Here is a 118455-nt window from a genome sequence, read left to right as displayed (position 1 = left end):
AGAACTCTAGGGCCCTTCCTCCCTTTCCTCCTGGACTGCTGGGCCAGCTTCACAGCTCAAGAACTTACCGATGGAAATTCTTGAGGAAACAGGAATTTTATGCCTGATGACCATTTACTGCCTTGTATTCTCATAAATAACACAGTAGAAACTTCAATATGATAAACTGCCTTCTAAGACAGATGAACACTACAGAGACCTTTTCAATTCATGTCATTGGAATGCTGAAAGGCAGTCTGTTACAAAATCAATACAAAAGCTCTGACAAAGAGGGAGGAAACATTTTGTCTACCCTACCCTGGCTGTATAGGACAATACGTTGACAAGCTGGGCAATGTCAACAAAACACTGGAACAGCTTCACAGAGGTGCAGAGCCTTTGTCACTTTGAGACCGGGTTATTCAGGATGGATGCTGGTAAAGCACCCCATGCCTTTTTGAAGGAGACTGCTTAGGATAACTTCTCAAAGTCTCTTAAGGCCTACAACTCGCAAGACACACCAGGATCTGGTCAGATTCAGAGCCCCATGAGCAAGCATAAGCAAGCCAGGACAGAAAGGATCACAAATGCATTCCTGTGAGATCCACAGCCTGTGCTGCCCTTATTTCTGCATTCCCTAACATCTCCTGGAGACAGCAGGAGTACAAACGTGTGGGAAAAACAGGACTGCTCCTTGCTATTCAAACAGTGGGAAGCCCCCTAGGATTTAGATGGAAAAAAAATAAAAAGCCCTCAGCCTTATGCAAAAGCATTGCAAAACTCCTTATTTGAGTTACTTGATGCAAAATATCTCTCTACTCATTGATGCTGCATCTGCTAAATTAAATGCATTACTTTCTATAAATCCTTCTCATTGTCAGCGGGTTGCCTCTTACTTATGGCCATTGTCCCTTCTGTTTATACGGAGGAAGGAAACATAGCAGAGAGCTTTTGTTTAATGAGCCATCACATTTAAACATCATTTGTCTCAGCTGTTTTCCCTTTCTCATCTACCTTTGCTCGTTACACTCCACCCTGCTTGGCTGTTAAGAGCATAATCATGGGGAGTAAAAGCATCATGAGATTCCTTGTACCAGTGTGATGCTGTTACCTGCTGCTTTCTCCATATTCACCATCTCTGATGGGACTGAGTTTTCCTAGCATCAGAGCCAGAGTAGCAGCAGTTTCAGAGATGGCTTTCCCTGAAGGACAAACAGCTGACAGCACACTTTCCCCATATGGAACAGGGTTTTGGCTGGATTTTCTTGGTGCTGCCTGTGACGTTCACCTTGTCCTTTTGCACGTCTGTCGCAGCCGGTTGCCAGCCCCTTGCCTCTGCAGAGGGTGTGGGGTGAGGGAAAGAGCCAGCAGTCTGTTCTGTACAGATGGCACATCAGCTGTGATAACGCTCAATAGGGACAGGGAAGAAAAACAGAAGCAGCAAGGTGGAGGCCTGGTATTTGCAACTCTACGAAGAGGTGCTTCAGGAGATACCCCCACCTTGAGAGTCCTCCTGTGCTTCCTTCCTCAGCCAGGAAGTACATCAAATTTAAGCCAACTGGGGAAGCAACATTTTCAAGAACAGGACAAACTTTGGCGTAAGAAAGACAGTTTGGGGAAGGAAAGCTAATCCTATCAACTATTACATTGGTTCAGTTTTAGCATGAAGAACTACAATTCAGTGTCTGGTATTTATCTCCATGGCTTAGACTGTTCGTATTTTCTCAGCTGTCCACCTTGTAGACGTTCAGATGCTTGGCAGCACTTTCCAACTGTCAAGATTGTGCCAGGACCAGAAAGGTGCAGCTGTATGCAGTGGAACCTGTGGCCTGCATTGTTGTCTGCATGAAGAAACATGTCTGATGAGTTTGGTTTGTAGTTCATAGCAGCTGGGTAAGTCAGGGTCCCAGTGGTGGGAGATGACAGCTGTAGAGCTGACATTCAGCTGGCTGGTGTGCAAACAGCTGAGTCTGGAGTTGATCAGTGAGTCTATAGAGCTTACAGGACAGCTTATTAGACTTGCTAGAAAGGCAGGTCCTCAAAGGAAGTGGTCATATCGTCTCACGTGCTCCATTAGCTGATTTCATGCTTCTGGGCTATATGAGGTTTTGCATGGTACTTCATCCCAGGACAAGATGAAGACCGTCAGTACAGCAAAAAATGGGGAAAACATTTCTGAAAACATGTAACAAAATCCCTATGGAGATGGTCAAATTTCAGTCTTCTTCCCAGACCACTAGGAATACTCAGCAGAGACTCTAACCTCTCACCAGTGGGGTGGTTAACATCAATCTCAAATGAAACTGTTTCTCATTCAGTCTTTCTATAAGCTGAAGGCAGCCAGGTCAAAACATATGTACTTTGGATGATCCCACTTTCTGCCAACACAACATGTGGCAACTGTACTTTGGTCACGAGGCTCACAGTTGTAAGTATTCATCTGGCAGAGTGAACAACCAAGAAGTCCCACTTTTCTAATGGTTGGCAAATGCGTTTCTTTGTCACCACCCAAACCCCCAGCACACATGGGTATCACACAGAGTGCTGAGCCCATCTTTCCCAAGGCATATCTGGAGAAATCCAATATTGGGCTAGACGGGGCTCTGAACAACTTGATCTAGATGCAGGTGTCCTTATTCACTGCAGGGAGTTGGACCAGATGGCCTTTAAGGGTCCTTTCCAACTCAAATCATTCTATGAAGGCAGTATACTGAGAGTACCTGTGAGCTCACCAGTTTATCTGGAGGTGAAATGCCTGCTTCTCCGAGGTTTAACCTAGCAAGCTCTATGAAAAGGACTGGACTTCTTCCATAATGCAATCCTATTCCAGTCTCAAAGGAGCAGAAGAGATGCATCTCCCCAACACTCACTTGATATTCTTCATTTCCCTCTCCTCTTTTCTCTTCCCATCCGGACTGTAAAATATTCTTTCAACCTTGCTATTTATTCTATGTACCCTACCTTCAGAGGGAGAGCAGGGACTTTCAGAACATCAAGTCCTACGATGGCACAACAGAGCTGATTCCTTTTTTATGTAGAGCTTGATCCACAGCCAGGGAAGTCTCTCTTGCCCCAGTTTGGTTCTCACAGTCAAAATCCAACTTATTCTTTTTAAGCTGCATCTTTTTTATGCAGCAAAACTCTGCTTTTGTCTATGCGGCAAAATTTTACCCTTGTATGCTAGGCTGTAAGAGTGAAAGCTATGTAGTTTTACTATTGAATGTATGGATAAAAATTCCTTTCCTCTTTTGTTTTACTGATGTTTTGGAAGAGGCTTAAGTTAAACCAAAAAGTCATTTGTTCTAAAAGAATGCCTGCAGGGGACATAAACCAATAGCGCCTTAATTATGCTTGTATGCTCATTTTGATTGCTTTAATGTCTCTAATTACAGTCGTAACACTTCTCCAGTTTGACAAGCTGGGAAGACTATTTGGCTCAACCAAGGATGCTGGATTATGTGTTATGGGACCACCTTCCAAAATAGCTTGCTTCTGCCAGCTTGGAATGAAAGGATGCTCTCACTGGCATCCTGTTATTTCAGCCTGTTCCTCCTTCGGAGCACTGATGATGAGGTAGCATTTTCAGTGACAGTGCAGCAGCAATGAAAAAGCTGCTATTGTCACTTTTGGCAAGAAAACTTTGTGGGCATATGCAGAATTATGGAAAATAAAGCTGTAAGAAACCTCAAAGAACAATCTATGCTCTCCTTCCAGGAGAAGACAACATCATTTTGACATGTTCATCCAAAATCCTCTAGAGGCAGAAGGCCTCAAGCCATTTAGTCCTATGTAGTATTACTGTACCATTAGTAAAGGCTTCTCGATGTCTAACTGAATCTTTCTGCTGTTTAAGCCAATTATTCTCATATCTCACAAGAGACATGGCAAAAATGATTACTTTGAAGCATATTAAGTTCAACACAAATTAAACAGTAAAGACCGGACTGTGAGTGGAGTATCTGACAACTGATACTTAAATACATCTGTATGGAAGCCATAGCCTCTGCAATTTTTAAGGGCTCTCCATAGACTCTATAAAGTGCTAAAAAACTTCACTGCAGACAATTTTAATCCAATTTACTTAGATGGAAGAGAAGGACAGGAGCTTTTTCCTAATGCCTGCAAAGATGTGTTTGACATATATCCAGAAATATGTTAATTCAGATCCCTTAATAATATAGTCTGAAATATAATTTAATTGGTAAGCAATAGATGACATTCCTATCTTAGGAAATTTAACACTTAGTATCTGACTCCTTTTGAATGCTAGTAAGCTTTGAGGTTAGTGCTACCTACCATTCTCTAGAGGTACACCTAATATCAGAATGACCTCTACTGGTATTCCTTTTCCAGTAGATCCTATGAAATGGTACCTCCATCCTCCAAGGCACTGGTCACTGGGAAGACATCACCCCCAGAGCTAACAGCATACCAAACTAAAACCTGAGCCTAATTCAAGGGCTAGGCTGGAGCTAACAAACTATTATTCCATGCTATTAATGGAGGAAGGCAATAAGATCTTCCAAAAAGTGACCTGCCTTTGAATAAACAGCCTATGAAAAGCCAGTATTTCTTCCCGCTGTCAGCACTACTTCTCCTTCTGTTCTCTTTGCCATCAATACTGTTCCTTTGTATTAAAATTTGTGTATTTCACATTTTCTTGCATGTATTCATTCCCATTACTTTAACTCTACACGAAGAACTGTTTTGTTTGTCTTAAATTGTTATTATCATCTTTCTGGAATGCATCTTTTGTGAAGTGTGGAACATTGCTGTACTTCACTCCTGTGCCCTCCAAGCTACCAGCAATTTATGAGGAGCAGTTTCAATCAGAGCTAGCATTTTCATATTTAAAGACCTCAGTGGATCATCTTCCAGGAAACACGTACAGAAAGTTTTTAGTCTCTCAGCTTCAAGAAAGCAGTATATAAGGTCACCAAATAATGCAGAACATATTCATATTTTTCTTTGAATAACATTTCTCTCTTACCAATCCAGAATCTTAAAGGCTTAAGAAATCCCTCAGCACGTTACGAAGGGCTTGACCACCAGCAGAAAGTTCTGTTTCACCCTTCCTGCCTTCGGTCCTTAATCCTTGGAGCAGCTGAGGATGTACAATGTGGCCAGCAGTTGCCAGTTTATTATTCCTGATCAGGTCAGTGAGACACAGCACAAACATACATATACATATCTGAGTGCTGGTTTGAGATGACAGTGCAGAACTTTGCTCTTTTACTCCTTGGGCAGGTTTGTGGGGACCTCTCTCCAAACTCCAGTGCTAAGGATAGGCAGTGTTAGGTTACCAACACAGTGTATAGTCTACTTTTATAGCTCAGAGATCCTGCTGTCCAACCAATGATAACCAGGGAATTTGTCATACTTCCATCTCTATTGTATTTATATAGATGCAGTCAAAGGAGAATGGAGCACTGCTCATCTCAGTTGGCACCTCTTACATCAACTAGTTACATCAACCTACTTACCAGCCTAACCAAAAACAAAATTGTGTTAATGCACATCATTAACAGATGAGATAGGTCAACATTAGCAGTCCTTCACATAAAACAAGTCAAGATTTGGGCACATTCTCATGACCCACAAGGGTTTTGTTACCATTAGTCGCTGCTGGGTCAAGATAGCCCAGCAACAGGAGATGGGAAAAGGAAACAAAACAGAAACCAGGAAACTAACACTTGCAACACGTGTCAGCAGTTCAGCACTATTTTCAGACTTCGCCCTGAATCATACACATGCTCTGTCCTATACAGCCACTGCCTTAGATCAGCTCTATCTAGCCACCAGCTCCCCCAGTTACAATAAAGCACATTAGGTCTCATTTCTGTAGGCACCAAAGCACTCCTGTTTCTGCAGAGAACAGGAGCTTTTCAGAGTCAGGAGGAGCATACACTTGTCCAAGCCTTGCATTCATGAAAGTTAAGGTATATTAACCAAAGATGTTTCATGAATGCGTATGAATTAAAGCACATTAAGTCCTGTGTGGACACTGGGGGATAAAGTGACCTTGCTTTACTTTGTTTAATTGTCACCACAGTGAATTGAAGCTGTTTTCTTTCTGTATTAGAGCACTCACACAGGGGTTTAATGCACTTCGACTTCAGTACATTAACTCACACCTCACACTAATTTGTCTTAACTCTCCATGTAAACAAGCCCTCGGAGGACAGGTTTTTTTTCTCTCTTGTGTGACAGTTCACTTTATCACAAAGTGAAAAGTGTTGAAGAAAACTACTTGCAGTGATTTTTCCCTCAGTTGTTCTACAGTTACATCTTTATTGTGAATTACTGCAGAACTTCTCCCTCTGATTAAGTTTGCCTGCTTTTTTTCTGCTTTACAACAGCTATAACTGAATGGCTCAAAATTAGTAAAGCATGATCCCTCTCTAGGGTTGATAGAGGATGGTTGGTCTGGACTACAGGTCAGGTATGGAGATACATGGAGGTTAACTGCTGAGCTCCGGGCCACACAGGATTATCTGCAGCTGAGCTCAGAAATTGCCCCTAGAAACATCTTTTCTCCTTCCTCAATGGATTTTTTTCTCATTAGAAATAGTCAACGGGCTTCTTCAAACCTCACTATCATGCCAGTTGTGTGGGAAAGAAAATGAGAAAAATTACTGCCATCTCCATGACTCCTGTGAGGAGAGACAAATCCTTCCCCCTTCCTCTCCCCCTTCTCCTCCATCCCCTGTTTTTACTTAAGAGCTGTAGGAGAACCTCACATTACGATACTGAAGCCATCACAGTTGGAACAGACAAAGTCGGAGTGAGGAGGGAGGTGATGGAGGCTGAGACAATGTATTTTTAGTCATTTCGATGAATTATGGAGACGTGAAGTTGATAATTTATTGAAGAAGGGAAACGGGGGACTCTATGTAAATGTTTTCAGATGAATAATTAATGTGGCTTTCTAGCATCAGGGGGTCTTTAATTAAAGCCTCTGTTAAACAAGGCAAGGCAGACGGGCCCATCTCCTTGCAGCAGCTAATTGCACCTTTCCCATGTATAGCTATGATTCAGAAATGAAGCATCATTTGCATCCATAAAGAAGGACAGATCCCACCTGGGGTGAGTGGTGGAAGGCAGTGGAGACCAGCTCAGTGGCCCCGGGGCTGAGTTGGTTTGTCTCACATTTTAAATTAGTTTCACAGACAGGCCGAATGAGAGGGGGTAGGGGAGCAGGCTGAGCAGAGGAAGGAGGGGACACTGAACACAAGGCACTGAGGGGCTCAGAAAGCTACTCACAGACTTTTCAAGACAGCATTATCCAGGGCCTTGCTGTCACTGCGTGATACATTTGCCTTCCAAAAGCCTGTTCATGGTGGCTCTCTGTCCCAAGGCAAAAGATGGAGTCACAGCACAGGAATATGGTAGCATTTGCAGGCAAATCTATGCCTTCCCTTTATCTTACTGCTATCCCTATCCTCAAAGCCCTCCACAGGCACCACTCCCTCAGGTGAACATGAAGCCTGGATTCTTCCTTCCTGCAGGGATTTCACAGCTGATGTGAAGAGGGCGGGATAAGGGCTCACTGTAGACACAAATCAGAATAAAGCATCCATTCCCTCTGGTGCCAGGCAAGGGCAAGGAAAATTTAAAGCCTTCTCCCTTACAAGTGCCTGGCATCCAAGAAAGTCCAGGATCATTCTCCATGGGAAACTATAAAACTGTGATAGTTCTACGCTTCAGAAGTTGGAAACAGGGCAATCGGTGGATGACAGAATCTGCTCCACTTAATATCACGGATGAACTTCCGCTACAATCTTCAAATCACCTACTTTAAACTCCTTAAAGAACAGGAGATGAGTTTCCAAACAGGGGGACAAAGTCTGTGTTTTTTTTCTAGAGAATGTTCTCTAAATTAGACACAGATTAATTAGTTTTGACACCTTGGCAAAGAAGCAGCTTCTCACATTTTTCATCCATTTTTGCTGCCAATAACATTTATGATAACTTTATAAAGTGAGGAGGGAACAAGAGGGAGACAGCTGAAACTTCATTTTTAATGGAAAAGGATAGAGTATACTAAACAGGTTTCCAAAAAAATATTTCAAAACACTGAACCTACAAGCACATTTCTTTCCTGTGCTGCCAAAGATGGGTTTGAAGGAGACCTCAAGGGGTACCTGTCTACGCCACTGTGAAAGAGGCCCACTTAACCTCCCACGAGTGTCTATTTTCTGAAGCCATACTTGAGGTATCCTCTTCTGGTTCTGGATACAAATATAACCTGGAGAGGATCCTCTCAAGAAAGGCTCCTCTACTCTCTGTGAAAACCCAGATTTTCATGGAAGCACCAAATTTATGGGATTGCTAGCACATGTTTTCTGTTTGTTCACACCGATGCTCTTGATAGCTCTGACATGCCTGCAAGCTCAATGAAGATTGCCTGTTGTGTTTCGAGGAAGCAAGCAGTACAAGAAGTCTTGGAGGATGCTCTCGGAGTCCTTCTCAAGCATCTGCAAGGCTCTGCTGCTCTCTGCTGGGAAATGCAGGCAGAGCCCCAGATAGAGGATTTGCAGAGCGCTCTGCCTTGGTTGCTGCACATACACCATCAGGTCCTCTGTACGAAAAATGGACACTTGTGCGTTCTCCCTCAAAGCATCACTGTAGAAACTGGTCTCCATCAAGGGCTGCTGGTCTAAGTCAGCAGCCCCTGCTTGCCCCTCTTCCTTTTACAGCCCAGCCCGTTCCACCTCATCTGGGAAATTGGCTCTCTCCATATGGCTCTGTGGCACTTAAAACCACTCTCCCCACAGTTTGTAATGAACTTGATTTTTCAACACTGTGGGCTGCGTCATTAGTGATGCGTGGGATAAGACCAGAATGCACCCACAGTCACAGATCAGTGTGTGGATGGGTAGAGACCCCAGCCACCACCTCGTCCCTTCCTGCAGCCTGCTTTCCTTGGTCGCTTCTCTGTGCCACAATGCCGCCCTTCACTCTGCAGACCTCAGGAAAGCTTTAACTATATCTGGCTGTAATGCTGCAAAACCACAAGTCAGAAAGCCCCGGAGCCACAGGATATGGGAAACCACGAGGCCACGGCCTCTATCAGAAAACTATTCTTGCACCCCAGAGAGGACAGATCCCACAGCCTGGCACTGAGCGGGGCCCTCTGTGCCTAAGGAAAGACACGTCATTTTCTGATGTGCTTCGTCTTGCGCATCCCATTATGATTTTCAAGTAGCAGGTAAAGCGACAGGAGTTTAGGATGGACACTTTCAGGGTTTGGCTCATATACACATATTTACAGCTCAATAAAATAAGTAGAAATATTAAAAGTGAAGAGACTGTGGAAAGTGATTTGTTCCAACTCTTCACTGCAGACCTCCAGGAAACGAATCAAAGACTCTCAGGAGTAGTTAGACTGTAATTTATTAACCCAAAAGGGACCGCATTGTTAACCAACATTATTTATAGTGAACAGCTCAACCATCTCTACTGAACAACTCTGTGATACTGCAGGGACAAATGCAATGAGTTACTACAGAGATAGGACAAAACCAGCAGCAGATCTTTGTTACAGCTGTTAGAAAAAGTGTCCCCAGGAGACAGACACTGAATCTCTAATGGCTATCTTATTTCTGTGACAATTTATTTAAGTTTTAACTTAACAGCAGGAATGATAGCCACAGTTACACAGTGACTCCCAATAAAGGAGCGTATTGCTGATCTGCAGCTGGTGTTTTCTTATTTATTTGAAAGTCTTTAAGTTCCAGACTTAGCATATGGTGCAATATAAATAATGATATAATAATACGGCTTTGCTTTCCATGTGCCTGGGTAGAAAAAAAAGTCCTGTGATTTATGTTACATGAGCATTATATTTAAGGCTTTGTTTTGCTCAGAATTTTTCATGTCTTTAAAATGCATCTTCTGGTTTTTCTGTTGTTTGGGGTTGTTTTTGTTTTTGTTTTTGTTTTTTTCTTTTTGTAATCTCTTCATTTGAAAGAATAAACAAAGCAGCAATGTTTATTTAATGGAGTCATTCATCTTACTTCCTTGTACAAAATCCAAGCTTTCCAGCCTTAGCAGACAGATTCCTGCAGCAGATAGTGGGGCTGGAAATGGAGAGTTCTGCTGTTTTACCAAAGAGACACGGATGAAAGGAAAACATGGGGCTCGAGATTTGCCCACAGCAGGACTCCATCTAAAGCCAGTAGCATGCTGAAAACTGCTCAGTCCTGTCCAGTAAAGGATGGAGAGGAGAAACCCATGGGAGAAGTTCTGCAGGGAATCATGCTGAGGAGAAAACAGCACTGGGATGCTCAGCACACAGCTGAAAGCAGATGCCTACTTCAGCTAAACCCGCAACTGCAGTTACTGCGGCAAACACTGCCCTCTTTAAGTATGACACAGATACAACAGCTTACAGCTCTCCTTTCAGACCCTGGATACAGCAGCTCTGTGAACACTACAGTCACGCACAAATACCTAGCTGTAGGGAAGAGCTAACTTTTGTTTCTGGACTTCGTTTTCTTGGACTGACCAGCAGCAAAATTCCATTGAGCAAAACCTCTTTACAACTACTAGGGTTACAAATGTGAGTTTAAACATGTACAGATTGCTGCAGAACAGCAACAACAACAGTATTCCTAAGGTGCATACAAGACAAACCAGTGTCCCTAAGCACTTGAGCCATTGGTCCTCATCTCCTGGAGGAAACCTGTCAGGGTCCACAAATCAAAACTGACATACCCTAACACCAGGCAGTAAATGGTACTCTCTCTCCCCATGTGACAATCAGTGGAGGCTGAAGGAGTCAGATCCTGAAATCTCACTGACAGCCCATGCAAATAACTTCCTAAGACTCCTCCACAATTTCATCCAGCATCTTTCAAGATCTTTCCAAATGAATACACACACAGAAGAATTCACACCCAAAAACAGCAATCACATGATGTCTGGGACTATACCAGTCGCAAGGGTAAGCAAAAGAGGCAAGAGAAGCTCATAGGAGCTGAGTAATGTCTTAACAGCAGCACTTCAGTACAGGAGGATCCTAGTGGTCAGCATACTGGACAGTGTTATGAACCTAGTATGGAAGCAGTGGGGAAGCTACTTCTTATGAAAGGGCAAGAGCTTAAACTGAAAAACACACTCAAAGTGAATATAAGTGGCATCTGTTAGTTTAGAACAGGTTTTGAAGTCCTGTATCTCTGTCTCACTCTCCCCCAATCAAGACCCACGGCACTTTCAACCACTCATGCTTCAAATCCAACTCTTGTCACACTGGAGCAGAGTATTTCAGAAGCTAGTTACTGTGGTAACCCAGTTCTGCTTTAATCTTTTTTCCCTTTCATCTCCTCTTTGGGGGAAACTGGCAATCTGTTTATTTGCTTTTTCTGAGTTCATCACACAGTATATTGCCAAGATTATAAAATCAACAAGAAAAATTATCTCTTACTTGAGTGCACGTTAACCTTTCTCTCAGTGTTCCACTACCCTCTCGCTTCCCTGCTCTCCTTACAAGCTATCCACCATATCCTCTGGCAGGTCTTAGTCTCTGCTATGGACTGCCTTTCTCCTCCAAGCCTCTTCACTACTGGGATACTTACTAGTTGGGCTAACAAGACAAATTAGATGTCACGTATTTTGTCGCTTTCTTTAATAGAGCTTAGTAAACCACAAAGGCGTAAAGTCAGGGCCTGTTTCATCAAAAGGAGAAAGCTAATGGCACTGAACTTGCAGTGATGTCACAAAGCTCCCTGTAAAACAAAATGGTTGCTTGGTCTGCAGCAGGCTACAGCTACATACAATTCCCACCATGTCTCCACTCTCAGGTTAGAGATGCCTGATTTCACAGGCTGGCAGCCTTAGGTGGCAAGACATCTGAGGACTCATACCAGCAGTGGCCATGTGGGCCCTGTGAGCACCTGAAGTCTACAATCCCTGGCTGCATTTAAGTCAACACTGAGACTAGGACCAGTACCACCACTGAGATCAGCACCAAGATTCTATTCACAAGAACCACTAAGCCTGGAAAAGATCTCTAAGATCATCTAGTTCAGTCTTTAAACCATCCCCATTATGTCCACGAAGCCACATCCCTCAGTGCCACATCTACACATTTCCTGAACGCCTCCAAGGATGGTGACTCCACCACCTTCCTGGGCAGCAGCGCCACTGCCTCACCACTCCTTCTGAGAGGACATTTTTCCTAATATCCAACCTGAAATTTGAGGCCATTCCCTCTCGCCTTACCACTGTTAGAAGAGGCCAATCCCCTCCTCACCACAGCCTCCTTTAAGGTGGTTGAAAGAGAGTGATAAGGCCTCCCCTGAGCCTCCTCTTCTCCAGACTGAACAATCATAGCTCTCTCAGCCGTTTCCCACATGACATGAGCTCCAGACCATTCACCAGCTTTGTTGCCCTTCTCCGGATATGCTCTGTGTCCTCAATGTCTTTCTTGTAGTGAGGGGCCCAAAGTTAAACACAGTATTTGAGGTGCGGCATCTCCAGTGCTGAGTACAGGAAGGCCATCACCTCCTTGCTCCAGCTGGCTACACTATTTCTGATAGAAGCCAAGAAGCCTTTGGCTTTCTTGTCCACCTGGGCATACTGCTGGCTCGTGTTCAGCCAGCTGGCAACTAACACCCCAGATCCTCTTCCGCCGCACAGCTTTCCAGCCGCTTTGCCCCAAGTCCATAGCATTGCTTGGGGTTGTTGTGGCTAAGTGCAGGACTTGGTCTTGTAGACCAACCCACTGGCTTCAGCCCAGCAACCCAGTCTCTCCTGATCCCTGTAACACCTTCCTACCCTCAGGCAGACCGGCACAGGACCAAGACAAGGACTAGAACCACACCTACAATTACCCCCCTCTCAGCTCACCCCTTCCCAGCACTCCCGCCCCAACCTGAGATGGCCGCGCGGCACCACCTACCGAGAGAAAGAGGCGAGGCGTGACGGCAGCGGTTTCCTCGGCAACCTCTCGGCGTCTTCCATCTCTCCCGCCTACGGTGAGCAGTGCAAGAAGCCACGGAGAACCGAGGGATGGTGAGCGCGGGCGTCGGCGGGGAAGTCCCCGGGGCCAGAGACCTCGATCCCCGGCACAGACCGGGACGCGGAAACCGTCCCTCCCGCCTCTCCGGAGGCACAGCGCCGCGCCGCACTCGCTGGGGCCGTGGAATCCCATGACCCCTTTCGTCCTCCCGGCCCCAGTCTGCCCCTGTCGTAGGTGTCGGTGTGATTTCATGCCGCCTGAGCTCAGTCACAGACCGTGAGTGGGGATGTGGGGCACGGACAGGGAGCATTACCTGGCCAGCTGCTGGATGAACCCCCAGGAGAACCAGTCAGTATGCATGCACCGGGCACAGGCAGTCATACAACATGGTGAAGGCTTGGGGCTGAGTTTAAATGGCTTTTCTGGGCTCGTGGGCAGAAAGCGTGACCAGTCACAGAAATTAAAGCCTTTTGGTGCTCCCAGAGTCCTAACACTTGCTCTAACAGGGGCATATTTCCAGAAAGGTGCAGTGATTTGATGTAACTGGTCTGCAAGGCCTCAGTGTAGCCCTGCAGTGCGTCCAAAGAAGAGCATCAAAGCTGTGAGGGGTGGGAACTGGGATTGTTCAGCCTGGAAAAGAGAAGGCTCAGGGGAGACATCATCCCTCTCTCCAACTTTCTGAAAGGAGATTGTGGTGAGGTGGGGGTCAGCCTCTTCTAACAGTGATAAGATGAGCGGGAATGGCCTCCAGCTGAACCAGGGAAGGTTCAGGCTGGATATTAAGAAAAATAAGAGCGGTGAGGCAGTGTTGGCACAGGCTGCTCAGGGAAGTGGTGGAGTCACTGTCCCTGGAGACATTCCAGAAACATGAAGATGTGGCACTGAGGTGTAGAACAGTCTCAGACATGGGTTGACAGTTGGACTAGATGATCTTGGTGCTCTTTTCCAATCTTGATGATTCTATGATTCTGTGGTTCTACATTTAAAACATTCTGTCTTTTGTTGTTAAATATTCTAACAAGATCTCAGTGACCGTTCAGAAACTGAAGTGAAGAAATCTAGCATATTTCCAGCTGCTATACCACCACCTATCACTGAATCTCCACTATCACTGAAGGACTTATCTGTGAGGGAAAGACCAGCATCTGTAGACCAGCCATCTGTCATGGAACTGCCAAAGCCTGCAGACCATCTGGTTGTTGAGAACTCGCGAGGTTCTGAGGACCAATTTCCCATACCTAGCGGAAACTCACCTGAGATTAGATCACCTGTGGGTGAACAGCTTGGTTTCAAAGTCAAAATATCCAAGTCTGAATCCTCACAGTCTTGCAGTAAAATGTCTCTGAATGAATCAGCAGCAGCTGTAGTTAACCCAACAAAGAAAGCATGTGAAATATCAGAGCAGCCAGTGGTGTATGAAGACCCTTTTGAAGCCTCCGTTAACTACGTGGAGAAACATAATATTCTGCAGATATTTCAGGTGAAATTTCTCTTTCTCTTTTCCTGCAAAGATTTGCTTGAGAAACTGTGCTTAAAGCTAGATTGTACCAAAGAGTCCCTTCCTCTGGATCCTTCTTTATCCCAAGCTTTCTTCAATCTGAACTTAGGAAAAGCAGTGGAAAGGGACACTTGGTCATCTCCAGGGACTGAAAGGGATAATTGATTTTTGAAATTCAGCTAGTATCGAAAGTATAGAAAGTGCAGCCTCTCATCATCTTAAGGATCAATATTTCTTTCCTTCTGTCTGTCTCTGTTTCAGGAGATCACAGCAAAACTGTTGTATGAGAAACCTGATGACCCTTTGCAGTTCATGTTGTTGCAGGTATGGTGTTTTTGTGTTGCTCAGCAGGGTCTGCCTGTAACAGGCACAGCAGAAAGCCAGCTTTGCTGACCGTTCTGGAAACATGGGGAATTCATGACCCTTTCTCTCACTGTGTGCCTGCTCAACTGGGAGGAAGAGAAGGACAGGGCAAGAACAGAATGCCCAAGGTTGAGAACTCACTACGTTCTGAAGACAGATTTCCCATACCTAGCAGAAACTTGTGCCCTGAAGGGAGAGTGTTGAAATGTGCAAGAGGATGGGTGTGTGGAAGAGCATGGTGTTGAGGGGAAAATGGGGTGATGAGCCCTGAAAGATCATTATCTGAGATGTGAAGGAAACCTGAGGACAGAGGTAGGGCTCATCTCTGTCTGTTGTGAACCTTCTCTGACTTCCTCTGTCCCATACAGGGAGGAAACACTTTACCTGCAAAGTATCCCAATTCAGGAGAGTGATCTCTGCTGATCCTGGAGGAGTTTAAAACAGGAAATTCAGTCTGTCAAGAGAGTGATAGTTTGGGAGTGAATTCGAAGTTAGAGTTACAAGTGTGGGGAGCTCCTTGTGGAAAGAAGGAGATTAGAAAAAAGAGAGCAGATAGAAAGAGGGTTGTTTCCTTCACTGCCATCTTGTCAGTAAGGAGAAGCATCATTTTTTTTATTTGCTGCTGGGTTCATCCTTTACAGAATGTAGGCAGAACCTGCAGAGGAGTGGAAAGGTTGGTTCTTGGAAATGGTGGCAGAGAAGTATGTCCCCAAATGACTCTCTTCCTTTTCTTCTTTTCTTTTTCCCCAGGTGCAGTCCATGATAAATGCCAGGCAGGCAGAAATGGAAGGAGTATCGGACGATCACAGAGATACAGAGGAATTTCTGGGAGAAGACCTGGGCACCCCTTCGGGCTTCTACTGACCTTGCTGTTGTGGTATTTCACAGGGCCTTTTTCCAGCATTGTGTTTTTACAACCAGTGGAAGTACCTTTGAAAAAGTCTGCTGGTATCTCTGTTTCCTGATTTCTCTGTTCTGTATGCTTGCATTTCCTCTTTTATTTTAAGTCCTGCAACCAAGTATCAATTTGGATGAGCAAACTTAAACCCGAAAGAATGCATGGACCTACATGCACATGTGGCGCATCCTGAAAAAGCTGGGCTGCTGAACTCTTGTCTGGTCTATACATACAAATGCACAGATTCCACATTTAGGCCACTTCTAGTCTCTACTTTTCTGTGCAGAGGAAGTAAAATTAAAAAGTAATCCTGGACAGCCTTTCTTTTTCATGAAGCAGTGGTGGCGTACTGTCTCAAACTATACAGTAACACTAATGTCCATCTAACAGATTGAAGTCCGAGAGGCTGGGTCTGTGGTTTTTCTGCTGCCCCCAAAGCTCCTCTGTTACATGGATATAACTAATTTTTCCACACAAGAGGCAGCAGCTGTTTCACCCTTAACCATTCTTGTTGGTTTCAGATCACTCTGCTTTTTGATGTTGTCTTGCTTGTATCATTGCAAGTATAGAATGTATTTTGATAAACATAACTGCAAAGCAGTAGTTGCATACGTGGCTCTGTGGCTTCAAAAGGTATTGCCAATAAGGAAAGTGAAAGGTGAATGAAACTAAACCAACCAAAACGGAGCACTGGTAGCGCAGCAAAATCAGAGTTAAGAATGACACTGTGCAAATACATCACTTGAACTGCTTTTAATTCTCAAAACACTTGCAATGCTCATTTTCATATTTTCCAAGTGATGGTTTTCACCCTCTAAGGGACATTTGTCTTTCTTGACTCTTGTCTGCAGATCATTGAAAATATGCAATAGTGCATACAATTATTTTGTCATCATTTCATGTGTATGTGCAATAGGTTCCAGAAATAGGTTTCTTTTTGTCACTACATACTTCTCTTTTTTAGGGTTCTGATTCCATGATGGATGGTAGCATGTTCCCAAAAATCTGTCTTTGGCTATGGAAGGAGCACCACAGAAACTTATCTTCCATCTATTTCTTTGTAGCTAAAAGTCTGATGATCAGATTGTGCAACAGGCCACAGCAGAGCTTGGGCCCAAGACATTGGGAAATAACTGAAACAAAGTATTCAGCATGCAGATGCTGTGTTTGAGCCTTTCAATCAAAGGCTCTCAAAAAAGATGAGGTAACTTTTTTTCCAGGTTAAAAAATCTTAAAACAGATGTGTTAACTCCTGTGTTCCAAGTTAAAGGCAGGTAAGCACCTCTGTCATTTACAAAGCAGGCAGGTTTTTCAAGCCTAAAGGTAGCTAAAGATCCAGATAGATCTTCATTGGTTTTATTAGAGATGTGATGTAGAGTTAGGTGTCTAGGCCCCACTGAAGAACTGAAATGCTCTTGAAAGCCCTACTTATCATCAGCAACCAGAAGAATAGGACCCTTAATGAAGCAGAGTTAATGTTTTTCAGCCTCATATATTTCTGTTCAAGGGTTTATAAGTGGTCCCCTACATTCACTCACTGTGAATGTAGGAGAAGTGCTAACAATGTATCTCCATGAAACAGGAAATGAGCTGAAGATAGCCAACTTTACATGAACATACCGGCTGAGGTCTTTTGATCTCTGTCATCACTTATCAGCACATTTTCCAAGAGATGAAGGTGTTGCCATGTCTTTGAATTTTGCTGTAAAACAGGATTGAGATACTTCTGGGGACACTTGGATGTGAAATTCCTACATTTCTGCCATTTTCATATTGTATTTTCTTGTTCTGTTTTACATATGGAAACCTTGTGAACTGTGATATATTATCTTACAATAGGTGTATGCCTTCAGCTTCACATCAGTTTTAAGTGAGTATTGAAAGGAAAGATCCTTAATTTCTCCTTCAGATAAATTGAGAGCTGGAGAGTAGTTTTCCTAAAGATAATGGAAGTTTTGCAAGAAACGCCCTACACAGTGTTCCTCAGCAATCTCAGGGCCTAAATTTTCCTTATCTTGTGCAAAGTCACTACGTGGTAGCAAGAAGTTCTCTCCAGTGCTAATAAGCATCTGTCTCTCCATTCTAAGGATTAAGCTCCCTCTCCTTTGAGAAGCAGCAGTTGTGTAGCAGTGTATGTGGCTGCACTCAGGGCGGCTGTGTGGGCCTGCAACTGTCTTGCATGGATGGCAAGAGAAAGCAGTAGGCTTGGGGGCAATACCCATACCAATCCCAGTAGGGTCTTTAATAGAAAATCCTGGGAAACTTCATAAGACATATGAGCGGACATGTTGCTTCCTTCTCCTCAAGCTTTGTAGATAACTGGATTGTATTTTGAACTGTATATGCATATATATGTACTTTTTTTTTTTTTTTTTTTTTTTTTGAGAAATTCAGGCTAGGAACTTCAGTTTTGAAAATAAAAGTATTCTTCAGAAGATGTGCAGATTATTGTGTTTAGGCTGATACAACACCACAGTCCTTTTTGATTTGCTTCAAAGCTTTACTGAAAAACAGACCTTAGCACTAAGAAAATTCTACCTCACATTAAGGCACTAATGCACCACTGATGTTTGTGTGTGTGAATGCTTTTCTGCCGTGAAGAAAAGGAGAAAAGCTAGATTTAAAATGGAAACATTTTTTGTGGTCTTAATTCCAGAGTGACTGTCTTTTTTCCAAGATTTCTTTCCCAAGCCATTGGATCCATGTGTCTTCTTCATAAGTGGACATTTATCAACATGACATAAAGCCCTCATTTAATTGCTCGCTTTGGGTGCTCTGAAGGAATCAACAGTTCACTGTGTGTAACTGAAACTATTCCATATAAGTCCCTGTACCACGCTAGTCACTGTAGATTTGAATGCCCTCCAATAGCGCGTTAAGCAACATGACTAACATTTGCTGTTTGTTTCTCCCCCTCCATAAGGGAGATGTGTGTGCACTGACGTGCATTCTTTCTAAAAGAGTGTTTTGAATTTTTTTCATCCACACCTGTGCATTGCTTTGTTTTGTTAATGGATAGGGACACGCTATGAACTGGGAGGTGGAGAGGCTGGAAATAGTTTGTTGTTCCCAGGGGTGTCGTTTCTGCAGTTTGATCTGGGCACCTAGGAAGTGTGGTATTTTCACAGATGAGATTTGTTGTTTATCCATGAGCTGACGCAGAAGCACGATGTCCATTTCAGATGACAAATAGCACTGTTTTGTCATGCTCAGACCATTTCTGGTGTGAATCTTATAGAAAGAAATTGTACACGCCTTGAAATATGTGTCACAGATCAAAATGCCAGACTCATTTTTTGCCTTCTCTGTACAGAACTAATCAACTGATGTACACAAGCAGTAGTATGTTGCCAGTATACTGTCTCTTGCCAAGTAAAAAAAAAAGAAGATATTAAAAATCTTGTAACTGCTGATTAAAAATCCTTTGAAATGTTCACACAGTCTCTATTCTGCTTCTTAGCTGAAGTGCACAGGAAGGGTAGCTCTTCAATGGTCTGCCACTTACAGATAGCTGAGACATTCCATTGTGACTCACTGGATATGAATCACATCTACGTAACACCAATTTTAAGTTAGTTTAATGCCACTGATTTTGAAGTTTCACAATCATGTGAAACTTAAAATACTCAGCAGCAACTATTCCGAGCCTGCATGTCTAAAATGGAAGAAATTAACCTCTGCATGAAGTCTAATAAAGAGCTTGGATTAGGGGAGAACTCAAGATGAAGACGAGGGAATTTGTAAGAGCTTAGAATGGGGATACACCACGGAACTGACCTAACCCTGTCTGAAATGCCTTCAGGTTGTATTCAAGGGAAAGTTTCTCCTGACTGTTCTTACAGCCAGAAGAAATGCAGAAGAAAAAGAAGAAACGTTCTGTTAAAGTCAGACTTTAGTATTTATGACTGCACTGATTTTTTGGAACTATCTTCATTGGCAGCATTAATGTAGCAACTTCATCAGAAGTTTTGGACTATATTTCAACAAATGAAAAGGGAGAATTTGACTTGTTGAGGTGACGTGGGTTGGAGGAAGAGACACTTATCATTCTCTCTTGGGGAAAAGTGGTGAGCTGGAATGTCACTCCAGAACAGTAAAAGGCAAAACAACCCCAGGAGGTTTCTATACACATAATTCAAGATCAGAGAACACAGACACTGCAGTATTTAGTCTGTTCTAGAAATGCCAGGTGCAAACGAACAGAGAGGCTCTTCCTTCTTTCCTTGAGGCCATCACCCCAATTCCCCATGCAACTCCTTTCTTGGGTGGGAAGATGTCAGCCTTCTTTACCACAGAACTAGATGCCTAGAGACATTAAGAAGGGCATTTCCATGGCATATGAAGTCTAGAGTGAGTTTTCCTATATTTCCTGCCTAGGGCACAGGGTTTGGAACTAGATTATCTTTGAGGTCCCTTCCAATCCATTCCATTCAATGATTCCCAGTGCAGAAGATGGGAGAAAATGCTGGTATAACTTCATTAACTGCAGTGGTGTAATACCATGGAAGGAACAAACACTATAAGAGGGGCTCACTTCCTTTTTTTCGTGTGTGTTGTTACCTACTCTGAGACCAAAATTAAACTCTTCTTCATTGCCAGTGATTAGAGTGGTGAGAGATGGAGAAACACAGTTCTGCATAGAGCCAGTCTTTCAATGGTGGACAGGTACTAGTACAGTTTGCAGGAGTGAAAATGTAGATAATGTAGCTAAGGGAGTGCAACGACCAGCTTACACTTGCTTGTGAAAACTTCATTATAAACTGACAAGCCTTTATTGGAAATGTCTTATTTGGAATCACCTGGTTCAATACCTAGAATATCTTCTGAAGAGTTAAGAGCTGAGATCCAGTTGAGGGCTAGATAGTTTGTAAGAACAAGAGGTGAACTCTGTCCTTCCTGCTTCCCTTCTCTCAGCTTCCCTTCAACTATAAAACAGGAAGTAGAGATGAATAAAGATGCATATGGGATAGCACAATTGTTTGTTAATGGGGAAAACACACCAGCCACTGAAGAAAAATTGTTCCCACCTTGAGGAGGCATTGGTGTTTGAGCAGGTGAGTAGACATTAGGGAGAAGGCTATATTGAAGTGCAGGTGAGTGAGTGATCAGAGAGTCACTGGTTTTTAAAACAGACTCAAAGTTATATAAACAATATGTGTACCTATATACACAGACCATAAACAACAGGAGTCCCTGTGAAGAGCAAAAAGATACCTACTCTATCCAGCTATTGTTCAAGTATCCCCTTGGGTCTAGCATAATATCCTGCCTCTTTGCAAGGAGATCCAAGGAAAGGAAGTGTCAACAGTTTGCTGAAACTCCCTAGTATTGAAAGCAATGAGAACTCTGTCCATCAGGGAAGCCAGCTTTTGGCCCTGTGTCAACATGTAGCAACTCTGCCTATGGTTTGAATCTGTAGTAGCACAACTGAGCCCTCCTGAGACACTCCTTGACCATGCCATGATGCCATGATGCCAATAGATGTTTGACAGGACGGATGAAAGTGTAAATGGGAGAAGTTCCAGCTGTTCTCTAGAGCAACAGCTCCCTTTTTTTTCCCTATTAGATATCTGAATGTTTCCAAATGAAAAGCAGAGCTTCTTAGAAAGGTAAGAGCTGGGAGGAGTCCAACACAACTGTAAATAGAATTAGTTTTCATAGTTACATTTCACGACCCTCTTAGAAGTTGTTCACAAACCTTTCAGGCTTTGAAGAAATCATGAGTGACAAATGGTGCTAAAACCGGATGAAATTTAACCTTTCCTAAGTATGCCCATAAGAGGGCAGCACAGACCGGCTGAGCCTTCGCTAGAGCCCTTCCGAGACTAATTCAAGGTACGGCCGGCAGGAGCTACAAGAAAGGCAGAAAAAGTCCACGCAAAAGAGCTTGATGGCCCAAAGTATACCTCCATCTATCTCCAACCTGAAACTAAAACCCAAGTTGTGGTTAGCTAGGTAATGGGTTGATTGGGTCAAATTCCATGTGCGTGTGGCTGTCGATGGCTACAAGGTGTTCAGAAGGGACAGGCAAGGAACAAGGGGCGGGTGCATTGCCATCTGTATCAGGAAAGGAATAGAATGTGAAGAGCTGTCCCTGAAGAGTAGTAATGAACAAGTCGAAAGCCTATGGCTGCCTGGGTTGTAGCAATCATGCTATGGTGGAGTTCACGCTCCTGAGGTATATAAGACAGTCAAAGTGTAAAATTAGGGTGCTAAATTTTAGGAAAGATAATTTCCAACTCTTCACGGAGTGAGTCAACCAAACCCCATGGGAAACTGTCCTCATGGACAGAAGTGCAGAGCAGAGCTGGCATATATATTTCAGGAAGCTTTCCTCAGAGCATGAGAGCTCTCCATCCCTAGGTGTAGCAAGTCAGGAAAAGAAGACAAGAGACCAACATGGCTGAAGCAGGACCTGCCAATCAAACCAGCGAGTAAGAAGAAAATTCACAGACAGTGGAAGCAGGGAAAGATACCATGGCAAGAGTATAAGGAAGCTGCTAGGCCGTGTAGGGATGGAGTCAGGAAAGCCACAGCTCAGTTTGAAATAAACTTGGCCAGGGGTGCCAAGAACAAGAAAGGTTTCTACAGGTACCTCAACTAGAAAAGAAACATTCAAGAGGGAATACCCCCACTAGTGAGTAACACAGGCAAGCTGGTAACAACAGACAAGGAGAAGGCTAAGCACTTAATTTTTTTGCCTCAGTCTTCTCTGATAACTACTCATCACACAGCCCTCGAACAATTTATTTGGAAAGAAGAGATTGAGAAAGCAACGCCCCCCCTGCTGTGAGAGAAGATCAGGTTTGTGACCACCTGAGGAACCTCAACATCCCCAAGTCTGTGAGTCCTGACGGGATGTATCCCAGAGTCCTGAGGAAATTGGTTGACGTAGTTGCTAGAACACTCTAGATGATATGTAGAGAGTCGTGGCAGTCAGGTGAAATCCCTGGTGATTGGTAAAAAGACGACATCATGTCCATTTTTCAAAAGGGTAAAAAGGATGACCCAGGAAACTACCAGTCAGTCTCACCTCTGTGCCAGGAAAGATCATGTAACACATCCTCCTAGAAGCTATGCTAAGATACGTGGAAGACAGGGAGGTGGTACAGGAGAAAAAACATGGCTTCACCAAGAGCAAGTCCTGCTTGACCAACCTACTGGCCTTCTATGATGGTGTCACTGCATCAGTGGACAAAGGAGGAGACACTGATGTCATCTATCTGAACTGCAGTAAGGCCTTCGACACGGTACCCCACAGCATCCTTCTCTCCAAATTGGAAAGATATGAATTTGATGGGTGGATTGTTTGATGGATGAAAAACTGGCTGCAGAATCAAGTACAGAGAGTGGTGGTCAATGGCTCAGTGGCTGAATGGAGATCTGTGATGAGTGATGTTTCCCAGGTGTTGGTGCTAGAACTGATTATTTTTAATATCTTCATCACTGACATTTACAGTGGGTTTGAGTGTACCCTTAGCAACTTTGCAGATGACACCAACCTATGTGGCATACTGGACATGCCTGAGGGACAGGATGCCATTCAGAGAGACCTAGACAGGCTTGAGCAGTGGGCCCAGAAGAACCTCATGAGGTTCAACAAAGTCAAGTGCAACGTCTCACATCCGGGTTGAGGAAACTCTCACTACCAACACAAGCTAGGAGATGAAAGGATTGAGCATAGCCCTGCCAAAAAGGACTTGGAAGTACTGTGGATGGGGAGCTAGACACGAGCCAGTAATGTGCCCTTTTAGCCCAGAAGGCCAACCATATCCTGGGCTGCATCAAAAGAAGCGTGGCCAGCAGTTTGAGGGAGGTGATCCTGTCCCTCTACTCTGTGCTGGTGAGACCTCACCTGAAATACTGCGTCCAGATGTGGAGTCCTCAGGACAGGAGAGACATGGACTTGTTGGAGTGCATCCAGAGGAGGGCCACAAAACTGATCCAAGGGATGGAACATCTATCCTACAAGGACAAGCTGAAAGAACTGGGGCTGTTCAGACAGAAGAGAAGGCTCCGAGGGGATATGGTAGCAGCCTTTCAAGTAACTAAAGGGGAGCTATGAGAAAGTCTTTAGCAGGGTCTGTGGTGACAGGACAAGAGGAAATGGTTTCAAACTAAAAGAGGGTACATTCAGGTTGGATATAAGGAAAAAGTCTTTTTCATTGAGGTTAATGGGGCACTGGAACAGGTTGCCCAGAGAGATGGTGGATGCCCCATCTCTGGAGACGTTCAAGGTCAAGGTGGACTGGGCTCTGAGCAGCGTGATTTAGCCACGGATGTTCCTGTTTCTATCAGGGGAGTTGGACTAGATGAGCTTTAATGGTCCCTTCCAACTCTAAGGATTCTATGATTCTGTGATTCTGTGGCAGGATCTGAGTCTTGCAGTCTTCTCAGGAAAGTTTCCAGCTACTTACTGAAACCTTAAAATAGTTTCACAGGAAGTGTTTAGGATAGTACCTACAGTTCTGTCAAAGCAATCGGATGCCAACCACACCCTTGTCCAGGCAAGTGCTTTGGAGCACTATAAACTCATCCGAGTCACATGTACTATTTATTTCCAGCCCAGAGCTCCCAAGCACTGCACCACCCAACACCCCTCTGCTAATCTCCTGTGTCCCTACAGTTGCACTGCAATGCAAATTGACTTGACAGTCTTCCCTCTTCCTCTTGGGTGCTCCAGCCCTACAGCAAGGTGGATGGTAGAGATGCTGAGAAAAATCAGATAGACAGAGGCTTACAGCACGTGGCTTACAGCAAGTATATTGGGAACAGGACAGTGACAGACAACCATATGTAGATGGCAGTGCTCCACTGCCAGCCATTAGGGCCAAATCTGAAGCAGCCAATGCTGAGGAGGCAAAGAGGATGGATTTGGGAGAAATGAAGTATCCCACACACTTTTCAGTAATGAACTGGAACAGTTAATGTGAAGAAATTTCATTGGCCCCATGCAAACAAGCAGTAAAGATCTCCAAATAAGAGTTCTTCTTTCTACTGCTGACAGACAAGGTATTTTGAAGGATATATTTTTAATCATCAGCAACAGCAGTGAAGTCATCAGGTCCAGACAGAACAGCTTGTTCCCAGTCTGTTAGATGAAATACAACTGAAACATTAGAATCAAAAGTTCATCACACTGCCAAGGTCATTCAGGATCTAGGACCACATGTTAGTACATATATCAACACTAGATTCACCTACAAATTCACAACCAAGAGCAAGATAGAAGCACTTTCTAGCTAATTTTCCCTGGACATTGCCAGCCTTTTAATGGAGCTATCTAAAGCATAATCAGGAAACTTCTGTCTTCTCAAAAGTCTTTTCTCCCACTCTACATTCTGCAAGATCCCAGGTAATCTTCTGTCCAAGTTTGCTGAGATTTCTGTCCTTCTGTGACCCTTCCCTTGCCAGGCTCCTCAAACAGTAGTAGGCTAGCCTGCCCTAGATTTTCTCCTCTCTTGGCCATTTTAGTCTGTGAGCATATTCTAACCATGGGGAAAACTACCCATTAAAACACCCTTAAACTCTTCCTGAGACTCAGATAGGACAGCGCTTGAGGACAGGAGTAATAGCTTTATCAGATCAACTAGCAAAGTTACAAAAAGCAACTAAGTGCACACAAATCATTCTCCAGGTCTGCAGCAAAAACAGCAATCTTCAAAGTGAAGTGAAATAAAAAACATTTGCTTGAATTTCATGTCCATCAACTCAGCCACCTGAGAGGAAAGGTAAATGGTATCTGGGGAAGGGAGAGAGTATTAATGCTGAAGGAAATGGTAAATCAATGGTCCCGTACAAGAAAGAGGTAGACTTTATCTGTGGGAATGCAAGGACATCAGCAAGGAAAAGGGAGATTGCACTTTATAAAAATCTACTCCCTATAGAGTGCTTTCACTCTAGCAGACTGAAGAGAGCTGGCTCCCTTGCAAATTTTGTGCTGCTCTTCAGCATATGAGCTGAGAGGTTAGAAATGGTGTGGCTGTAGGATGAGAAGTACTTCCTGCCACTGTTTGTGAGCCCCCAGATAGCAGTAGTGTGCTGTATACTTTCCAAGGCTTTCCCAGATCTACAGTACTCATTTTTTTCCTCTTTTATAATTTTTAAAGCCATCAGCAGGGTCCAGAACTTCCTCTGATGATTTATTTATGCTTCACAGCCACCACGCTTCCAAGGACCATAGCCCACCTAGGTCATCCCTCATGCCAGGAGGAGAGCAGAGCCATATCCACTGCTTTTGGATTTGCTGTTTTCTTGCTGCTTGGATAAATGCTCAGATAGGCAAACCCTCCACAGGAGGCTAAAGATGAGATTCTGGAGATTCATGTCCCATTTACTTGCCCTTTTACACCATCAAGGGTGTTGGCTGGAGAACATTGCTCTGTCAGGGCTTGGTCTCCTGCCACAACAGCAGAAACTGGCTGGTGGGACAGGCCCAGGGCAGGGCTTGATCCCAGAGCTTCCCCAGTCTCCTCCATGCTTGTTTTATCTCAGCATGTACCAAAAAAGGACCTCTAAGTGCTTGAAAGACCCAGGTGACAGGAGCAGATCTAAGATGTAGATATTTCTGTCTGGGTTTTCCTTTGCAGAAATTAGCCTCAAGCCTGTGATAAGGCTCGCCTATCAGTCTCCTTCATAGTGAACAGAGTAAAAGAGACTTCCTTAGAACAGATTCAGAGCCCAAATCTCTAGCAATGTGTGCAGGAAGGCACCCTCAGGACTTTCTTTTCCAATAGTAGCAGCAATCAGCAGAGATCAGCCTTTAGAAATACCCACCATTTCTCTAAGTATTTGAGCCAAGACCACTGAGGAGCTGAAATCAGCTGTGATCCAAAATTCCCTGGGGGGGCAGCTCCTAGCTTGAACCCAGTTCTTTCCCAGACTGAGCAGCCTCGTCCAACCTGTTTGGCCTTTCTGCTTGCTCACTTGTCAGAAGAAGAAGAGATCTTTTGAAAAGCTGAAAATACAGATTTTCATGCAATCATCACATGATTCCAGTAGCTTGGAGTCCATGCAACCAACAAAAATTGCAAGTCCACACGACACGGAAATAAACCATGTATCATAAGTATGTGTATGAAATGAACCATGTACCATGAATAAAACTCTACCATATAAAATTAGAAAAATAAGGTGTAACTCCCACCTTCACAAAAATATTAAGAAACCCCAGACATGAAGAGCATTCTTCTTAGGAATGAGGAGTGCAATGCCATATTCATGGGTGGATTATGCACTGCCAAATGCAAAACACCAGGATTACACGCATCACAAAAGTGTCAGTATCTGGCTTTTCTGTAGCACTCTTAACTAAGGTATCTGAGGTTTTAGAAAGAAATTACTTGCTGCATTCCACATTACACTAAATATATACATACAGTTCTGCTTTTCACTCTACGTTTTCAGGCTTGGATGGAGCGGCCAGCCCAGAAGCCCGGTGGTTTATCCTGTCCCACTATAATTAGCCCTGGGTTGTTGCTGGTGGTATGCCATTTGTCTCCCCACACTCAGCACTGTTTGGTAAACATTTTCTGGGATAGAGTTGTTCTCTCCTGATCTCCGTAGGTGGTGCTCACTTATTTATCCCCAGCACCCCTGAATTATCCCTCTCTCTTGAGGCTGAAAGGTAAAAGAAGTGTCAGAAAAAGAGCAAAACCTTGCAGAAAGGGGGAAACAGCTGCAGCAAGAGCCACAGCCCAACAGGGATGCAGAGGCAGGAGGCCAACTGCAGACCCGAGGAGCTAGAGGACATCTGTCCCCTGCAGAGTCACCCCCCACACAGAGGCAGCGGGAGGAATTCCCTGCTCCTCCAGGGAGAACCTGGCACACAGCCACAACATAGGAAGGATTTGAGTGGCCACAGCAAGCCTCAGCTCCCAGTCTGGTGGAGGAAAGAAGGTTGGAGTGCAGAATGGTAAGCAGCTGTTCACAGACCTCCTGGGAATGTGATTGCAAAGCCGGGTGACACACAGCAAGGATAGGGCCGCTGATGGAGGCACGCTGGGTGGGAGGTCACTGCAGCAAGGACATGTGGCTCTGAGGGGAAAGGCAGCAGCTCGCAGCCCACGGGCATCACCTCTGCAATGCATCAGTGCACAAAGTGCTTTCTTCATGATGATGGCATGAGGCGGGCACAGGAGTGACTCCTGGTTTGGTTTGGCCACCACTTCCTTGTTCTTAAAGTCCCTCCCTTCTCACACTCTCTTAGTCCCAAATCATTATTTGTATGTTATGAAGAGAAGACATTTAAAAGGTACAGGAAGATGAGATGGTATTAGGAGTTAGGAGCAAGGTCAGCCCATTGGAATGGCCCACAGCATCTCATCAGCATTTATCATAAGCTTTGTTCTTTCTTCAGACATTCTCCAGCATCCCTCCCATGCCAAATTTGAAAAACTGAGGCACACTTGGTGACAGGCACATTCTCACATTGCCCTGTCTCAATAAGCACATGGTCATAGTGATAATTCTCCCAAGGAATGTCATTTTCCACCTCCAGTTGTCTTGGCAAGTGAAACCCCAAATTGCAGTGTCTTCACACTCAGCCCAGTACTCTGCTTCTAATCTACAGGCAGCAGAGGTGTGCATATATGTGGATCTCTGTGTAGATTTGTGTGTGGAAACTACATGCACTTGTGGTTTTCTACATGCTGATGCTTTGTGTGGGGAGGAACATTTCTGAGCCTCTAGAGTTTGCAAATACAACAATTTTCACAAATGTATGGATCTAGCTATACGAATGTGTCGGCACACTCTCATCTAAAGTTACCAGCACAGATGTACATCTACAGGGGAGGCTGAAGCAGTTGCAGGCACCCCACAGAGTACTCTGGGTTCCCACTGCACGGTTTGTCAGCCCCAACACACATCTTTCTCAGGCCATGTCTCACTCTGACCCTCTGCTGTGCACACATATGCATGCAATTTCGTAGCTTGCCTCTGACAAAACACAGTTAAAGAAAAAAACCTACTACAAAAACCCACAAACAGAAACCCACTGTTAGTGTGAAATGTACAGTCCCCCCAAGAGTGCCAAACCAAGCTGGACTTTCATGCATGTTGCTGGAAGCACAAATAACGAGCAGCTGGCTCTGAGTTATTCAGGTCTAGGCAAATATACATCCCTATTCTTAATTATCCAAACCAGCACATTTCTTGTCCCCATCTACCAGACCAGACTGGCTGCAACAGCTGGATCTTCTTTTGCCAACCATTGGGATGCCTTACTTGTGCAGGAAAGGCCAAAAACATGGCCTGTTCCTCAGGGTGAAATCTCACGGGATGTATCCATCCTGGATCTCTCTTTGGCAGGATCTCTTTGGCTGTTCCTCGGTACTGTGGGGACCTGTAAGACATTGGAGCTACTGCAGTTATCACTAATTTCCCAGAAGACATCTCCAAGAATGGCTACAAAGTGTATATGTCTTTTGCTGTTTGTTTTTGATTCATGATGGACTCTAAGAACGTGATGTTTCCATCACCCATCCCAAGCTCACTACACAGTTGGGTTTTGCATCACAAATGAAGAACAACAACCACAAGTAGCTGTAGCTCAAGGCTCCAGTAATGGGAATGCTTATTTTTTGCACACTTGGACTGGAATGTGTGAGAAAATTGAGAGAAGTGCCTTTTCTGCTGTTTCTCAGCCTCAGTCCTGGTTCATCACAGGCAGATAAGTACATATGTATGTCCTTGATTTTGCTCAATCTTCATGATCATAGAATCGTAGAATCACCCCGGTTGGAAAAGACTTTAAAGACCATCGAGTCCAACCACACCCTAACCAAACTACCCTAACTCTAACAACCCTCCACTAAATCATGTCCCTGAGCACCACATCCAAACGGTTTTTAAACACATGCAGGGATGGTGACTCAACCACCTCCCTGGGGAGCCTATTCCAGTGCTTAACATAAGATTGAATGAGTTAAAAAACCATTGGACTCAAGGCAATGCAACAGTTGTTCCACTTTTCTAGCTATCCACTCTGTCTTACACAGCAGCCAATACCTACACATCGTTTCTGAAAAATTCCCAAGATAAAGAACACCACAGTGGTTCCAACCCAAACTACTGTATTTTTCGAGTTTTTCCCATGCAACGCAATCAAATGAACACTAATATTAATTTCTCTCGTTTCTCATCCATGCATTCTTTCTACACTCTGTTCGAACAGCAGTTCAGCAATGCTAATATTTAGATTTACACCCTTCAAATTTGCCTATCCTCTTTAAAGCTCAAGTATCTCATAGCGGTGAGTCACTTGTCCACCTTCTTTGAGAGTACAATGAGTGAAATTCTTTAAGCTTTCTGTTTTTGGCACAACAGCATTCCGATACAATCTAAGAATCACAGAGACACCCTCTGGTCCCACAAGAACCGGGGAACAGGTTTGTCTAGAAAAAAAAAAACTGTTCCTCATGTGATGGGCACCCTACCAATCACACAGCACTCTCCTCCAGCAACCCAGGCTCCTTAAAGACCAGCCGAGGAGGGGGAAAGGGGCTTCTTGGGGAATTCACCAGCCAGACAGGTGGGTCCGGTTTTCTGCATCTCCAGCAGAGAAGGGTGAGTACCTGGCTTCGGTCACTGTCTTCCTCTGCAGACAAAGAAGCAAAAAGCATCAGTTACAAGAAAAAGAGGTTTTTATGTTAAATGGTTTCCATTTGAGCCTCTGGGCTGTGTTTAGTATGAGGGAGGCTGCTACCTGGATGAGGTTAACTGCCTAAGATTGTTAAGAGTTGCTTTTTTTCTTCTACTGCAAACTCTGCTTTCTGTACGGCTGTTTTAATTTGTTTCTTTTTTTTTTTTTTCTCCTAAAGACTTGGGAGGAGGGAATGGGAAAATTAGATCTGTTGCCAACATATTTGAGTATCATAAAAAGTCACTGTTGAGAAAGACAAATCCCCCTCACTTATGAAAATAGGAAAGGCAAGAAAAAATATCTCTTGTTTTGGTTCTGCTGAACTAATGAGGGAGAGAGGAAAAAACTGCCTCCCAGCTCTATATCTGAGGTAATTATGCCTGATGATTTACCAGCCGCCTCTCTGTACGCAGAGGCTTTGTTTCATAGCAATCTCTCTCCAAAGGAAACTTAATTAGTCTCTGACCCCTGCTTGATGCTGAGCTATGTTTTTGCTTTACATTTCTCCCCCGGTAGTGTAAAATGACCGGCTGGCTCTTCCCTTTCTCAACATGGTTGGAGCCTGGTGACCACACTGCTCTTTGCCTGGGCTGACTGTGTGCTGCTGGCAGGTGGGCGATGACAGAGGAGAGTATGTGTGCTGGAGGTGTTTGCCTCAGGATAAATAGATGGCCAACCGACACCCTCAACCATCTGCCTCTATGCAGCAGGGTCCAAGAATTCATTGATAAGTTATTTAATTGCATTAACGACAATAACAATGAATTTTGTTTACTCAAGTCCTGCTGCATGGAAGCTCATTGTGGTGTGGAGTTGTGAAAGGGGTCTGTGTTTGGGGTCTGTGCTTGGGGTTTGTGACTTGACCGGGGGAGTCTTGTCCCATGGCACCAGTACAGCCAGCAGCTTCACCTTGCCAAATTCCCTCCCCGGGCATCCTGTCACTTATCGTGCTTGTAGGGACAGACTGTTCCTTGGGCCCAGGCAAGCCCGAGGGATAGGAGGAGAGGTGGCTGGATGGGGTGAAGGGCAGGGCAGGGCCCATGGGCAAGGCTGAGGCTTCAGTTGCTGAAAGGCCGTGTTTGTTTGGTTGGGCTTACATGGCTCTGAGCCTTTCCACTGAGGCATCTGAAGGCTGCAGAGCCCATGGGGAATTGCACAAATGGGCCCCTTGTCTGCGCTTCCTTACACCAGAGGAGAAGAATGCCACGCTATGCACAGGCATGCTGAAACGTGGGGTGGGAGCAGGGGGTGAGGCACAGCTCAGCTGAGCCCAGCCATCTCTCCTCGTGCTGCTCTCCAGATGTACCAATCTGTCCCAGCCCCTGTAGCGCCATGCTTGTGATGGTGGGCAACAGCTCGAGTACCCCAACTGCGGCCTGTGGTGGGAGTAAGATGTCCTCCCTCTGGCCTCCCACTGATAGCAAAGCAGTGGTGGTGAAGGCCTCCCTAGATCTTAGGGAGAGGGATATGTAGTGCAGAGTTGATCACAGCATGGTTGAGACTGGAAGAGATCTCTGAAAGTCTCCTCCACCCAAACTAGGCTGTACAGGACCATGTCCAGATAGGTTTTGGGTATCTTCAAGGAGGGAGACTGTATACGTCTGGTGGAAGGGAGGGCAGTACCTCGTGCTTCACAAATGCTGGGGTGAGTGCTGTCACTTTGGAGAAACCCATGATGCTTACAGGTGTGTTTCTGGACGTCCGTTGGCTGGACTTTTGTGATTCCACCACAGCTGGCACAAAACACAAGGCAAACAGAACACAGCCTGCTTCTGCACGAGGCAGTGCCAAGTGCCAAGCCAATTTCTATTCATAGGCGTTTTTGGCTATAAATGGAGTGAGAGCAAACGAAAGCAAGGGACGTTCATCTGTAAGGCTATTGAAATCCTGTTTCAACCTGTAAAAGTAGGATGCAGAGGCTTCAAAAGTTCAATTAGGCCAATGGGCGTTAAGGATACACCAAAGACTGAATCACCCCTGAATCAAGGCACTGGTGCCATTAGTGACCCTGTATAGTGTTGGTCATCTTTAACTCAGGGGCAGGAGCCAGCCTTTGCAGAAAGGAGCTTGCTTTTTGGCCCCCACAACCTGCTGCAAGCCACTGTGAGTGGAAGAAGGGAGGAGAAATCGAGAAAGCTCTCAGGCTATGGAAGTAACATCTGCCTGCAGCCCCAGGAAACTGTTTGGGCTGTAAACTAACCTTAACCAGCCCACACAGAAGGCTTCCCTACTTCCAAAATTATTTCTGTCCTCAGGCACAAGCTGCTGGTGCCTGGGGAGGGACTGCCTCCCTGTGTCACTCTGGGTGGGTGGCTGTGAGTCACGCTTCTGTGTGAGGCAAACCCAGAGGTTGGTTTTGTGCCTCAGTATTCGTGCACCTGCCCTAAGTGCTTTGGCTTAATGCGGCTTACCTCTGAGGCGTAAGGGGGTGGGAAGGCCTATATCTCCTGCAGCTTCTTTTCTGGGGTGTGTTGGAGGGTTGGCTCTCAGCTGTCATCAGATCCAGCTGTTGTGATGACCTTGGAGCCCCTCCCCAGCCCTGCATCCCGATTATACGGGTCCATCTGAAGGGAGTGGAAGAGGGATTTCCATTGCACTGCTCGTTTTTAGGTCCATGATAAAGGCTCTTCTGCCCTTTTTCCATTTCCTGTTCTCTGTGCATTGTTTTATGTAACCAGCCCCACTGAGGCTTTCAGATCAAGCCCTCTTTCTCAGACTGTTTTGCCTACAGTAATACCTGCTCAAGGAGAGGCAAGAGCAAGTCAAGTCCTGGTTACAAGAAAGGGAAATTCTGGGAAGCATGTGGGTTGGGTGGGGAGTCCATGTGCAAGAGTCTTCATATTAATTATAAAAAAAAAGGCTGAGTTGTGCCAAGAGCAAAGCCAAGAGCAAGCCAGATCTGGCATCCTTTTGGTCTCAGTGCTGTTGTTACAATGCAGGGGTTCCCGTAAGAGAGAAAGGTAGGAGAAAGAAATTTCTGTAATGCTAAGGAAAGGATTGTGGCTTTGTTAATCACAGGTGGAATGATGCAACATGACACAGAATCCAGCTCTCTGCATGGCAGCTGGAGCAGACCCAGTTTTTCATGTGATAGAATTTGTGCACCTGTGTTCAGATCAGGGAGATATCATTGCTTTTTGGGCTGCCCCCTGACTTGTGATGACCCTTAGTCAGTAATAACTAAAGGCTTCTCTAAAATCTCTGGACTGTGAGCAAGGATTTAGGCTGTAGCCTCTACAGCTTTCAGATATGTAGAGGCCAAGTGCTCGTCACAGGTTTGTCAGGATCTGGAGAACACGTGGCCAAGCATTGCCCAGCCCAGATCTGAGTATTGGTGATGCAGTGGCACAGGCTGCCCAGGGAGATGGTGGTTGCTGCCCCTGGAGGTGTTCAAAAATCACGTAGATGCGGCCCTGAGAGACATGGTTAGTGTGCACGATGCTGATGGGTTGATAATTGGACATGATGATCTTAGTGGTCCTTCCAAACTTGATGATTCTATGATTCTGACCAGCAAGGCATTGTGTGTGACTCCTGGACATATTGGCTAGTAATAAATAGGGCAAGTTTGGCAGCCTGCCATCCACATTCAAATACAGCATCATGCAGCTTTAGATGTACTGGGCCAGCCTCCAACCACCTGGCTGGGAGTAAAAATGGCTTCTTATCTGGGAAATAATTGTCACTTGTGCTATCCTGGAAAAATACCTATGTACTCTGCTGCTGCTTGTGTAGTGGTAAAAGCATTGGAAGTCTCTCCATGCCAAAACCTCAAACTGCTGCAGAAATGGTGATAGGAAATTCTGACTTTTTTCAACTTCTCATGGTTCATTAGCAGCTGCTAATGTCTGCTCTAATTTTTCAAAAGTTTATTTGAAGCATCTCAGAGCTGGTAGCCCCAGGAAGAGGGGTCCCAAGTGCAGGTACTCCAGCGGGAAAGTCAAGCTTTGCCTTTTGCCTGCTCAAGCTGGGCCCGCTTCAGCCTTTCTTTCATTGCCTGTATTTTCTTAACGACACAACACATGCAGCTATCTCAGGGTTGGAGTTCTTCTTCCTTGCCATGCACACACACGCTCTGTCCCTTTGAAAGAAGGGCTTCATCGGCTCTGGAATTTGGGCTCATTTCTCCAAGAGGTCTCACACCTCAGAATAATCCTTTATGCCGCTCTCCCTGGAGGGAGCTGATGTTAAGGTGGAGAGCCTGGGCCCAGCCTGCAGGATATAATGTTCTCAGGAATTTGATGGGAATGCTACTTGGCCCATCTCCCACAAGCCAGCTGCAGCCTAAGCAGCTCGGTCCCTCATACCTGATTGGGAAGGAATGGGAGCCCCAGCTTCAGTTCTCGGCAGGGGGGGGAAGAGGGAAATATCCTTAGTAAGTGATGGCAAGCCCTGAGCCATAAGTATGTGTGTGGGATACAGCTCTATCTCTATGGTTATATTTGGTTCCATGCTAGTGCTGGCCAAAAGGGAATGGCCAATAAGATCTGTGATGTGCCCTGGAATAAATCTGGCTTCTTTGAAGGAGAAGTGAGGTGAGGAAATTGAACTCATTTGGTGTTCATCCCAGTAGCCGTTGATTCCAGCCAGACGGAAATGTGTCACCATGAGCTGTGCTTGTGCTAGGGGTCTGCATGGGTACTGGTGTGTCACCAAAAAAACAAGCCAAAAGTGAGTTGAAGCAACTGTCTGTGCACAGTCATCCCACTCTTGCGTAGCTCAACTATCAGAGAGCATTTCAGTTATTAGCTTCATGCCTCAGGAGGTTTTTCCTTTAAAACTACCATGAAGCAAGGAGTGGGAGGAGTACAGACAGATGGATTCCGTCTATCTTCTCTTCATGGGTAATTTCTGTTTCTAAATGAAGCCTATTGTACTGGTCTAACTGACGACTGTCTTTGATTTTTCTCAGGTTGCATGAAGATCTAAAGATGGCAAAAACTGACAATGGCATACGCATCTGTCAGGGTCTATTAATCCTGGGGAATGTGGTCATTGGGGTAAGTGAAGTGGGACGTGGATGGGTGGCAGCTTCCTTACAGTGTGACACTTCTTAACGCTTCCTAGCCAAGAAATCCCTTTTCACATGTGAAGACCACCAGTAAAAAGAGCAATGTAGCATTAGGCAAGGGATAAAGGAGAGCTGTTCTGGCAGGTCAGTTGGGAAGGAATGGCAGGGGTTGATCCACCAGACCAGCTTGTCTCTAGAGGAACAGCCCTTGCTGCTGACCAACATCTTTCCAGCCAACTCCTTCCATATAGTGACAGGAAAGTTTGTGTTAATTTTATTCTTAACATTCTCAAGTTCCAGGCCTGACTTCTGAGGTCCAGGCTGGGTGAGTTTTGCTTGCACTTCTTGTGTTAAGGATAATAAAAGGGGTTGCAGAGTTGGGCATAAGAGGAGTTGAGGAGCTCCTGCTGGCAGGAGGCTGAATAGAATGAATGCAATCTTCACGACTCTGTTCTTTCCCTCAGTTTAACAGTTTTCCCTAATTTGTGCTCCTCAGATGTGCGGTATTGCCCTGACAGCAGAATGCATCTTCTTTGTGTCAGATCCCCATGGCCTCTACCCTCTGCTGGAAGCCACAGAAAATGATGACATCTATGCTGCGGCCTGGATTGGTATCTTTGTTGGCTTTGCACTCCTCGCTCTGTCTATCCTCGGCATCATTGGAGTCATAAAGTCCAACAGGACTTTGCTACTGGTGGTAAGTGTAGCAATGTTTGCCCGTTCATTCCTGCCAAACTTAAAAAATATTGGCTTATTTGCCCTGTCTGTCTTGGTATTTACCGATCGAATAAAGACAGCTTTTATTGGTGAAGAGAAGCCAAAGGTTCTTCTTGTCTCTGGCTGTGTTCTCCCACAAGGTGATATCTGTGAGGACACATGCGTGAGAAGCTCTGAAACTAGGGTGGGGGAATTAATAGCAATAACCACAATGACAGTAACCACAGTGAAGGTTTAAACCGTGTGTCCTGACCCTGGCTCTGAAGCCCTGCAGAAGCACTTGTGCAATCAGATGCACCTGGGATGTGGTTTAGATTCTAGTTTCTTCACACTGCCTTTCAGCTGTCATGTACCATTTAGTTTAGGAGCTGATAAGTAATGACTTCTTTACAAGGCATTAGTATGTGTTAGTGTACCAAAAATGGGTGCAGCTGACATTATGCATCAGCAAGCAAACAGAAATTACAGGGATGAGGATAGATAGCTTTGAATACACCAAAAACAATGTTAAGGTGCAAACAAACCTCTACAATTTCTTACTCAGTCCTCAACTTAGGTTGACAGTAGTTAAAATTAATTGGTGTGCACATTAAGGGAGGGTAGAGTTAAAAACTCTGCAGTCAGCTCTATCTTGGCTTAATGTAGGGTGGCAGGGTGTCTGTTTTAAAGAGGAGACAGAGATCTGAGCTCTCGTGCCAGAAAATTCACCAGTAACAAGTGATGGAAGAGAATTCCCTTAACTCTAAATGTTGATGTCTTGACTGAAACCCAAGGCTGTAGTACAGGGCAGAAGCTAGTGAAAGAAGAAAACAAATGCCTTGAATCTGGGAAAAACATTTTGAAGTGTAAGAGGAAAAATGGAGGCATGAGAATTGCGCAGGGAATACAGAAAAGACTGAAAGGGATTGCGTTGAGAAGAGAAGAGAAGCAGTGAAACAAACTGTGAATGGTGCTCTTGAGAATCAGTTTTCATGAAGGTCCTTTCCTTACAAAGCATGAGTCAGGAGGATCTGAACAACACATTAAATTGCACCTTCTCTTTCCCTGAAGTACAGTCTCTCCCGCTAGGATTGACTAGCTTCTTGCTGAGAAGCTTCCAGCTTGCAAACAGAGTAATAACTTGCCAATAAGATGCAGCAAAGAAAATGGCTGATGTTCATCTTGGGCATATTGAGCAAAGTATCATCCCTGAAGATAGAATAGGATTAATGCCATTCAACAAGTTTCTGATGATATTATGTCTGTGAGATGGATTACAATTCTGGTCGTACACCTTCAGAAATAAGATTGCCAACTGAAATGAGCACAGATAAGGACTACATGAATGTTCAGAGGAACAGAGAAGACTGGGGACACTGATGCAGCTCAGTTTCTTTTGGCTTGAACAGAGTGTGGGGCTTAAACTTGAAAAATACAGAATGGGAATAAACTGCTTAATTTTTTCTCCCATAGCTGACTCTACTCTCTCTTCCCAACAGTATATTATTCTGATGCTGATCACTTATGCATTTGAAATGGCTTCTTGCATCACGGCAGCAACTCACCGAGACTTTGTGAGTATTGCCTTTCTCATGTCTTCATGCAACTGCATTGGAATATGTTGCAGTTTTACGGCATGCTGTTTCCTGTTTAGTGGAGTAAATGGCCTGTGTGGTGGGTGGTACGATGTAAGTTCAAAGGACTGCTGCTGAGTTAGAGCAAGACCCCACAAGGAAAGCATCCAACATTCATTCTAATGAAGGAATTATCTTTGTTGTTCTGAAGAGAGTTTTGCTATTTTTGATGCTCCCAAATGCTTATAACCTTGCAGCTAAGGAAATAAAAGTGCGGGTTTGCTGAATCATCAATGCAGCGTTTAGTCTTTCAGCTAGAGGCTGATTAATCTCTCATACAAACCTTCAGCATCACAACAGGCAGTGTTCCTAGTGAGGAAAAGATGACATGGGTTATTGCAGATATCTGTGGGGAAAATGACCTGGAGGCTCTTCAGCTCCAAGCAACATCAAATGTAACCCATGGCTTCTGCATTCTCCTTTGATCCGACATCTGGAAGGACAAGCTTAAGAGTCGTTCTCTGTGTCTTTCTTGCTCCTGCCCCTTATATCTTGCTCTTTAGCCTCCTCTGTGTAAAACTGGGAGTGATGGGGGGAACAGCATTCCAGTTCTCTAGCTGGATACTGAAGCAGGCAAATTCATCCACATATTTGCTTTGCATGGCCACTTATTTACGTAGTTCCTTCATTCTTTTCTGATGGTTTTTTTTGTTGCTGTTGTTTGTTTATTTGTTTTCTCCTGCAGCTTACTCCAAACCTCTTCCTGAAGCAAATGCTGGAGAGGTATCTGAAATCAGATGCAGACAATAACAATGACAAACGGATGACCGACGGGGTCACACAGACATGGGATAATCTCATGCTTCAGGTAATAATAACACTGAATACTATCACTAATTACTAAATGCTCTGCAGCTCTGGAATTTCAAATCCTCCTCAGACCCACTCAGTAATAAAAAGGATAGCATCTGCCTTGAACCTTAGACAAACTCCTGACACACTCCCCATTTTGCTTGTTTATCAGATGGCAGGCTGGCAAAGGCAAGCACTTCAAAAATCTCTCCCATAAATCTGTGGTTAATGCCTAACCATACGCAGGGGCCAGCCTTGTGCAGGGCTGTGACCTTGGCCCATGAAGTTTCCTTCTCTCACCCCACAGAACCAGTGCTGCGGGGTGAATGGGCCCTCGGACTGGCAGGCCTACACATCTGCTTTTCGCGTGACACACAACGACGCCGACTATCCTTGGCCACACAACTGCTGCGTCATGGACAACCGAGGTGAACCCATCAATCTTGATGGCTGCAAGCTTGGGGTCCCCGGCTTCTATAACAGCAACGTAAGATTTTCTCTGTTTTTGCCAGTTAATGTGTTAGTCTGAAGTGCCTTGCTGGATGGAAAGGAAATAGGGAATAGCCTTCCTGCTTTACTGTAAGCTACAGGTGTCCAAAAGTTTTCTGAAGAAGCAGCAGTGCTTGTAGGTTCCTGACTATGTAGAATACAGCGCAGATTGTGGTAAAGGCTTTTCTGACTGTTAGGAATAGTCACATAATCAAATGGAAAAGACCTCTAAAATTATCAAGTCCAACTGCCAATCTATCTCCACCATGCCCACTAAGCCATGTCCCTCAGTGCCACATCTACATAGTCCTTCAACACCTCCAGGGACAGTGACTCCACCACTTCCCAGGGCTAGCCTGTGCCAATGCCTCACCACTCTTCCTGAGAAGAAATGTTTCCTAATATTCAACCTGAATCTCCCCAGGTTCAACTTGCAACCATTCTCTCTTGTCCTATCACTGTTACCCAGGAGAAGGGGCCAATCCAAACCTCACCACCACCTCCTATCAGGGAATTGTTGAGAATGATGAGGTCTCCTCCGAGCCTCCTCTTCTCCAGACTGAACAATCCCAGTTCCCTCAGCCACTCCCCATAACGCTTGTGCTCCAGGCCCCCCACAGCTCTGTTGACGTACTCTGGACACATTTCAGTGCCTTAATGCCTTTCTCAAGGTGAGGAGACCACACTTAACAATGTGTGAATTGGAAGAAAACTATTCCACTGCTACCGATATGAAGCAGTACCTCATACACGCAGGTGGTCACCAGCTAAATCAACCACTGCCCAAAGATGAGTGCATACATGAGTGAGCAAGACAGCAGTTCTCCTCCTCTAGGCAGCTGTCAAAACTAATGGAGAACAGATGGCAAGAGAAGAAGAAGGGTTATCCTCTGGCATTGTGCCCCAGGAAATGAATAGTAGGGCATCTCAGAGAAGTGCTTCCTACAGTGAGATCCATTTACTGAGCACATCACTTGCTGAACTTTACAGTTAACCAGCTTTTCCTGTTCAGACTGATTGCTGGGTCATGAGCATGAAGTTCTCCACTAACAAGCACTTCCAGAAGATGTTCAGGTTTCCAAACTTGCCTGTACCTTTTGGATTCAGGAGTCCAGCTCTATGTTGACTGTCTTTGTGTTCAGCAAGTGGAAAATTGTCCTTGAAGTATTTAAGATGGGTCTGCTTTGTATCTGGAGTTAGAAACATGCAGGTTATCTGCAAGTTGTCAATAATCAGTGTAGTTCTGGCCTGTCTTTTTGAATTACTCAAATAACAATAGGAGAGGATCATGCCACTTTACTCTCTCTTGGAGATGGATGAGCTTGTAACTGAGGAACAGAAGCTCAAAGCTTGTGTTGATTCATGCATGGTTGCCTTACAGGGTTGTTATGATGCTATTTCTGGGCCACTGAACAGGCAAGCCTGGGGTGTTGCCTGGTTTGGTTTTGCCATCCTCTGCTGGACTGTGAGTACTTTTTGTTTTTATTTCCTCTTCTCTTTCCTTACGATTCCACACCCACCTGGGTGGAGGAGGATGACAGGGCTGAAAAATATCTAAAGATGACATTTATTTCTCACCAACATGCTTGTAGCCTGCTCCACTAGCAGGATTACATGCTAATGTTTCCCGTCATCCCTGGCTACCACGCTGAAGGAGCTAGATGGCCTTCAGGCCTGCAGTGTCCTGCTGCAATCTTAGTAACACAGCATAACAAACAGCTTGCAGGTTCTTGTTTTCAGAGGGTATTGGAACATCTAAACTGTGATCGTGAGAGATAATTCCATTTCTAGTTTGAAGACTTTGCAGAAGTGTTTCAAATACTTAGGGTTCAGCAGTTTCGTGACAGATAATCCCCAGTGAGCTGAGTGATCCGGTCAAATAGTTATGTCTGCACACATCTTTCTGCACTGTGAAGTTTCTGTGCAGATAAAAAAGCTTTAGGCTCCCTGTTCCTGAATGAACTTTGCTTATCAAGTATTTCTGTTGTTCTCTCCTATCAGTAGGATTACATGGGACTAGGGGGAGAGGTGTGGGGAAGGAATGAGGACAAGAGAAACTCAGTAGTCTTGTCTTTTCAGTTCTGCGTCCTCCTCGGAACCATGTTCTACTGGAGCAGAATTGCATACTGAAGGCTCAACATCCTCAGCCCTACCATGAAGCATTCTTTGAAACTGCATTCACTCATCTCCTGCTCCATTCACCTTGTGCCACTGGGGACCTGAAGCTTTCCCTCTATCTCTCCCATATTGCTTTAGCCCCTCAGAAAACATGACACACTAATGTCACACACTTCTTGTCCCTTCTTCTGCTGTCTAAATGTCTCCTGGCTGAGGTGAAACCTTGATTTTGCTGTGTGAGAAATCCTTGGAGCTAAGATAAGACACAGTCTGATTTGTTCTGTGATAGAATCACAGAGGAAAATGTCCATCTATAGTTGCTCCAGAAAAGTCCCTCTCTAAAACTAGGCTGAAAGTAAATCACAATGCTATAGGTTCTGGCAAGAACTGCCTGAATAAAGCTGTAACCTCCTGTGACCAATAAAGGCGGGTGCAGCAAGGGAGAAGACTGCAGAACTCTCTAATATATTTTATCTTTCAACTTCTGTTCCTGGTATCCATCACTCCTTGCCTTAAAGTAAGGAAGATTTTCTAAGAGTTTAAATGTGTCAGCAGCAAAGACGTATCACAGATGAAAAGTCTGCTGCTAGCCAAGCTCAATGAAAGACTAGCTCACTCCTCTGCAATGTGCTGCCCGTGTTCAAACCTACCTCCCTGTGAAAATACTGCTTCTTCTCTACCTTCAGAAGTGCCAGACCATGAAAAATTCCACGAGCAACTCCATCAAAATCTGCACGTGCTTCACACAGGATTTCACTAGAATATGTGCAGAATACAAGGGGTCCTGTGCTCCAGCTGCCTTTGTGGCAGGGGCTGTCCCACACCCCTCAATCTCCCTGCTGTCTACACGGATGTGCTCATGTCCTCCTTGCACTTCCAACCCCACATCCCCAGATCAGGCAGGCCAGGCAGCAAAAAAAAAAGGCAAAAGTCTTGTGACAAATGCCAACAGGGTGCTCTCCAAACCAAATCCAGTCAGTTCAACTGCAGTTCACTTCGGCACAGGCTGATCTGGTGTCTTTCCGAGTGAATGCTTCAGTTACACGTTCGTGCAAACATCCTCTGGGGTAGAGCATTTTAAGGTGTGCTGTCTCAGATTGTGACAGTTTGCCAGCTACTTTCATTCCTTGTTTTTGTATATTTGCCAAAAATGACAATTAAAAACAAGTGGAAGTAAAAAAAAATTTTACTCTCGCTCGTGATTCTGTGTTTGGGAAGGGGAAATGAAGGTTTCTATCTGGGACCCCCGGGACTGTGAGGAAGGTCTGAGTGCTCAGAGCCCTGATGCAAAGAAGGTGTGCAGGTCAGTGCTCCCTCACTGGAGTACTGGGGGAGACAGAGAGGGCGAAAGGCTTGAAGGAGAATCAGGCGCCTGAAGCACAGAGGGCTTTCCTTAATGTCTGTGTGTTCAAAAAGAATAATCCCCATGGATCAGCCCTTTCAGAAGGGAAGACCATGTGGAAAGGTCACTGTTTCAGCTAGGAGGTGACTGTCCTTGAGGGTCTGGACTCTCAGCCATTTCCTTAAGCCTTCTGTCTTCAGCCCTTTTTGTGAGACTTGAGGACGTGGATAGACCACAGGCACCATATGTGTCAGTGATCTGGTTTGTTTTATGCATGTCTTTCCTGTTTGTTTGTTTGTGTGTATGTAACAAATAGCTAAATAAATCCAAAGATTTAGTTAGGCAGCAACTGCAAAGACTTGCCTGAATGCTCCTTCTTGAGAACTGCAAATCCCTACCTACTGCAACAGCAGAGAAAAGAGGAATGGGGGAGGAGGGACAGCACACTGCCTCTATCTTCGCTTGGGCAAATCCCTCCAAAACCTTCTCAGCCATAGCAGCTTTGCAGAGAGCTGCTCACCTGCCTACAGATCTCCTGCTTGGGTTATTTCTGCAGGCCAGGTAGCTCTGGAAATAAGCCACATGTCCAGGTATGGAACACGCTAGAGACTTCTGCATATGGATGTGGTTGGAGATACAGACTGCAGTAAACTTTAAGATCATGGTAGCATGTAAATTTAAATATTATTTCCTCTTCTGGTCTGCTGCTTCAGACCCAGAAGTCTCTTTCTTCTTGCAACATCTAAATATGCGGAGATTATAGCACAGCTCTCAAAATAGAGAAAATACAGCAGGATTTTATAGGAGAAGAGAAACTGAGACTGTCTTGAATAGATCACTGCAATATTCACTGCTCCTACCAGTTGAAAATGATATTACTGACCTATGACACAAATGGCAGTTTAAGCCAGCTAGATTCGTAGAATCATAGTATGGTCTGGGTTAAAAAGGACCACGATGATCACTGAGTTTCAACCCCCCTGCTGTGTGCAGGGTCGCCAACCAGCAGCCCAGGCTGCCCAGAGCCACATCCAGCCTGGCCTTGAATGCCTCCAGGGATGGGGCATCCACAGCCTCCTTGGGCAACCTGTTCAGTGCGTCACCACCCTGTGTGAAAAACTTCCTCCTAATATCTAACCTAAACCTCCCCTGCCTCTGTTTAAAACCATTCCCCCTGTCCTATCACTATCCACCCCTGTAAACCCTTGTTTGTATCCACCCTTGTAAACGGCTGTTTATAAGCTCCCTTCAAGTACTGGAAGGCCACAATGAGGTCTCCCCAGCGCCTTCTCTTCTCCAAGCTAAGCAATCCCGGTTCCCTCAACCTTTCCTCACAGGAGAGGTGCTCCAGCCCCCTGATCATCTTAGTGGCCCTCCTCTGGAACCACTCCAAGAGCTCCACATCCTTGTACTGGGGGCCCCAGGCCTGGACGCAGTGCTCCAGTTAAGGTTAGTCAAGTTTACCTTTTGCTTTTTGGGCCTTTAGCTCACATGGCACATTATGATTTAGAGTTTACAGAGAAAAAAATAAAACTTGTGATGAACCAGCAGTCTCTGAAATGGTGGATCTATGCAGAAGTGCCAAGCACACCACACTTCAACCAGAAAAAGCCAGCTTTAACTGCCTGAACTAAGGTGGGAAAAGAAAGAAAGATGCTTTTCTGTTTTTTCAGCTTTTGAGGCTGATCCCAATCTCTACGAGTTCCCTACCTGAGATGCCAGGGGAGGGTGAGGAAGGGATGGAGCCCATGACAGGAATGATGGTGAACAGGTTTGTGTGTTGGCTGGGGCTTGTAAATAAATCCTATTCATTCTCAGCTGTTTGGATTACTGCTGGAAGTTGTGGACAAACCTGGTCATCGAAGCAGGCAATGTGCAGAGATACACAAAAAACTTCTGGACTAAAGCAAGATGAAGAAAAAAATCCACCAGGTGGAAGTTGCATGGTTTGTTGCATATTTGCTCTGCGTATTTTTTCTCTGTAGGTGTGAATATTCACAGTTCTCTCCTGGCAAAAATCCATGTTTAAATTCTCCCACAGTTCCCAACTGTATTTTTAGATTATTAATTTACTGCAATATTCCAATTCTGAAAAAGGAATCTCACTCAGAAATATCCTTTATTCACACTTGACTGAGCAGCTTGAGATCTCTAAGATCCCAAGTGTCTCAAATCCTGGCCACAGCCCTTCAATACACGAGCACCAAAAAACCCAACACTCCCTCAAATTACTGAATGTTTGTAGCCAGCATTGCTGCAGGTCTTCATTCCTTCAGGCCACGGAGCTCCACAGGCCTGCTTTTGTCCTCATTTCTCCAGCAGGCTCTCCTACTCCTCTCCTCCTTTCCTCTCACTTGTCCTTCACTTGCATGAACCACCTTTGCAGGCCCTTTCTCAAGCCCCATCTCTCTTCACTTCACTGGTTCACTCACAGCACACAGTGCCTTGTGTGCTTGCATCCAGCTGCCAGCTCAGTGCATAAACCTGCACCAGGCTGTTGGTGGCGTTCAGTATCCTCTGACTCAGATGATTTATTTCCCATCCTGCTCACTGTCCTGCCATCTTCATTTTGTGCATTCCTTACAAGAGGGACTTGTGCCAAAAAATGCTTATTGGGACCAAGCGTGACCTAAAACAAACTCATAAACGAAGCCTCCTTCTTGTACCCCGTGGCAGCCCTGCTCTCTCTAGCAACTGGGGAAAACCTGAGCAACGTGTGGTATGCTGGGAACCTCCTGCAGGAATTCTCCCTAAGATCTGTGTCATCCATCTTTAGGAGAGGTCGCTGCCTGGCGAGCTTAGGATGACTGCTGAGGGTTTTATCCACAGCAGAAAAAAAGGTGAGGGTGTTTCTGACTATGTGAGCTTGCACGCGAGGTGAAATTCCAGCACAGGCAAGGTCAATAGCAGTTCCTGCATGTGCACTGGTGGAGATAAACTCTTGAGAGAACCAAGTGATGGGCAGCGAGCTGCTCTGTCTGCTTGGGGCTCATATTGAATGTGAGTGCAGGATGAAACCTTCCATCTCTCTCTACTTTTCAGGCAATGCACACCACTGACTGTACTCCTTTTTCAGGTGGCACCGAGCTGGGAGAAGGTAAACAACTACAGTTTGTGAGCACTTGTTTCTTCTAATCTAAACTGATTCTTACAAAGGAGGAGGGAAACAAGTCACCTAGAATAGTAGAATCATAAACTCATTATGGTTGGAAAAGACCTCTAAGATGACCAAGGGCAACCGTCAGCCCATCCCCACCATGCCCATTAACACAAATCCCTCTGTGCCTGTGAAAGACCAAGAACGAACACTTTCTGACATTTTCCAGATTGATTCAACTCTTATGGCTTATGGGGTGTTTTTTTTTCTTCCTTTTCAGGTTTTACTTTTCTGCAAACTTTCCTTCTTTAATAATTATCATGTGTGTTACTCTCCTTTCTCCTGCTCTGGTTGTTCTCATGTTCCTGTTCCTCGTGGTTTATTTTTTAGCAGATACTGAGCTTTCTTTGAAGTCATTTCCTCTCACTGAATTAAAATATTTCCTGGTCTTTTCAGATAAGGGATTTGAATGCTAGAGAGATATGTGCTCCCTGCAGCAGATGTGAGAAAACAGGTCCGGTTTTAAGAAGTATCTGGACCCAAAGTACAGGACATAATTCCTGTGAATTTACTAGGTATGCAAAATATGACTTATCTCACTCTGCAGTTTGCAAATACTACATGTGAAAGCAGCCACCCTTTTTCCTTCCGGAAAGACCCAAATGCTCTTGTTTTAACACTCATGTTCTACCTAACCTCTGGGGGAATCAGGACCCAGCCAGGTGCAAGCTTCACAGCTCCTGTTCATTTCTAAAGCCTAAACACGTAAGATGAGTTTTTGGAAGAACTGATCCTGCTCAGAAAGAAAATGTACTCCAAGATCTCACTGCCTTTCTCCATCCTGGGCATTACCATCGTGTTCTTGTTGCTGCCTTGTGCCAGATCAACTTAAGTTTCCCCCACTGGGATAAATTTCCTTCCCTCACTGCTTGCCTTACTTTTGCTGCCAGCTGACCTCAGATTCCAACCAGTGGGATACTGGAGAGGCATGTCCAGCTTTCCACAGTGCAGTGCATGAGACACAAGCACATGGCTCTCTCTGGTGCTGGGTTATCTTGTCTCCTGGTTAACAATCAGTATGGGAACTAGCTTCATCTTGGTTTTGACTTCTCTGAAATTATCTAAGATGTTCCAACTGGTGTTTCTAACGCAGCCAATGCAGATGCTTGTCCTGACTCAGACTTTCAGACACATAATGATGGGAAAGCAGGCAAAAGGAATTGGCTGAAACTGTGTTCAAGCACTTCCATGTGGTCAGGCACACTCACGTGGGGCACAGCGCTGACTCGGGCACAACCAGTTCTACAGTGCCTCTTTTGCTTCATTTTGACAATAGCAGTGCTGGGGGCAGTTTGAGATTCTCCTCCTTATTGCCAAGTCACTGCTAGGCTCTGTGGCACAATGAATACACAAACACTGTTTCTCATACAGCACTAATAATTGGCTGGAGCCAACAACAGTTGTGGAGTTCAGAGGTTTTCTGTTCCATTTTGTGTGCTAGTTGCCATGGAAAGCAGGAAGCACAACCCAGGCACTTTTCCTAAAGGGAAACTGAAGTCATGAAGTTGGTAGGAAAGGGAATCAAGTCCTGAGTTCAGCTGCTGATAGGAAAAAAAATGCATTTCATTAAACCTAACGATTCTTCTGTTGTTTTGGGGGGAACACAGAGCAGGATAAACTGCAGATATGCTCACTGACACTACAGCCACTGGAACTCCTGTCTTTTTTGTTGCTGCCTTATTTTTCCCCTAGCGTCGAATTATGAACACACGCTAATAATATTCACCTCCACACTGAGACTGAATCAATGAGGAAGCTGCAAGAATCCAGAGAATCAGGAAACTTAATAATTTTGTGAAGATCTTGCTTATCCTTTACAAATTGACAGAAATGCATACGTGATGCATCAAAAGCTTCATGGTAACTTTTCTTGTTCATCTTCCCTTGTCGACTCTGTAAGTTTTGGCTCCCAGAGTATTTTTGTCCCCTATTCTCTGTGGCTCTTTGTTACTGCAGACAGCAGACAGGAGGGCATGCGTGATTACGCATCACTGAAACATCAGCCTGAAACACTAAATAAAAACATGAATTATACTCTTGGAAATTTTAAAGCTTTTCAGGTAATGGCAAATCTGCAGAAGTCTCCAAGACCTCACTTCATTTTCAGATCTACAGAACAGCTGCAGCTCTCAGAACCCCTGATCAGAAAAAGGCATCATCAGGGTCTTAACATTCACCCCCCAGTCAAACCAAGGAAAACACAGCTCAGTGCCCTGGCCACTCGTACAACAAGAGAAAGGTTCAAATCCTGTCTCAGAGGAAAGCATACACATTGGCACTGCATTCATAAACCAAACCCAGGAGATACAAAATATTTTGAAACATCACTAGGGCACAGCTCTGTTTTTATAAAAACTCCAGTTTAATCTCATGGCTGAGACCTGGCAAAACATCTTTTTTTGTGGATGTTTCCTTTTTTCTCTTTTTTTTTTTAAGCAATACACAAAGGCAGACAAGTCCACACAGAGAACAAAGCTTAACAAAATTACAACCCAACAGGGCTAGCAGGAGAAATAATCAAAAACCAGAGCCAGCGGGATGGGGACAGTCTTTTTCACAGTGTCTGATTTTCAATTCTTCCCTTGACCTGGAAGCAAATAGTGTTTCAAAGGAGACCAGTGCCTGCAAGAGCAATATCCAAGGTCTGGGCTACTGCATGGAGCCCATAGGAAGCCTTTGCTTCCTACCGTTTGCTTTCCTTCCAAGCATGTGGAAGTCCCACTCCATCTCCAGTTGAACTTGGTGACAAGCTTTCCATTCCTTTCTTGGAGCACAACTGGTTACCATCAAGTCTTTAGGAGCAAGTATAAGCTAAACAGAATTGGGATCAGCTGCAGCTTCTCCCCCACCCCTGGAGATTTTATTTGATTTTTTAGGGATGGAGAGAAGCAAAAAGTACAACTGCAAAACCTGGGCGTGCCCAAAAGGGAATATGTGCTCTGGTAGATTGGGTGTGTTGCCAAGGACTGGGGAGAAGCTTGTCATTGAAAGCTGAGGCAGTCTTTGCACTCTCGTCTCCCATGATTTCAACCCTCCTCTCCCAGGATATGATCCCACTGAGGAAGGCAGATTCAGACCTTCTACCCACCACAGACTAGACAGAATTAATTAGCTTCTCTAAGGGCAGAAAGCCAGTTGGTCTCACGCTTTCAGTGCTAGAAAAGTTGCAAAACAAAATAGTTTCATGCATCAGCCCAAGTTTCACAGATGTGTAGGATTCTTTTTAGACAATTCCTTCATTTTAATTACATTTCCTTTTTAATATATTTATATATAATATTCTTATATATATATAAATTTAACACAATATTCACCATTACAGGCATTTCAGAATTCATAAAGAAAAAAGACTTTGATTGCACCTTTTGGACTCTGGGTGAGGGAAAATGTTGCAGGGCTTTATAAATGCCCTCTACTGCAGATCTAAGTTCCTCTGAAGCTCTAAGGGTGAAAAAAGAAGTGCCTCGGTCTTTCAGAAGTGATAGCATAGGATGGGCAGCCCCAGAGCAATATGGTTTATAAGATAAACCTCATTTCTGTTTACCCTCGCCTGAATAAGGCAGCTCCCACATGGACTAACACCATCCATGACCCTCTTTTCCATTAGGCAATTCCAAGCTTTGCTCACCCAACCATTTCACGCCTGAACTTAACAGAAGCTGCGCAAAACACGGGAAGAATAAGGGAAATTTAGCCACTTCTCATCTCCCACTGGTAGAAGTCCACAAAAGCTTGTGATATCACACCATGATTCAAATCAGTCCATCTGCAGACTTAGCGAGTCTTCAAACTCTTCACAGGAAATTCAATGTTCCTGGGCCTCTGAAATAATCCTTGCAAACCTGCAGATGATGTGACCATCTTCCTAGGAAGGTTGTTTCCACAGTGCCAAGAACAATCAACTGAGCTCTCACACAAAACTTCAACTATGGGGCGAGGCCCGTATCCCATTACACAGCTCTATCACTCTCAATGCTTCACAGAAAATCAAGCAAACAAAACCAAGGATCGATTAAAAACTAATAATAAAATCTTTCCTTAAAACCTTGTATTTAAAGAGTCGTGATGGAGGACAGGAATTTGGTACCCGCAATGTACAACTGCAAAACCCTGAACTTCAGAAGAGCTTCCAGTCTCAGGTTCAATCTGATACTGCAGGGTTGCAGAGGACAACCTAGTGGCCCTGATGTGAAGATGACATCAGGTCTGACCCTGGGGATGATCTCAGGAGTGGCTCACTAAAGCGGGCTCTTGTGAAGATCCAACCGCAGTCAGTATTACTCATTGGTCGATAGCTTCAGGTTTTTGGCTCTGTCCAACTACCAAGCCCTGGTTCTTGAAGCTGACTTCAGGTGTGGTGTCAATAGAGATCCACTTCCAAGTGTTGGAAAATCTGCAGAAGTTGAGTCTACAGCTGTGGATGGTGACACCTGTGCAACAAAACAAGTGCTCCCAATTCCATAGGGTCTGCAAGGGCTTTATTTCAGCCCTTGATACAAGCCTACTTGTGGCCATAAAGCTATCGTGATGTGCCTGCATTACACCCCCGCTTGGCTAGGATCTTGAAAGTCTGATATATCAGCTGAAGGCTGGAGTTGAAGTTGTTAACAGAGTAAACTGTACGTAGCTACATAATGAAAATCTCTTACAGAATCCATGCTTAATGAAAACCCAGGACCTGAATCTGAGCTCAAATTCTGAAACACCTTTTAAAAGTACAGTCTGGATACAGATCTCATTTGCGGCTGATCTTTAATATTACATATAATTTTCCAGTAATTTTCTCTTGCAGAAACTTCCCCAGTTATGCCAAAAATACTATTACTTACTGGAATGCTGTTAAGAGCGTACTATATACAAATTGCCAGACCTCACTTCTTGTTCATAGATCAGCTTATATGAGATCAAGAAGGAAAAGAAAGAATGGTTTTAAGGTGCCAAGGTTTCATCACATTTTCTTTTTCTTTTGACACATTATTTTATGAGTTTGGCTGGCTCCATTCCAGATGCCTTGGCAGTCAAAACTTCTAGGAACTGAGAGAATATAAATCCCTGCCTAAAGTAAACTATTTTGTTGACGCCAAAAAATCTGGGCACCATTTCCGTTACTTTTACTTTCTGGAAAACCTTACCACAATACATCGTATCACACCTTCCCAAGTCATTCACATTTAACATTCACGTGGTGCTTAAAAGTTTTCCCATAAGGCAACAAGAAAGGCACTTGGGTGCATGTAAATGCAGCACAGAGCAGTACTATGAGCAACACGGAGGATTGGCAGTCCCTGGTTTTAATGGCAGGCAGCACAGGCATTTTATGGCCTGGGAGGAAGATAATATGATCATTATGAAGCTGCATGTGCTGGATCTGCCATCCACAGCTTGCCCAGGTAAAGCATAGGCTGGCATCTGTGAGACAACATGGACCCAAAGAACTCTAGGTTCTTTTCTGAATTAATATTCTTCCTCAATAAAACTGACAGCACAGGCTTAGCTCTCTCCTCTGTTTCTTTTCGTATTGCATTACACATAAGTGAGGAGTGCAATGGGGAGGATCAAATACAGCAACTTGTGACAGGGAAAAGCCCTCTTGTTTTTTCACTCTCCCTCTGTATCTGGCAAGATAAAATCCTGCTGAAGATGTATTCCCTGCATCTGTATGCCAAAGCTTCTCAAAAGCACCCTGGCATCTCTCTCCTTTAGCAATCAAAGTGTGCAGACAAAGCACGATACAGACTTTGGGCCCTTTAGCCACAATGACGCTAATTAAGTGACACATTCAGGACAGACCAAGATCTCATGGGCTGAGTTTGCTAACAATTTTTAAATGCCAGTATTTTAGGGAAAAAGCCCTAAATATACATCCACTGGGAAATTCTGACTGAAACTCATTGTGGCGGCTAATAGTATTTCCTACCAGCTGCTCAGATACCTTTCAGACAATAGCCCATAATACACAATGGAGGATGTACAAACTCAGATACCTCCATGAATGATGGTCCCTGTAAGTACCATTACAAGGACAATCTCAGTGCTGGCAGCAATACCTGTGTTCCCATCTCCTCCATAGCCACCAGTGGCATTTAAATTGCAGAGACAGTACAGACTGTACCCAGCTTTGCAATTGCCCATTATCACGTACCAGGCAACAGATGAGCCTTCAGTAAACTTAGAGTTAGAGGCTTTATAAAGGAAGCTTTAATTCTATTCCCATGGCAGCTATTGCTTATATGAACATGTATTTGCCTGTAATGATAACGGGCCTTTAGGAGAGAGCTTAATTCACTTCAAATGCATCCCTCAGAATATTGCTCGTGATCTGTTCTGCAGCCCCACAAATCATCCTCTTTATCATACCCTCAATCAATTTGAAAGCACTGAGGAGCAGGGAGGTGAAAACCAGCCTTGCTCTCATAGAAACAGTGTAAAATGGTAAGGACAAGGAGTCTGAATGAGGAAGAAGCACCTGGGGACATGCCACACAGTGGCAATGAAAGACCAAGGGTCAAGGATTATGTCAGTCAGGACACAAGAGGGCAATAGCCCAAGGACACGCAGTTCAGAAGATCCTCTTGCTTTCCTCTGCTGTGTGGAGCATAGCTGGATATATTTGCCGAGCAGTCATCTGGCTCTAAGCAATGACAAAAATAATTGATACTGGCCTACATTATGACCATATTTTCACTTCCATTGATACCAGTCTGAGAAGTCTCATTCGCTGGACACTCACTCCTCAGCCTATCAAAGGAAGGTGTGGGTGAGTACAACAAATCTCACAACCATGACTTGGAAAATTCAAAGAACAACTAGGCGTTTCCTGTTCAGCTTTCATTTCACACCTTGCACGTGCAAGAAAGAGCACATTTTTAATGCAACAGAAGCATTGGAGGCAGCACCTTTGGGTTGCATGTTTGCTACTGGAACATCCCTGGGTGTCTTACACCTTTTGTGTCTTGCTGATGCCAGCTTCCCCTTCTGCTTCAGCTATTCTGCTTCCTACAGTATTGACTTACACTGTCCAAAGAATACAGCAGAGATAGATAGATAGACATGGCCATTCACTGGCTGTGAGGAAAAGACAGAAGGAGGTTCCAAACATTTGAACTTACCTCCTCACCTTATCTACATCCAGAGATGCAATGCTTTAGAACAGTGTCCCTCCCTAGCCCCATGCTGTAGTTATTCCAAGATTTATTTTTCCTTTGTTTTCTGTAGAGAGGATAAGGCTTCCACAGGGCTTGTTAGACAACAAGAATATATCTTCGGAATTGCTTACAAAAAAAAGTTAGACGGTGAGGGACCAGAAAGGGACAAGTAAGGGAAGGAAAAGCAAGACAAAAAGACTGACCCTCCATAACAAGATACTTTGCAGGAAATGGTAAAGATTGGGTTCTTTTTGCACAACACAGTAATAACAACAGCAAAAAGGAAACAGAGTTGGTCTTGGTGTGGACACTCCCATCCCATCCACCATGGAAAAGGAGCTAGGGAAGCAGTTACTATTCAATCTGCCTCCCACTTCGTCCATCCAGAATCACAGAGCGCCTCTGTGGCTGGTAAAAGCAGCTGGTAGAAGTCTCCAGTCTCTGGCCATTCTTGGGGATGGTCATTTTGTTCCTCAGCATCACTCCCTCAGGTGTGGTCCGCGAAGTTTCAGACAGATCACCACAAATGGAACTCGAAGAGGAGGTCTGAGTAGGGCTTCTTATGGGTGATAACAACACCCTGGAGTCTGCTGAAGAGGAGGGGTGGTCCATAATGGGGAAAGGGGGACTGAAGAGAATCAAACTCTGGGGCCTCCCAGGCCTAGATCTATAGGAAGGCTTGGAGAACCCTGATGGCCTCTCCATCTTTGAAGACTGGGGGTTATCTCCACCTGTCTCCCCCTCAGAAGTACGCTTTCGGCGCAGAACAGGGGCATCCAGGCTAGGGTTATGGCTGGGCTGAGACGACTCCAATGAAGAGCCAAGGCTGCTGTGCCAAGGGCACACTGAGTCTTTTTGAGCTGGGTCACTGTTTTCTTTTTCTGCTTTGGCTTTCTTCTCTGTCAGTGGGCTCTTGGGGGGCTCCAGATGGCCCCATGCCACTCGTTGAGTCTGCCTGCCAGCCTGCTTGGCTTCTGTTTCTTTCTTTTCCACTTGTGGAGCAGAATTTTGAGCCTGCAAGGGCTGGGGGATCTGGGTGTACTGAATCTTGGGTGGTATCACAGGCACAGCTCTTGCCTGGCACATCTTAATCATGAAGGAGGTCCTGACTGCTGACACACTGACGGGGGCAGAGTTACGACGGCCAGTGGTGGCGTGGGCCACTGCCAGGTAATCTAAATCTAGATCTACATGGGCACTGAACGGGGAGCGCCAGGAAATGCCTTTACTGCCAGCAGGGCAGGTGGTTGACAGAGATGGGACTGAATCACTGCTTTTCACTTCCTTCTGCCCATACAGGAAGCTCCCAGTGGCAGAAGGCATGGCCAGGCTCTCAAATGTTAAGAAGTCTGGAGCTGGAACGAGTGAATCCAAGTTGAGGGATGACGGCCTAGTTTTCACTTTACGAGGTGTTTCTTCATCTTTATTACTCTGAAGTGACTCAGTGGCAGAGCACACTTTGGTAACACTGTCTTCTGCCAGGGCAATGTCCCGAGACATGGATGACTCCTCCTTTGTGATCTTTGCCTGTAAAGAACTGTCGGGGGCATTTTGGTATGGTAAAGACGGCTCAAACTTTGACCTCCAAGGGTTTTCCTTGCTTACATCCATTTTTTTTCTCTCTGGCTCTGGAAGAGGGAGTCTGGAGGGTTCTTCTTGCTTAGCTGGTGTTTCCTCCCTGCTGATGGGATACCTCAGTTCATCAGTTTTCAGAGGTTCTTCTGGAAAACACATACTACTCTCATCTTGCTTAGCTTTGCCCATGCTAGTTGGAGAGCTGGACTTTTTGGGCAGTTCGTGAGCCAGTGGCAAAATGTCACTGCAAGGTTGCTGCTGTTCAGGGGCATCTATGAAAGAGAATGGGATAGTCCACAAACTCATCACTGTATCTTTACTATCCAGAGAGAGGCTGCGACTGAACCGTGGTCTAAGAGAAAGGCCTGCCTCTGATCTCTGATCTTGTGGCTGAAACTCTGGTATTGTCTTCTGAATGTCCTTAAAGGTTGGAGAATGGAGTGGGCTTGTGACCCATTGGTGATCCTCCCACGGCTCCACGAGCTCTAAGCTCTGCACATTATCTGCCCAGTTATCCTCGTCCTCCTGGTCACCAGCATCATGAGTTCTGCTGACAGCATTGCCCTCCTTCAGCTCCTGGATTCCAGCTCCATTCAGTGCCTTGGAGGAAAATGTGTCCCTTCCATCAGCAGTCACTATCTCAGGCATCTCACTCTGAGTCTGCACTCTGGTATGATCATCACTTTCCTTCTGCAGCTGGCAAGTGCTGTCTTTTCCTTTCTCTGATTCTGAATTTGCTCCTTTGGAAAGAGAAAATTCATCTCCTGGAGTAAGCTCATTAGCTTCTGGTTGACTACGAAAATTCCATTTCAAGGGAGGAGTGACACATTCACTCATACTGTCTTCCACTACTGGGTGGTGGTTCTTTGGAGCAGCAATGCCAGTCAGGGGAGTTCCCAGTTTGGGTAGGGCTGAAGCACAGCTCTGCTGTGCAGCCACCTCAGACTGGCAGTTTTGGTGGCTGTCTGGTTGTTCTGTGTTGGTGGCACCAAATAAAGGCACCTGAGTTGTGGTCTGTGGGGTTCTGCCTGCAGAGTTCTGCTCAGACAGGGTAGAACATTGCTCTGGACCAGAGGAAAAATTATTTGGTTGTACTGAAGAAGAGGGTTCAGAAACTGGAACTGTCTTGGGGTCAGCTGCTGGAAAAAGCAGGAGTTCTTCTTCAGGTTCGATTATTTTCAATTCATGTTGTATCTCTGGCCACAGTGGTTCTAGAAGGGCATTTGCAGGATCCTCCTCAGTCTGAAAAACAGAAGAAATGCCATGACCTGGCAGTTCACAACTTACTGCAAATACTCCTCAATTTTCCTCATACAGTCACTTAGAAAAGACAGGCTCCTGGATAAGCATGTTCATGGTTACACATACAGTAATCAACCCAGTGAAGGAAATACATTTATAAACAAGTAGGTTTATGGAGAAGATCTGAGATGAGGCCAGAATGAGGCCTGAGAAGATGAACTGAAAAAGTGAGGTGAATGAGGAACTGGAATATCTCAGCCTATTTCTCAGCTCTTCCCATTCAGTGCTCACTTAGCCTTGCCAGGGGTTCTACATTCCCAAATCACACTGGAATGTATAATCTGTTTAAGAATATATGCCAACAGATCTTTAAATAGATGTCCTGCAATGAGTACCACTGTAAGAAATCTGATGAAAAAGGTCTGGTAGAAATACAGAGGAAGTGAGGGGGGGAAAAGTGTGTCCAGAAAATGAAATAAAAAAAGAAATTTTCAAGCTGTACGGGACAGTAAAATAGAACAGCAAAAATAGAAGAAGAGTTCAGAGACCTTGGGTCAAAAGTATCAGACACCTGGACAGTCTCACATCTGGAGAGTCTCACAGCTGACAGATTGTACTGACTGCAGTCATAGTTACAGGAAGGGAAAATAAAGAGCAGACAGTAGGTAGCTGCAAAGATAAATCACCAAGTGCTTTAATGGACAGAAGTGAAATCAATGCAAGGTCAATTCTTGACTCTGCTTAGCGTAGATCACAGACCAAGTTTTCATGACTACGGGCACACAGTGAAACTATGAACAGCCTCCCAGTCACCACAATGACATTTTTCCCCAACTTTTTTCTTATGACTTCTTCCTTACCACATCCTTTACGCATGACCCTTCCTCTTGCTTAGCCTTCTGGATTTCCTGCTGGCTGTAGCTGCCTTCTGGGGAGATGGTCTTCATCTCGAGCCTCTCTTGCTCTGTCTTAACTGCAGGGAGCGGTCCCGTATGAATGTCTGAGGCTGGTGCTTGCTCCACAGTAGGACAATGCTCTGAGGATTGCTGGAGGCTGTTTGTGCTGCTGCTCTGCCCATGTAACATCTCCTGATTTTCTGCTGCTGGCTGTACAGTTTCTAAGGTCTCAGGTTTTCTGGCGACTACCGGTTCCTCAGAGAGAGAACCTGGATCAGAAACACAAATGAACTTTGTTACTACTTGTGGCAAAAAGCGTGCATCTGGCAGCTCTCCCTGAAACAAAGCGGTGCTCTTGTGACCCAAGAAGAACAAACAGAACTGAAGAGATCCCTCCAGGCAGAACAGGGTGGTGCTGTGAGGACAACGACCTACCCAGCCCCAGTACTTCACCAGGAGCCAAGTCAATCTGTGACTACTTATGCCTGTCCTGGCACAGCTTAGTTTCTTCCCTGCCATGAGAGCAGGGTGAGTGTCACCACAGCCAAGCTTTAGCTCCACTACCCCACACACTTTTACCTCTGGATGCTGCCATTGGCAGAAGAGGCCCAGGTGACTTTTCCTTCCTCTCTGCGGCCTGCTCCATCTTCATGTGGACTCCACCTTCCAATGTAGAGGGGCTGGGGCTCTCGGGCACCAGGGAAGTCAGCTCTTCGAGGCTGGAGAGGGAAGGCTTGTCCCGGGTGGGTAGGCGGCATGGGGTGCTGTTGGTGCTGATAACTGCAGACACCCGAAGTGGGACAGAGACAGCGAAGGGCTCTGAGATGTTCAGCGCTTTCCTCTGGTGCCGAGGGGAGGCCTCCAGGGGAAAGAGACTGCTGGGAAACCCTGATTTGGCAGCTGTTTCGGAGGTGTAGAACATGCGGCCACCTTTGGGGGAAGTCTGCTCGTTTTCAGCATCTTCTGCTGCCCGGAAGACTTTCAGCTGCTCGGGGGGGCACTTGGCCTGCGATGTCCGGCAGGGAGCTTTTACCCCACTCAGCTCTGAGTTTCCCTTGGCTCCCATGGCAGATCCTTCCCGCTCCCACTCGTTCTCCTTGCTGAGGTCATATGAGCTGCCTGTGCCTCCCGTCCGAATTTTCATCACCGGGACAAAAAACCCTCCAGTAGTCACTGTCCGTTTGAATCTGCTCTTGTCATCCTCCCCTAGAGGAGGATATGAGGCAGTCAGTGGGAAACAAACAACTAGCATCAGTCTTTCTCTGAGAGAAGCCCCCCTTCAACCCTCCAGGAATGGGTTCTGCCCTTCACGTGTTGCTCAGGGACATGATTTAGTGGAGGGTTGCTAGAGGTAGGGTAGAATGGTTGGGTTGCAGTTGGACTTGATGGTCTTTTCCAACCTGAGCTGTTCTATGATTCTATGTTTCTATGATTCTATGATTCTATGATTCTACGATTCTATGATTCTATGAATCATGAGCATCCACATATCCCTAGAGAGATGAGAGGGATGAGGGATCAAAGACACCAAACAACTTCCAGGCTCCAGACATGTGGCCTCCTTCACACTGAGCAGGTAGGACTGAATAGGATGCCGGCCTCTGGAAATCTTCTAGGATTTTTATTAGAGGCACCTTTCAATAAAATGCATCCAACTCTACAGCTAGCATGCATTGCCCACAGAGATCACAGCTCAGAGCTCCATTGGTTTGTTACAAGCATTTTAAATTCCTGTATATTTATTTTTCCTTATAAATGGGAACTTTGTGTCCACCAAAACAAACAAAATCAAGGCAATCTCAGTTCTAGTAGAGACATAGTTAGGTACAGTGATAACTGTCAGGTGCACAGTTGAAGGTTAAAAATACATGCACAGAAGGGTGAGCACATGTCAGCAGCATGAGCACATAAAGATACACAGCACAGTGAAATAAGGAAAGACAGACCACATGCAGGCGAGGAGAGAGAGCTGAGTGCAGAGGTGCCACCCTTCACCCTTACAGCATAGACTGTGGATGTCTCACCTTCCACAGGCAGGGAACAAAGTGAGTCCATGCTCTTCGCAGGACGAATAGTTGCTTTTTCTGTGGAAAATGAGTTTTAGAAACAGGCTTCAGATCCCACGGCTTTGCAGGCTCCAGCCCATAAAGAACAAAGGCTGCATATAGACGGGCATGCCAGACAGACATCAAAGTTATTTTCCATTTCCAAGCATTCCCCCTCTGTGTGTACACCATGCGGTTTACTACCCGCAACACTTGTCCACACAGCTGGGGATCTGCTAGTGCTAACAACAGCCTTGCACCTGCCAGGCATATGGAGAGCTGTGCTTAACCCAGCCAGTCAACATCATCTCCACTGTGTAGCAGTTTGACATCCCCAAAGCCAACATGCACCATTGCCCTCCCCAGTCACACCACACTATTGCCTGTGGGACTTTTTAACTCAACTGGCATAAATGCCTTCCCACCTCTCATTCCTCATAGTACATGTTCAGTTATTTTTGTGTTCCACTCCGACTCTTGTTGGCATGAGCATACCCAGCCTTTGGTAAGCACTGAAGGAAATTCATGAGAGCCTTAAGAAACTTATTCCTTGGTCATTCTCACTGGACTTACTTATCCAGAAATGATCTGCCATTTGTCACCAAACGCTCTACACATCTGTTCCTGACAGGTTTCAGAGATGTGTGATTGCTACTGCTCTGAAAGGGGAGATGGAGGGGAAAGTAGCTGGCAAGAACAGCAAGTTTCTGGCAACCCAAAAAGGAAGTATGGAGCTCTGGAAAACATCTGGGAGCAAACTTTGCTATTTACAATAGTGCACAAAGTAGGTAAGGGAGAAAGTGAGAGGGCTTAGTGGACTTCATTTGTTTATTTAATTAAGGCTTCTGGGACTCACTTTCACATGAGCAGAGGAGAAACTCCAGCTACCTTTCCCATTTGTATGGAATCCTGGCTACCTTTCTCATTCATATGGCACGATGTCTTGAGCATTGGCGCTGCATTCCCAGAGGAACAGAATTCAAACAGCAGAGCTCACATTTTATGTGACTTGTGTATAGACACAAAGTGTGGGAAAGCATGTGCTGAGTTTCAACAGCAAGTTCATGTGTTTCCCCCACATTATGCTGTAAGCAGAGAGTGCATAAAAATACAACATGGCAGCACTATAGCGTTGCTTTATTGCACTACTGCTGTGCCTAAATCTCTACATGCTTCAGCATTTCTGTGCAACTGCTGGTGAAAATATACAGCCTCCTGTCATTCAGTCTCGTGCTTGAAAAAAGGCTCAGCCCCCAAAATCACTGGGCTCCAAACATTCCTGGGCATCCTTGAGTTAGCGCTATTTTGGGACAGAGTATTCCTTATCAAAGTGAGAAAGTGATCCCATGATCAAAATAGGATGGAGAGCTATTTCAAGGTCTGCAGTGGGCACCCTATGTGAGGCCATCTGTACATGCAAAACAGAGAGAAGGCAGGGATCCAAAAAAAGACTGGATCCAGAATTTGGCTTCACACTTGTATTTGATCTGAGGACTGCCTCACTTATATATGATGGTAGGTAACGTTGTCAACATTAACTATTGTAAGTCTTGCAGTGTTTGGTAGCATTCCTCTAAACACCAGCTCCTGGATCCATGAGATTATGCAAAAATTCACACCTTCATCTTCCTTATAATAAGTAAATTCCCAATTTTGAGGATAGTTAAAAAAAAGAACCAACACAAAAACTAAGAGATATGTGCCCAAAACACTTCTTTATAAAATTAGGTAGAAATAAGCTATGATTTCTTTCAAAAATAATAATTATTTTAAAGTTATCTGCACGGTTTTTAGAACTTGAGTCATCATTTCTGAATGCTTAGAATTTACACTCCCAGGTAATTTTCTAGGAAGCACAGCACTTAAGATACTGAAGCTCAGGAGGGGTTAGAACTTGGGATTGCAGCCAGGAGGAAAGACATCTTCTCCCTTGTCAATGCTACAAAAGTAATCCATTCACTCAAAGTACAGAGATACAGGACGCATAGAAAGTCCTTTATTTTTCATGAAGGCACTGAAGACAGTTGGTTATTTAGTGCCTTTTGGTGGATGGACAGTCTGGAAGGACAACTATTCATCAGTGCTGTGTAGGGAATGTATGGGTTTGGCTGGGTTGGAGAGGGCTAATTCCAACCCAATATACCGCATAGCACTTCTTAGCCCCTCGGCTTGACAGCTGGGCAATGGGAGCCTGTTTATCACATACCAAGATGGAATATTTGCTGTAGCTGCCAGGCATATCATCCTTTAGGGTGCTTCTTGCCATCATGCAAAAATAAGACGTCCATGAAACAAGGAAAAAAACATGACTCCATTAGACTGCAGCCTAATGGCATTAGTGTCATGTGGGTACAGGTTTCCCCTTGCTATCAGTGCCAAGAGAGAAGCTGTGGAGAGAAAGAGTGAACTGAGTACTGTGTTCTTACCAGATAACTTCTGTGCCCTTACAAAGACACTCCCGTTTCGACTCAGCTTAGACTTTGATTCTGAGCCAGAACGGCCCAAGTTAAATATCGACTTCCATTTCTTGGACTTGGTAGATAATTTTCTCCTGGAAAAAGAAAAAAAAAAAAAACCTGCTCAAGAAATTACCTAACCTCAGAGACTTTTATCTTTTTAGTATCCCATAAAAGCCCCTGAGCTCGCTTTACTCAATGCTGCCCCTCTTTTCCTCTCACCTCTTTTAATTCTAGTGCATGCAAAGCATAGATAGCTACATAAATAATTCTCCCTTTTCTGCATGTGATTTCTCTGTATTGCTGATTTAACTGTGTCATGGACAGAAAGATACCTAAGCCAAGTCTTCACAGAGGTGGCTCTGGCATCATTCTACAGAGTGATTGACTGAGTGATGAACCACGCCTGTCTCCAGAAAGGAGAGGTTTCCAAGGCTATAAGTGTCTTGAAACACAGTAAAGAAAAATTGTCTTTTAGACAGGTTTTAATGACAGAAGGCAAGATAAATTCCAGCTAGAACTCACAGAACATGTACTATTCTGTGGTGCACAGAGCTATCCTTTAAAGTCCTTGTGAGTTATAGCTTTTATGGATTTGCAAAAATAAAAGGATCCCATAATACAAGTGGCTATTAATGCTTGTCAAGTCAATCTGAATCTAATCATGTGTTGATCATATGCTGGTATAATGTAATAACTGAAATGAGAAAGCTTAAGGGAATTAAATCAATTTCTTGTAAACGTCAGATGAAGTGGAATGCCAGTTCCTGTGTCTCCTTGGAAATCCCAGTTTTAAAACGAAAGAAGCTGCTGTTCCCGAAGCCAGTTTTCTGCTGTGAATATTGTTTAGTTCAGCTGTTAGTTCCTTCACAAACCTATCCTGATTCCTCTTTTCCTATCCTGATTCCTCTTTTCCTATCCTGATTCCTATCCTTTCAATCTTCAAGAGCAAGAATCATTTTACCTGTCTGACTTGCTCCCCAAAACGAGTTTTCTACCTCCACAGTTCTGCTTTTCTTTCACTACAATACTCAGAAGAGCACAAATCAGTCCTACAAAGACAATTAATATAGGACTGTTCTCTTTAAGTGAGAAAAGAAAACACGCTGTAAAGGGCCAATACACCCTTTTGTCTTAAATTGGTTATCCTCTTAGCCTGTATTCTCTTAGATAGCTCATTTTTCCTGTAATATATCAAGTGTGAAGAAATATTTTTGCTACAGTGCTTTATGGGTCAGTAGATTAATGAGTCTCCTGCTGCAGGGGCTATAATCTCTCAGAATGAGGCAGCTGAGTAGCCATATATCAACTGATAGATAGACCAATAGATAAATAATTAGGTTGGGCAGCAGTACCAACAACTGCAGCAACATCAGCTGAAATGGGACTCTTCTCAGTATTTATGCCACTGTGTAAATATCTCCTAGGGCTAGAAGAGAATTTTTTTCTTGTTTCTTGGCCATGAGTGCAGAGGAATGCAGAGAAGAATGAAGCTACACAGGTCAGCGCCACCTAGAGTGCTATGAACCAGCCACCAGCAGGTGGAACTCGTGGCAGAGCAGTGTCCTGGCCTGCTTCATGCCCAGCCCACTTTTAGCCAAACCTTGTGCTCACGTGAGGACGCATAGAAATTAATTCCTCCTCCAGGAGGCTCTGCCCTCGTGGAGGGAGGTGGACTAGTGAAGCTACGAACCCAGCAGTTGAAATGCTTGTCAACTCTGCCACTTGAGAAGGGTATGCAATTTCCTCTCCATTCATGTGTGCAGGTGTGGGGCTGTCACTCTAAGAGAAGTTTCATTCCTAATCATGCTTGGGAACCTGCTCTTTTTGTTCACACTTTACATCCCTCTTAGCACTTACTTGCTGTCAGGGAGGTCAACAACTGTGTGGAAGAAGGACCCTGTTACAGGGACAATCTCAGGCAAGCTGTTCTCTCTCCTCTCCTTCCGGGCAGGGTGGGAGGCTGACAAACTCCGAGCCTGTGCTTCTTCCAGGCTCACCAGCTTCATTGGCAGGGAGGTGGATGGGTGAGTCAGATTTTTCACAACTGGTGCATTCTCTGTAAAGAAAAAAAGTACATTCCAGCTGTGGGGTGAGAAGAGATGAGAGCAAGAGCTCCATGTCTTTATTTCACTGGGACAGCTCCTCTGGAGAGGGGAAAGGAGAGGCACGTGCAGAGAGAGAGGCTTTTGTCAGATAAGCCTTCTATCTCCCTAGCAACCTTATTCATCGAGTGCATTACCAGCAGGGCCACACTTGTCAGTCAAAGGCTGTGTTACACATATGCTGCAGATATTTTGGTGAGAAAGAAGCGTCCCTGAGAAGCACCAGGTTCCCCTCTCTCCTTCTCCCCAAGATTTTGGAGCAGTTGAGTCTCCAGTCCATGCCTGGTGACTAATTCTTCCTCACTTCCACATCTTCCTCCTTGTCTTGCTCTAGGAAAGGGGGCTGTTCTAAAACCCAGCACTACTATACCTTTCTGTTGCAGAATTGCAGAATCACAGAATGGCCAGGATTGGAAGGGGCCTCAAGGATCATGAATCTGCAACCCCTCTGCCACAGGCAGGGCCACCAGCCTCCCCATTTAATACCAGACCAGGCTGCCCAGGGCTCCATCCAACCTGGCCTTGAACACCTCCAGGGACGGGGCATCCACAGCCTCTCTGGGCAGCCTGTTCCAGCACCTCACCACTCTCTCTGTAAAGAACTTCCCCCTGATATAATGCATTTCATGGCTATGGAGAGAACCTGCAGTACACCCAGAAGCCTTAGAATTCGCTAAATGGTGTTTTGCTGTACTGCTGGCCGCAGTAAGGACACAGTCCCTCATTCCTTGCCTTCTATGTTATTGAAAGTATGGCTGATGGTCTTAGAGAGAAAATCTGGGCCCAGATTAAGAAGCTAGTCAGTCTTCCTTTTGCAGAAAGGGTTAAACCAGGTGGGATCATGCAAAATATGAGCTATGGGGCAATCAAGGAGCACACTGAAAGAAGCTAGTTCTAAAAATGAAAAGCTGGAAATGGGGTGAGGAGGACTGGAATAGTGAGGATCTGGGATGAAGGTTTGTTCAGGAGAGTGTATGAGCATGGTAACCTTGATGATTTTGAAATACTAGTGTACAGTAGATACAGTTAGAGCTGGAAAACAGGGCAAGTGATATGTGGGATGGTGCAAGGAGGTGGTTACCAATGCTCTCAGCAGAGCTGGCTTTTCTGTTGTTGCTGAAGATCTGATCCACGTGGTTCAGAATGAACTCTATCACCAACTGCTGGACTCGCACTTCCAGGAAAGCTGCATCCCCATTGCAGCCAACAGCCTCTATCTCCTTTGACCTGCATAGAGAAAGAGGTATACTAGTAGCCAGCATTACCACATGTGACCTCTGAGAAGGAGACACTGGCTTTCTGCCTGCAAGACTTGGAACAAGGATGTTTTTCTTGCTCTTGCTGCATCCTTCCTTTCCTCACCAGGCTCTTCTCTCTGCCTTTTCACTCTGTTCAAAATCCTTTTCCATTTTCCCTCTCATTTCTGTTATTTTCTTTCCGCCCCATGCTATTTTTCCTTTCTGTCTTTCAATAGAAGACAAAACTGATTTTCAAACTGCTCTCTTTCTCCCAACTTTGGTTCTCTTTTACCACGTTCAAAGATGAGTCTGAAAAATAACACAGGAACCTTCAAGCACTACTTCCTGACCCCTTATGCAATGCTTCAATCATCTTTCCAAGGAAGACTTGAGTGAAATCTCTCAGAAGCTTGCTCATGTCAACCCCATGTAAGTTTTGACAATACTCTGCTACGTGTCCCAATAGGCTCTTCACTGCCCCCTGCACTCTCACACTCTCATTCTTGCTCTCAGCAAAGAAACATTCCTTATCTTGACATGCCAAAGTGCTGCTGAAGAAATAATCACTGGGCAATGGATCCTTTGTAAAGTTAATGAGTGGTGTGTTAGATAATAGCTTGGGGCATTGCCAATAGGATAACCATGTAAGGAAACTGCAGTTGCATTGCTTTCCCCTTTCTTATCCTCCTTAAGATTTGCACTTAAAATAGATTGCAGAAGGAAACAGACCAGATTTTTGACAAGGACAGATGCTGGAATGAAAACATCTCAGTTATGATGTTCTCACTTTTTGATGTTCAGTAGAGTCAACATCTGATTCCTTTTCAGAAGCTGCTCTGTCTTTTTTGTGATTTGCCTGTAACTCTTGCAGCGTCCCTTCTACTTGCCCTGCAGCAGTCCTGGACTCATCCTGCATAGCTCTGTCCTCTGAACACATGGGTTGGGGATGAATGGAGAGGGCAACTTCACCAAGATACAAAATATTTCAATATCAATTTTTCAGGTAATACATTTTCTTGTTTTTCTCAGCTCTACAGCATATCAGCCAAACATCTGCCTGCGTCTCATCTGGGCCTCTTTCCAGAGTGCCAGGCAAGGCAAACAAAAACTATCTGGTGGTCTTGCAATGCACTGCTAGCTGCCAGTTATGCCTACCAACCTTATTTCACTTATACTCAAGCAGTGCTGGACACAGGACTTTGATATGGTTGCTCTGTCTGCCTGTCTTCCAAGCACTGATGTCTCACACCACAGCACTGCAGAAGTACTGGCACCATCGGAAATGTCATTTCCGTTCCACAGTGATGAGCTAACTCCTCATTTTTAAATCAGTGTACTCAACTTACAAATAACAGCTTTATTTTTGCAAAAAGCAAAACCACAACTTTCCTTGGATGCTGGCAGTAAAACCTCAGATTATTCAACCTGAAAGAACTCTTTCTCTTTTTAAAAGCTACTTGTTTTGCTCTGATGTTCCCTTTAGTTGTTCTGTTTCTTTCCTGCTTTTTCATTTCTCTCAGTGGATGGGGTTTCCAGGCACTCACACTGCTGCTTAACATAGTGCTCTGGCTAAGAGGATTCTACCATACCTGAGGAGATTGGGAGCCCACACCAAGGCCAGGTTTCTGGTGTGCATGTTGGTCATGCTGCTGAAGGAGGCCAGGTGAGTCAGGTGCTTGATCAGGTATTCCAGTGTTCTATAGTGGTTTCACACAAATAGAGAAAAAAGTGCCAGATCACTCAGCGTGCACATGGTAATGTCACCTTTAAGCTGCTAGTACAGCCTACTATGCCTTCTCCCTTCAACTCAGATGACCAATACTTGTCTACTGGGACAGCAGGCCTCAGAATCAGCTGTGATCTCAGGATTGTCCCTTCCTCAAGGAGGACAGTGTTTGCAATGACCCAACAGGTCTTATAGGAGAGGATTTACAGAACCAGGGTTTGCATGGGGTGGTGTGAATGCCTGATCAACCTTGCTCTGAGGTGGCCAAGAATTAAACACGAACTAAACAATCCTCAGCATAATGAGGGCAAGGAAAATGGCATCTGGATGGGAGAAAGGGAAGGTCCTGAAAAGGCTGATGGCTTAACTCAAGTACCTACAGCAGATTATCTGCTTCTCACCACACCCAGGACACTGTCCAAGAATGCCATGGTGTTTGTACCCAAGAAAGAGGAGGATAGACTGAGACAGGGAGAGTCTATTTAACAACAATTTCCTGGATGGCATTTAAATGCCAGATTAATTGTTGTCAGATTTGGAAACAGTGAGTCAGCTTTTGGGAATTAACTTTTGGAAATTAACTCTGTTGCTGTTCCAATCAATATTTCCTAATGCTGAAGGCCACCATCTTGTTCCACAGAGCTTTGGTGGATATGTTCCTACCTGTAATGTGATGGTGGTAGCTCCTGGATGACATTTTGTATCCGTGCCAACTGCTCATCCTCGGGGAAGCGTGATACTGCTTCCTGTGGAGACAAAAGGAAATAGTCCACCCTGTCAGTGTGCTCAGGGGAAAAGGAAGAGGGATAAGGAGTGTTACATGAGACAGCCTGTCTCCGAGGGAATGCTCTCTTGTTACCTTGCAGAACTATTGGTAGAAGACACTGCTTTGTGTTCCCAGCACAGCAGAAATCTGCTGCAGAAATTTTGGTACGCCTTCCCCAATCCCTGGGACAGGATGGTCAATGTTTAGAGGAGAGCTGGGGTTTGAAAACTGAGAGCTTCAATTAGGAATTATGTTTGTTGTCTCTTTTTCTCTTTTTTTTTTTTTTTTTTTTTCCTTTTTTAAAATTTGTGTGTTAATGGGTGAAATGGAAATGAAGGGAAAAAGAGAAGTGAAAATAATGAAAAATGAAAAATAGTAAATCCCTCTTACCCAAAACAGTGTTGAAAAATAATAGGTCTTTCAGGTCCCGTGTTATGAAAACAGCTTGGATGTGCATGTTTTATATTCATAAAAATAAGCAATTTTTTATCTGACATTTAAAGATAGCTAGAAGGAGTATGTGTGAGTTTGCATCTTTTATGATGAGAGACGTAAAATCACAGTCCAGGTAGGTTAATGTATTCTTATACTCAAGGTTAGACTAGATTAGTTAGAATGAAGGTTATTCAAGTTGGTCTTGATCAAGTGTCTACAGAGCAAGAGCCAGAAGAGACATGATAATTTTTGTCTGCATTTCTAGGAGTGTACTGCACTGGTATTCGTCTGTTCAGCTACTATTTTTCAATTTTTCTGTTGGGGGAGAACAAATCAGCAGCAACTTCAAACAATGCATGACTGGGAACCCCTTGCCTACACTGCTGCCACTGGGGTTTGGATTGAATTCAGAGAAAGATGTAGGGAACTATGCTGCTAGCAGAAGTCTTGCCTTAACATCATGAACTTGAAATTATTAGGCACAACTGCAGAAATATCTTCTCGTCCTTGCCACAACAACATCCATGGTAACCATGCTGCTATTCCTATTCAGGTCACCGTCTGTTTCCCTGCAGACCACCTCTTTATGTGCAACCAAGTCAAATCTTGCTAGATTCAAGGTCAGAGATGAACAGGAATTTGTTTTACTCCCTAAGACTCGGAATTCAGATCTATGCCCTATAGCTTTAGTTTTCTCACTGGTATCACGGCAAAGAAAAATGCGTGTACTCACAAGCTTGGTATACATGAGATGTGGATGCCCTTCTTTTACCTAAATTAAAGATAGTTAAACTCTTTGTGGTAGAATATACCTCTTTCTATAGCAGAGTGCCACATACTTATCCTAGTCACAAGCCCACACTCACACAAATGTCCAAAAGTCAACATCTCTAGGAGGCTGGGAATCAAGCCTTTCAGTGTCACAGATGGGCTGTGTCACCATGCTGCCATCACTACTACAACTCTTCCATGACCTGCCATGTCCCCACAGACAGCTGCACACGTACGTGGCATGAATTGGATCTCTGCCTAGGAGAGTGATCCATATTGCAGTGTGCCAGGTCACCTGCAATTGCAAAATATCTGAACTGCAAAGGACAAGCCCTTCTGAACTGAAAAGATCTGGCTATAAGCTGCATTTCCAACTACGAGCAGGAAACAAGACTATTCTGAAATTAGAGAAAGTGGTGCAAATTTTCCTCCTGTTTTTCTGATTATTTTGATGATACGATGCCTTGGAATGGAGCAAGCACCAAGCCAAAGATCCTCTCCGAGGCATAAGACTCATCAGGATGTTTAGGGGCAGACCTTCCACTTCAAAAAGTAAGAAAAGAAAGAAGAAAAATAGAACTTATTACTATAAACCTGGAAAACCTAACTGTAAGCACTCTCGTGATCTTTGCACAAGGCTTCAAGGAATATGAACTTTAACTGGTGCATCTTAAACATTGTATTTCAACTGGACCATACATAGTATTTTTTCGCCCTATGCTGATTTTCATCTCTACATTTAATTTCCAGGTCTCAAAGACCTAATGCTTAGCATATGAATATCAGACTTCCTGAGTTTGTAACCCATTCAGATTCCAAGCCACTTTTCTGACCCATATTTGTTGTTGTGCCTTTGATTAGAACAGTGGAACAGAATTCAAGGAAGAACCAATAACTCCATTTATTATATTCCCATGAATCGTGCCATTAATTAATGTTGTCTATATTTTCATCTTTCAAGCAGTATAAAAGCACTCTGAGGATGGCAGAAGGTATATAAAGCAACTAAAAACCTTGGATTTTTTGTTACTCCAATGGTTTTTCTTGAATACACAGTTCACAAGCCCTGATTAGTAAGTGGAATAGCAATCAGTGAGAAAAGGTAGGCTTGGCTTCCTACCTAGTTGATTTGTCATGAGGGATCATCAGCCTCTATGCTCAGGTTGGAACAAGCCAAGCAAAGTCAACTTATCTATCCCGTAATACAAGTACATATCACCAGAATACCAGATGGCAAACTAATGAGTGTGGGAGGGCACTGTTCTGCAAAGGTTGGTAGCCACTGAGGTCGTGACTATGATGCTACATCTATGTCTGATGACCAAAAGGCCAAACCCTCTCTAGTCATTAAGAATTTGACTTTCCTTAGCTGTAAATGTCTGAATCACTCCGGTGACTCAAAGTGGAGCTTATCCCATCTCAGAGGCAGCTCCAAGTGAGTCAGACAGGCTGGGATTAGCATGCATCCTTTACTCCTACTGGCGTTCTTCTGCTTAGGCACAGCTGCCACCATTCCCTGTTCAGACATCCCACGCACATGCACGCTCCACTAGCGGTTTTTCTGCTCCTTGGGGATTTGGCCTTTTTGATTTCTTTCCTCCCTGTATCTGACTGTGTTTCCTGTCAGCTGGGTTACCCATTATAAATCCGTACTGAGTAGAATTATGTGAATAATGGATCTTGTGGTGGAGAGGACAAACTTAAGAAGCCAGAGTTTAAAAACATCACTTTTAGGTCAATTCAAAGTGATAACGTTCTGGGGAGCTGGCACGAGATTTTAACAGACAGTTGTTCAATGCTGACCAAGCATCACACTCAACTAAAAGTGAAAGGAAACTTCATTCAAATTTGAGGCTGTTTAACCCCTTTTTTTGAAATATGCTTTATTTGAGAGTTGGGTGTGTTGATTTAATGTTGAAACATTTCCTTTAGAAAGTATTCGTAAAAAAAACATTTGGATAGTTACAGAAGTGTTTCCCTTTTGTTTTTGAGTAAAACTATTTACCAAATGTATCTAACCAAAATCTGCAAGTCATCAGCTCAAAACTGTGTTTTTCAGCAAACATTCTTTCCTAAAAAAGGTTTCCATCTGAATCTTCACGTTTCCTTTATAGCGCTTTTCTTTCATAAATCAGCAGTGATAGCCAGAAAGACACTAGCCAAATATCTCCAGCAAGAATGAGGCTCATCAGTTACTATGAATGAGTAACACTCTGTATTTTCAAGGTCCTATTCATTCTTACTGTCTCCATTTTGGAGAGCCTGTCTTACATACTAAGGATCTCCATATCCTGAGAGTATAGAACAGTTTTTCAGATCTGCTTTGTCTTAGGTTTTACTATCCACCACCTCAAAACACAGCCAACTCTTACTTAAAAATTGGCGTCAAAATAGCAGGACACCTAGCACTACTGTCTCAAGCAGCATAGCAAGACTAGTAAATTGGTGTTCCTCAGCTCAGTTATAGTCCCTGGCATCTACCTGACTTCCCTGACCTTTTGCACAAGGAGTGTTTAAAGAATGTCTTCTTGTGTGGACCCTGTGGGTCTCTCCCGGTGCCTGCTGTGAAGTGCTGTTTGCAAGCGCTTGACAGAGGGTAGAGAAAATGCAGATAGCAGCACTTGAAGCTAAAGTTGCTTAAACATGATTTTGTCAACAAAATGTCTTCTCTGTAACATCCAACATTTTTGGCAGTGTTTGTCCCTTCCACCGCCCAGAAAATAGGAAGAGTAGGATGATAGAAATTCTTAACAAAGGACGGATGTTTCTAACTCTGAAAAAACAATCCTTCCCATCCCCCCGTAGCAGTTGTTTGAAGAAGATGGTGAACGTTTGTAGCTGAAAATTCACACCTTTAGTGCGGACGATTTCAGCCTGAATGACTGGATTTATATTCGTTGGTGTCACAAACAACTGAAAATGGATTTAGAAGGGTAAGAACCAGGCAACCTTAACGACAAGTGTAGCCTGCTGAGCCACCTTTTAATAAAATATTGTCTGTCACCAAAATTAGCCAACTCTCTTAAAAATTCAGGTTTCGTGGTCTAATTTCTCAGCTCCCTGCAGTCTCCTGCTGTATCCATGTATAATCTACGTCTGTTTGACTTACTACTCTTTGAATTACAATCCCTTTAAACAAGGTTGGAGATTTCTGTTTGGCCAGCTGCCACTTCCCTCTGCTATTTGTATTTACAACATGAGTATGATGGATTTGATGTCATAGCTGGCATAATCTGTGCTGTCATTTGCTCTCTGACAAACTCTGAGGAAATGCTACAGTGCAGAAAAGTTGGTACATTACAAGTGGGTTGAGCAATCCGTTTGTTCAGGTGTCAAGGACTGTGGGAGGGACAGGGAAGAGGAAATCACTTCCTAGTAATTATGATCACAAGCCCCAGGTGACCCAAGAGGCTTCCAGTGATGGACAGTAATGAGGAAAAGAAAAAGAATTAGGAGTTCTGGGAGGAGATGCACAGTGGGAAGAAAGTAACACCAGGGAAGAAATGCAGTGGGGAAAAAATGAACAAAAGGAAGGGAACTACAGAGAAAATGAGAAAAATAAACATGCAGTGCGGGGAAGAAGCAAGGACTGAGAGACAGCACAATATGAGAAGGGAAGAGCACTGAGAAGTGTTTATACAGATGCACGCACCAGAAACCAGGACATTGGAGTTGAAACCCAAACAGCTGTCACAGGGGAACCTGTGGCATGTCCATGCTGCTGGTTAGGAATGAGGGCAGAAAGGGGTCTCACCGTGAATTTCTTGTAGAGCTCATAAGTGAGCAGAGGGTTGGGCAGCTCCCTGAAGTACAGCTTGCAGAGTGACCCCACACAGTGGATGTCCTGGAGGTAAACTTCCCGTGTCAGGTCTGGGCATTGGTCAGAAACAAACTCTTGTCTGAAACAACATGGAGGCAGCAGTGTAGATGAGTAAGAGCTGTATCATGTTAAAACTCCACTCTGCATAATTTCTTCACAGCTAGAGGATGAAACAAACTGAAAAGCGAAGATGTCTCTATTATCCACTGCCTGGGCCAGATTGGCTTCTGGGACCAGGCCTCAAGACTTTGACTCGTCTCTGGTTTCCCTAGCAGAGTTCCACAAGGGGCCTCTAAACTGATATAAAGAGATTGCTTTGTTTTAAAGTGAGAGAGAACAACTCAGCACTTGTGCTGAGACCCTCCGGGCCTTTCCCATTAACAGATATAAAAGGGAGGCTTTTTTCTTAGTCATGTATTATATCCCTGAAATGCTGCATTTCCCTGTTACCAGCTTTGGACACCATTTCCCTTCTGCATCAGTGCAGAGCTCTGTTGACCCCAGTATGTGCCTGAGGGGCTAACAACACAAAGATGCAGAGCAATGTCACTGAATCCCTCCAGCATTCAAACCTTACCTCAGCTTTTGAATGTTGGATGTCACTCCTGAGAGGCGATAGATCCCATCCACGATGCCATGAGTCTCAATGAACTCCGCACAGCTCTTCAGCACATAGGGGACTAGGAGAGAAAAAGCAAGCAAGAGACTGAGAGCAGATCTTATCAATACTTACAAATATCTAAAAAAGAGGATGAAGCCAGGCGCTTCTCAGTGGTGCCCAGCAACCAGATGAGGGGCAAAACAGCCACAAACTGGAACACAGGAAGTTCCATCTGAACTTGGAAAATAACTTATTTTTAAGGGTAACGGAGCACTGGAACCCAGAAAGATTGTGGAATCTCCTTCTTTGGAGATATTAAAAAGCTGCCTGGATGCTTTTCTGTTGTAGGCAACCTGCTTTAGCAGGGGGTTGGACCAGATGATCTTCAGAGGTCCCTTTCAGCCCCTATTATTTTGTGATCCCTAGTGAATACGTACTGAGAGCTTCCATAAGTCACCACAGAGGAGACAATTCCATCAAACACTTAGCAGAGGCTCTCAGCAGACTCAGAGAAGGGTCCAATAACAGAAGAAATAGAGGGCAAATGAAAAATAAACCCCACAAAATATCCATGGCTAATTTGTGGATTGGGGATATGCGGTACTTCTGCCATATCATGCTGACATGAGACAATTATTGAGCCTGAAGCCATAGAAACACTGTGGGAAGAAAGGTAGGGCTTCTCTTTTTCTCTATCTTCTTTTTTTTTCCTTTCCAGAAAAAGAGGCAATTTCACTCTAATTGAAAGCATGAGGTAGAGCGTGAGGGCCCAGGAACATCCCCTCTCCCCAGGATAGAGCTCCAGCCTTGCTGAATCAAGCCAAAAGGACTGATGGACTTGGATAAAACTCAGAGAAGCATTCACACTTCCATATAAGCCTACATACCCATGGCTTACTGCTCATAAACTCCCACAGAGGGGGTATAAAGTTCAAATATTGACTAGATCTGCACACTGGCAAAATCTGACATTGGCTTCAGAAGTACTCCATCAACATAACCAGCCAAGGACTTAACAGCTTTCAAGCTGAGAGGAATCTGAGGCACAACATTTACATCCAGACCTGGATCCAAAGCTTGTGTTTATTTTTTCCCATTATATAGGCACAGGAACCCCCCCCATTCTCTTGGTCAGACCAAGCCTCCCTGTCCCCAGTTCTATAACAACCCCAGCTATAACAATAACAGTAAGAGAGTCCTTCCTTATTAGGTGCTAGAAACTACTGTGTATTTAACGCAGTGCTTCACACAGCCATAAGCACAGAAGCCAGTAAATGCAAAAGTTGAAGTTCCTTGCTGTAATGCTGACTCTGCTGCACTGCGCATTCGGAAAGCTGCACAGAAGAAAACAGGCTAAGCCACACGTTTTACTGGAAAACCAGGCATAGCAATTACTGCATCTTTGTGACACCACAGAGATAATGCCTCTGGCTGGACCTTCCCTGATCTTTCTTGCTCAAGTTCAGGGCTATAATGACATATTAGCACATGCTTCATCACACAGGATCCAAAGACAGCACCACAAGGACAGCCTGAGAAACAAAAGGCTGGCATATTGTTGTTTTTCTCCAAGGTGCCACTGAGGCCAGAGGCAGCTCGTGGTTTCTCAGAAGCGTGGGCTTGCACTACCACACAGACCAGGCTGCAGGCCTGGCTGAGGAGGGCTCCCAGGCTGGGGCCTGCCTCGGTGACACGCTATTGCTGAGCCCAGAGTCAGGGAAGCGCTACTCTTCTGCCTCTCAGCTCATAGTGAGGGAGATAAAGAGGTCCTTCTTGTGTGTCCCTTAGCGTGGCCAACCCAAATGGAGGCCAAAGAAGTCTGTTCAGAGGAACAGAGAATATTGACTGGGTGGGTTTTGTTTTTGTTTTGGTTTGGTTTTTTCAGCATGGTTTCATTATGGAGGCACAATAGCCACCTTGGATCACACCTAAAGTCCTCGTGCTGATTTTTAAGAGCTTCACACTGCTGGGTTCAGACTAACTAGCAGCTGAGCCTCAGGCAGGGACCTTACCATACTGCAACAACAACAGTCATGGGAAACTGGTGAAGTTACAGGGCAAAAGCTTTTCACCAAACAATCGTGGACTATTTTACACCAGGAACTTCCATGAGGAACATGGAAAACATTCTTTGCAGTGCCTCCAGCACCCAACTCCTAAGAGAACTGGGTGATGTGGAAGGATACAGAGCAAACCAAAAGTATACAATTTCCAAAATGTCTTGCTGAGAAAAGCCCAAGTGACACATCAAAAAAGAGGACCTTCCTATCCCAAAATAAGTCTTGGTTATCTGTAACCGTAACAGAGAACTTATATCATATGACGATGAGCATGCTAGAAATAAAGAGAAGGAAAGGCAAATGACATCAGGCCTCTTCTTCGTTTTTGTCTGGTTAGTCTGCACTATCTTTGTGGCAGAAGTTATGTGTACATGGCGCATTAAGACTGCCTTCTTGGCTGAGGTCTCTTTGGGGGGACTAATGTGAAGTAAGCAGTCAAATGAAAGCTAGGCTGATCCTATTCCCTTCAGATCCACTGGGGTGGAACAACAGGTGAACCACTCCATGCTATCTGGAAAAAGAAAACTAGTTGAACAGAAATCCTATTTGAGCTGGAAAGCTATGTGACAAAGTCTGTTAGAAAATTAAACAGACTTTCATGTAGCCACATGACTGTAGTCCATACCAACAGCACCCTTTGTTAGATACTTTTTAAAACCCTAGTGTTAAGAACAAGTGAGCTAAATAAAAATGCACACACTGATGTTTGTTGCATCTAATTTGACCTCTCCAAGTGGGACCTATTAAATAATCATTTTTTTTTTGCTGAGGTTTAAGTTTCTTTGCGATAAATTAGGTCAGAAGGCCTCAGGCACATAAGCAAACCTCTTATACATAGACCAGAGAAGGCCAGCTCCATCTGTTGAGGTAAGATAAAAACAGATCTAAGGAGAATAATCTGCAGCAAACATATAAAACTCAACTCATTTTTGAAAGTGAGTGAAGACACAATAGAGACGGCCTTAGAGACTCCAAGTGGACAGTGTGCACCAACCTCTGCCAATATCTCTAGCCCTGCAACCCGCCCTTCTTTTCCAGCCCTAGGCTTCTCCTAGGCAGTGCCCTTCACTCATTATATACATGACTTTCTGCCATACCAGGCCTTTGATTCTTGTGAAGAGAAACAGCTAGTTATGCCAAAATGTGTGGCAGTTTTGTGATGTCAATAAAATCCCACATAGGACGTATTTCACTTGCAACCAGAAATTACAGACTTTGACCTCAGATCCTTGGAGGTGAAAGGACTGCATCAGATTCCTGCAAAGCAAGTCCCTAAATGCAGCACTTGTATGAAACTGGAGCACAATAAGTGTTTTCTTTGAGCACAACCTGCAACTCTGAAATTCCTAAGCAGCTCTGATCTCCTATAAAGCTTGGTCTTCAGTGCACTTGAGGGATATGGGGTCTGAGTGGCCCTCCCTCCCACTTCCAGCCATCTTTGAAATATTTGGATCATTTTGGATCTGGCTACCAACCATAGGTGCAGAACGAAACAGTCCCAGAGCTGTGGGTGTCTCCTGCAGGAAGATCAGATGGGGATGGGGATTTGTAGCAGAAGCTGTGTGTGCGTGCAGGCACTGAATGGGAGGGGGGATGGTCTCCAATCTTGACGCTTCTATAATTAAAACTGTGCTGGAAGCTTAGAAGTTGGAAGAGGCAGCTGGTGTCACACAGACCCCGCTTGTTCTGCCAGACAGCCAAACTGTCCTCATTTAAAACTACAATAGAAACCAGATGGAAGAGGAGAGTAGAGTGTGCAGCAAAGCATCAGTCAGAAGGGAAATTGAGTTATAAACATACTGCACACAAAAGACAATACTTCTCTTCCCCTAGACAAAAATAAACCAGAAAAGCAGTCACAGTAACTCATTCAACTCTCACTAGATATCACCTCCAAGCTTAGCAGACAGACGCTTATCTTCAGCAGGGTCTTTTCCACGACCACAGCTCACAGCTTCATTACTTCTCTGCCACTCCCACCAAGCCTGGTGTTACTTCTCTCTCTTCTGTTCCCATAAGCTTCCAACACAAGTGATGTGCACTAAGCCTCTCACATCTTAGTGTGGAATGAGAGCTCTCTTCCTTCTCCTGACCTTTCCAAGCCATGGTGTAGCAAAGGTTCCCACCAGTGAGCAAGGAGATCTCTTTCTATCTGGCAAGGACTTCATCTGTCTTTGGGCCAATCTTTAAGGATCAAAACCAAAACGACCTGGTACTCAGTTAAATCACCTATCAGCCCTAAGAGGATCACTAGGAGAGAGGGAGTTACCCTATCTTACAAAGACAGCAAAAAGCAAGAAAGATACTAATTCAGGAAGAGATGCAAATAACTGCCTGTGTTCTTCAGTGATGCCTTCTGGAATAAACTCTTGGTGTCCATGCAGCATAGAAGGACCCTAGGGAGGACGTTGCTAAGTTAGCCACACAAACTTGTCAGTGTGGATGCCATCCAATGAGGTTGTGCTTATACTTAGCTAACCTGGACTGGGTCATCTTGTCCAGAGCACACTGTACAAAACTGAACTCTGAATAGCAGCAGGCTTCCTTTTTGATTTTCTCCTTCTGTTATTCTCTCTGAAATCTCCTGCCATGGATAAAAACTAATGACAGCTATTCGGATTCTCCTTAGTGCTTTGTTTATGCTACATGGAAGGAGTTTAATTTTATTTTAATTTTAGTTCAAGGAACTAGAGGAATAAATACAGGCATTTCATTTCACTTGAAAGATCAACTTTTGGTGTTTGAGTTGCAAGAAACTGTAGTTTTCTTTTTCAAAAACTTCCCCAAAGAATGAATCCTGTGCCATAAAAAAGTTGTTGGCATTTGTATTTCATCATTTCAGTTTCTTACTTTTTTAAGTATTTAGGTATTTTTCATTTTTTGTTACGGTTTTCTTCCATTGCTCTTAACAATAATGCACGTTTCCTATCACATCACATCAGTTTGTGAAACAATAAAGATCTAAACAGTCTCTTGTTTCAGCTTCTTACATTACTGAAGTAGGAGGTGTTTCCCTCTAGAAAGGAAGTTTTCAGTCTATATGAAGCAAGAGATGTTTCTTTGTGCACACAAACATAACAAAACAGTACACGTTTTAGAACACACCAATACATTAACTTGGCCACTTAATCATAGGAAAGGAACTGCACTGTATAAGTGGCAACGAGCTTGAGAGTTAGTATATGAAGTGTGACATTTTTCTTCATTTCCTGATGATTCCTTTTTTAAATCACGAGCCTCAATGCTGATTCACTGGATTATTTTTTTCAATATTATTTCTGCTTGGCTGATTTCCTCTGACTTCTACTAGCACAAGGTTGGCTGAGAAGCAGATTCCAAAGATCAAACTGTGCTCTTCTCTACATGGCTCACTCAAGCCCTGGTTCACCAAAGCAGCCAGGATTCCAGATTGCTTCCCAGTTCCCAGTCCCAACCCATGAAAGCTAGGAATGAATCCTGCCTTGCCTGCAGGCATCACCTCCTCTGCGTTCCACAGTGCCCTGGTCAGCAGCAGTCAGAGATGGAAGGAGCTGCAGTGCCTGGAACCCCTGCAGAGGACCTCCTCTGCCCAGAGGTAAGGTGCAGAACTGGGGATGGGGAAACTGTGTTCTGCCTACCAGGACAAATAGAAGACTTAATTCTCTGGGTTGTCTGCTCATACTTTTTCCCAGCAATAAATTCATTTTACATATGAAGAGATAATAAAATGGTCTCATCATTAACTGCTAGTGTTTACTTTGGCTGCAAGCACCAAGCTACCAGAACCACCCTGAACACACACATACACATCTATGTTTGAATAGTGTGAGGTCGCTAAACAACCTGAAACAAGCTTAAAAACCAAATCATCTCGATGGAGCTTTCCTTCTCTCTTCCCCACTCACTGCCATAAACACAGTTTAAAAAGGGATGAATAGCTGGTGCCGAGGTGACCCTGTCTGCATTGACAGCACTACTGAATCACTGTGTAAGTCACACTCTTTGTATTTTTTTCCCCTCTGTTTCTGTGGGAAACATCTCTGCAACGTCAGGAAGGTCAGCACAACTCCTTGCAGTGACAGCACCATCCTGAATGGGCTCAAACACAGATGCTGTGAGCCAGCCACCTCCATGGCTGGTGTGGGACATGGGAACACTAAGTGCTGCTTGGACTGGGGCAGTTGGATTTCAAACAAATGCACTTCAGTATAGCCTTTAAGCCGTGTGATTTTGAATGAAGTCAGTGGCAGCACTGGCAAGGTTTTTCCCACTGGTCTTATACTCAGCTTACATGTCACATTTCTAAACAATTTATAAGGATAAAATACATGGGAACACCTGATTTTCCAAAGCAGACCTGACAACCAGGATGCTCCAGGAAGAAATGAAAGAGCCCACAGCAGACCTGACCAGTACACCAAGGAAAACCTACAGAGAAAGCACTGCATAAGCAAAAATTCAATCCTGACTCTCAGCAGTCAGTCACCCTAGCCAGCAGTCACCCTAGCCCTCTGAAATGCAGCTCATATCTTGACATGGCCAGCAAATTCTGTCGTGCAGGCACTTTTGAGAAGAGATTGTACTAAATACAAGAATAGTTTTGTTAGGGAAACATCCTGCTGTGGGTTTCCTGAAGAAAAAAAAAAAACACCAACAAAAAACCAGACCAGATAACCAAACAGGATATCTCCACTCCTAACTTTTATAACTTTGTGGCAGGAGCGAGTGGGACAGCATCGATGCTGCAGCTCAGGGGATCCAGGAGTAGCAGCTTGCAAGAAAAGAATGCCAAAAAGAATGGATGGACAGTACTCAAGACACTAGTCTCTTGAGTGCTCACTGACTACCTTTCATTCAAATCAATCAACAAGTTTATGGACTGCAGCTGTCACACTGTATCCTATTTTTCTTCCTTTCTCCACCCTCAAGCACAGACACCTATGCAAGCCATGCTAATCTACTTTGCCGCCGGGAACAAAACAAAGAAAAAAAAATGGATTTCCTAAGTTTTTTCCTGCTCTCAGCAGCTTTTCCTGCTTTCATTTAACCTGAATGCTTCCATTTAGAAGGGCTTCAGCAGCAAGTCAGGTAACAAATAGTCCACATTATCCATATTCCACTTGAGTCTGCAAGCTGATACTGGCTTGCTCATCATACAGCATCAAAACGATGCTAGGAGCAATTCTATACTATTGTAACTATTTCTTGGCTGTAAAGAGCATAGAAACAATGCAACTGATGCTTGGGAATTCTTACAAAAGATACTTAGGACCCAGAATCTGGAGAACCCAAGGTGATCAGTTCATATATTCCATGCCTGGCTCTCAGTGTTAGCTTACTCCTTAATCCTTTCTGAGTTAGATTTTATTGTGCCAGGCAATCTGCAGTTCTCCCTGCTGTTCATTCCCAGCAAATCACTACTGTCACTTTGAGCACTCAGGGGTAGGCTGGAGGTCCATCAGTACTTGTGGTTCCCTTTCCAAGCTTTCTGCACAGTGAGTTGGTCACATGTGTACATGACAGCCATTCACCAGCCTTAAAGTACACATCCAGGGATGTCAGCTAATGCAAAATGGCACTGACAGTGAGCTCAGGTATTTTAAAAGAAGGCCTGGGATCAGTCACCCCTCTGAGAGCCCAGGTCACTGTTTTTTGCAAAATGCAAAGTCACTGAGAAGCAGGTCCTGAGTGAAGCTTTCATCTGGATGAAAACCTGCTTGGCTGAATCTCACCACATGTATTTATATATAATGCTATGTTTTTCTTTCCTTCTCATTTTGCCCTCTGTTACACTGACGGGCTGATGCAGACTGACACTAGATCATGCAGCAATTCTCTTTCACTCAGGCTACTCACTGATCTTGCCTCTAGGTCTCTCCTGGTGAAGACTGGATACAGCAATTTCTAGTGGTTACTCCAAATGGGCTGTTTCACAGAGAGTCAACAACTTAGGGCAAAGAGCAGGAGAAATTGTTGAGAATCATTATATATTACAGACAGACAGATGAGGAGCCTAAATAACAAACCCTTAAAGGCTGCCAATGAGAAGTGAAAGGCAAATTAAAACAGACTTTCCAAAAAAGTAAATAAAGCTTTATGATGTCAATGTGATTGAAAACAAACGTGTGAAGACACTAGCAATAATCAGACATTACAGTTTAAAGCCAAGCATTATGAAATTCATTCCATCTTTGCACAGTTGCAGAAGCATATATTTAGACTGAGTGTTTTCACTGCAAGGCTGGCTGGGCCTGACCCAAGGAACCTCACTCATAGAAAAAAATCCCATTGAATTCAGCTGCGTTTTCCACAAGAGGAGAAAAACTCTACATCCAACTCTTACTTTTTACCATGGCATTCAGATCCTAGAAGATTAAGCGTAGGACTGTTAGGCGCATTTTTAGCAGCTTTTCACAAACATAAAATGATGGTATGACGGTGTGACGTTCAACACAGAATGGAGAGTAGAGATTGCTGCTGGCATTGGGAGGTCATCTCTAAATGTTCCTCCCAGTCCTGCTCAGATGAGAATGAAGACAAGTTAGTCCTCATTCCAAGAGGATCAAGCTGTGAGTGATTTGGATCACTGATGTTTGTCTGATTAAATGACCTGCTGTTCTATCCATCCTAAGTAACGCTGCCCAAGGCATATGATTGCTGCAGTCAGTGGACTTGGTAGCTGTGTTCAAGAGGAACATATAAAATTCTGCCAGAAGCAGTTATTGGTCAGACACACGTACCCATATATATAAATACTTGTCTATCTATGTGTATATCAACATGTAGGTGTAAATGTATGGGTGTGTACATACATACATATATATATATATGTATATTTTGTGTATACATACAAATAGATGCTTGTGTGCATGCATGTACATGTACGTGAGAGATTTCCTATATATTGCCAGGAAATTCTTCTTAAAGAACTTAAATAAGTTCTCAATTGAAATCCAAAGGCCTACAGACGGTGTTTACCAAGTAAAAAGCCACAAAAGCCTTGCTAGGCTGATGTCATAGGTCTGGGACATGCCTCACTATGGGCTGGTTCCCTCATTTGTTGCAGTTTGCTCAGCTAGCCAGGGAGTAAGCCACTGCCACAGACATTTTCTGTGCTCTCTCATTCCAGACAAAGTTCATTTAGCTAGTTTCCTTGCCTTGCATATTGTTACTGTACACTGAAGAATTTTCTGAATTAAGTACTTGCTCTTAGACAAGGAAAGCAGTTTGTTTGGGGATTAATTCCTCATGCATGCATGTATGTATTTCTGCATTGGGATGTCTCAGTGGGTTGGTTTCACTCAGCAGCTTAGTTAAGAAGAGTAGCCCATGAGAAAGAAGGCGTTTTGGCTGTACCTTTCCACCTCTGGAAGCTGCAGCCCTCCAAGGTATGTCTTACAGCCTTAATCTCAGGGATCATATTTTCCACTCCATCCGTCATGAGGCATAAAGAGCCCTAAAGGAGACTGCTAAGCAGCCTGGCCCCAACTTCTGGATCTGGTGCTTGCACCTTCGGGCTTCTTGCAGAGGCAACAGGGAAAACAGCACTGCACCATCTGCCAGTCTTGAGGCAGATCTTGTGTTGCAAGAAGGCTCTTTGACCTTCACAAGATTCATCAAGGGCAGCACAGGAGGCAGAGCATCATTTGCAGATGGTGTCACGCAGCCTCCAAGCCTTCCAGAGGCTGATGCTAGGCAGGATGGTTTAGAAGAAAAGTATTTCTACCATGCTCCCTGTGGCTGCCTCCACTCCAGGACTCAGCACTGATGAGACACAGCCCAACCACAAGACCTGGTTTCTCCAAAGCTGAGCTGCAGGGCAGAGGGGTGAGTGTTTCAGAACCAGAAACTGGTGCTGTCAGAGGAAAACTGATGAAAGGAGGCATGGTATGGCTTTTACAGCTCCTAACAAGAAGGGAAAAGAAATCAAGCTGAATTAACTCTTCTAGCATAAAGCTGCCTTCTCGTTCCCCAAAAAAGGCTTTCTATTCCCTCATCTGGCAGGGACAAGTCACGAGAAGTATCTGTCCATAGGGTGCTATGGGCTCTTCTGTGGGAAGAACTGTCCCCATGACTTTCCTCCTGCACAAAAAACGACTTGGGATATAGCCTCCCCCTCCCTCCATCTCTCAATAAATAGGCATGGCAACAGTTATTGAGCTGAGGGTCATTTTCTGTGCTAACAATGGGGGAAAAAAAAAAAAAGGCAATATCCAGCTGTTACCAAAGCAGTAAATCTCGTCACTTCACAACTGCTCTCCTCAGTTCCCAAGCCCCCCAACGGATTCCTGATACATTCCATATTTTGCTCTTTATTTTGTTTTCCATTTGGCAAAGGATAGGCTCTGAACCAGTGTGAAGAAAAACAATCTTTTTCTTCTTTTTTCTTTTTTTTTTTCTCTCTTTTTTTTTTTTTTTTCACCACGCTATCTCTGCTCCAAGTCAGACCAGGTAGTGCTTATCATTTCCTCTGCACTGAAAACACCAGCGTGCCTTCATTTCCTGCCACTGAGCCCTGGACCCCAGGCTGACATTGTTTTCAAGGCCTCTCTCGCCTGGACGCGCTTCCTGTTGATGTCAGGCCCCTCTTCCTCCCAGAGCAAATGGCCTTCCTGCCCGCACATGTATCCTTTTCCACCAGGACCAGCAGGAGCCATTTTCCTCTACTGAGGCTGAGAATAAAAACAAAAGTAGGGATGTAAAGAGGAGGAGAGGGGGGATGTTTGACATCAGGACATATCTGGAGCCCATCTCCATGAGGAGGAAGGGGAGAAGAGGTCAAAGCAATAGAGCTGTGTCTCAGCAATGCCGGTATTTGTGAGTACCGGAGAAATCACTTATTAGCAGAGAACATCAGAGACTAATTACAACTGCCAATTTCCCACTGCTAAGGAGCGCAGGTTCACAAAAGAAAAAGCTATAGCCACAGCCTCCATGCTCCAGCAGCGCTGTCATAAGCTGCAGGAAATGCCAAGACCTTAATGCCACATCATGGCCTTCGATTTTGTTCTTTTAAAAGGAGGAACCTCTGCTGCTGCCAGCGCTGTTTCATCAACAGCAGAGAAGCTGATGGCGAATGCAGAACATGGCTTACACCAGACTGAAGCCCTTCAGCTTGGCACACTGCCATTGCATGTCCCAGGAGACGAAGGAGAGCGTGACCCAACACCTTTTTGTATCTCCCCTGGACCACAGCATTTAAAGTTTGCCTTTGTTCCACAAAGAGAAGCTGATGGGCTTTCCCCACATCCCACCAAGAGTTATGAAGGACAAAGTGGCCTGAGCGCATTGAACCTGCCTTCTGGGCACTATGGCACGCACAGGGAAGAATGCGGGGTGCAGAAGAGCCCGTGTGTGTATTTACACCACCCTCAGGACTGGGGCTGTGAAGCACGTACTGCCCAACTGCAACCCACGCAGGCTATGAACACACCCAGGGTGATAGGAGGCTCTGCACTGTGCAAGAAGCAGCCTGGAAACGCCTGTTTGCAGGCTTTACCGCAACGCGGGCACGCAGCAGAGCCAGCCCTCGCAATGGCATTTCCTGCCCTCCGGAGTATTTCAGCTGCGCGGCTGCCACAGCCTCCGGCACTGGGCGAGGAGCTGGCTTACATTAGGACACATTCCTCTGCAAACTGAGGTTTCCCTTAGCTAGGGAATGACCAGGGAAATAGGTCCCCCTGCATTTTCTACACTGTACCTAAAAGTACTGCCAAAAGAGGGAAAGTGGGAAGAGGGTTTACTGTGGGGTCCCAGTGCTTAGCAATAACCAAAACAGGACCAGACCCTTTAAGTCATGGTCCTCTGGGGATGTTCTATGTGTATTTCAATAAAATTCACTGTTGTAACTAGTTTTTTCTCCTTCCTTTCCTATTTGTTGCCTGGCCACCTTCTAAATAAAGGGTTACTCTTCCAGCCACTGGGTGTAAATTGCCACAGAGGCTGACAAAATGACTCCAGCTTTATGCAACAGACCCCAAGCCTGGCAGAGACAGCTGAGTTGCAAGAGAGCAAAGTGGGGCTTCTTACTCAAGGTGCAGTTGCAAAATCTGCTGGTGAGAGGGCAAGATGCAAAGGCAAAAAAACCCACCTACATTCTTGTGGCAGAAGCTGGCCGGGGCAGCAGATGCTGGACACTTGGAGCCCAACCCCATGCAGCTAAACCCCAGTAGAGATAAACCTCACTGAGGACACCAGGCACGCGTTCTGCTTCCAGGTCTGCTCCTGAGCAAAGTCTCGCTCCGAGGAAGGAGCACAGCCCAGGATCCCAGCGAGTTCATATTTTCCCTTCATGTTCTCTCTCAGTACGGCTTGCTGTTTGTGAATGAGTTACCTCAATCGCTCTTAAGCAATGTACTGACCAGGAAGAGGGTGTGGGGATTATTAATGGAAAAATCCTTGAATCTTTTAGCCCTATGCATGGCTACAGTTACAAGGAAAACAGGATACCACATTGCATATGGGGAGGAGGAAGAGAAAAGGAACAGAAACTAATGATCTACAGGGACTGACTCGCAGGGAAGAACAAAGTGACGGTGGTAAATAGGCACAGCTGGCCTGAATTAGGAGAGAAGTGAACGCACAATAGCAGTCTGCAGAGGGTATAAACACCGTGGAGGGAAAGGGCCCATTCCAGACGATCAAGAGGCTGTAACTGGGAGTGATGGAATGAAATTATGAGGGGAAATGTAGGTTGAGCAGTAGGAAAAACAGCTTAGGAGTGAGACGTAGAATCATGCTGTAGAATTGCCTCCTCCAGGGAAGGGGCGTGAGCTACACTGCCTGGATACTCAGGATCAGGCAAGAGATGCTCTTAAGGGAATGGTCCTGCACAGGCCTCTGCAGCAAAGACAGAATAATCCCACTGTCCTTCCCATGTTGTTATCAGGTAATGCTTCCTGAGCCACGGCAAGATCTTCTGGAAGAGCACACTGTGGTAATTGCAAAGGAAAGTGTAGAGTGCCAGCACTTGCTACAAGAAGAGACGACCACAGCCAGCAGCTGGAGTTTGAATTGGATACTGAAGCACGCAGGAAGAAAAGCTACTTGAAAATCTTCCAGCAGAATGATTTTCCAGTGGGAAAGAGTGTATTTCACAGAATCAAAATGTTTCACAGAAATGCAGGGATTTGGTTCAATTTTTCAACCAAAGACCCATCCAAATATGTTGTTTCCAGAAGGTGAAGTACTTCAACATCATTATTTCCCATGTACTATCACCTTTAGAATAACTTTTATTTATGGGGAGTTTCTACGTTTTTATTCTGATTTTAGGGATAAAGGTAATCTCTCAATAGTGAAGTGGAACGCAGTGCAAAACAGGAGCCAGCTCTAATGGATATCAAGTGATATCCACAGGGGCTGGCTGGCGTCTGCTGCTCTCTGCACACTTACGAGGATGGCAGCATCATTCTTTGCAAGCCAAAGTCCAGACTATTGTGTGTGCTTCCTGTCAGCAAAGAAAAGAAAAAGAAGGCAAGTGTCCTAGGATTTGCTTTTCAGCCCTCAGGTTACAACAAACCCACATTTGAAATCTTATTTGTATCTCACATCCCCCCATTGTGAGGATAAAACCCCAGCACGGCCTTACAGAACACTCTTCGCTTCCATCAGCAAAAATCCAACCCCTCGGCAATGAGCCGCAAATTCACACAGGAGAAGTATCATTCCCATCACATAGGTGCAAAAAATGAGAAACAGAAATGAGCCAGCAGCCTGAGGTCATGCAGTGAGTTAGTGGAAGAGCTACGGGTAGAGCTTGCAGTTTTGACACCCGCACTGTAGCTAAACCACAGCCAGATTTCTTGCATCCAAATTCTGAGTAAATAGGAACTCACCTCTGAAAGTTCAGAAGCTGATAAAGCACACTCAGATTGCAACTGGCTTATCAGAAGCACTGACCCCAAAGGTCAAGCTGAAAACCTCACCCAGATGTATTTTTCTGGGAGAGGCTCAACTCTTCCCAGGCTCCTAACAAATCATAAGGAACCTCCTTACCCAAACCTTCAGACAAAATCTGGAGGCACAGACTAAAACAACAGCCGGAGATTTGGGTCAGAGAGTGCCAGCAGATTATTGAAGTGGTGTTTTGGGTTGGTTGCTATAAGGGTTAGTCTTGTACCAAAAGACCAGACAGCAGAACCCCTGTGCTGGGAATGTCGGAATGGGATCCAAGCCTTGCGGCTTGGTCTCCTTTCCAATTCTCTTCTTTTTTCCTCTTGAATGATTCTCTCATAAGTGAATACCACAATAATGGTGAGAAGCTACCCAGGGGCCATCTGGGGAGAAAATGTGTTACTTCTGATCATTTCAGGGAATGGAGGTTGGTTGGGGGTGGTAAGAGAAGTTGAATTCATTGGTGAAGATGTGATGTCCTGTCTGTTCACAGATCAGTAACCCCAAACTTCTCGCTTTTCCCATCCTCTTCTCTTAACTGACCGTTGGTTTCCTTTCTTTACCTCTGATCTTTGTTTCACTTTTCTGTGTAGACTTTTTCACTCGAGAAAAACTCAAACCCTACTTTTGGGGTCTGAACTGAGGTTTATAACACTTCCCCTGCAAAAAGGGATTTGGGTCCATCATTTCTGATTCAGCCCCATATCTTCCAGCTGCAGCTCTAAACTGGATCAAAGGCATCTGTTCCCAGCTTTTGTTCCCTTCTGCATTCCCTTGAAATGTCAGCAAACATGATGGCTCTGTTGATGCCACGAGGGTGGTCTGACCGCTTCCCATGCCGGGCATGCACATTGGGTAGCCGTGGAGCAGTCACTGGGTGCCTCCTCTGGGATGTTGTTGTTCCTCACACCACAGCAGTGCCCTGAAGCAGCAACACTGCCATGAAATCAACAGAAAACAAATCCACCTCCAGCTGCCCTGGCTCACTAAGGGACACACAGACTTTGTTCTCAGCCTGCAGCTGGCGATGCCGAGAGGCCAGAGACCATGCTGAGAGCTCGTGTCTCTCCTTGGGTATGGGGATGGATGCTCACTCCTCCAGATATTCCCTATTTTGCCTGGAGGCCCTTGGGGCCACTCCAGAGTGGGACACAGGCAGACAGCACTGCTGGCCATGCTGGCTTACGTCATTCCGTACAAAGCTAAGGGACAGCCCATGAAGAGCCCAGCCATGAGGAATACCCACAGAATGTGTCTGATGTCACAGCAGCACAGGGCAGCTCATGAGAGAGATGAGCGCAAAGATACGCTGTGAGTCGGCTACCAAACCCAGGCCATATTTCTCTGCCCCATCATACGATCCATGTTTAACCTCCACTGCCTCAGCATCACTCCCCTGCCCACGTGAAGTATCTCTAACACAGAGGATCCTCATGGAACTTCTGGACATTTGTGCTGCTCTCCCCTCTTTGCCTGCCAATTGCTGCAGAATACCAGCTTTGAGCTCTCTGTCTTTCTGACATAACATGTTCGGCTTCCGTCTGAAGACAGAAGATTCAAAGCTTTGCTGCACTTCCCTGGTTGGTATCTATTATGTTATGGATGTGGTTTTGTTTAGGAATGAGTTTGGGCTCTTCATGCTTTCTACTCTGCATCTCTCCTAGGTTCAATGGACCTTCTGACATGATGTTGTTTTTCCCACAGTTTATAACCAATTCATTTTCTCCAATTACAGTAGAGAAGGGCCCTGGCCCTGATCAAAGTAGAATTTTGCAGCAACCCTCAGAATATTTGTCTGAAGTTTGGCTTCATTTAAAGTCATTCTGTAGTCAAGCACTCTCAAAACAGACAATACCTCATCTCCAGGTGCCCAGAACATCCCATCCACTCACTGTCATTGAGGCTTTCCACTTGAGTGCTCCTCTGATACATATTCAATCTCACCAATGCTTTCTCACCACTCTGTCTCACAAGAGATTCAGGCCAACACAATCTGTTTCTTTGGGAGATGATGGTACCACTATCTTCAATGTCAACATCAGTGAATAACAATAGTGTTACCTGCTGTTGGCAAACCCACCTAAAATTTAATTCTTTTTTCTCATTCCTGCTGGGTTTGTTCTGGTGTAACCCTTGGGCTTTTCTGGAGCTAACCTGTGCCTCATTCTGGTGATAGCGAGGTAAGTGTGGGTGCCACCAAAGCAGTCTGTCACAGGACAGATTCACATCTACCCAAGTCACGTAGACATCACTTTGGTTTTGCTGTTTTGCCAAACAAAATCATGGCTCCTTTACAACAGGGAACACTTGCTATATATGCAGATTTGAAGCACTTCCACACGAGTTGGCTGCAGCATCCCAGATTTATACTGGTGTCACTGAGGTCAGGAGCTGGCCCAGTGCCACACAGCCTGTGCTTCAAGAGGAGCTCAGTGCTAAAAGACAGCATACTGAAATGGAGGAACACTGTTAAAGTGCTGGGTGGAAGAAAAAAAAAAAAAAAAAAAAACTTTTCAGAGCCACAGGAACAAGATGAAAGACACTTATTTTGCCAGCACGTGAATCCCTTCTACTGCTAGTGCTCTATTGTAGAGATTCCAAATGTTAGAAGAACACACTGGGTATTGAGAGCCACATGTCAGGAAGGGTCCATGGGACAGCATGAAGCCAAGCATAAGCATACTCTTAGCTGAGCCCCTTGGCTTGCACAACCCTGTACTATCCAGCTTTGACACAAAGCTTTGCACATTTCCTTCTACTCCGTAGCTTTACATCAGAGGACAGCTGACCCCCTAGGGGACACCAGTCAGGCCAGCTGTGCCTCCAGCCCACCCAGGCAGAGAAAGGAGGAGGCTGCATGGAGACATCAGTGCAGATTTAGGTGTTGTGGGGTACAGACCAATGCATTGGTCCTCTAGGCACAGAGGGCCCTCAGTCCCATACAGAGTTAGACACACACATGGTATTCAGACCATCCCAGGCTTTAGGATGGCTCTGGGGAGATCATGAGATGGTGGTATGAATCACATAACACACTACCCTTGATGAAATGCTGGGCGCATTGCCATGATTTAACAGCACAGTCTGGTTTATTAATGTCCCCTTGGTTTTACAGTATGCAGGCAAACATTTGGGTGGATGACGTCTTGATGGACTCAGGGTGGAAAGGGAGCTGGAATATGGAACTGACAGGTATGTATCAGCTAGCTTGTCCTGCTAACAAACAAACAAACAAACAAACACACAAAGGAAAGGTTGCAAAAGACAGCGATTTCCCAAGTGCATCCAGGCAACTTCTGAATCTGGCTTGCCTGGCTATGACCTGAGACTACTTTATAAATCGCATCAGGAAGGCAGCATTGGCCAACTAAACACAACAGCTAATCATAAAATCCAAAGAATATCCATTATGTGCTCAGCTAGTGACATTTTAAAGCCTCTAATTTTTTGCTTCTGTAGGCTCCTAGCCAGTAGTGTTCACTCTGCCTTTGGAGCCAAGCTAGTGACACACTCAGGTAAAAACCTTGCAGCCCAACACTCCAGATTTCAGGGAAATGGATCTCAGGAGCCTGTACTTTGGATCTAGTAACACTTGGGTAGCCCCAATCCTTTTTTATTCAATAGCCTGAGCACTCCTGTCTGAAAGCTTTGAAACTGAGAATTGGAAAAACATGATTCCGGCCAACAGGAATGTTATAACCTTGCTAGTGCAAAGGCAAAAGCCGTTGTGAGCACAGAAGTTCAGAAGTGGCAATGGCAAAATCCTTTGAAGGAAAACAGCGGTGATTTTTATTATTACCTTATATGAGTTCAAAATGCTGTAAAGTTAAACAAAGCAATTATAAAGCTGGGTATTTAAAAATACTTCATGTTTCACAGCCTGCTTTGAGATGAATCGGGTATCCAAACATCTGGGGACTGCAAAATCCATCAGGAAGCCCAGACAGATGAGGCGCGTCATGGCAGGAAGGTTCAGTGCTGCCATTGGAGAGACAAGGAACAGCAGGAGGTTCCCACAGCTCCTTTTGGGCAAGAAATGCTAGCACGACATGGATGCACATACTAAACAAAAAGAGGAAGAAGAAGAGAGAACTAAAAAAGGTTTTCTCAAGTCTCCTGCTGTTCTGCATCTCTCTCGCATTGCTCTGATCTGTCTGTACGTGTCACTGGCTGGCAGGATGACTGCTTCCTGCTTCATGATTTCGTAATTAATTCTTTCTATATAAAAGGAATTTAAAGGAAATTATTACAAACAGTTTGGCCGCACTGCATCAAGTCATTGGATTCTATTTTATTACCCCTGCCATTTTCTTCTTTCCCTTCCCCCCCCTTTCATTTCTCCTTTATAACTTAGATGCTTTCTTAAACGCTTTCCAGACTTGAGCTGCTCCCAGACTGCATGTGGACAGCAAACACAGCCCAGGCCTGGAAGAAAGAGGCTCTCACACTGGACACCCCAGTAGCTCGGGGCGCTGCAGGCAGTGTTCTCAGCAGCATTTCATTGCGGAGAGCCACTGCAGCATGGAAACGCTTTGGGTGTAGCAATCCCGGGCTCATCCCACAGGCACTTCATGAAAGAGGCAACTGTTCTGTGTTGGGAACCCGGAGAAACCCCATTTAAAGCCCCATTGTTTCTCCCTCTCTAGCAGCAGGGCTGGACTGCTCCCCACCGAAGCCCCAGTCTGTCCAGCGATCAGGGAAGAGGCAAATAAATAAAGGCAGTCGTTGCTGGGAATAACAAAGATTGGGGGAAGCGAGGCAAGAGGAAGCAAGAAAAAATCCTTTCATGCTCTATGTTTCTTCAAAGGCAAATGCCAAGGAGTTGCTTTTCTGGGCTGTGTTTCTTTGTCTTTCTGTCTGCTGGATCTTGCTGTACTAAGGGCTTTGAGACACTAACAAACACATTGCAAACACAAGAAGGGGTGTTGCAGGAAAAAGGCATTGAGGTCATGCTTAATCAAACTTCCTTACATTTTAATAGCTACAGTGCTGCTGTAGAAGTCAGCCAGTTCTCTGCCTTTGCAGCTCCCAGCCAAGGCGTCAGGCCAAGACCCGAAGCTGGTACAAGGCTGCGCAATCTAAACGCAGGAACTTGCTGAAGACTGTAAAACTGGAGAAGTTTTGATTCATAGCACCATCACACAGGCTTCCAAAACGAAGGGAACTGATGTACTGCATGCCCCTAGCATGAGCATGTTGAAACATTAAGTATTGCAAGCTTATTCAAGCGAGACAAAGCTGCTGTTGCTCACGTCCATAGACTCTGGAACAGAGAATGAAGCTCATTTTAAAATCAATTAGGCACCAAAGGGAGAATGAAAAAATGCAATGAGCTGATGAAAAACCGAATCACTAGCAATGCAGTAACTCAGTGGCATCTCTGCTTTTCAAATCCAAGCTTGTTTCAGGGGTTGAAAGGAGCAAGACATAATTCCTCCACTTCTCTTACTGGATCAGTCCTGCGTAAGAATCTGGAAGAGGAGTTTGGGACAAGAACTGTTGGTTCTGTGAGCATCTTCCTTTGCTGACTGCGGCTGGTGCCGAACACTATTCCCAGCTGTTTATCTGGTCTACCCCCATTGAAAAGCTGCCAGAATTTTGTATCTTACACCCACTTACGGTCCTCTCTCTTATCCCAATCACTGGCAGTATCCATATGGTCAGTTTTGCTGCCAGGCTGGCTTTTCCAACCTTGCTCTTCTCCAGTTCAAGTATATTGAGATTTCCTCACATGCTTTCTCCATTCCATCTTTGCCCTCATTCCCTTTCCACATTCATTCCTTCTGGTCTATTTTTCGTTTCTTTGCCACACTCCTCCCCTCCCAGCTGTTTCTTTGGATGCATTATCACCTTCTATCAACAGCCTAAGGCTGGGCCTGGTCTCCAAATCAGAATCAATTGAAATTGCTGCCAGCGACTTGTAGGGGCAGTCCTTTCCACAAGCCAGTAACGAGCCATGTCCCACAACATGCAGAGGAACCTGCCCTATAAGCACAGACTCCCTTCTAAATCAGTGGCTATAAAATGAAGGTTGCAATCTTGCAAAAAGTTTTTGTAGCAATACTTTTTTTTGCAACATTAGCAGAAATAAAGACAGCATCCTGGCCAAATTCCAGTTTAGGTAATCCCTTCTGCTAGCTCGGACAGATGCTGGATTGTTTCTCCATCTCCTAACTGCAGAAGTCAGCTAGTAAATGTCATGCTCTGCTCCAAGCTAAAACATCACATATCAGGGCAGAAGCCTGTCTCTAGCTCAGAAGGAAGCACCAGCAGCCCTCATCTCCAGGCACGTGATGCCACCATGGTGATCCTCACTGCCTTGAGCCGTCAGGAGCGCACAGCCTATGGCACGTCACCAGTACAGAGTTCCACCTCCTTCCCCATTCAATGCAGTTCCAGCTCTGATCTGGGAACTCAGCTTTCATCTACGCAGAGCCCACATGCTGGAGATTGTCCCCATGCTGCTGGAATTGGATAACTGGACATTGTTTGGCTGCTGAATCATGGCTCTGTCAGGCTGCAGGCCGGACAGGCTCATTAGCATGCAGCCTGCCTCAGGAAGGAGGGTGCTGGGATGGCCATCACCTCCATAATGGACTGAAGTGTCACCACAGAGACTAAAAAGCTAGAATATCTTTGAAGTAATATGGGCACACATCTTCCCTAGTTTTCCCATTTTTCTGAAGCAAACACGCACAACTCTTTTCCCTGTGTTGGTTTTTGTTTTTTTTTCTCACTATTCTCACTTATATTTCCTTCACAAGTACACAGTTTTGTAAAGAAAACCCTTGCTGTCACCCATTGTCTACCTGCTAGGTCATTGCACCATCCTGCAGTGAGTTCTGATCTGTCACAAGAGGTGCATGGGGTAGATCTTATTGCTCTCTCCAACTACCTGAACGGAGGCTGTGGTAAGGTGGGAGTTGGCTTCTTCTCCCATGTAACTAGTGATAGGAGTAGAGAGAATGGCCTTAAGTTGCACTGGTGGAGATTCAGGTTGGACATAAGGAAATATTTCTCTGAAATAGTGGTCAGGCATTGAAATGGGCTGCCCAGAGAGGTGGTGGTGTCACTGTCCCTGGAGGTGCTCAAGAAACATTTAGATGATGTACTGAGGGACATGGTTTAATGGGAGGTACTGGTGATAGGTGGATGGTTGGACTGGGTGATCCTGAAGGTCTTCTCCAACCTTGGTGATTCTATGATTCTATGAACCATTGTTAGGGCAGGGCTGAGCTTCAAAGGCTACAGAGCTGCAGTTCAGGTCTCTCTTTAGTGGCCAACAGCTAACATCAATAATTTAATGAGTGCCTTATATCCTGAAATATTTCACAAACTGCGAAAACAAGATTTACTCCACCCACCTCTGGGCTGGGAGGTGGCAGCTGTTGAACTGGGCAGAGCCCCACTACATGACAGTATGGGACACTGAGTCCAAACAAACCATGGCTCCAAATGAAATTGCTTTTGGGAAATGAAGGAGGCAGTGCAGTATGTACATGTGTGAAAAGGTCCCCATTCCCTAAAAACAAAAGATAAACTGGAAGTTTTTAAAAAGCAAAGGGCTGGTGCCCTTGTTTTACTCTGTGCCCAAATAGCAGCTTTTCCATAGAAGATGCTGAGAGAGGATGTGCTTGCCATCTCCTGAATCATCACCCCCTGCCTTCAGCAGACCTTCTTGGGCAATTCCTATGCAAGCACTAATCAGATGTGAACCTGTTCAGGCTATAATTGCTGCGAGCAAGGCTTGAGGCTGAATAACAGCATGCTTATTTAGCTGTCATGTTTAGGAGCCTAAGCAGTATCCAGTTAATCTTCTCAAATCCCATTATTGAAGTGGAGTGACAGATGGGTATTTTAGCAGGCTAGAAATAAGGACTAATTAGAAGTCCTAACCCTGCTTTGTATTTGTTACACTTCCCCGGCTCTGAAACAGGTTTGATAGCAGTGCCCAGGTCCCCATGCCTGGCTGATCCAGGGCCACAGAAGGACCTCCTCCAGGTTCCTCCAAGTCCAAGGTTGGACCCCAGATCCAAGCTTTGCTGGGATCTGGAACTGAATTTCCTGGCTTAGAGCTCTTTTGTGGCTTTGCACAGCAGACCTCGGGCAGCAGCGTGTGACTGACACTCACAATCGAGCCAGGAAGGAAGAATAATGGAGTCAATAGATCAAAACCATCCCTTCTCGTTTACTGCTCTTAAGCTTGCCTTAGGCACAGTTCCTTGATATATTGACTTTGGCAACATGCACATACTGCCATCCTGGCAATTAAGGTATTTGAATGGAAGGAGGAAAAAATGAAAACTAAAGAGTTAAGGAAGGGAAATCAAAACTTCTAGCAACAGGGGAGAATCCCCCTTGCCTTCTCTGTGACCTGGAGCTGTCAGCTCAAGCCAACTCCATGATCTCTACAGAGGATCCGGGCCATTTGTTTTATCTTTTCTTTGCTTCATTCCTTTACCTTGTTGCACTTCTGGTTTCCAGCTGGAATGGGATGGGAAGAAAGAGAATGGGATTATGTAAGGAAGGCTGTTGTGCTATTTTTCTGGCTTGATTATAAGCAGAAGGTGCAATAAATCTCAAGGGAGAGCTCATTCTCATTTAGTGTCTTGTGGATCTGAGACTACCTGACCAGAGCAAGGGTGAGGCAAATGCTATACCAAGTAGAGAGGATAAAAAGAGCAAAATGGTGAAGCTGTTCCCCTCTCTCATTCTGCACAAGAAAGCAATTCAGCCTTGCTGACAGGGCTTATTTATTTCATCTGAACTGCAGCTTTGGGGTCCAGAAGGAGAGCTCATCTTCCCACTGCACCACTGAGCCTCACAAGGGATGAGTGCAGGGATGAATAGAAAAACAAGCATGAGGTGCACATGGAGCAAGGGTTTTTTTACACACAGGTTGGCCCTGCTGCTTCCAAGCCACCTGTCTGCAGTAGGACAGACAGTCACACTCACTGCCAGAGATGGCAAATGCAGAATGCTTACAGCAGCAAGAATATCTCAATTGAAACACTCAGATTCAGGATAGCAGACCTGGCCTTTTCCTTCTAGTGTTTTGGGTTTGCTATTTTTGCATTTTTTATTAATCAAGGGATACAGGCAGTGAGCATTGCAGAGCTCTCTCTAGACTGGATCTTGCCTTCTGTGCCCTGCACCCCACATTTAGGGACAGTTTGTGAGCATGTCAGCACCTTTCAGGTAAAAATGGCAGCACTGATGCTGCTGTGTCTGGTGAAAACCACAGTGATATTCTCTGCATGAAGTTTGTACCAGAGATCCTGAGCCAATCTCCTGTCTGTCATCTGTGGGAAACCAGTTACACAGCAGAGTTAGAGCAGGAATATCCCCTGGCCTTTTGGATGCTCATTCCCTGTTTTAGAGATGCAGGTATGTCTCCTCTAACCATTTAGCCACCTGACAGTATTTAATCACATTACAAAAGCAAATGCATACACCATTCTAGGTGGAAGAAAGCAGAGTAAGGACATGAGATGCAGAGAGAGTTTTCCATTTTGTTTGGGGGTTAGTTTTTGTTCTTTCTTTAACTGTTCTGTGCTTTACAGAACTAAACAAAACCTCCTGTTCCAGATGATAAATCTACAAGCTGCTCTTGGCTCCAGAGAGCACAGAAGATAATAGCATTTCCAAAGGCATTTAGTTAGCTGAGCCTTGAGTGTAGAAGAGAGCAAAGAGGAGGAGGAGATAAATGGCCGTGAACCCAGCTCAGCTGCTCAGGGCATATTTGTGAGAACAGCAGCCACAGCTGAGCATCCTGCATGGGGACACACACGTTCCCAGCCCTGCCCAGACCCTGTGCTGGAGCAGGGCACACAACACAGCCACTGGCAGAAGAACAAGTAAGACCACCAGTCCCCAGCTTTCCACCACCATGGGTCTACACCTGAGGATGATGTGCTGCCTTGCAGCACTGTTTGTGGCATTCTATTAAGACAAGGCATGCACAGCTTTCATAAGATACAATATATCAGCCTATTACAAAAAGCATACATTAAGTTGCTCAAGCTGGCCAGCAGCAAGACTGCAGAAAGCATTAACGAACAGGGCTTCTTTCTGAAAAGGTAATTCATTTTTAGTATTAACCAGAGCAGAAAGGATGCTCAGTACTGCCCCAGCTGCATTTTCAGCCTGTGTTGGGAGGCCAAGGCCAATTTCTGACAGAAACCATGCACATGGAACCATTACTAGGAACATTAGAAAAACCATGAAAAGCATTACGTAATAATAAGTGGAGGGAGGTGATCCTTGCCCTCTGCTCAGCACTGGTGAGGCTATGTCTGGTGCACTGAGTCCAGCTCTAGGCACCCCACAGAGGAAAGACAAGGACTTCATGGAGCAAGTCCCACTCAGTGCCGTTGTCACATCTGCTGCTTTCCACATGCCCAACAGTTTACCTAAGTCCAAATCCATCCAGCTAACCCAGCACTGCTGGGAACTGAGGCTGTCACAGCTGCTGGCACCAGGATAGAGGCAGGCTGCTTTGAACCTAGGCTAAGCTCTTTGCAAACAGGGGACCGGCAACAAAATGCAAAAGGTGTGTGTTTTGCTCTTTCTTTTCTGTTGCTCTTTTGTTAAGAGCAAGAGAAGTCTTCACTGGGATGGGAACTGGGAATCCAATCCAGCTGTCATCATGCTTAATGCAAGAGGGGAGGCAGAAGAGGACATCACTATCTGTATCAGTGGTGCACATCAAAAGGCTTGTAGGGTTAGGGACTCTCCTCCTCATTCCCATACATCAAAGCATTGGTTTTGCTCTTTAGTGAGGCTGAAGTTTAGTATCAGTGTCCTGAACTTCATTATATGCAAAGGCTACAACTGTGACAGCAAGATCAGTCTCAAACCCATGGTAGGCACTTGCACATCTGCTGTCACACTGGTGCAGAATACCAGAAAGTCTGCTTGTGGCTTCAGATAAATATAGAAAACAGAGGGTTACATTATTGAATTACATATGAAAGTTAATAATACAGTCAGCACAGTTGCCCCACATTATTTAATTCCAGAGTAAATTCAATTTATGTTGCTCTGTTCTGTCCATGTCCATTGTAAACATGCTGCAGATTTTTTTTGTTGACAACGCAAAATACATCCGCTGAAGTTATCAGCAGAGAAGCTGAAGGTTCTGGCATACTAACAAAGGATAACTGGGGCTTGAGGCCCTGGGAATGGATGGGAAGTTGCCCTTAAAATAACTATCAGTGGAGCCAGTCAGCAGCTTTGATCTTGTGCTAGGTACCCAGAATAATGTGGATAAGATCCTTAAGATCATCAGGTCCAGCCATCAACCCAACACTACCAAGTTCACCACTAAACCACGACCCTGAGCACCATGTCCACGCACAGGTTGCTGTGTCAAAGTCACAAGTTTACCCAACCCCTGTTGGTGGTTCAAGACTGGAGGCAGACACCGGTAGTTCTCTCCTTTTAGTCAGCCTCAATTTGTGCTTCACATGTAGGGAAACAACATCTGACGCAGATCAGAGATGTGGTCTAAGAAGTGACATGGGTGGCCAATGTGACAGCCACCTCACCTCACACCCAGCAGGATGGATGTGCTGCTGGCGACGGGGCTGTTTTCATTTCCCCTAATACTGTTAAAAGAGAAACACTGAATCATATGTCTTTGACACAGCTCTGACTGCCAGCAAATGCTGCTGCTGTAAAACGGTGTCATATATGCAAAATCTGAGTTATGGGTGCAACAGACTCTCCAAAGCAGAACCAGGCCCACAATGAAAACTTCAGAACTGAGCGCTGAGATCATTCAGATCGCTTGTTCTCACACCTACACCAGCTGTGTTACACATTCACCTCATGCAGTTCCAGCATTTCATCCACCATGGGTATTTGCTTGAGCCACTGCAAGCTGTCACATCACAGGCACTGAGATCCTTGCTGCCCCACATCCAGATGAAATCAGCTGTCACCAACAAAGAGAAAGCATCTGCTGAATCAAAATACATTTTCTCATCTAGGATCTGAAGGGAAGACATGATTCACACTGTTCACCAAGCATGGGGGAGAAGGCCGGGTCAAAGCGGGGCTCAGTGCATGTAGATGACACGTGTGCCTCCCACAGTGCTCGGTGAGGGAAAGGGAAAGCAGGAAGCAGCATGGAAGAGTTCTCTGCTAATAACAGAGCTAACAACGAAAAGTCAATACAGAGCAAGGAGCTGAGCTCGATAAGAATGCTTAACTGCAGTAACACCGTGCCACAGGGACACAAATCTCCAGTTCTCAGGAACCAGAAACAGATTGAGGAAGTAACACAAACATCGTCCAAAGCAAGGAGGAACAGTGGAGCAGCAGAAGCAGACAGATGGCTCCTGCTCCCGTCGTTCCCAGTGTCTTGCTGCTCTCACTTTGTTGCCATAGAGGCTGATGTCTGGGACCCATAACATGATGCTCCGCTTGTGAGAGTGGGTGGAGAAAAGCAAACTCTGTTATTAAGTTTTCCCCCTGCACTCTCCATTTTGACAGCACAGCATCTCACCTCTCTGTCCTCTACACATGCCTTGCACCCTGGAATGGTGGCCCTAGCCCACCTCCAATTCATGTGCTCATCCTTTTCTTTTGCCTCTAATTTCAGAACCAGGCTATCCTGCTGGCTCCCATCACAAAGATGAGGGGATGCAGCCTTAACATGCAGACATCACATTCCCAACCTGGAGCAGGCACCAGTCATGAGGCTGCTTGGTCCATCAGCAGTGGGAAATGCAGAGCAGACTGCAGCAGCACATCCAATGCCTTTCCAGCCAACCCAAAGAGGCTTTGCTTGTCCCCTTCTCCTCCCAGCCCCTGCTACTTCTTCCCACACCAGGTGACAAGCAGCGTTTGCATAGCCCAGAACGATGTGCGTCAGGGAGCTGATCTGGATTGAGAGCAACCTGTCTGCAAAAAGAGAGAAAGGTTTCTTTTCAGATCAGTCCTTCAGACAGAACTCCCCAGTGCCACAGTTTCTAATTTCAAGAGCGGGATGAAGGCAGCTCTTCATTCTTCTGCAGCAGATTAAACGAGCATGTGGCGTTTTCATTTTACCAAGGAGACTTTAAAATAATGGCCTTGTCTTTTTCCTCCACATCGCCATTAATGATCCTTCAGCAGTTTTCCCAGGCCTTTCTGCATGCATCACTAACCAAAAGCACCTAATCAAAAGCAAGGGCATGCATTCACTTCAATATGTCAACACAAGAGCAGCTTGAAAAGAAATAAAGTAAGCAGACACAAATGCATCTTTTCTGGCAAAGTAATTCTGCAGCATCTAATTCCACTTTGGAGCCCAGAAATTCACGCTGTGACATGGGGTAAATCTTAGATGTTCAACAGCATTAGGTAAAAGCACACACCAGTTGCTACACACCTATGTGTGCTATGGTTTTTGCACATACCCATGCTCAGCCCCGCCTGCTCCTATCCCAGAAACACGCAGCTGCACACATGAGGAAGGAAAGCCCTATGACCCAGAAAAGTTGCTCCACATCTGGGCTGCAGGTTTGAGGGCTGGCTCCAAAGGGAGCCTGTCCTCAAAGCAAACTTTCTTCCCGAGTGGCAGCTCTCATCTGTCTGAGCTCAGACAAGGCAGTTTCACCATGAAATACACTGCATCAGAACCAGGCAAGGCTGTCCCAAACCAGTCAGAGAGCACCCAGGGCCACCTTTCCTTGGACAAATTTATTACCATTGAATTATTGTTACTGTTTCCCCTCAGAAATCTGTGCCAATCCCCTAGTAATGTCTTGACCTGCTGCGGCTCTCTAAAGCTGTTAGAATTTGGGGAACTAGTGCCAGCCAGAACCTCTACATTTTTATGAGATCACTAGATCTAAATGAAAACTTTTCATACTCTCATTCAAATGCAGCTGTGACAAGGCAGGAGCAGACTCTGCAAAAGCTGATAACGTCTCCCTGTGCTACATTTGCAAAGCACAGCTCCCTTCCACGGAATGATGCTGGCTGGCCACGAGCTTGGCCATAGCAAGGAGAGTATGAGGGGGCTGGTGGTTTCAAAGCTACTCCAGTGAAGTGGCCCTATTTCTGCAGCAAACAACAAAGGCAATAACCAGTGCTGGGCAGAGTGACAGAAAGTGCTTGGGTGCCACTGTGGGAGCTGCAGAGAGTGTGGGAGGGGGTTAAGGGGAAAAGCTGAGCTCATTGCTTCCCAACCAGACAACATCAGGCAGGAAACAGATGTGCAGCAAAACACAGAGGGGTACACTGACACCATTATTAATGGCTGATGGGGGAGACTAGGATGCGCCAATTAGACCTGCAGGCTGAGAATAAGGTGTCTAGTCTGCGTCTTTTGGCTTTTGCTGTCCTGATAGCCTATCCTTGCCCATCATACTAAGATGGAAGAGAACGACTCAGCCTTTTTCTGAGACCTATGTGGCTCTAAACAAATGATGCAAAGGCAGATCTGAGTCAGGAGTGATTCCAATGCAAAAGAACAGACTGTCTTTTACCAGCACAATCCTATTTTTATAGATGCTGCAGTCGTTGCTGTTTAAAAAGAATGGAAGTTGTACCTGATTGAGTACCTCGTAACCCAGTTTGAGTCTTCCACATTAGAAGTACTGGTAGTATTAATCTCAATTTTTCTTAGTTCCTATTATTTTAACAGCTTTTCATCCCTCTCTTGAAACATTCTGTGATATGCCCAAAAGCAAGACTATTGTTTCTGACTATTTTCTTAAGCAGATCAGAATGTCTCGCGTCAGTTAAGGTTTGTGCACAGCCTTGCGCCACCTATTCTCTACTGGCCCACCCATCACTATAAAATAGTTGTCATTAAGGAAACTGGGGTCCCAACAAGTGGCTCCCACTGAATTCAGCAGAAGCACTATGTACTTTTGCCCGCTGGACACCTAGATGGTTATCAAGGGGCCAAAATAAGGCTCTAATGTTAACCCTTCAGGGCTAATAACTCTCTAGATCCATTGCAGCAGTACAACACTTTAACAAAGTCTGACACGATGAAATGTTTCAGTAGAGATGTAGCCCTCTTGCCAACAGAAAGACCAGAAAACATAACTCAGATGTGCACTGAAGTTTCAGAAAACAGAAAGCAGTTAAGAAGTCCAGCACTGGTTTTTTTTCATCTCATGATTTTTGTGGCCTGACTCATGACTACAGATGCTTGGGAGCACTGATAACAGCCGGCCCCCATAAGGAGCACAACAACTCTCTGTGTCTAGACCACTGGCAGGAAAAGGCCAAGTAGGGTCAAACGCAGCAGTGACAGGAACTGACTTGAAATGTGGTAAATTCAAGGCAGCCGAGCTTCAAACCAGCCGCCAGACAGCAACATCTGCCCACATCACTGAGCTGGGTCAGGTCTGAAGAGTCATTGTAGGGCTAACAGTCTGTAATCTCCTGAACTACCCCACTGAACCTGCTGAAGAATTTACCTCTGCACCACTCTTAAATACTTTGTAAGTCTGACACAGCTTTCACTGTATTATCATAAAGCTCATTACTAGGCTCACTACACTGGGCTCAGCTCATCTGATCAGGAAACAGTGGCATCTCACCACCTTCCACTGAAATGCAGCCATCTCTGATGCGGACCACGGCTAGTTATTAAAGAGTTAAATGACAGGAGAGGAAATGCTGATACCTTAAGCAGAACATAACTCTCTCCACTGGAATTTGGCAGGGACACAGGGACTAAGGTCCCTGCAGAAAGCACAAGCCGCTCTTCAACAACCACAAGCATGCAGGAGCTCAAGTTGTGCATTTCCTCCACAGAGCATCAAGCGTGCAGTGCAGCACCCCCTGTCTGTAACAGCTAATCCCGAGGGAAAAAGCCAGATTGAATTGGCTGTGCTAGAACCTGCTTTCACAAAGATCCACAGCAAACCCTTTCCTGGAGAGCAGCCGACATGCTCTCCCCATCCTCAGCTGCCAGCTTCCATGAGCAGACAGGTACCAGAACTGCCTCCAAGCAGGGAACAAACAGAGCCTGCTTCCACCAATTAAACACACGTAAAGCAGAGAGAGAGTGTTTCGCATCTGTGAGAAAACCTCTGCCTGCAGAAGTGCTGGCTTGTCTCTGAGAACAGGCAGGACAATATAACTATCCCCAAACCAGCTATCTCTCATGCTCTATTGCTCTTCTGATTTTGTTTCATAAAGTACAGGTTGCAAATTCACGACGTGCTGGTGACATCTGAATGTTCATTTCTTCCCAAAAGGCCACCTTGGCACTCTTGGTCACATTCCTACCGATCCAACACAACTTACTTCTCAGTAAACTTCTAACAACCGAGTCTTTCATTTCTGGATCCCACAGCACTGGGCCATGGGATGTGCTATTCAGCAAATAGCAGCACTGTACAAAGGGAAAGGAACTTCACGTCCTCCCTGGTTCTCCTCAACTCTGAGGGAGAAGTAGGTTGGCACTGTGAACCATCCCACAGATGAGACAATGCCCTTCTTTCTTGCACCCAAACAAACAATTTTAAAGAACTGCAGAGTTTCTGGTAATAAAGTTTGCTGTTCTGGCATAATTTCAGCTGCAGTAATTATGTCTCAGCCTTAAAAATCCCCCTTGATGCTCCAGCTGAATATACTGCCTGTACCTGCCTTCCCCATGCTCTTTCTCAGTGTTTCTATAAACAGCTGTAAATTGTCCCTCCACCACTGCCGCTCACATAAGCACTGAGTGGGGTTTATCTAGCTGTATCTTGCACTGCCAAAGCAATATCAGTTCATTAAGTCTGTTATTCTGGCTGTTTCGATTCAGTGGCCATTAAGAGCTATATAAGTTAAAGGATACGGTAATTGTTACTGTCAGCTCTCAATGAAATGGAATGACTGGCTTTCCCCCATACCTGAATAAATGCATGTATATAACGGTTTATCTCAGTGATATATTCTCTGTCCTCTTCCCAGTGCCGTGGAAAGGACATCCACTATATAGTCCATCCCGCTGCCAGTGCCATTCCTCCCCTCACTCCATCAGCCATGCTCATCAGCAGATGAAAGACCTGATTGTACAGCCCTGCTTGCACAGCACCGACATTGCTGTTGGAAGCTCTCCTGCGCAGAGCAGCCTGACATCGGTAAGTTAACTGACTCCAACTGGCACAGAGTACTAACATCAGGGATGGGAACAGGCATGTATTTATCTTTCCTTATTCCATAAGTCAAACTCTCTGCTGCTTCTCTCATCCTCCAACCTTATGGAAAAATCACCGTGCATCCTCCCACAGCCAAGACTGACTGCTTCCAGCTGAGGACCCTCTAATCTTATCGCAGTTACCTCTTATCTGACTACCGTGTTTCGATCTCGTATCTGGAAGCACAGCCGTCGGGGGGAGGAGGAGAAGAGGGAAAGAGAGAAGGCAGAGCAGTGAAAATGTTAGCTCAGCTGCCCCTCACACCTCACACCCAGCCCTGCACCACCTCCAGCTTCTGTCCTGCCTCAGTCCCCCAGGAAAAGGACAATATGGGACATGGAACGAAGGACGGGCAGATGGGAAGTCCCCAGCCCCTCTACAGGTCCTGCTGCGCTCTTGTCCCACAGTCTTCAGGAATATTGGATTTGAGTGGGGCAACACTCCTCTGCAAGTCCAGCTCCCTAATGCCTGCCTTCTCCAAGGCCAAGGGGATGGGAGAGGGCACCACAATGTGCATGGGCCATTTGTGTCCTCACTGGCACACCCTCATCCCTACAAACCGTGCTTCTCAAACAAGACCCATGCAGGCGCATCACCACAGCAATCCTCCACTTGTTCATTCATTGTGAGTGCCTGGGCAGTGACTCCACTTCCCACAGATAAAACAGATCCAGGTTGCTTACCCCTCACCTTTGGGAAAGGCTCAGTTTCCAGTCCCGCCAATAAAAACTAAATCCCAAAACCGTGGATGCGCATTCTACTCATCTACAACCAGAGTAAGAATAAAGAGGCATTTACCATCCTGCCCAGAGCTCTCCAGATGCTCCGTCAGGTCACAGCCGAACGCGCTCGCGGCTCCCTTCCTCTTGAGTTTCTGCTTGGCTCCCTTGTTCTTCATGAGGTTAGTCCCAAAAGAGGTTCACCCCCCTCCTGCCTTCCCCCCCAGCCCCTGGCCTGGTGCGGGGCGACAAAAACTGGCTCTTCTCAGACCACCGCCCGCGTCCCGCTCCTGGGAGGTAGCATCGGGGGTCCCACACGGCGTCCGGACAGAGAAATCAACATTAATCCCCACCAGATGTTGGGCTGCTCTGGTGGCAGGGGAAGGTCAGGGTGCAAGGAGGCTGCCCAGCAGCGATCATAGCTCACTCCCGGAAGGCTTCGCATCGAGGGGAAGCGGCTGGTGGACGGGTGCCCGCATCCGAGCTGGTGAAGATGAGGGCAGGCAGTGGTGGCAGTGTGGACTTCTGTCCCTCAGAGCAGCCCTGGGACGCTCTGCAGTCACCCTTCTGGGTTTCCTCAGCCAGGCTGTCGCTGCCGCCAGCCGCAAGCGTCCCGCTCTGGTCTTCCTTCTCCCAGCTTTTGGAGGAGAGCGGGTCCTCCTGCGGGCTAATGGAAAGGGACTGGGGAAGAGCCTGTGCGAGGCTCCTCGCTGGCTCCCCCCCTTCCCCTCCTCCTGCCGTCGGACAGCGGGAGGAATGAGAAACCAGCTTCCTGTCCTGACTCCCTCGCCCGCTCTCCCTCCTTTCCCGCCTTTGACAAATCCTAGGATTATCCAGCTGAAAAAAATGCTGAAAGGAAGTTCGCCGAGGAGGAGCGGAGCGGGAGGGGGAGGTGGAGGGATGCAGAGGACGTTTTTTTGGCAGTAAAGTGCGTTTGTGAGCGAGAGGCTGAGGAAAGGCAACGAGGGGCTGGAGGACGGGGGAGGAAGAGGGAAAGCCTGCCCTGGCCATGGGCAGATAACGGGCTGAGGGAGGAAATCACAGCTCCCTCGGCACTGCTGAGGCCCGCGGTCGGGCGCTTCCTGCGCTGCCGAGGCTCAGCACCAAAAAGGCCTGAGAGGGGCGGCCAAGACATCCCTGCCACCTCTGGCCAGTTCCTTCATTCCGAGGCATCCCTCCACCGTGGCTCTGTCCCTTCAGGGTATGCCTTCCTCTCTAGAGGCATGGGCTGGGATTGGCAAAGCATGAGACGGGAGCAGAAAGTTGGGAAACGAAAGACGGAGAGGCGGGAACCGTCCTCCCTCCTCCCCGGCTCTCGGCAAGCAGAAACAGATGCCGTTCCTGTGCTGTACAGTCAGCTCTCAGAGAAAGCTGCCCTTTGCTGAAGAAGAGATTCAGAGCCAGGAAGCTGCATCACCCAGGAGTGTCAAGGAGCACCTCTTCCATCTGCACCAGCTCCTGCACCTATCCAACACCTCACTTCGTTACACATATTTTGTGAGAGCAGTCCCTTACTCTTTCCCTGTATTTTCTCTCCCAGAAACTCAGAGCTCCTTCCAGGGCTGGGGATGCCAGTGGGATGCATGCTCCATAAAGGGAGGCAAAACCTGCTCTCCAAGAGTTTCGCTGCCCCCTTCTTGCCCCATGCCACAGAACACTCTGTGGATCTTGGTGGAAAATGAACCAATAAAAACAGCTCCTTGCAGCTTTTCACTAAAAAACAGCTATAATCAGTCCAAGAAGTTTTTGTTGTTGTTGTTTGTTTTTGTTTGTTTGTTTGTTTAAGGAAATTTGGCCAGGAAACAGTGCAATGGACTCCCTCAAAATCCCTCCTGCCTCAACTCCCACCAGCACAGAAATCCGGCCTCCTCCCACAGGCCCACACCCCTTCTGACAAGCTTTTGACAATGTTTCTCAGATAAACCAATTTCCATTGCAATCCTTCTGCTGCCAAAATCCTTTCAGTTTCTGTCCCTTTATGTGGTGACTTTTTTTTTTTTTTTTTTAATTATTCCTCAAAAAGGCTGAATGTTATCACATTGCATGTGAGGAGAAACTCCACCAGTCCTAGTGAAGGACCTTGAGCAATTATAAATCCTATTGTGCAGCTTATCATTGTAATTATCACCAGTATCCCTGTTTTATAGCTGGCTGACTGAAAGATGATTTGCAGAAGGGTATCAGAGAGAAGGTATCTTGCCTGTCAGCTCCCACCCTCCTGCTCCTGAGTTCTTTCCACAAGCCCGATGGCTGTTCTCAGGAACCCTCCAAGCCCACACAACACTTTCAAAATGTCTTGAATCTATCCTGGGATTCTCCCAGCACCTCATGTCAGGATCTCTCCCTGTAACAACATGCCGCCAAACCCATTGCGTGCCACAGGACATCCTGCCTGCCTGCCAAGGCTTCCAATGGGTCAGACAGACAACAGGACACTCAGAGCTGGGTGTCTCGCCTGGCCGTCTTCTGTAGGAAAAGAAACCCATCTCCTTGCCCTTTTTGTGGGAAGCACATCCTCTCACTGACATCTCACATGATGCTGAGACCCAGAGCAGCTATACCACTGGAAATCACCATGTCATCTTCTTCAAAGTCCAAAACGCTGTGGGGGTAGGCAGTGTGAAAGCGGAGTCATGCCCTGATGTGAGGAGCACCAGAAGAGGCTGGGCCATGAGGGTGGCTTGTGTTGCAGCAGGACAAGGTTCAGCACGAGGACGGAAGGGATTGCCCGGAGAGCCCAGGCTGGGAGGAGGAGGTCAGGCAAGGTAAGTGAGAACCAAACAAGGGAGGCTTTACAAACTAAGCATTTCATATCACAGCCTGAAATCAGTGCCGAGCCAGGGGATTTTTCTGAGGGAAAGAGGCAATGTTCTCCTCCACAGAGGAAAAAATAAAATGCCTGGATTTGTGCAGTCTGGGAGGCAGGGAAGTCTGCAATAGCTGGGGTGATCAGTGGGGTTAAGATATAGTTCAGTGTTCCTCCTGGAAAAGCTTTCTCAGATGAAAGCATGGTAAAGCCAGAGAGGAAAAGAGCTTGGGCCAGATGCATGGAAAGATAAAAAGGAGTCCAAAGCTGAAACAGCTGGCAAAAAAATGGGGGAATTTTTATCCCACTTTAAAAAAACAGAAGGGGAAAAAAAAGTGAGTCTGCCAAATAAAAACAATACCAAGGCAAGCAGGAGCTCACACAGAAATTTACAGACAGCATGATGGCATGAAGGTGGGCTGGTGGGCCACCTCCCTACCAACAGTGTGCTCACCCTTTGGCCTGCAAGCCCACACATGTGTACGGATTAACATGGCATGGGTAATGACAGTGCTCTGCCTCATCCACACAGGTGGGGTGTTTGTAATCACAGAAGCAGCCAGAGAGCCTGGGGAGCAGCCTTGGCCATGAGGCTTCTCCTCCTCCAGGCCCAGCCTGTTGCAGAGGCCTCACGCATGCTATTTCTGGTCACCCACATCTCCCCTCCCCACTGCGTTTCCTCCATCGTGTGGAGCTCTTCCCTACCCATGGCTTTGAAATCTTTACCAACCTTCCAGGCGCCGCGCAGCACAAAAGGGCGGCTGGGGGTGGGGGGGAATGGAAGGACCAGGGGGTGGATTCCCCTAAAAATAGCCTTGCTGAGTACGACTGTTTTCCTGACACAGACGGGTCATTGTTAGACCCTGACACGCCAGTTCAACCTCCCTCCCCTCCCCTCTGCACACTCTTTCCTCCCCTGCCCCTCTCCATCTGGGTTTCCTGCCTACTCCCATCACATTGTGAAGCCTAAAGGCTGGTGTGGAGGCTTTTGTTTCTTTGGGTGCCCATCAGAGCAGAGATCTGGGGCTCCCCTTGCCACAGGGCACCTACCGCTTCTGATTCCTAAATCCTCCTATTCCCTTAGTTCTACTCGCCTTTTTTACTCCCTTGCTCAGACCATAAACTTGCCTGAACGGTGATGGTTGCTTCATTCTGTGTTTGTACAGCATCTAGCACAGAGGACCTCTAATTCTTGACTGGGGACTCTAATTGCTCTTTACTTAAACAATATGAAAACCATTATAGAAAGCTTTATGTTTCCCAGTGCAAAACTCCATTGATAGTGCAATAATATGCAATAGTATTATACAGAAAACATTCAGAGGAAAACTCTACCGGGCCAGACAAACAGCTAGCGAAAGCTTCCTTCTCAGAGATGTGCTCTGAGCCTTCTCCAAGCATCTTACCAAAGATAAGTTCAGTGAGGCAGGAAGGCAACAAACTTCATTCCATGGAGCCATTCCAAACACACATGCCCTCTCATAAGAATCTTGCCAGCAGTTTTTGGATAACATGAAAGAGGCAGCCCTGTGCTGAGTACAAGCAAAGCAGCACGTCACGGAGAGAGGTGATTCCTCAACATATTGCCTCAATGCAAATGAGCATTCCCACCAACATGGGAATTTTTTGGCCGCCTTTTTTCATAGAATCATAGAATCACAGAATCATAGAATGGCCTGGGTTGAAAAGGACCATTGATCATCTGGTTTCAACCCCCCTGCTGTGTGCAGGGTCACCAACCACCAGACCAGGCTGCCCAGAGCCACATCCAGCCTGGTCTTGAATGCCTGCAGGGATGGGACATCCACAGCCTCCTTGGGCAACCTGTTCCATTGCATCACCACCCTCTGTGAGAAAAACTTCTTCCTAATCTCTAACCTAAACCTCCCCTGCCTCTGTTTAAAACCATTCCCCCCTGTCCTATCACTATCCACCACTGTAAACAGGCGTTCCCCCTCCTGTTTATAAGCTCCCTTCAAATAGGCCGCAGTGAGGTCTTCCTGGAGCCATCTCTTCTCCAAGCTAAACAATCCCAGTTCCCTCAACCTTTCCTCATAGGAGAGGTGCTCCAGCCCTCTGATCATCTTAATGGCCCTCCTCTGGACCCGCTCCAAGAGCTCCACGTCCTTCTTATACTGGAGGCCCCAGGCCTGGACGCAGTACTCCAGATGGAGCCTCACAAGAGCTGAGTAGAGGGGAACAATCCCCTCCCTCTCCCTGCTGGCCACCCCTTTTTTAATGCAGCCCAGAACACAGTTGGCTTTCCAGGCAGCATGTGCACACTGCTGGCTCATGTCCAGCTTCTTGTCTACCAGGGCCCCCAAGTCCTTCTCCAAAGGGCTGGTCTCAAGGAGATCATCCTCCACTTTGTATAATACCAATTTTCCCCAGTTAAGTAAGCAAAGAGGCCTACAGTAATTGAACAACTTCCTTAAAGCTACTGTGTGAGTCTATAGGAAAGCAAAAAGCCAATTGACAGCATCTATGAATGTGGAAAATACTTTAAATGGAATCCCATCACTCCTCATGTGCTACCAGCCTGTGAGTACAGGTGATAACCAGGATCTCAAGCATAGCCAGCATCTCTAGGAGCTGAGAAAACATACCATGGAAAGAAAATCCTGTCTGTCTATCACTTCAGACATCCATTGCTTAATCACTGTGTCCAACTGCTATACTACAGCCTAAAAGAGAGCAGATGACTTTCAGTATCTTTTCCTTCACATTTGTATCTCGCTGGTTCTAGGAATTTCACCAGTGTTTACGTATAGGCACTGTTCTAGCAGAAATGGGAAATCTGTAGAACTAGAGGTCTACACCATTTGAAAAAGAAACTATTTAGTCTCTCCTACATTCAGTTCTGACAATCAACAGCACTGCTAGAACACAACAGAGATCCCAATGCTTAGAAATTCTGGTTAGCACAGCTACAGCCACTCAGAGAACACTGGCACCAGCATCCTCTCCACTGCCTGTATTCCCACCCTCTTATTAACAGGTCTGCCTGTTGCACTGGGAGAAAGAAGTTGTGGATTAACCACAAAAACAGCAATTCATTACAGTTCCTTTATTTTAATGATGATGCTAGGCTAAGGATGGAGAAATAGTCCGTATTGTAAGAGATGGGATGGAAGGAATGAATGGGTTTACAGAGGTGTTCACTCAAGCAATAATCAGTTCTGATCACTTTCTCTAGAAGAGAAGAGCCATTTTGTAATGATCTGTTGGGAAAAAAAAAAAAAGAAAAAAAAAAACATTGCTCAAAAGATGCTCATTATTTCAGGGATAAAAGCTAACCTGTTATGTGCTTTTTTAAGAAATCACTTAAAATCTGATTTCTTTTATTTTGGGTTCTTCTCTTGATCACATACAAGAAACTTCTTTTCCATGAAAGAGCTGCATCTTGTTTTAGCACAAGCTTTCAGCTATGACTCCTCTTTTGTCTTTGAATGTCTAGCATACCAGGGAAGAGCTCCTATGATGATGGTCTGCAGCTAGGGCAGGCTGTTACTTCACCCCCTCCCCCTGTCTCTAGCAAGGCAAAATAGGGTTTGGTGGCAGGAGAGGAAATACAAGTTTGCAAAAGCCACATGCACCCTCTGCAAACAACTCTGCAAGAGGGATGTCAGCTGTGTTGGGCAGAGTGCTAGCAGCTGTGGCCAGCAAGGCCAGGTGTTCCTGCAAGTGGTGGCTCTGGTACATTTATTGTTTCTTCTTTCTGTGTGCTGGGCTATGTCCCTGTAGGGAGCATAGTGGTGGGTCTGCACAAGTCATCTCCTATTGTCTTCTCCACAAGGCTGACCATATCCTCTCTCCCTTCCAGGCTTTCCCTTCCTGCCTTGCACCACATCACTCTGTATGGTCAGGCATGTGCCTAAATTAAGTGGAAAAACAACTTGCCCTTCTGTTTTGCTCTCGGATGCTGATGTTACTGAGCAGGGAAATCAGCTATATGAAAAGAGTCCTGATGTTTGAGTGCCCTCCTCTCAGGATGTACACATTGTTAAAGCTCCCAGTATTCTCCCTTAGGGAAAGCTGTACCTCTCCTATAACATTTCTTCACCTGGCCACTGTAGCAGGTGGTTTTTTCTGGGGTGACATGCCAGGCTGTTCTGGTTTTATTAAACTTCTTTGGCCCACTTCCTTTTTTCTTTTTCTCTGCTGTTGGAAATGTCACCAGAGCTGCCATGCTGTCAGCAGCGTTGTGTTGCTTGAATCCTACAGGATCTCAACACCTCCAGAAAAAGATGGCACAGTTATCATCTTTCCATCACAGGCCAAACGTGCTTGGCTTGCCGTGGCTCTGACACCTCACATTGTCTAAATCTGTGGTTCAGATTATTTCCCTACTCACTCTGAAGTTACATTGGGCGTAAGTTACAGCAGAAAGTGCTCAGAAGACTTCAGGCTGGAACCAATAACGTGCTTTGAGTACTTTGCAATTACTTACACAGCTTAATTGACTGCTTTCAACTTTTATGGCTAGTTGAACATCACAGTAGCAGGCCAATATGGGCAGGACATCTGGGGAGCCATCTCCCATGTAACTGGGGCAGCTGTGGCAGGACCAGACAGAACCATCTTTTCTGCAGAAGAGCAGAGGGGCTTTGTTATCTCTAGAATAAGCTTTGGCTAAGAAGCCTGGCTCCATAATGCTGCCCTGCTATTTTTAGACCCTTCTTCTAGTGTGCCCACCCAGTGCTGTTCCCCTTGTTTGTTTCCTACCAAACAATGAGACCTGAAAGAATTGCTTGGAAAGGGGCCAGCGCTCTTGCAAACGAAACTGTCAGGCGGCCAAGCTTTGCAACAGCCCTTTGTAACGTACTGTACTGGGAAATGGGAAGCGATTGTCCCTCTAGATCCAAGGTCTAGCATGGGCTTATGAGCTCTGTGGTATGGTCCAGCCCCAAGCGTATCTCTGAGGGGTGTTAGAAGGCCTGGGAGGGTGAAGGCAAAGAGAAAACAAAGCCAGGTGGTGAGGGGCAATGTAGGATCTGCTCTCTGTTCTCTCTCACCCCTAATCCTGTACTCCTGCCAGTGCATGGTTTAGCATCAAGTTGTTCCTGGAAAGCCTTTGCTATCTGCCTTGATTGTAGCAGAAGCTGCTCGTGTACATATAGGGTTACAGGTTCAGTCAGATGTCATTCTCACTCACCACTCTGTCTTTCTTTTCTGTGCTTTCGTGGGGCTTGGCTACCATTTTCTGCAACCTTAGCACTGGGTGGTGAGGAAAAAAGCAGCCCTAGCCCCACTGGTGAGCAGAGCAAGAGCCATGCTAAGATTCCTCCGGCTCGCTTTGAGCAAATGGAGCCAAAGAAAAAAAAAAAAAGGAGGGTGAAGAAGAATGGAAAGAAAAAAAACGCCAGACAGGGAAAAAAGAGAATGAGCAGAGATTTCTTTAAGAGGAGGGGTCTGCCTGATCCTCAGCAGCCTAAATGATGAGAGCTTGGAAATTGCAGATATCCATCCAAAGTAGATTTTGTTCCATTATCTTAGGTTCCAATTTTGTTGCTTCTTTTGTCCTCCTAAGCCAAATCCTCTCTCACCAGAAATGGATGTGTGTCCCAGAGGGAAATTCCAGGAACGTCCTTCAGCTGGATGCGGTTTGGGTTTTCCTTTAGGCCCATAAAGCATCAGAGAGGTCAAAGCTTGCAAAAAATAGATGCCAACAAGAATCAACATTTCCAGAAGGGGAAGAAAGTTGCTGAGTATTGGAGCACAATTTAGGGCAAGAGAGTGATCAGCTGAAAAGGTATCTGCCCAAACCACACAAGCATTTGGTTCTCCTGCCTGAGAAGAGGGACAGAGGGAGCACGTGTACCCAATGCCAGAATGCTGTGCTTTCACTCCACCAGTCACCATGTATGTACTTTTCTCTGGCAAATTTAAGAGACATTGGGACAAATCCAAAGGTTTGAGTTCTAGTCATGTAGCATCTTTCTTGCAATCATGCCAAGTATTTGCAAGTTGAAAATGGAACCAACACTAAGAACTGCCTAGGAGAATGCATGCTGGTAGGAAAAATGCAGCTAGGGGAGAAAATAAGTAGGTAATAATATTTTAACACTATGGGCACCCAGCACAAGTTGATAGGTGTTGTAGGACAGCAATTTTAGGCAGAAATTGAGAGTGGAAAGAAAGTAATTCAGGCATTACAGCAGGCACATCATGTGAGAGGGAGAAACTAGTGCATCAATGAAAGGCTGCATTTAGACTGACCCTTAGCAGACAGGATCTATGGGATAAAGTACACAAGATCTGGCACTGCTTCACTTCAAAGTAATGCAGACCACTTGAATAACTCAAACATCACTAATAAAATAGACTGAAGGAGTCATTTGGGGATGGCCCTTTTGAGAGGGAAATGAAGTTTTATACATGTCAAGTTTTCTGGGTGGCAATTTTATTTTCATCCGTAGCAGTTGTGCTAAAGTACCAGTTCTTGGAGTCCTGGGACTTCTTGCAAGAATTTCAACTTCCTATTAAAACCAGAATAATAATAAAATAAAAAAAACTACAGCCTTCATTAGCGCACAGGGAAATTTTGAAGACACAAACTTTAAAAGCTTGGGAGATTTTGGACAGCGAGCTAAAAAACAAAGGCCTGTCTCTATAGCAGCTCCTTATTTGGTACACACAGTCTGGTCGAGAAATCTGGGATCCTCTTAGTTCATGTTGCAGTAATAAAGCAGTTTATTTCATACTTGCTATTTATTGCAGAACACAGGTCCACTGTGCTCAGTGACTAAAGATCATTTGTGGAGCCTCAACAGTCAACAGGAAATTATATTCTCATTTTGCCAAATCACTTTATCACAATGCCACTATGAAAAGACCGTTCATCTATTTAAGTGGTTGCTTAGGAGATGCGAGAGGGATTGGCCAGCAGCCACTTCCCTCTTCTGACTTCTCTAAGATAGTGCTGCAGCCCCTTACCTACAAGCAAGCCAGAGAGGAATTGATTGAAATCAAGGAGATCACACACTGCTTCTTGTGATCTGTGGCAGGAAGGCCAGGCGGAGGAACTCCTGAACTCCAACTGGATGGGAAGCAGAAAAACTTAGCAGCTGGGAAGATCGGGGAAGAAGATGAATTAATGACATTCTGAGAAGCTCAAGGGTGGCAAGAAGAGGGCTGCTGAGATGAAATTAATTATCTGAGCGACCACTGGCAAAACCCTGCCTTGAGAAGCTGTATGGTGGACTCTGTTCCAGGAGGAGCCTCTTGCAGGAGCCATAGTTTGGAACTGAAATGGAGGAGGAGCAATGGGAGGACTGCTAGGGACGAACCATAGCTGCCTAACTTTCCTTTTAGTTGTGGCTTTTGGCCTTTAAATGAAGTGAATATTCCATTCAGAACATGGAGCTGTTTGAAAAAGGAATGTGAAATGTTGGTATTTTTAAGGCCTAATCCCTCACCACTGAATTGAGGCATTAGTACGGGGTCTGGGAGAAGTTTGTTGAAGTCAAAAAAGATTCCTTTCTCTATAATTTATGGACTCTTCTGGAAGTTCTAAGGAAGACTTTTTTAAAATTATTCTAGCTCAAAAATCTTGTGGAACTTACTGACCAAAAATAAACAACTGAATTCACTACCTATGAATAATATGTCTTTTCATTAATTAATGTTCTGATCAGCTTGTCTTGCATATCCTGCACAGTTCCTGTACAGCTTCATTATCTAATAAAAAGCAGAATTTAAATGCTGCTTTTCTGCTCATTAACTGAATTCCTATTCTCATCCAGAGATAGACTGACACAAATCAAAAGTAAAAAAATAATTATCATGTAAATAAGCAAAGCCATTCACTACTTTCTAACATAACTAAATGCAAATTATGGATCTGAATAAATGGGAGTGATTAGATTGTTCTATTTACATGTACAGAGAGCTCCGACTAGCAAAAAGTTACTAAATGTAGTGGAAAGGTTATATTTAGTTTCAAATCAGGATGCTTTAATTACCAGCTGACAGGAAGCAACCTTTTTAGTTTTGTTTTGTTTTGTTTTCTGGTAATTATTATCAGGTTTTGGAAATAACTGCAAATCTGAAACACAATTAAAATAGATTGCTCCAATCATCTTATTTTGCTACCTGATATTTTTATATCACACCGTCTTGAGCAGACATTATCACATGTCATTCTTGTGGAAACTTTACAGACACTTCTCCAAGACAGCCCAATTCATTCCAAGTTATTGTTGTCTTCCTCTTAAACTGTCTGGGGTATCCATAAATGAATGTGACCTTGATCATCTCCTCTTTTTTCCAGTTAACCTTTGCAATAGGTAACACAGTTGATTATGTTTACTGATCATAGAATCATAGAATCACAGAATGGCCTGGCTTGAAAAGGACCACAATGATCATCTAGTTTCAACCCCCCTGCTGTGTGCAGGGTCGCCAACCAGCAGACCAGGCTGCCCAGAGCCACATCCAGCCTGGCCTTGAATGCCTCCAGGGATGGGGCATCCACAGCCTCCTTGGGCAACCTGTTCAGTGTGTCACCACCCTGTGTGAAAAACTTCCTCCTAATCTCTAACCTAAACCTTCCCTGTCTCAGTTTAAAACCATTCCCCCTTGTCCTATCACTATCCACCATTGCAAATAGCCGTTTCCCCTCCTCTTTATAAGCTTCGTTCAAATACTGGAAGGCCACAGCAAGGTCTCCCCAAAGCCTTCTCTTTTCTAAGTTAAACAATCCCATTTCCTTCAACCTTTCTTCATAGGAGAGGTGCTCCAGCCTTGATACCCCTCTCTATGGCCAGAGTAGGAGTGAACAGCAGTGGAAACCGTCAACTCTTTGTGCTCAGAAGCCGTCAAAAAAAAATGAAAAAACAAAACAATTCTTTTGACTACAGTCTAGCACCACTTATTACAGTCTTTTGAAACAACTGACACTCAACATCTGAGGGTTATAAAATTTTTTTAAACTTGCTACCTAAGCTTTGAAGTGCATCTGAGCACAGCACTTGCACCAGACATGGTTAGGCGCCGCATTTCCAGAAGACCTTGGAGTCTATGTCACCCCTGTCAGCCCTCTTGCTCTGCCCTTTCCTGGCATAATGCTTCCTGTACTTCAGCTTTTCATACCGTCCTTGGGTTCCCAGAGCCAGCATGTAGGCTGCAGAACAATAGCAATTGCTGAAAATACGAAATAGGAGAAAAAAAAACATCTTGGTAAAACACACACATACGGAGTAGGATATAAAAATAAGAAGTGACAGCTCAGCTCTGGGGCCCCAGGATCTATGGGCTGTGGATAAAAACTGCTTCTATTTTTCTTTTAGCTTCTTCCTTCTTGCTCTGCTTCTGAAAAATGCTATTAAAGAGCCAGATCCTCTTTGTCATCCTTCCAAGGAAGTGTATTCCTCACGTGCCAATAGCATCATAACTTCTATTACCTTAGCATATTCTGGGCCCTTCTCCCTCCTTTTATTTGATTCCAATAGCTCAGTGAATAACTTTGCAATGAATTACTTATTCTGCAAATCTAGCTTCTTTTTCAATTTGTGGACTGTGGTCCACAATCTCCCAGAGAAGATTGCAATTTCCTTAGGTTCTTTATTATGTTATGTTATCTGTCCAGTCTTCTGCAGTTTCTTCCTCTCATCTATGGATTGATTGTGGACACTGAAGGGAATTTCTGGCTAGTTGTGGTTTGGGGCACATTAACCAGCTGTGAATAGAATTCATGGCCTGAGAAAAATCAAGTGCATGATCAAATGCCAATTCTACACTACAAAAAGGTCATCATTATTACTTTAAGTTGCAACTGACTTTTACACCTGCATTTTTTACTTAAAGAAAGTGAATGTGTGAGGAGTACACTGAAAGGAGAATCATTCATGTATAGGGGTGTATATAATTGAAGGGAGATAACTTTTCCATTATGTTCAGAACAGAATAGAGCCCAGCTGGTTTCAGAGAAAGAAATGATGACTGAGAAATGATACTGCCAAGCTGCCAACAGCCACTTCATTACATTGTTATTCTGGGACATCCTGGTGTTTTCCAAATCTTCATCCCAGCCCCTGCAAATTTGTCATTGGGCAGCAGGAGGCAGCTCCGAAGGCAAATAGAACAGGTAGTGGCACAGGAAAAAACAAAACCATCCTTGCTCTAAGCACCACAAAGTCGGTGTCCCAAAGTTGTACGTATGAAGGAAGCCCTTTGAAGGGATGTGTTTGGCTTGGCTGGCTTGTGTGCTGGCCCCACCTTGCCATAATGAGAGGGTTGGTGCAAAGCACAGGTTTCCTGCAGGCTCCTGTCATCCCTAAGCTCCTTAATATACCTTTTTAGTATAGGGAAAGAGAGGCAGGGGCTGGAGAGGAATGGTGTCAATTTCTTTGAAGAGGCACTGACCAACAGCCAGAGCATTTCAGGGGGAAAAAAAGACAACTCCACCCTCTGACCACAGAAACGTCTCACCACATCCCAAGCCCAGGCTAGCAACTGAGTCCTTCTTCACACTGAGGAACAGGCAAGAAAGAAAGCCAGGAGAAGTGGGATGTATAGGGACCCAGAGATATTTTTAAACATGCTGGCGTTCTGCTTGCATAGTTTTGGACTGGTTTGGTTGGCACAAGGACCTTTCTTCCCTGGTCTTCATGTATCACACTTGCAATAAGGTCATGCTCATGTCAAGATTAAATGTTTTGACTGACAAGACAGCTACAGGGATGGGTAACCAGCAGCATTTCTGAACATGCTTATTCCACAGCCTGTTGGGCTAAGGAGAACCTCCTCTCAGAGTGTCCTGCCCTGTGCACAAATACAATACTGTCAAAGAGGACCTGCTCTGGTCTTTCACATAAGATTATGGGTCTGAATGAAGGGCTTCAACAGCCTTTCATCCCTATTGAGCTCTTGGGCTGTTAGCTGCAACCTCAGTCTTCATTCCCTGTACAGGAGCAGACCACCACCATGCCATGCTTGATAGACCCTCTCTCCTTACAGATCTGTGCCTCAGGGTCTCTGACCAGCTTGCTGTTCTTGGAGACAGAGCACAGGAGGGACTGTGCAGGAACCAAATGTAGATGAGCTGTGAGCCATAACTAAGCATTGTGGAGGATAACAGCAAAATGGCTATGGCTGCACACAGAAAGGGAAATGAGTGAGGCTCTGAACATGTTTATTCACTCTGGGCACTTCCAATCCTACGGTGTTTTTATGAGAGGAATGATAGTTTGCTCCCCCTAATGACCAGTGACCTGGATGCAGTGAAGTCCCTGGGACCCCATGACATTGTCCTCTTATGGAGGTTTCAGAAATTTTGCTCTGGCACTTTCAGAGGCGTAAGGCATCATTTCTAAACAAGAAGACCAAAGGGATGTGATAGAATCCTCCCAGCCTTCCTGGCCACCCTTGATCCATGGGGAAGAGACGATGAGGTACTGTGGGCCCAGAGAGGGCCCAGCCACTTCCCCCTACATGAGATGCCTGAAGTGAT

General features: G+C 45.2%; 2 protein-coding genes across 4 annotated transcripts; one reads left to right on the top strand and one right to left on the bottom strand.

The window, feature by feature from the left end:
- The first annotated feature begins 30151 nt into the window (after positions 1-30151).
- UPK1B (uroplakin 1B) lies at positions 30152-41535 on the top strand. Of its 2 annotated transcripts, none has more exons than XM_052704963.1 (8): positions 30152-30270; positions 35259-35346; positions 35854-36054; positions 37553-37627; positions 38373-38495; positions 38787-38966; positions 40350-40433; positions 41048-41535. In XM_052704963.1, the coding sequence occupies exons 2-8, from the start codon at positions 35278-35280 to the stop codon at positions 41096-41098; spliced, it is 783 nt and encodes a 260-aa protein (XP_052560923.1). In that variant the 5' UTR covers positions 30152-30270; positions 35259-35277; the 3' UTR covers positions 41099-41535. The 2 variants fall into 2 exon arrangements, with proteins under 2 accessions (XP_052560923.1, XP_052560930.1); XM_052704970.1 differs by lacking the exon at positions 30152-30270 and adding an exon at positions 30789-30957.
- Positions 41536-47926: 6391 nt separating this feature from the next.
- ARHGAP31 (Rho GTPase activating protein 31) lies at positions 47927-105181 on the bottom strand. Of its 2 annotated transcripts, XM_052704792.1 has the most exons (12): positions 104277-105181; positions 72383-72485; positions 71740-71884; positions 66677-66759; positions 65877-65984; positions 64131-64276; positions 62805-63003; positions 60915-61039; positions 58468-58527; positions 57023-57649; positions 56408-56712; positions 47927-55547 (listed from the first exon to the last, which is right to left on the bottom strand). In XM_052704792.1, exons 1-12 carry the CDS (start codon positions 104374-104376, stop codon positions 53085-53087), a joined length of 4464 nt encoding a protein of 1487 aa, XP_052560752.1. In that variant the 5' UTR covers positions 104377-105181; the 3' UTR covers positions 47927-53084. The 2 variants fall into 2 exon arrangements, with proteins under 2 accessions (XP_052560752.1, XP_052560762.1); XM_052704802.1 differs by lacking the exon at positions 57023-57649 and having other exon boundaries at positions 104277-105180.
- Positions 105182-118455: the final 13274 nt, after the last annotated feature.

The sequence above is a fragment of the Tympanuchus pallidicinctus genome, unplaced genomic scaffold (assembly GCF_026119805.1).
Source record: "Tympanuchus pallidicinctus isolate F22 unplaced genomic scaffold, pur_lepc_1.0 scaffold10, whole genome shotgun sequence".
Classification (NCBI taxonomy): domain Eukaryota; kingdom Metazoa; phylum Chordata; class Aves; order Galliformes; family Phasianidae; genus Tympanuchus; species Tympanuchus pallidicinctus.
Note: the sequence above shows the minus strand (reverse complement) of the source record. Positions and strands in the feature narration are given on the sequence as shown.

Excerpts from the sequence above, each read along its gene's own strand:
- UPK1B (XM_052704963.1), top strand. The coding sequence starts at position 35,278 with ATGGCAAAAACTGACAATGGCATACGCATCTGTCAGGGTCTATTAATC. Across the intron at positions 38,967-40,349 it reads CCGGCTTCTATAACAGCAAC|GGTTGTTATGATGCTATTTC; the intron begins GTAAGATTTTCT and ends GTTGCCTTACAG. Across the intron at positions 40,434-41,047 it reads TTGCCATCCTCTGCTGGACT|TTCTGCGTCCTCCTCGGAAC; the intron begins GTGAGTACTTTT and ends TTGTCTTTTCAG.
- ARHGAP31 (XM_052704792.1), bottom strand. The coding sequence starts at position 104,376 with ATGAAGAACAAGGGAGCCAAGCAGAAACTCAAGAGGAAGGGAGCCGCG. Across the intron at positions 71,885-72,382 it reads TCCAACATTCAAAAGCTGAG|ACAAGAGTTTGTTTCTGACC; the intron begins GTAAGGTTTGAA and ends ATGTTGTTTCAG. Across the intron at positions 66,760-71,739 it reads AGCTCTACAAGAAATTCACG|GAAGCAGTATCACGCTTCCC; the intron begins GTGAGACCCCTT and ends TTGTCTCCACAG.